At 39.3% G+C, this 112,862-nt stretch overlaps 3 protein-coding genes across 3 annotated transcripts; 2 read left to right on the top strand and 1 right to left on the bottom strand.

Moving 5' to 3' along the window:
* Window positions 1–10,831: 10,831 nt before the first annotated feature.
* LOC126489740 (glutamic acid-rich protein-like) lies at window positions 10,832–11,492 on the bottom strand. Its single transcript, XM_050124201.1, has one exon. It carries the CDS (start codon window positions 11,396–11,398, stop codon window positions 10,832–10,834), a length of 567 nt encoding a protein of 188 aa, XP_049980158.1. The 5' UTR covers window positions 11,399–11,492.
* Window positions 11,493–45,896: 34,404 nt separating this feature from the next.
* On the top strand, window positions 45,897–47,040 carry LOC126489738 (CCR4-NOT transcription complex subunit 2-like). Its single transcript, XM_050124200.1, is given in 2 exon segments — window positions 45,897–46,664; window positions 46,667–47,040. Coding segments are annotated over 2 exon segments (1,098 nt in total). The 5' UTR covers window positions 45,897–45,940.
* Window positions 47,041–77,979: 30,939 nt separating this feature from the next.
* Window positions 77,980–82,151, top strand: Serpina7 (serpin family A member 7). The gene is given in 6 exon segments (XM_050124133.1): window positions 77,980–78,024; window positions 78,026–78,611; window positions 80,095–80,178; window positions 80,181–80,355; window positions 81,040–81,187; window positions 81,890–82,151. Coding segments are annotated over 6 exon segments (1,242 nt in total). The 3' UTR covers window positions 82,094–82,151.
* Window positions 82,152–112,862: the final 30,711 nt, after the last annotated feature.

The following is a 112,862-nucleotide window of genomic DNA, read 5'->3' as shown; positions in this document are numbered from 1 at the left end:
ACATTAAAATCTGGGATGCAAGACTATTTTTTCTTATTTAGCTTACTAAAACCATGAGACTTTCATTAATGGGTACATATCAGGAGTGGTTGAATAGTTTAATCTATTCACCTAGAAACCTGACAGCTCCAAGGCTGCCCTCTGCTAAGCCCTGTGCATTAGTTTTCTATTGTTGCATAACAAAATACAAAGGATCTCTCTCTTTAGAAGTAATCAGTGAACAGCTTTCTCAGTCAGATGTGAATGGGAATGACTGTAACCCCAGCATATAAGAGCTGGAGGCTGGAGGATTAGAAATTCAAGGCCATAGTCAGCTGCACTGTGAACTTAAGACTAGCCTGGGACCCATGAGACCAAGTCCCAAGAACAAACTAACAAATTAACATCAAAATAAAAACAAACAACTGAACAAGCAAACAAAAACAAAAGCAGAACTCAGCACTTAGCTATTTTAGGCCCCATTCCTTCTTCCCCATAGGCTACCAGCTTCCTGATTGGCTCCCCTCCATTTTTGCGCCTCCAACAGATGCCAAATGCTCACTTCTCCCAAAGACCATACACCAACAACTGTCTGCTAAGTCCCATTTCTCCTTAAACTCCCTGCCTGCATTCCATGGGACCTCGAGCTGAACATGCATGTTGGGTACATCTCTCATATTTCCTAGATCATAAAAACCTACCTACCCTTACCTAGACCCCATCCCAAAGATTCACAGGCTCTTCAGGCACTGTCCATACACAGTGCAAGGCTCATTTAAGATAACTGACCCAGTTGCACTCCTAAATCAGAGCCCCACCTAACTGAGAGCCTCTGCAAGTTTCCAACCTACTTGACCAACCCTGACAAGAGAACCAAGTTTTTGGACTCCATCCCTATGACTCCAAGGCTACTCAGACCTCACTACACTGTTAGGACACCCAGGCTTCCTAGTAAGCATCCTGCTCCCTTAAGCTTTGCCCCCTTGAAAATTTTGCAAGTTATTCTACCCTGTAACCAATGTGCATACACTGTCCCCAAGGCAAGAGACCAGCTTCCCCCAGCTCTTTTCCTTTGGAACTCTCTCAAAGTTCCCAGTCTAACACCATATGTAGAGACTGTGGACTGGAAGGCCACAACTTCTTATTAGAAAACACAACAAACAACATAACCCCAGATTCCCAGGTTCCGTCATAAAACACAGCCAACATGAAAAATCAAGGCTATGTGTCTCCCACAAAAATCACTCACGCCTGTGGTAAATGCCCCTAAGAAGAGCATCCCAAGAATAAACTCAAGGCATAGAGTTCCAAAGAATTAATAAATATATACAAGAGTTCAAAAAATTAAACGTGGGCACAAATGTTGGCATGAGCTTTAAAAGGGAAGAATAAATTCATGGTTGAAGTACAACTATAGATGAATAAAATTATAGGGACAATATAGAGTGCAATGTTCAGGATCTGAACATTGACTTCAATAGATGGAAATACTTACCACAGGCAAAACTGAGGTTTATCTGGAAACAGTGACCTTAATAAGGCTAATAAAATCCAGTGAAAACCCTCACCATGTAGAAAATAGAATACAAAAGCATGAAGACACGGTAGACAATTGGATCATTTGATATGTTCTTTTTGTATTTGTATATCTTTATTTCTCTAATTGCTCTAGCTAGATCTTCAAGCACCATTTTAAATAGGGGTCATCCCTATCATGGTTTTGATTTTAGTGAGGCAACTTTAACTTTTTCCTCATTTAAATCTGTGTTGGCCATGGGTTTGTAATATATATTCTTTATATGTTTACCTATGTTTCCTCCAGTCCTATATTGTATCAGCCCATCCAAGAAAATTATGAATTAAAAATTAATATAAAGAATATCTATGAAATTTTACACAGCACAAAAGGCCATACCTATGAATTATAAATATAGAGGGATAATTTCAAGGCATAGGCATAGAACAAAGCCCCAGCGAAGTCATAGCAGCAAACTCCCCATATCTAGGGAAAGAGAAGCCTATTCACTATGGTAGGCACACAGCATCAAATAGGACTAAAAAAGAAAGTCCTCATTTTATAGTCCTTATAGTATAATTCAAGTACAAATATATAGAATGAGGAAAGGGTATTGAGAGAAGCAAGAGAGAAGGCTCCAGTAACATATCAAGGCAGGTGCATCATAGCAGCTAATCTCTCATCAGAAACTCTAAAGACCCGAAGAGCTTAGAGCAATTCCAAAAGAGTGTACATGTCAGCCTAAACTATGTTAATTGGCAAAATTATCCATCAAAATAGAAGGGCGAAAGAAGCTTTCCAAAAGAGAAGCAGACTAAAAGGAATTTATGAGCACTACATCATTATACTAAGACTACTAGAAGGGCTGTTTTGGAAGATAAGGTTAGTCACATACAAGGGTCTATGGGTGAAAAATAAATAATGCCAGGGAAGCAGTTATTTAAATTAGGAATAAGGAAACAAAGACCACAAAATCACCAAAATGGCTTAGACATGTGAAGGCCCTGTGCATGCTACTAGAGTCTCAGTGAGTGCCTTTGTGTATCAGTTCCATTGTGTCTAGAAGGTCTCTAGTAGTATACTAATCAGAGTACGTTCCAGTACTGTGAACACCAGTCAGTAGGGATGAAGGCTCCAGGTAAGCAGCAACTCAACCTCTCTTTGTTCAATGAGGCGGTATCTTCAGGAAGAGGGCTTTACCATCAGTTTGTGGAGAGTGACCAATAGTTTTAGCAAAAGCCTAGGTTGTTTGGAGTTTCCATGTATTTCCTTTGGCCAACATTTCAATTAGACATAACCCATCCCCAGCATTGAAGGTTTCATTTGGTGGCAAGAGATGTCTAATTGGGGCTTTTCTTCTCCTATTTGGTGATTCCATTTAGATTTATTTAATATATGTATATATTTTAAGAAGCTTCTACTGTATTAGGGTTCTATAATATCCATGAAATGCCAACTAGTTCCAGCTGTCCCTACCCTTATTCTGTCACATATGTGCTTCCTCCTACTTGGTCCTCCTATTCCAATCTTTCCCCATACACCTCCATCCATCCACAACTACATATTTTACTTACCCTTCCTATGGAGATCCTTTCATTTCACCTAGTTTCTTACTCTATCACTAACCTCTGTGGTTATATGGATTGAAGCCTGCTTATTGAAAACTGACATCCACATATAAGCTAATACATGCCATAGTTGTCTTTTGAGGTCTGGATTATCTCACTCAAGATGAGTTTTTTTTTTTCCTGAGGATTTCATGATTTCATTCTTTAAAAAGCTCAATAATATTTCATTATTGTGTAAATGTAGCAGATTGTTTGCATCCATTTATCCACTTATGGACATCTGGGCTGTTTCTAATTTCTGGCTATTATGAATAGAGTAACCATGAACATGAATGAGCAATTATCTCTGTAATAAGATGTAGAGTCCTTTGGGTATATGCCCACCGGTAGTATAGCTGGATCTTAAGGTAGATCTATTCCTAGCTTCAGAAGGAACTACCACACTGATTTCCATACTTTCTAGACTTCAATATAAAACTAATTAAAAGATGCTCACTTAATTCTGATCAAGAGACTAGTCCACCAAGAGGAGATTACAATTATTGCCTCATATATATAAAACTTGTGTATGCCCAAGTTCATTAAACATGCACTAAGGGATATGAAAGACTTTATTAACCTAAATATATGTGACTTCAGTACCCTGATTCCACCAATGGACAGGTCATTCAGACCAAAAACAAGCTGGAGAACTGAAAAGAAATGGATTGATTTCTAAATAAATCTTAACCATCAACTTAAAACCAAGAAGAGAATCAGTATTTAAAAAGCTCTACAGCAAAAGTGAGATTTAAACAGTAACAAAAGTACCCTGACTTAAAAATAAATAAATAAATAAATAAATAAACAAACAAACAAACAAACAAACCATCCTGGGTCCAGATGGATGTGAAGAAAAAATTTACCACACCGTTAAAGAGCTGCAAGAAGTATTTCCCCCTTATTAAAAAAGATAGAGATATAAGGAACACTTCCAAACTTCTTCTATAAAACTCTAACACTAAATCCAGGTGAACACACACAAAAAGAGAACAATAGATCACTATCACTTATGAACATAGATGCAAAACTTCTCAGACAAATATAAAACAGGCCATCCACCATGATTAAATTGTTGCTGTCCCAGTGATGCAGGTAAGATATATAAACATTTTGGTAAATATAATAAATCATCCAAATGAACTTAAAGACCAAATTCATAGGTCTTCTCAGTAGATACATTTGGTAAAAAATGAGCATCATATTTTGCTACATTTCCCAGATAAATAGGCCCAAAGAGAATGTATTTAAGCATAGAAAAATTTATATATGAGAAATTCATAGCCAACACCATCCTAAATGAAAAAAAAAAAGCTTGAGACAAGTCCATTAAAATCAGGAAAAAGGTAGGACTGTCTACTGTCTCCATTCCTGTTCAAAACAGTATTTTATGTTCTTGCTAAAACAGGGGAAGGCATAACATATATACAAAATAAACTTACAAAAAACTAGTAGTAGCCTTTTTATATACCAATAACAAAACCATAACCAAGAAATTAGGGACACAGTTCCATTCATAATAGTTTTAGGATGCCAACAGAATAAGCCTAATCAAAGATATGAAAACCACTACAATAAAAACTTTGAATTCACTCAGGCATTAATGCTGATTGACAAATGTGACCTTCTGAAATGTAAAAATCTCTATACAGCAAAAAAATATGGTCAGTTGAGTGAAGAGGGAGCCCACAGAGCTGGGAAAGAAATTCTCTCCAGACATACATTTGTTAGAGGATTAATATCTAGAATAATCAAAATCAAAAAACAAAGCATTAAGAAAACAAACAACTCAGTGAAAGGGTGGGCCTTAGCTCTTAACAGAATTCTCAAAAGAACAAATTCAAAATCTTTAAAAAATCCTAAAACGTGTTCAACATCTTAGAAAACAGAGAAATGTAATTTAAAAAAAAAACAAAAACAAAAACTTTTTTTTATTTTCTAACTCTAGTTAAAAAGGCTTAAGAACTGATTGCAAATCAAATGACATCAAATGCTGGTGAGGCTGTTGGGGGAGAGCAGCCCTTATTCTCTGTTGGTGGGCATGGTAAACAATGCAGACACGATGGACATCAATGTGGGCTCTTAGGAAGAGATTTGACATTGGACAAGCTCTTGGCTTCCCGGGCATATAGCCAAAAGACTCTATATCCAGTGACAGTGATACTTGGCCATCTCTAATTGCTGCTCTATTCGCAACATCCTAGAAATGGAAACAGACTAAATAGCTCTCAACTTATGAATGGATAATGAAAATGTGGTACCTACATACAACATAATTTTATTCATCTGTAAATAAAAATGGAACTATACAATTTCCAGGGAAATGGATGAAACTGGAAAACGTGTACCGAGGAAGGCAAGCCAGGTCCAGAAGGAACAAATGTTGTATGTTGTCTCTTATATGTGGCTCCTAGCATCAGAGTTTCAGATTTGTGTGTTTAACTTGGAAATCCTGTAAAAAGCAGTGAAACTATAAAGAGAGGCCATGGGGTGGGGTGAGAAAGAGATTAAGGCAGCTGGTTGTAGAGTACAAGTTCACATGAAGGGAAAAAGAATAATGGGGAAGGTTTAAGTTGGGAGGGGATGGATGGAAGAACAGGGCACAGGTGGGCATAGCTGGGGGGATAGCTATTAGTAAGAATGCTTTAAAAGGTCCTATAGAAACCTATTATTTTAAACGCTTCCTCATATATGTATGCTAAAAGTAATCTTAATTGGAGTTGCCCTATGTAGGGGAATAATGCTGCTTTGAGAAACCATAGGGTATCAATGAAAAAGCCTAGTGTCAAGTGAGAGATAAACACTACCATTTGCGGTCAGAGGCATCACAGAAACTCCTCAGTCAATTCAGCCGATTGCCATTGCTATTGGTCATCCATCAGAACATAAAGGTAAGTCCCTAATGTTGAAGACATCACACACTTTGGTCATAGGACACAAGTCAGAACAAACAAACAAAAACAAAACCCAAGGTGAAATTGACCTGGAAGCTCCCTCTCCCCTCAATTGGCTAGCTGACATAGTGCTAGAAGAGGCTATGCAGGTTTCCAGGGGAGAAAAGTTACCAGGAACCTTACCCAGCTGTGAACCTTGTGAGCTACCAGAATGACTGTTCTAGCTAGATATGTTCATTGATGCAGAAGTGCCATGAATGTTATGGTGATAACCCGCAACTATCTAATTGGAATTAAAAACTGAATTCACAGAAGGGCTTATGTCTGGCCAAGAATCCATGGCTAGGGAGATCATAGGCCCTAGGGGTAAACTTACACTATTACTTTGCTAAATGGAAGAGTATCAAATCACCTCCTAAATACTTATTTTCACACCCATAGATCAGTATACTTTTTACCCTGTATCAGGGAAGCTTCTTTTTGTAGTGGATGGAGAATACCACAGAGATTTGCAACAGGTCAAAGTTCAGAGAAGTAGTGACAGTGGAGTGGCCAGCCCTAAATGGGAGAATTATATCCCATTCTCTCCCCAACCCAAAGCCCAGAGCATATTATGTAAGAGGGGCAGAAAGTTTGTAAGAGCTAGAAATTGGGGATAACTGCTTCCAAATAAAATCTTCTAGACATGACAAAGTCATTGCACACGCGGATAGCAGTTGTGGTTGCTTTCGTAAGACATGCATGAAATTAAGACAGTCAAAATTCCAGCAGGGATTGTGGAAGGCCTCCCAGTCCCCGACTTCTAGCTGAGTCGCTACTGGCAGTTGATGACCATTAGGGGAGGAGTAGTTGTTTTCTTTAGGGTGTGGCCTGTGTTAGGTGGCCCCACAATCATGATTGTGCAGATTATATAAATAGAGGACATGGAGTTGGCAGAGACATGCTGGGGATCCTGGAAGAAGGCAGAAGTGAGGAGTGGAGTGTAGATATTATGTAAATGCATCGTATATATTTATGAAGTTACCAAAAGATAAACTTACAAAAATACTGATTGCCTAAATGGAAGGTCTGTCCCTAAGTAATCTCAGAAGAGACCAAAAGATTTGTGGCTATACTTCCTATAGAATGGAAATATAATTCATAGAAGATTTATAAGTTGGTCTTAAGTTGTATTAGCAGAAATTCTAACCAAACAATTAAAATCAGTGGACATCTCTTCAATGGCACTAAGATAAATTCCTACTGGGACTCTCCACTCACTTTAAGTGTGATAAAGGACATATTTTGTGTCTCTGTACCATCTGCTTGACATAAATATGTCCAATTTCTGATAATGTACACTATGTAGATTATCTTTAGTTTTAATGAATGTTTAGTTGCATTTATTTATGGAGTAGTAATAGTGTGATAGTTTGGCACATATATTTATATACAATATTTCATGATGAGATCAAGGTAATTCACACTCTTATTAAGCATTTGCATTTTTGTATTGAGGACCTTACAACCTTCCACCTCCAATTCTTAAAAATATAGAATATATCTTAAACTATACTTAAACTTTTTAAATTACTTTTTAATTATTTATTTTATATGCGTTGGTGTTTTTACCTGCATGTATATCTGTATGAAGGTGTTCCCCTGGAACAAGAGTTACAGACACTTGTTAGCTGCCATGTGGGTGCTGGAAATTGAACACGGGTCCTCTGGAAGAACAACCAGTGTTCTTAACACATCCGAGCCATCTCTCCAGTCCTGTATAGTTATACTTTTCTGCTATATAACACTATAATGAATTCCTTCTGTCTATTTGTGTCTTAGTCCTGATTATCATCCCATCACTGACCACATGTTTTTCAGTGTCAACACTGGTGATCCAAAATGGAATTCTGTGTGCATTAAGTAAGCCTTTTTGGTAAGAAATGTTTATCAAGCCCCTACCAAGTGGAGAACACAATGGTAAGTGCTTTAAGAAAGATACATGACTCAAACTTTTAAAACGTCCTAGTAATTTAGAAACTTTACCTTTAGAGAATGAGATAGGTAAACATGTGAATAACGCTACTTAATGTTGTAGAATGAGATGTACTCCTATAGAACAACAGAAGAAATTAAGGCAAATAAATACCGTTGAAGCTTTAAATACTAGAAGAACATACTTTTCCGCTCTCAAAGATCCTGTCCTTTCTCCTCTGATTCTCTACTCTAGTCACACCCAACCTTTTTCTTTAAGGAGATTATAGTTTTTGAGCCATTTTAGTTTTAATTTACTCCTTGTATTTTCATTTTCTTCAGGAAATACCGCTAATCTAAGGAAGGTGTAGTGTGTACCTACATATATACACCCTAGAGCTAACCTAAGGAATATACTATGATGCAGCTGAAGTTCACCGTGTATCCCTACCCAATTAAATACTCTCTTTCCTTAAAAATATATCTAGAAATCCTAAATAAGTATTTCCAATCGCATACAAGATTCTTTGCATGCTATATAAGTATGCATCACACATATTCACGTTACTATATATGTATAGATACTTGTAGTTATTGTTGCTTTATGTTTTTAAACTTTATATGTATGTTATAGTGTATCACAAAGTTGGATTTTTTTTCCTTATTTCTTTTTCTCCACTACACTGTCCAATATTTGCCATTTTAGGTCTTTCTCTGTGTCTTAGACCTCTCAGAACTGTAGTATCTCCCTGTACCACCCCTCATCCAGCACCCAGTATTTATTGTTTTATTCAATTTATTTTAAGGGTCTCAAATCAGTAATATAATGCTGGTCCAATTATAGTGAACCATTACTCTAAATCATCAGTTCTCAAACTATGCTGATATTAAGAATAAACTAAAGATCTTCAGAATCTCTGCCAGATCAATTTGAGAATTTACTATCTAGTATATCTTGAATGCAGCTAAGAAGTTGGTATTGCTCACAAATTCCCAGGTATTGCTGCTGCTGCTGCTGTTGCTGCTGCTGCTACTGCTGCTGTTCCAGGTGTTCAAGGGTCCAGTCTTGCTTCCAGACAAGCTGGGTCATTTTTCTGTTTCTGTGAGTAAGATTCAGACTATGCTAGACCTCAATCTGTTTTTATATAAATGGTTTAAAGTTACTAATACAATTTATAGAGAGTATAGTAAGAGGACTTAAAACATTTAAAAATGATAGGCTAAAACAAAAAGAAATATATGTCAATTGACTTGAGTTAGTATTATTGATATAAAAAGACTCTCCCATTTATTCATTTCAAATTATTTTGATTTTTAATGTAAAGAACACTTAAACAGTGGGGAAAGTTTTCAGTGAATATATTTGGATGAAAAAAATTAGAACAGGATCACTGATGGTAATTTTTCATATGTTAATAAATGTTAGATGATCTCAAATCCACAAAGAACCGATTCAATGATTCTGTCTTCATCCATAGCTTCTTTTGCCCTCAATCTGTATGAAGAATAAGGAATAATTAACAACTATAAAACAGCAACTTGAACCACTAATTTTTATATCTTAAGAAAGTAGTCTGTCACATGCTTTCTTAACCAAAGTATTGAACATATTTTCTTCTTGAAACTCAAACTCGTGTATCAGGATACTCTTGTATCATCTAATGTCTTCAATTAGTTGACCATGATAGGTTCTCTAATACCATAAAGGCCTAGTTTTCTTTTCTGGAGATATACCATGACCTTGCAAAGATACAAATAAGATTCTATTTTAAAATATTCTGTCCTCTCATAAACCATAATTTTTAAAATTTCCATGCCCTTCCACTAAAAGAAGTAGGCAAACAATAGTCGTGGCAGCATCCCCGAGGTAGATGCTTTCATTAACTTCATATTTCTGCTGCATCATGTTTTCCTTTAGCATGATTTCCCCCTTTTCTAAGAGCATGGATATCCTGTCCTGTTAATTATTTCTGGTCCTTTGGAAGGAATTAGAATCATCTCCATCTTGTTGAACTTTAAATATTTTAGAGCTTTATTGAAAAAGCATTTGTTATATTTGAAATCAAATTCTCTAGTGCATCTATCTCATTGATTTCCCCAACCTCTTCATATCTGAATTTTATATTTTTCATATATTTTCTCATAGCAGTTCATTGTCTTGGATTATCCTACATTAGATCATTGCATTTTTAAAACCTTTATCCAAANTTTACTTGTTGTTTGCCACTGGTCTCTTCCTTCCTCCAGGGCTTCTTCCTAAACATTCCTTAACCAGCAACAGTCAGCTACTGCAGGACTGTACACTGAATTTGTAATCTTATCTAAAAGATTAGTAGAAAGCAGCAAGTCACTCCCCCCAAACTCCCCAATAGCAGGGTATTGATAGAATTGGGTTTCCACTTTTATACTAGGTTTTCAAAGTATGGCCTGCAAGTGAGCTACCAATGCCAACAGATGCTGAATGGTAAACAAATTTGCTGAAGCATAGTGGCCTTGGTCCCTTTGTTGCAAAGATCAGCAGCTGATAGAACACAGAAGTGCTAGTCATGAACTCACTGTACTAGAACATGTTCTCACAGTTCTCTGAGTTGTGTGATGTACCTTGGGATCCCTTTGGGGATGTTATAAAAGACAGGCATCCTAGAGGTAGCTCCTGCTATTTGGCACTCACCATCCCAATTCTATGTTTCCTTTGCCAGGTTCTGGACTTCTTGGAGAGTCCTTCCCTTTCCTAAATCTGTGGGTTCCCAAGGACTGAACTTTACTCATCTTGCCTTGGGTGGAGCAGAATGTGGTCATTAAGAGCATGTATACACACTTTAGTGTCATGGTTTATCGTGTTAAGAGAAACACGATTCTCTATAGGGACCAACCCCCCCCCCTTAGGTGAACTCACAGGCATGCAGGACAATTTTCTCCCCCTGATAATTCTCATCATGATCTTCTTCATTCTCCTCTTCCCCTTCGTATTCATAGTCATCATCCTCATCGTCATCTTCATCATTCTCATCTTCATCTTCATCCTCCTCCTCCTCCTCCTCTTCCTCCTCCTCATCTTCGTTATTGTAGTCCTGGTTGTCTCCAGCTTCCTCCTGAAGCTCCTGGTCATCAGTCTCCTGGTCACTGTTCCAGATATACCAGCCATCTTCAACGTCAGGCCAGACCTCCTCTGCATTAGACCAGATATCCCCGATACCAGCCCAGACATCTTCCACACGAGGCCAGATCTCATCAACATTAGGCCAGATTTCCTCTTGCCCACAATCTTCCTCAGTAATAGCTCTCATGACTGCCTGTGAAACTAGAAATGCTGCGGTTCCATCGATGTCATCAACAGCCTCTTCCATCGGCAGCACATGCAAGACAATTTGGTTGGTGTTGTGCTCCATCCCACCACCTTCTTGCTCTTGGTCAGGTAATCCAGGTTCCTGCTCAACAATAGCAGACATTTCACAAAATACCTGCCAGTCAAGATCTTACTGAAACTTGCAGCTTTGAAGGCGTTGGTTGGGTTGGTCAGGGTGACTACCGCGAAGTAGAGGGAGGCTGTTGGCCTCAAGTACCTGCTTTGAGGCAGTGAGAGCAGTCAGGCAGGTTTTCCGCTAGTAAGCTGATGGAATTGGTTCCTGTGGAGTACTATAAAGGAAGGTTTAGATACCACCAGGAGAAGCAGCCTTGTGAGGCCGGCACCAAGGTGGTTGAGGATCAGGTATAAGGGGGCGGAGCCTTGAGGAGTAACAATGGTCCCTCTCATACGTCACCAGAGCTGTAAGCTCATTTGCTGAGACGTAGTGATTGACATACATTGTGCCCAATGAGCGGCAAAGGTCCTTAAAAGCTAGGAACTGCTCAGAATCACACCTTTTTCAGTTGAGGCCTTATTGTCTCTGGATACCTTTTAAAGTGATAGGAACCTTGTCTTTTAAATTTTATATTGCCAGCAAAATGATAGTATATCAATATGAATGAGCCTGTCCACACTGATTTGTATTTCTCATAAGTTATGCTGATATAGACAGTTATAAAACAGTTGTAGAGGTGCAAGAGGGATGGCTCAGAAGAGTAATTATTACTCTTCCAGAGGACCCAGGTTCAATTCCCAGCACCCACATGGTGGTTAATAACCATTTGTAACTCTGTTGTCAGGGAATCTGGTGCCTTTAAATCTCTTGGGTATTGTAAACATGTGATGCACAGCCATGCAAGAAAATGCTCCTATACACACATAAAATACAAATCTAAAAAAAATTAAAAAACCCAATTGTTGTGTAGTTCAGATTTCAGTGGTGGTAAAAATAGAGACAGAAAAGAGACAAATACTGAAACGTTGTGATTACAATCAGAACAAAGGGTTAAAAGTGAAAAAAAACCCAACCAACCAAAACAAACCGGAACCTGGACAGTATTTAATTTGCACTGCCATATTCACAGCTGTCCTTCCATCAATGCATAGGAAAAGAGGAAAATAAGTCAGAAATAAAAAGGCTTTCCAGGATGTTCTAAAAAAAAACTAAGATTTTCTGTTTCCTTCTTCCCAGTTAGACAAGAATAAATCATTCCAAAGCATAAAGCATTTTTCTACCAGGAAGAAATCAAACACCTTTTCATATTTATAGTGAAAATCTTTAAACATAAAAATGTTCCATTTCAGGAAAATGACACCCACCAACCTCTTTAATCATGCCCACAAAATTTAGGTGTTAACGACAATTTGGCATACTCTTTCTACTTCAAAGAGAGAACATTTTTTTCATAAAATACATAAATATCAAAGAAAATGTAGAGAGATTAATTAGCCAAATACAAAGAACGGTTATGGCCCTCAGTGGGCCTAACCAGTCTTTCTCCACCTTTGATGAGAGATAGTGTTAGATGTTTAAAGGCATGCTGTAGAGTGAGCTTTTCAAAATCACAGTACGGGTAATGGTTGAACCTGAATTAGTCTATGGCAGAAAGATTTTCACATGTATTTTATTTTGTCTATAAAATATCAGGGTAGAGAGCTTCCCGTTCTCAGCACTCCTTAGTTGCCCAGAGTTCTTTGTCTGGCTGGTTGAAAATGTGCCTATCATCTGGTAAATTGTGTGATTCACTGCTGTGGCCTGAATGTTTCTTTCTCTACCAAAGTTTATATTGAAGCCAAATGCTCAACACAACAATATCAACTGTCACATTAGTAGGTCATGAGATAGTAAGGGCTACCCTTTAATGAAAGGTTAAAACCTTATAAATTGCTACTATACAATAGTAATTCCCTCTGGAAGATGAAGCAAACCAGCACTACCATACACGCAGATGAAACTCTTTATAGGACATAGCAATGGTCAGTGACTTATGCTTGGATTCACAGCCACCAGTATACTAAGAAATAAGAAATAAAACACAAACATTTGTAAATTACTTACCTACTCTATGACATCTTGTTATAGCACAAGTAAGCTATTTTCTCTCTTCTGGAAGGAACTGGCTATTTGACTGCATACTTTGATGGGAACTTGTAAAAACAATATTGTACGGGTGCTTATTTAGAACCAAGTGTGAGACTCTACTCACAGAATGTGGTGTCAGAAAGGAAGAGTGAATATAAATGGAGGAATATATGAAAAATGGGATATGCAAGAATAGAAACTCTCACTCACTATGGTTTTGTCTATCTCTAGGCAAACAGGCTTACTGCCATGTGGAACCCACAGGAGAAATGTTTGTATTCCCCCAAAACCCCCAACCCTGAACCTGGCAAAGAAGTTAGAGAATCTGGCACCAGTGGATTGTCATATCTATAGCCATGAAGGTAACGACTACAGTTGGCATCAAGATAGACCAGCAGGGGGAAAAGAGGGCTCTGGACCTACTTCATCGTTCAAACAATAAAGCAGGGCTACGTTTCCAAAACTCAGAAAAGTTCTGTTGTGAGCAACCTAAGGAGAAATATCTAAAGAAAGGTATTTAGGACATAGAGTTAAGCTTAGCCAAAGGGACACTTTAAAAAGTGTCTCACAGTACAGCCTTGCAATTGTGGCACATACATGCATCATTTTAGTACATATTTCATTTTCTACCATAGAAAATAGGAATATCATCTCTCTACTCAGAGTGCTTCCTTCCTTCCTACCTGCCACTAGATGTGAAGACTTTCCATAAAACAGGGTACAAAGCCCCTGCTTTTATTTCTGTTTGTGTTCCTCTAAACCTTATTTTGAGCTCCTATTCCTGGAGGGGATGATAGTAAATGATGCATCCTTTGGCGTGGTATAAGGTTCTGCTGGAAATGCTCTCATCAATGGAACCAATGCCCTTCCAAAAGAGGGATTGAAGTGGCCACTTCCCCATGAGAACATAAAGAGAAGCCCCATATGGGAACCTGAATGTGTTTTCTCTCAGACACTAAATCCTTTAGCTTCTTGAACTTGGTATTCTCAGCCTGTAGAGCTCTGATAAGTATGTTTTTATTGAGTAAAGCACCCAGTCTATGACATTTTCCTTGGTATCCTGAATAAAACTAAAGGATCCCTTCCATCTGGATGCAATCCTCATTCCTCCTTCAAGTCTCCTTTGGCATGCTCTGAAATTAAGTTCAATAAGAATCTTTTATATAAACATGAATCAATATGAGAATAAAATAGAATAAATGATTAGGTATTGATGCCAGGTAGTGGTGGCACATGCCATTAATACAATCACTCAGTAGGCAGACACACTCAGATCTCTGTGAGTTTGAGGCCAGCCTGGTCCATAGAGTGAGTTCTAGGACAGCCAGGGCTGTTACACAGAGAAGCCCTGTCTTCAAAAACCAAAATTAAAAAAAAAGAAACATGCATTGATATAATTATACTGATATTAACATGAAGGATAAATAAAACTGCCTCATTCTAAAGGATTTTTTAAAATCATTTTTATTTTTAAAAATGAAGTATAATTATATTACTTTCCCTTTTACCTTTTCTCTCTGCAGTGTCTCTTTCCATGTGTCCCACTTTTCTCTCTCTCAGATCCAGGGACTGTGGCCTCTTTTTCTTTAATTTCTGTATTCCTAATTTTATAAATACAACCTTCTTAATCTGTATAAAGTTACTTGTGTTTGTATGATCTATTTTCCAGGGTTGATTATTGGTTATTGGATAAGCTGTGCTCATCCCAGGGGAAGACTATGTCTTCCTTTCTCAACATTTCTTAGTTGCCTGTAGTTCTTTGCATAGGCTTGGGGCCCTGTGAGATGTCCCCTTTCCATGTTTGCTTGTCTAGTGGTGTTGTCCTTGTCAGTCTGAAAGTTTGCAAATGACACATTATAGACATCATTCAAATTGACAACCTAAAGCTCATCTGTGTTCACCTCTACAATATATGCAAGCATGTAACACAATGTCAGGGTACTCTAGCCCGAAATTAATTATTGCATTTGATTTGGGTCAGCTTTACATTGGTTTGGTAATCAGCATAGGCACTGTTCCTATGTAGATACAGAACATACAGCCTGCATGACATACTCCATATAACCAGCATGACATCTTCCAAGGTTATTCAGGCATCTGGAGATGCATATGAATTCCCTTAGAAATCAGATAAGAATGACAGAATCAGTAAGGTTACAAATACTTGCTTTGGTCACTTAACTAAAATAAACCATAGGGTGATTAACCATGCTGGGATATTGGAGTCAAAAAACAGAAAAAAAAACATTTATTTCTCATCATTTTAGAAACTTCCTGTGTTTCACAGATCTCTGTCTGAGGTGCTATGGTAGTGTGTCTGTCACCTTTGTATTTCTGTGATAAAATGCTTGAGATAAATATTTAGCAAGGGTTGAGAGTTTATTTTGACCTATGGTTTTAGTGCATGGTTTTGGTCATGTTGCTTTGGGCCTGTGGTGAAAGATTAAATCATGTTTAGGATATATAATGGAGGAAACAAGTTGACTTTAGTATAGCCAAGAAGAAAAGTGATAACGTGGAAAAGGCATATGCCTAGTGACTTAAATTCCTTACTGTAGACTACAAAAAAACAATGATTCTATAGAACTCCAGTAAAGATCTAAACCCTAGCTATTTAGTCTCCTCCTTAGCTACATAGTCTCTTTGAACTAATCTGGTAACCATTACTTCTTCCCTCAACTAACTATTGTAGCACAAATAATAAAAACCAGATACAGATATTGGGGTTCAATAAGATCAGAAAAGCAAAGCAACCAAGCCACCAGAGAGCTCTTACCACTTTGAAATCTTCAGACTGAAAGAGTACAAGTTCTAGTCTCATCCTCCCTTCTATTCCTCTCTAGTGCTGGGATTAAAGCTGTACACCACCACCACCCAGCCTCTATGACTAATTAGTGTGGCTTCTGGGATTAAAGGTGTGTGCCACTGCTGCCTGGCCTGTATGGCAGACAAGTGTGGCTGATTTGCACTGTGATCTTCAGGCAAACTTTATTTATTAAAACACAAATGAAATCTCACTACAACCTATAGCCAAACATTTTTCGATGAGCAGCTGGGCCACTGTGAGTGGAGTGCAATGCTAGCATTTTCAGTGGTGTATAATGTCTCCCATTGCTGCTTAAATAGACCTCTATTAGCTTCATAATAGTTCTACAACCTATCATTATCATTGTGGTATAAAATGAACTTTAACCAACAACCAAAATCAAGTGAAAGAATGTAGGTTGGTGTCACCATATACCAAACTACTTTCCAATTTGATGACAGATCTTTGAATTTTTAAATAAACAGTATAATATCTCTCTTTTTATAACTGAAATAATCCTCTCCCTCCCTTCCTCTCTCTCTCTCTCTCTTTCTCTCTCTCTCTCTCTCTCTCTCTCTCTCTCTCTCTCTCTCTCTCTCTCTCTCTCTCCCCTCTCTCTCCCTTTTTTCTCTTCCCACTCTTTCCCCTTACCTCTCTCTTTGCTGTATTTACTTTACTTTTTATTGATTTATAGATAATCTGTTTCAATAATAGTCCTTTGGTTATATTGCTTTTGTTTTGTTTTTAGATACTTGTTTTTTTAAGTTTCTTTGCAAATGTGTGTATGTTTGTTTTTGTGTATGCATGTATCTCAGTGTCTGCCAGTCCCTAGGTGTGCTCATGCATATAGAGCCCAGAGAATAATCAAGTTTCAGAGACAGGGTCTCTTACTAACCTACAATTCTCTGAATAGACTAGACTGATTGACTAGTGAACCCCAGATTACAAGCACGGGCCATATATTGTAAACAAAGACTGCTCTTTCATTTCCTGGCCACCAAGACCAGTATATCCAGTATTTTTTATGTGAGTTATGGATTCTCATGCTTTGCAAAACAAATCCTTTTCTGATTGAGCTATTCTTAGCCTTATACTCTATTTTTTAATGTTATGATTTACTTATTTTTGGTTTAACCTGAACTTTCTTTAAATTTTTTAGCATTTTAAAATGGAAGGGTCAATAATTGTTCTGAGGTCTATCTTTTAATATAGGCATTTACAATGATTGTTCTTTTAAGTACCACTTAACTTACAATTGCTATATTTGTGTATATCATGTTTTTTTTTATGTATCTTAAAACTTTTTTTAAATTTCCCTTCTGACTTTTTTCCTTGACTCTTAAATATTTGTGTGATGTTTATCTTGCATTTTGTTTATATGGTGGATTATATTTACTGTATGTTCTCTTTTGGGTGCTGAACTATTCCTGCATCTCTAGGATGAAGCCTACTTGACAATGGTGGATGATCTTTTTTGATGTGTTTTTGAACTTAGTTTGCCAGTTTTTATTGAGTATTTGACATGTATATTCATGAGGAAAATTGATCTGTAATTTTTTTTCCTTGATGAGTCTTTATGTGGTTTTGGTATCAGGGTTAAATGTGGCTTTATAAAATGAATTTGACAATGTTCCTTCTGTTTTTACTTGGTGAAGTAACTTGAAGAGTATTGTCATTAACTCTTCTTTGAAAGCCTGATAGAATTCTGCATTAAAGCACTCTGGTCCTGGGTTTTTTTTCTTTTTTCTTTCTTTTTTTTTTTTTGGGAGACGTTTAACGACTACTTCCATTTGATTAGGGATTATGAGTCTGTTTAAATTGTTTATCTGAGCTTGATTTAACGCTGGTAAGTGGTACCTACTGATAAAATTAACCATTTCTTTTAGATTTTCCATTTTTTTTTTTTTGGAATACAAGATGTTCAAACATGTCTTCATGATTCTCTGTATTTCCTCAGTTTCTGATGTCTTATCTCCCTTTCTGTTTTTCTCTCTCTCCTTTTTTTAAATTTGGATAATCTCTCCCTGCCTTTCAGTTAGTTTGGTAAGTTTGTGTATCTTGATCATCTAATCTTGATTTAACTTTAGTAGGTGGTACCTACATATGGTAGAGTGCAGGTCTTTAAAGTAGGTCCTTATGAGTCTCTGGATTTCCGTGGTGTCTGTTTTTATGCCCCCTTCATGTTCCTGATTTTGCTAATTTTAACATTTTTCTGTGTCTTTTAGTTAGTTTGGATAAGAGTTTGTCTGTCTTGTTGGTTTTCTCAAAGAACAAACTCTCTGTTTTGCAGATTTTACATATTGTTCTGTTTGTTTCTATTTTGGATGATTTCAGTACTTACTGTTTCTTGCTTTTTAATCCTCTTGGGTGTGTTCATTTCTTTTTATTGTAGAGCTTTCAGGTGTGCTGTCAAGTTGCTAGTATGAGATCTCTCTGATTTTTTTTTTAATGTAGACACTTCGTGCTCCACTTTTATTAATGTCCCATAAATTTGGGTATGCTGTGTATTCATTTTTATGTACTGAGGACTAGATGTTTCTATATGAGGGGTAAATAAGGAAACACATGCTTTCTGATGATAACTTTCTCTTTTACTTGATCTTAAATATTCCCCTCTGAGAATCTGTCTCCACACAGCTACATTCTTTACATATAGCTGCATATCTCTTTTACATGCATACATCTGTGTCCTAGATAGCCAAACATCTCTTTACACAGGTACATCTATTTCCTATACTGCTTCATCTTCCTTGTCTCTACACAGTTGCAAATCTCCATACAGTTGTATTCTTCATACATTCTCCACATAGTTACATACCTTCACATTTCTTCTCCCATCTCCCTTTCAGCACACACATCCTCTCATTCACATCCTGCGCAGCTCTTTTTCCAGCAGCTCCCTGCATAGCTCAACAAAGCTTCCTATTCCCCCAGCCAAACTCTGGACAATTATATGTTATATTTTCCAGGGCCAAACCTAGTCTCATAACACAAGATAAGCCACATCGTTTCTCTTAGGCTAGAGAGGTCACATTGACCAACCAGTGAGTAACACTTGGTCATGCATATAGCTCTAAGTTGGTGAGTATTCCCAAATAGAAAGTAAACAATTAGTTAACTGAACTTTGAACCTTTAACATAAACTGAGGCTGAGATTATGTGCAAAAAGTCAATTGCTGAGAAAGTTATGCCTACTAAAGTTACTTCAAGCTCTGGCCTTGAGTCAGTAACAAACACCTGGGAAAATGGCCTTGTGTATTTGTCTCTAGGGGCAAACAGATATTCATCTCCAGGAGCAACCAGTCTGTTCTGAATCCGCTCTGGAGTCTAAAATTAGCTGTCTTTGTGACTGAGAACACCAGTACGTTGATCACTAGTTGTCACCTGCTTGTATACTTCCACATCAGCTCTCAACATATACCTATATAGGCCTCTCCTTCTTTAGGTTAAGAACATTTGCTTCTATCATTCTGTTAAAAATATTTTCTGGGTCTTTGAGCTGGGATTTCTCTTTTTCTATTCCTCTTATTCATGGATCTTTTTTATAGTGTCCCAGATTTCCTGGAAGATTTTTGTCAGGAAATTTTTAGTTGTACCATTTTATTTGACTGGGGTATCCATTTCTTTTACTGTGTCTTCAATTCTTGAGATTCTTTCTCCTCTTGTAGTTATTTGGTGGAGCTTGCCTCTATAGTTCCTGTTCGCATTCCTAAATTTTTAGTTCCCAGAATTCCCTCAGCTTGTGTCTTCTTTATTGCTTCTATTTCCACTTTCAGGTCTTGAACAGTTTTATTTATTTCCTTCAACTGTTTTCTTTTCTTGGCTTTCCTTAACATATTTATTAATTTCCTCCAATTGTTTTGTGTTTCCTGGATTTCTTTAATAGATCGATTCATTTCCTCTTTAAGAAACTTTGTCATCGTCATATAGTTTGTCTTAAGGTATTTTTCTTGTACTTCAGCTATTTTGGAATATTCAGAGTCTTCTGTGGTATGGTAGCTGGACTTTGGTAGAGACATATTACCCTGGCTCTTGTTGTGTTCTTATGGGGGCATCTAGGCCTATGGGATGGGGTTTATTAAAGTCTAGTTGCTGATTTCTGTTTTTGTTATCTTTGTTGTTGTTAGAGGTTTTGTTCCTTGATTTCTGTTTCTTCTCTAGATTTTCAGAGTGTGTGTTGGTTGTGTGATGCCTACTTTACTGCCCTGCTCTGCTGATGTGTTCATAGGGAATGTTTGCTGGGTTTAGAAGCATTGCTGGTTTTGGGGAAGGGAAGGACTGGGAGAGAGAGTCTGTTGCTGCACTAGGGGCAGCCCTTAGGTTTGCTTCTGGGGGAACAGAAGTAGAAAAGTCAGAGGGCAGCCTACATTGTCTGTTAGCAGATGTGGCCTATGGTTGAGTCAGGGCAGTCTCCCTAAGTTGGGGCTTATACACAGGGACAGGAGGGGAGGGAAGGGGTGGCTAGGTGATATAGTCTGTTGGACCCACAGAATGTGTGGACTGGGGAGTGGGGAGGAGGCAGCTGGTGTTTGGTTGCATGTGGTGAGCCTGGGAGTTGGGTCTGGAGGGAACACAGAGCCCATTATGTAATTGTTGATTTGTTCACAATAATTATACTTCATTTTTTGTAAGATTTTCATTTAGTTACCTTTTTGGAAGCAAAGTTAGATTTGTTAGAACAGAAATAAAGGCACTCTTGCCATTTGTGTGATTCATCTGCTTCTATTGTGTTACTCTAAATCTATCTGTATTTTAATTCTAAACTCTCTTATAGATAACATATGATTAAACTGTGCACTTTTATCCAGTCTAAGACTTACTGCTTTGTGATAAAAATACTTATTATATTTGATGTTCTTATTGATATTATTGGATTTATGTATACCATTAGCCATGATTTTTCTGTATGTTGTGTGTAATCTTTTTTCTTTAGTTTTGTTTTAGGAACTTTTTTGATATTATATGAATATTTTATAGTGACATTTTGGTTTACTTAAGGATTTTTATGTTAGGAGCTTAGCTGTAGTGGAGAGGATATTGAACTACAATCTATCAGAATAGCTATAAGAATAACTTAAGCCAAGATTAAATTAACTGTATAGTCTTTAATTGTTTATTGCAAGAGGACAAGTTCAACAAAGAACTAGCTCCTTCCCCTCAGTTCTGTTTTTCTCTGTGTAATGGCGCGAGTAAAATGCAAATGGATCAATCCACACTTGAGAATTTTTTCAATGTTCATGGCACCCTGAATAACATCTCTGCCTATTTTAGGACCTTGGAGTCTAGGATAAAAGCTAGCAGCATAAAAATACTGATTAAAGAGCCAGAATTAAGAAGCAGTAGAGACTCTCCATCCTTCTTAACGATGTTTTGGCAGAAGTTACCAGAGGCAGTTCTATGTTGAAGGCCTCCAATAAAGCAGCTTCTAAGTGAAAGCAACTGGACTAGGAATAGAAGTGTACAGAAAAGCATAGGCAGCCAAGTAGGCCCAAGTCTGTGACATGGCTCCTATCACAGATTGCAGGGCATTGACATTAAAATAAGTTTATATTAAGAGAAGAGCTTTGTGCCCTGAGGATGGACAGGTAAAGTTTTCATCTAGGCAAAAGTGTCAACTCTTATTTTAAGGCCCAGTGATTACTCTTAGATGGACTCAGTGGTTCAATGTGATTAGCTTGTTAAGAATTAAGAATACCCTGGTCTATTGGTTTGCTTTATCTATCCATGACAGGTTTTGGTACAAGGTAGTATAACATATTTTCAGATAGAAGGTTTGTTTTCCATGCTGCTTTAACATTTTAGTAACAAAAGCCATTTATGTGTATAGGAAAACTCTGGGATGTTGTTTTAATTTCTCTCCTTTTCCTTATATTTTTCCCCATTTCTGTCTCAGTTAGGGTTTCAATTGCTGGTCGTGGCAACTCTTATAAAAGAAAACATTTATTTGCAACTGGCTTATAGTTCAGAGACAGTCCATTATTGTCATAGCAGGAAGCGTGGCGGCACACAGGCAGGCGTAACACTGGAGAGGTAGCTGAGAGCTCTACATCTAGATCCAAAGACAATAGGAAGAGAGAGGGTGACACTGTGCCTGGCTTGAGCATATTAAACCTTAAAGCCCACCCCTGGTGACACACCTCTTCCAACAAGACACTCCCTATGAGTCTTTGAGGGGCCATTTTCATTCAAACCACACAATCCACTCCCTGGTCCTCATAGAATGGTGGCCATATCGTAATGTAAAACTGCATTCAGTCCAACTTCAAAAGTTCCCATAGGCTATCACAGTCTCAACAATGTTTAAAAGTTCCAAGTTTCTGAGATTCATGAAATCTCTCTACTGCAATCCCCTGTAAAAGCAAAATGTAAACCAGATCACATGCTTCCAACACCCAATGGCACAGGATATACATTACCGGTCCAAAAGGGAGGAAAGGGAACATAGCGGGGGCGGGGGGAGGAATACTGAACCAAAGAAAGACTGGGAACCAGCTAGAAAACTCCAAACTCTGCATCCCCATGTCTGGTCTGATGTCAAAGTGTTCTTCAGAACTCCAACTCCTTTTCAGCTTTGTTGATTGCAACACACAACCATCTCCTGACTGGTTCCATTTCCTGTTAGCAGCTTTCCTCAGCAGATGCCACACATCAAGGGGTCTCCAAGACAATCCAGGTTTCACCTTCTCAGCTTCATAAAATGGTCTCTCCAGGCCTCCATGCAGGGACACCTTTATATATGCCTGGCCTCAGCAGATTGTCTTTTTCTTGGAGGGAGATTCTATAACCACTTTCTTGTATCCTTGAGGCTAACACTAGAATCATTTGACCAAAAGCTGCCAAGTGCTACTGTTTGCTAAGGCTGTTTTCTGTTTTCAATAGTTTCCTTCATTGTTTCAACTTGGTTGTCCTAGAACTCTCTCTGTAGACTAGGCTGGCCTTGAAATCAGAGATCTGCCAGCCTCTGCTTTCTGAGTGCTGGGATTAAAGGTGTACACTATCCCAACTGGCCCTAAACTTTTCTTTAATTCCTTTTTACTAGTTGGAAGCTTAGCTGGGTGGGGTCTGGCCCTGAGACCACTATTCCCTTTATTCCATTTGTGCCAGGCTTTTCTTGAATCTGTTTACATGTCCTGCTGCTTTTTCTCTCCTCCAATACTACATTTTGGATTTTTCCTTGCTCAGCTTGTTCATTTTTATTATAGATTTGCATTAGCCTGGCTACTAATAGCCACACTGTACAGTCAGTGCTAGGTTGTTTGGAAATATCCTTTGCCAAAGCTGTTAATCTATAACTCTTCGATTTAGCCTCAGGCAGATTTTTTTAGACAAGGGCAGAAAGCACCTGCATTCTTTACCTAGATATCGCAAAGAATGATCTCTGGCCACATATTAATATTCGCCTCCTCTGAAACTTCTTGAGTTGGGTCCGCAGAGTTCAGATCACCCTTTGCACAGCTGTCTCCCATGCTCCCATTAGTATGGTCCAGTAAGTCCCACTTAAGCACTCAACTCCTTTTTGAATGCAAAGTCCACATTCCTCCAAAAACAAACATAAATCATGGCCTGGCCCATCTCAACAATACCCTAGTCCCTGGTCCCAACTTCCGTTTTAGTTAGGGTTTCTATTGCTGTGAAGAGACACCATGACCATGGCAACTCTTAGAAAGGAAAGCATTTAATTGAGACTGGCTTATAGTTCAGATGTTTACTCCATTATCATCAGGTGGCAGCATGCAGGCAGACATGATACTGGAGACAGACGAGAGTTCTACATCTGGATCCCAAGACAGCAGAAAGAGAGAGTGACAGTGGGCCTGACTTGAGCATATGAAACCTCAAAACCCACGCTCAGTGACACACTTCCTCCAACAAGGCCATGCCTGTTCCAACAAGGCCACATCTTCTAATAGTACCACTCTCTATGAGCCTATGAGGGCCATTTTCATTCCAACAACAACAACAACTTGTTTCTGAATTATTTTATTTTTCGATTTTAAAAATATTTTTAATTAAAAATTCATTATATTATATACTAACCACAGTTTCCCCTCCATCCTCTCCTCCCGTTCCCTTCCCCTCTTCCCATCTACCTCCGTTCCCATCTACTCCTCTGCCTCCATTCAAGTTGAGGCAGGACCAAGATCCTCCACTTGTGTCAAGGTGGGATGAGGCATCCCAGCATGGGGAATGGGTTCCCAAAAGTCAGTTCAAGTGTCAGGGACAGGTCCTGATCCCACTGCTAGAAGTCCCACAAACAGGCCAAGCTGCACAACTGTCACCCACATGCAGAGGTCCTAGATCAGTCCCATGAAGACTCATTCATTAATGCATATAATGTGTTTGGATTTAATCCAACCCCATTCCCTCCCCTCTAATTCCTGCCCCATAGCTTCCCCTCCCAACCTCACGTGCTATATTTTCAGTAGTTTATTTATTCCTAGTTCATAAGTATCGGTGTTGGCTTACATGCATATATATGCACCAGTGGAGTTACAGATAGTTCTGAGCTACCATATGGGTGTTGGGAGGAACACTTCAGTCCTTCGTGAGAGGAAGAAATGCCCTTAACTGATGACCTACCATTCCATCTCCTTGTTTGCTCTCTAATTTTTAGTTTTAACTAGATACTGATTGAGTCTCTTTAGTTCTGCCTGTGTGCCTCCCAAGGCTTCCTTCCTGGAAGAAAACTAACTCTCCCTTTCCCTCTCCCAGGAGCCAATAGCTCTTCAGATAAGAGTGGGACTTCATGAGTCTGTCCCCTCTCCGTGCTTTTATTCTGGCTGGAGTGAACGTATGCATCTCTTAGGCATGCAGTCCTAGACATTATGATTTCATGTGGGTAGCTGCATTACTACATCTGCTAAACACTGTTTCACAACAGCCAATCCTTATCTCAGCCTCTTGTGGTCTCTCTTCCCTCTGCTGCTGATGATTCCTGAGCCTTGGAAGGAGGGGCGTGGTATTGGTGGCCCATTTAGAGCTGAACACTGCACAGTCTTCTATTCTCTGTACATAAACCAGCTTTTTGTCTCTACCACAGAAATAAGATTCTCTGGCTATGGCTGTGAAAATCTCAGTGCCAGGTATGAGTTGTTTCTTCTCATGGTGTTTACCAGTGAGGTCCCACAGCAACCCCCCCCACCACCATTACAGGTCATTTTTCTTGATTGCCCTCCCCAAGTCTATGGTAAGATATTATTGCTGAAGATGTCATCACTGAGTTTACAGGTAACAAAGGTCTCATTAGGAGCAGAAATGATTTTTATCTCAATATATTGCTTCCACCAGGCAGGTTTGTTTTATGTGCCCTCTGAAGCTTGCCAGTGGCCTGATCAGGTGGCCGAGCCATTAACTGTAACTGCTGAGTTATGCAGGTTGAGACATTTCCATATCTCACTTTAACTATACCAATTCTCATTAAGATCTAGGAGTGGATATTTTCAGAGCCATACATATAAAATATATAGTTCAATGGTAGAGTTCGGGAAAATAGAGATTTTCAAAGACCCCAAATAATTCACATACAGATAGGTTTGTGTGGGGGTCTTTGGGGTGGTGCATTTGAACTCTAAAGGAGAAGATGCTCCCTGTTTTCCCCCATCTCAGTACAGGGGATTTAAGAATCACAACCAGCTGTGTGACAACAATTAGAAGGCTAGGTAGGTTGACTCATTTCTTTATTGAATCCTAACCTTGGTGCAAGTATGCCTCGCATATTTCTGGACAGAAAAGTCTTGCTTGATTTTGAAAGCTGACTATTCTGAGCAAAAACTTAGGGGCTTTTTAATCTATCCAGACGCTTACAGAGAGGCACCACGATCAGGAGATGCATCAATCACAGGTGCTGCCCATTTCTAAAAGCAGGCGGGGCCAACTGGCCGGCTTTGGCAGAGGCAGGGTGCCGATTATGGGCTGAAGCAAAACGGCTCTTTCTTGGCTGGAACTTTGGAGCCCATGCAGAGAGAAGAGTTGAAGTAGAGCCTGGACTTCCCTGGAGGGACACAGCATCCAGATGGCTCCAGCTGCTCTTCCGCTGCTGTTTACATTCTGTCGTCATGGCTGAGGTTGCTGTTAGGGCACCGCAAAGGCGGATGTTCCTAGCAACATCTACACCCTTAACTTTAACAGGCTTACTTCTAAAAGGATTAGAGCGGATCGACTGAAGTTTCTAAACTCTCTGCAGGACTCTTGAGTACTACGGATCTTTTTTCCTTTTGGAGTTGTGCAGCTTGCTGCACTGTAATTCGTATTTGCACCAGAGACAAATTTATAGTTACTCCATTTGGGAAGGAACCTGCCTCCTTCCCCATTTCTGTTCCTACTGTCATAGGATAGCTCCTATACTGGAGCTATGTCACTGCTTCGCTGACTTTTTTCAAATATTTTCATTGGATTTCTTCTCTACTTGCCAGTAGAGCACAGCTAAAATGCCAAGGACTAAATAGAAAGACCTACGTCTCCTTTGGCACTGAAATATTTATGCAAACATCTGATAACACCTTGGAATGTCCCACAGTTTCCTCTAATACTTTCTAAGATCACTACATAGCTAATAAAGAGATCCCTGGAACCCACAAGCTCATGGAAACCAAATCCATTAGCAACCCCCCTGGGATGCACTGCAGATTCAAACACTTCCCAAAGGGACTTGACAATCTCAAGCATTTTTAAATGACAGTGGTTAACTGACTACCCACACCACTGCAGCCATTTGGCAGGAGTTAAACTGAGGAGGAGAGCGGAGCTCTGAGGTGTCAGAATAGATATTCAAACGGATGTTTGAGACAATTAGCCAAAATAAAGAGCACAGTCAAGGTTTGAATTGCTCCTCTCTGTTCTAGTTCAGGGTTCGATAGATGAACAAAGACATGGGGGTGGTCTCACGAATGTCAAAAGAAATCAGAGCGGAATGCTGGAGAGCAAAGGTGAGTGCTTATTTAGAAATGTGCAAAACATTCCTTTCCCGTCTGTCACGAAAGATTTCAGCGAAGGTCTGTGACAAAAGTATCTGTCAAATATACCTGAGAGAGGTTACTAAATCCAGGCAACTGGGCTATGGGCACAGCTGTGTGAGAAAGCATGGCTGGCCAGGGCCTTGGCTTGTTGACAGCAACTTCTCTCTGGGAGGACAAAGTGTCAGTTGTACAAGTCTGGTGTGGGGAGAGACATTTTTTTCCCATGAGATCTACTAAGTAAAAACTTTTCTCACAATCTATGGTCAGGCAAGAAAAGCTGTACTTAAGTTTTGAATCAGGAATTAGAATCACACTCTACTTTTTCCTTTTCTTCATTTTTTCTTATCTCTTTTCTCTGTTCTCTGATCTCTTTACTTCCCTTCCCCTCTCCTCCCGTTCTCTTTCTTCTTTTCTTCTTCTCTTTTTCTCTTTCATTTAGTGCAAATATTTTCCCTGTTACACTAAAGTGTTTCCTTATGAAATTTTTTATACATTAATGTCTGTCCTTATTTGATCATATTCATCCTCTTCCCCCACTGCCCTTTTGATGGGGGAGAGTCTTCTGTTTTGTGTTACCAGGGACACTGCCTGCCGCTCTTCCTACTACATCCTTTGCCATCGTGCTGTGGGAGCTCCTTCAGCCAATAGCCTTTAAGATACCAGCCCACTTGGGCCTAGTATCTTGTACTGTAAATGTTGACACAGAGCTTGTGTGGGTTCTCTTTCTCTCTCTCTTGGTTTCTGGATTCAGTTCCTGTTCCCCACTCATGCAGAGGACTGTGATTTGTGAGTCTACCCCTAAATAAAGAATCCTCTATTATACTCAATTTTGAGCTAGTGTAGAACTACTTTATAGCATCCATCTGCAATCCTACCTACTGTGCTTCTTACAGGATCCCTCCTCCAAATAACTCCCATTTCTAATTCATATATAATGTGTATTGCAATAATCTCTTTTTCCTTCTCCTGTCTATTATGATAACTTCATCCTCATTTATAATTTTCTTTGTACTTTGTAGTATTCCCACCCATGTGCATATGTATATTATATAAATTTAAATGACTATTTTTTTTTTTGTTCTTTCGAGACAGGGTTTCTCTGTAGCTTTGGTGCCCATCCCGGAACTAGCTCTTGTAGACCAGGCTGGCCTCGAACTCCCAGAGATCCACCTGCCTCTGCCTCCTGAGTGCTGGGATTAAAGGCGTGCACCACCACCACCCAGCGACCATTTTTTTTAAATGACTATTTTTGCATATGAGAGAAAACTTGTGCTTTTTAAAAAAACTAACAAACAGATAAATTTTGATAAATTATTTTTGAGACTGAGTTCCATGTACTCTAGACTTTCCTTGAGCTTTTGATGTAGCTCCAAATGACTTTTAACTTTGAATATTTTTGCATCTGTCTCATGAGTTCTAGAATTATTGACTTGTATCACCAGCCAGGTTTTATATATTACTGAAGATTCAGCCCAGGGCTTTGTACAGGCTAAGCAAGTAAGTATTCCAGTCACTGAGTGGCATCACCAGTCCCTTAAATTCTTTCAGTTTTATTATTAATTCAAAGATTTCTCTAAGATGTACTGTGTGCTTAGGTTTGAGAAACAGAGTTATACTACTGTGTTCCAGTTAGATCTACAAATATTCCTTTCCCTCTTTTCATTAGGATATATTGGTTTTGCAAAATAATAACATCCATTTTATTATAATGAAACATTCTATATAGCTGCAGATCCTTTGCTATTTTATAATACTATTGCATAACAATACCCATTATATATAATATATGTTACACACAAAAATGATGAATTGTTATAGTAATTACTTTAGATAATTTTATGTTTTTTAAAGATATATCAAGCACATCCCAGGGTCAGGCCTCATGCCCAGGAGTAGTTGGTCATACAAATTAGAGACTATTATTTTTGTGCACTTTTAATTCTTGTATTTTTGTCTTATTGGTGTTTTTGTCTTTTTTCTGAATATGGAAAGAGTTGGAGGAAGAAAAAGAATATGATCAAAATATAGTATGTTAAAAAGTTTAAATAAATTAGGTAGATAGATGGACAGGTAGACAAGCAGACAGAAAGACAGATAGATAGAAAGATAGATGGAAATCAAGAAAAGAGGATCAAAGGTATAGCAGACTTTTTCTTTGGGGGCCCCAACCAGCTCCCAAATTATGACATGGAGACACTAATAATTATGAAAGCTCAGCCTAGTGTAGGTTCATTTCTGACTAACTCTTTTAACTTAATTAATCTGTTTCTCTTCATCTACATATTGTATCAGGGATTTTTACTTTTTTTCCTTCTGTATATTTTACTTTTACTTCTTCTTGTGTCTGGGTGGCTAGCAGCTGCCTGGCTTCTTGCCCTGGGTGTGTCCCTCTCTCCCTCATTCTCTTCTTCTCTCCTTCTTCTCCTGAGTCTAGATTCATCATCGTATATATTCTTTCTACTATCCCTCTCCTGCCTAGCTATTGGCTATAAAGCTTTTAACTGAACCAATCAGGTGCCTTAGGCAGGCAAGCTGAAACACCAACACATCTTTTCAGAATTGAACAAATGCAGCAAAAACAAATGTCCCACATCCTTACATCCTTAACCACAGGCACCATAAACAAAGGTAACATATTTTTATACAGTAAAGTATTATTCCACAGCATAAACAAATGAAATACATCTTTATATAGTTAAAATGATATATTCTACAACCCAAAGGAGTTTTAAAAATTACACAGAAACTAATGCCTAGGAAGTTTATAGTTTTTCTGATACTACTACTGTTTCTATTATTAATCACCACGAAAGTGCCATGTCATTTAAGTATGGTGGTTCTGCTGGGAGGGAATTATTTTTTCCAAGATAGTGGGTTAAAGCAATTACACACCCCTTAATTTTGCAGCTTTTATTCTTGTTGCTAAGATGACATTCCCATCAAGTATTTTAAAGGCAAAGACTAGCACAAAGTCAGGGTTTGTAGACTGGATAAATGCTAAAGGAAGAAAGGTAAAGGTAAGTCTATTTTGTCACATGTCTTAGAACCTTCATCATTTTTGCCTCTAGGACATATTTTGTTTTCTGCATATAGGGAACTACCCTTTATCTTAGTGTTATCACTGTACCTGGTAATTTTTTTCACCCAATCACATTCTTATTACCAAGTAAAAATCTTATCATTTCACCTATTTCATACATGAATTTGGATTTCAACTTTTATTCTATATTCTTATAATAAAACCTATATTTTGCCTTGTGTTATGCTGATTAAGGTGTATCCTTTTAAGCCATATTTACCAAGAGAAGTCTCTCCTACAATCCCACAGATGCTCCTCAGGCTGTAGATTTATTCGCTGTTGGGTATTAGAAGGCATCTTGTTAAAAATTCATGGCACTCTGTGCATTGCGATTAACAACCAAGCATGTATTGCTATTGCTTATTATTTGAAAATACATTACATTTGTTTCCTGGAGAACACATATGAAATTATAGATTGTGTTATTAACCTTCTGCTATGTCTTCAACCTGGAGTGTTTCCAAAAAGCCCATGTAGAAAAAAAACTTTGTTTCCAGCAGGATTCCGAGATGGTGAAAGTTTTAAGTCGAGGTAGTTAATTCATTGGGGACTTGTCCTCCCTGGGAACTGTGAAACCTTGGTTCCTTTATTTTCCTTTTTTTTTTACTTCTCTTCCCAAATAATATATTTTTTCATGACTCTCAGATGAATAATTTAGCTAAATTATGAGTACTTCATTAAGATTTGCCTTCTCAGCTAACAAATGCAGGGGACCATCACAAGCTCATGCTAGAAAAAAAAAATCCCAGTAGGAGAGGAGAGGTGAACAAGAAGCTCCACTGCAAGATGATATGCCATTGGCAATTGATACAGAGGGAAAGTCAGTTTTCTCTAAGGGTGTGGCTCCTGAGAGCTCAACTCCAGTGAAAGGCTTCATAGCCAAGAGTACATGGGCAGGTTAAATTGTACTCATTTAGCTTCAGAAACAAAAGAGGACATGAAGTTGAGCAGTCCCCTGGTTAATTTTCTGCTGCTGTGCTAAGACACAATGATCACGGAAACTTAGGAAACATTTAATTTGTGACTCATGGTTTCAGAGGGTTAGAGTCCTTGACCATCATGGTAGGGAACATGGCAGTAGGCAGGTAGGCAGGCAGGTAGGCATGGCACTCGAGCAGTACCTGAAAGCTTGCATCAGTAAGGTAGAGGCAGAAAGAGGGAGAAAGCTGGGAATGGTGTGGGCCTTTGAATCCTCAAAGCCTTCCCCTAGTGATACACCTCCTTTCAAGACCACAGGTCCTAATCCTTTCCAAATAGTTCCAAAAACTGGAGACCAAGCAACCAAATATATGAGTCTATGGAGGCCATTCTTATTCAAACCACCACAGGGGTGTAGAAAAGGGTGTTGGGTCTAGGAAAAGTTGGGGGAAGAGTGAAATGGATCAAAGTACATTATATGAAATTCTTGAAGAATGGTAACATTTTTCAAAAATAAATAAGGGGTGTGCTATTTCTTCACTGCTCCAAAAGGAGTGGGGTCAATTTTAACAGTGGACAAAAATATTCCGACAATGGTAACTAAATGTCCTTTTATACTTTAAAGTTGATTAATCTCAGGTAGTTTATAATGGTAAAATAAAATGAATATACCTTCTTATTTATCATGGATTTATTTTGCTTTTCTGTAAATTAATGTTACTATATGAAGCAAAATCCTTGACTAGGTAAATATATCCTCACTCTTTAACTTTTGTGCTGTTATTGACAAAAACATCATATATATTGTCTGTTATAGATCAAAATATGTTATATAAATATTGTAGTATATAATCAACCTTCATATGGTTAAGAAAGAATAGATATGACTCCGCATAATTGTTCTTACTGATGCTCCTTTGTGTGAATGGATTCAAGTTATCACCGGAAATAACACATTCTCAGCCTGAAAAATTTCATCTAAATATTTTTTTGTATAGTTATATGTATAACAGACAGACTAGTGACAAATTTGGTAATGTATCATTTTTTCAGTCTGTGTTTATTTTTATCTAGTATGTACACTATATTCATGTGGTGTGTGTGTGTGTGGTATGCTCATCCAGGTATTCACAGACCAGATGCCATCTACTTTCACTTTCTGCTTATTCCCTTGAGACACTAAACTTGGAGGTTGCTGGATATTTTTCACATTTTTGAGACTGTTTATTTATATTCTTTTCATTGACAATATGAAAAATTATCACATGTCTACAGATTTAATATTTATTCTGATAGTTTTTATCCACTGTTGAGTTCCTCTAATATTTTTCATGTTTTGTGTTTTCGACTACGGATTTTTTGTTGTTGTTGTTTTAAAAAATAGTTTCTGTCTTTTCATTTATATTTACCATTTGATTTTTTTTGGGGGGGGTTCGTGACAGGGTTTCTCTGTGAAACAGTCCTAGTTGTCCTGGAACTCACCCTGTAGATCAGGCTAACCTTGAACTCACAGAGATCTGCCTGCCTCTGCCTCCCAAGTGCTGAAATTAAAGGCATGCGCCATCACCACCTGGCAACAAGTGTTTGCTGCTTTGAGATTGTTGAACTTTCTTTTAATGTTTTTCTTATTTTTATTTATGTGGGACCCCAGAGATTTGACTCTCTTCTGTCTTGACTTAAAATTAGAGAGTTCAAACTTATTCTTGATCCCCAAAGCCAGATAACTGGATGTTTGATTTAAGGTGTGTGTTGCTTTGTCCCACTGAGATGCCCCTTGGGGGAGGGGTGAGTATGCACAGGGTCAGTGTCATAGATACCAGAGACAGGTTGAATGCAAAATCTCAGTTTCTTCAGGAAGGGGAAAGCCTTATATACATACCCTCTACCCACCTGGAAGAGGGGAAGCAGCAGCATTGGCATCAGGTCATTTCTTGTGGAGGCTGGAGATCCGTTTAGGTTGTCTTGTCTCATGGCTTGGCAGCTGTCACTGGGTTCCCTTGACAGACCTAGGTTCAGTCATGAGGAAGTTAACACAGAGCATGCTCAGATAGCCAGTTTAGTCCTGTTTAGGCCAGCAAGGACCTGGTGGCTCTCAGGCCCTTTGTGTGTGACCAAATATCTCCCCACAGGTGTGGTCACTAGATTCTTGATCCTCAAGGCCAGATAAAAGGATGTTTGATATAGGGGGTGGTTACTAGGTGTCTTGAGACACATAAGGAGGTAACTATTGTCTATTGTTTATTTCTTTCCTCAATCCTCACTCCTTGTTTCAGGCACACTCGAATAGGTCAGCTAGTTTCTGACATATTTATGTGTCTGTGTGTGTTCCTATGTGAATTAATGTGCATCTCATGCATGCAAATGCCCATAGCGGCCATGAGGTTATTGGAGTTCCTTGATCTATAGCAGCATTTCACAACCAACTACTATTTGAATGTGTATAAGTCCTGCTCCATGAGATAGGACCTATAGCTGGTACTATTAAAGGGGCCAAGAAACTGTGGCTAGATAGGTCATAGGCACTTTAGGAATACCCAATACTATTGTCATTCTACTAAACAGACATAGTACTAAAATGACTTATTGCTATTAACATGATCACCACATCTCTCAACCCTCACCATAGAGGATTCTCCTTGTAGTAGATGGCAAATAATGGAGACTCTCAACTTGTCCATATAGAGAGAAGTAAGGAACTGTGGAGTACTCAGCTCTAAATGGATCATACTCCCTACATCCAATGCTCAGGGATATTCTCAGCAGAGGACTTAGAGAGATTGTAAGAGCCTGTGGTGGTGGATAATGTCAAGGAAATGGTGTTTTCCCTACGTGACAGACAGGGTAGTTGCAGATAAGAAGTCACAGTGGCTGTGACAGCAAATACAAGACCTGCACAAACTCAAGGCAGAGAGAATCCCAGCATGGAAGGGGGAGGTGGCCACAAACTCCCACCACGAGCTGAGGAGCTACTGGCATTTGATAGCTGCTGGGAGAGAGAGAGTCAGTTTTCTTTAATGAGGTGACCCCTGGTAGGTCAACCACATACCAGGCCTGGCCTCACTCCCAAGGGTACTTGTGTAAAACAACCTGGACTTGATGGGAGAAAAAAGGTAGAAAACTCAACAGTTGTGTGGGAAGGCAGGGGGACGGGAAGAGGTTTGTTAGGAGAGGAGTTAGGTGAGGGAAAACCCACATGTCTTAAAAAATGAATAAATTTCAATTATTCTTGTTACAATAAATTAATTTTATTTCTATAATATTTTTATTAACTATTACCTATGAGAAAAATACATCACTTGTATAAAAACACCACTATTCTGAATTACAAATGTTGTGGTTTTGCTCATAAACTATATTAAAACAAAGTTTTTCATATAGTAAATTTTAAGCAGTTCATTGATGTAACATGTTGCTAACACCCACAATAGATTATATGGCATAAAACAACTTGTTACAAAATTGAAATCTGACAGAATCCATACCTTTGAGCTAAATGATAGAAAAGTTAAGTGTTTTCCTAATAAGAGAACTCATTGTAAGTGCACATTTGAAAACAAAAACTGTTCTAATATGTATAATATGCTGTCTAAATCATCCCATAAAATTAACTTAGTTTGAAAGTGCCAGTTGTTTTTAATGAGCACACACAATATAAACTTCTTTTTAGGAAAGAAAATGCTGTTCTCTGACATCATTGTACAAAAAAGAGTCTGAGCCTGTGACAAGTTAGTGCAAGCGAGCCGCAAAGCATGTTTTTATAGATTATGATCTGGAGAAAAAAAAAAGCCCCTTCCAAACTCTACCAGTTATATACATAAATGTTACAAAGTGAAGCATATGTTCTTATAATTACTGATTTACATAATTTTACCACTTTTAAAGAATCATAGAGAAGAAATGAGAATAAATGCAGAGTCATAAATTCCTTGTTATTGTGTGTCTGCAATAGTTAAGACCTGGAATGTTTCCCAATGATCCACATGGCAAAAAGCTTTGTTTCCTGCCTGTGGTGCCATTCCTAGACGGTGAGAACTGTGAGGGGACTACTTCTGTTTAACATATCAACCACGTACAGTAGCTTCACTAGAGAACAGGTGTGTGTGTGTGTGTGTGTGTGTCGTTTTGGTGCTGTGGATTGAACCGGCTTTCAACATGCTAGACATAATATGCTCTACCACACAGAGCTACATGCACAGTGCTGAACCAAGCATTAAAGACTGTTTTCATACACCATAGAAAGTGATGGAGGAGTTACTTTCATTGGTTAATAAAGAAACTGCCTTGGCCCATTTGATAGGCCAGCCATTAGGTGGGTGGAGTAGACAGAACAGAATGCTGGTAGGAAGTGAGGCAAATGCTATGCCTCTCCTCTCTAGGAAGACGCAATGAAGCTCCGACCCAAGATGGATGCAGGCTAGAATCTTCCTGGTAAGTCACCATCTAGTGGTGCTACACACATTAATAGAAAGGGTTAATCAAGATGTGAGAGTTAGCCAGTAAGAGACTAAAGCCTATAGGCCAAGCAGTGTTTAAATGAATACAATTTGTGTGTTGTTATTTCCGGGGCATAAGCTAGCCAGGTGGCTGGGAGCTGGGTGGCAGGAACGCAGCCCACAGCTCCTTCTACAAGAAAGACACTATGGCGTCAGGTTAACAGCACTGGGGGCTTGAATGTGCTGTGCCACAGGGTTATATAGAAGTAGCATAGTTACTAAGATTATTGCATTGAGCTTTAAATTGATCATAACTAAGACCATAGTCAAAAGAATTATCAATTCATACAAAGAACACATTTGATAAATTAAAAAAGGAGATTTAAAAAATTAAACTTCAACATAAAAAAGTAAATTGCTTATTCTTGTTCCATCTTTCACTTTGAAGGAAAAAAAAACAGAATGCTGTACTAATTTATATGCATGAATATTTATTAGAAAGTAAAAAAGAAACAAACCTCAAAATATTGAGTTACTATACTGAATACTTCTTCATCGAGAAAACAGAAAGTGATAGTAATATATGGAACCAAAAAGATGCCCAAATTCTTTCTCTGCACAGATTGGCATACATAGTAATTACAAGGTATACTTTTATACATTATGTGTGTGTATTACTAAATATATTACCATCTGGAATGCATGTCATCAGAGTAGCTTAAGTATCAAGAATTTAAACATTTTCCTCTATTCTAAATCAATTTCTTTAAGAAGAATCATCTGTAGTAAAATATTACAGAAGTAAAATATAAATATACATCTTTGCTATTATAATTTATACAAACTACAATAATTTAATGTTAATATTTAATATAAAAAATTTAAAAACAGTATTCAAAGTCTAAACAGAATGTTGACAAATTCTAGTTCAGTTTTTTGTAAAAATCAAAACTGTAAGAAGTCTAGTAAAATTCGGGAAAATAAACTGTCTTTTAGTAGCCATTTTCATTGAGATGAAAATCTCAGAGCTGTAGAAAACTGGCTTTGTACCCATGTAGAACATCAAACAAAAAGAAAATAAAAAGTCCCTTAATTCTGTTTCTTTTTTTTTTTCTAAGAAAATGGTCCACTAAAGGAGTGGCACCATTAAGAGGTGTGGCCTTGTTGGAGCAGGTGTGGCTCTGTTGGAGCAGGTGTGGCTCTGTTGGAGCAGGTGTGGCTCTGTTGGAGCAGGTGTGGCTCTGTTGGAGGTAGTGTGTCACCACGGAGAAGAGCTTTGAAGGCTCTTATATGCTTAAGCCACACCCAGTGCCCCAGACCTTGTCCTGTTGCCTTCAAGATATAGAACGCTTAGTTCCTTCTTTAGCACCAAGTCTGCCTGCACACTGCAATGTCCCACCACGATGATAATGGACTGAACTTCTGAACTATCAGGGAGCAACCCCAATTATTTGTTTTCTATTTATTTTTTCTTTTGTTTTATTTTTAAATTTATTTATTTATTTATTAAAGATTTCTGCCTCCTCCCCGCCACTGCCTCCCATTTCCCTCCCCCTCCCCCAGTCAAGTCCCCCTCCATCTTAGCCCAAAGAGCAATCAGGGTTCCCTGCCCTGTGGGAAGTCCAAGGAGCACCCACCTCCATCCAGGTCTAGTAAGGTGAGCATCCAAACTGCCTAGGTTCCCACAAAGCCAGTAGGTGCAGTAGGATCAAAACCCATTGCCAGTGTTCTAGAGTTCTCAGTAGTCCTCATTGTCCACTATATTCAGTGAGTCTGGTTTTATCCCATGCTTTTTCAGACCCAGGCCAGCTGGGCTTGGTGAGTTTCCGATAGAACATCCCCATTGTCTCAGTGTGTGGGTGCACGCCTCGCGGTCCTGAGTTCTTTGCTCATGTTCTCTCTCCTTCTGCTCCTGATTTGGACCTTGAGATTTCTGTCCGGTGCTCCAATGTGGGTCTCTGTCTCCTTTCATCGCCTGATGAAGGTTAATATTCAGGAGGATGCCTATATGTTTTTCTTTGGGTTCACCTTCTTATTTAGCTTCTCTAGGATCACAAATTATAGGCTCAATGTCCCTTATTTATGGCTAGAAACCAAATATGAGTGAGTACATCCCACGTTCCTCTTTTTGGGTCTGGCTTACCTCACTCAGGATAGTGTTTTCTATTTCCGTCCATTTAATTCTGTTTCAATTACTTAACTGTAGAAGAAAGACAATGTTCATAAACTTTAAGTATCCTTCACAAATCTGCTTTTAACTTACTGTACATGTGCAATCTGACATAGACTTCAGTAAAGATTTGCTATTATTGGAAACCAAAACATAGAAAAGCAAGAGACAACACAAAACTTTCAATGGCAATGAGAATATTATTGTTGAAAAAAATGTTTCATGCAATGAATTCCGATCAGGGAGGTTTTCTTTCCCCCAACTCCTCTGATATCCTCCCCACATCCCTATACACCCAAGGCCATGTTTTCTTTCTCTCTTTCTTTTGAGAATATTTTTTGTGTGTCAGTTCACAAGTCCCTGGTTTCTTTTCTCCTTCAGTGACATTACAAATCTTCGTGTTAATTTTGGGTAAAGACAATTATTCAAAAGAAATCTATCTCTGGTGTTGAGATCAAAAGTGTACTCAACTGTACATGAGTTTTCAAAAAATTGTATCAATTTTAGGAGTTCCTGGGCAGTTTTAATCTATAATCTGACTTTCCATTATAAAGCCTGATTGTAGGTTGCCAATATTTTAAAATAAATAAATAAATAAATAAATAAATAAAGCCTGATTGTAGGTTGCCAATATTTTAATGTGGTGTTACATTTCTTCCTATTTCTATATGTAGTTTTCTTGTATACAGTGTTTAAAGAAAGGCTGGTACCCCACGTAGGCATATTTTGGAGTCTTACATACACTGTAACTTTTTTGGTACACCGTCTTCTTTGCAGAAATGTGACTATTATATATCTGAGGGGTTCATTTAAGGGATTCTTTGAATTATGTTCTTGATCTCAATAAACCTAAAAAATGATACCTTGGAAACGACCAGTGAAGGAAACAGTGCGTCTTTCCAGCTCATTTAGGTGGACCACAGAAAAATAGTGTTTCCAAAAATAGGCAGAAATCGGCTGTGCTTGTTTTCAATGGAGAACAGCTAAGCCATTTAGTTGTTTTCTCTCAGTGACAGAGCAAGCCTGATGAAATAATAAATACAAAATTGCTTTCCATTATTATTTCTAGGCGGTCATTTGTATGAGCTGATGAATAATAACTATCAAGTCTAGAGTAAGGTGCCTGCAACAGCCTCGTCTATTTCTTATAAGCCTATCTTTCAATAGCCTGACTTGAGCTGCTTGGGTCAGAACATACCTAATCACTGATTCTTTAGCAAGAGTAGCATGTCTTATCCACCTGTTTTATATACAGATGTTTTATTATCTCTCCAGCCTCTGCAGTCTGTCCCAGGAACTCTGATTATGCTTTATTGTTAGTCAGCAGTTGGAAAAAAGTTGATAGGACAAGACTCAGTCCCCAATAAGGAAAAAAAACCTTTGGTGATTTCCAAAGGAAGGATTGTCTTCTAATTATAACTTTGTGTTAATGTGATTTATAATTTCATTAATGTTATTGAGATTGGAGTCACGTCTATACGCCAAGAAGTCAGTTTCAGCTTCAAGAAATCAATTTAAGCAGCCAAATTAATAGGGAAAAGCAGAAAAAGGAGACTTATTCAATGTGGTCACACTGGGGAAAAGTGACACAAAGATCTAATGTCTGCCCCTTGCACCCCAAATCCATCTTCGGAGTCATGAAGTGAGATAAAGCATAAGTAGAGGGCCAGCGAGGTGGACATCTAAGCATTCCTGGCCAAGGTGTGGTGCTGCCCATCACTGAGCCGTTATTGTCTGGACTCTGGTGTCTCCAGTAAGGTGTTCTGATGGTATTTCACAAAATACCTTCCTGGGAGGTAAAATCACCCTTTAGCTGGCACCAGGATTCAGCCTCTTCCTTCTGCCATCAGGAAATTCCGAAGGAGCATTTTTTTCCCCAATAGTCTCATAGTCAGATTGAGGGACTCGAATGATTCTTTAGAATGTATTCAAAGGTGTAACAACAGACTCAGAAGGGAGCTTAAATAATTTATTGGAATTAGAGAAAACATCAAGACAGGCAAGTGAAGATCTTGGCAGCTGCCTGAGGGAAAGGAGATGAAAAGGAGGAAAAAGTTAGACTTTCTGAGTTAGAAGTTAAAGAAAGCAGGGAGCCTCGGCCTGAAGCAAAAATCTTTGAGTCGAGGTATGGAGGTTGGAGAACCTGAAAGTGCTGGTGAATAGCAAGGTCATCAGGTGTTGTTAGAGCACCTCTGCTCAGGCCACAAGGCATATAACATCAGTTCCCTCTCTCCAGTCTCACAGCGATTGGCAGGCAACCGAAAGAGAGTCTGTTGGTGAGTCTTTCGTTTTCTAGCAGACGCCCTACATACCTTCTCAGGACTTTTAAAATATGCTTGTCAGACTCCAGCAACAGAGATCTACTAGTGGTTACCAGTAGCAACACTTCTTCCTCCCTCACCATGGATTTCCTTGCTTCCCCAAACATCCCCACTTCCTCAAACACCTATAAGAATGGATCCCACTTCTTCTTCATGGGCCCGATTCTCTCTGGAGCCCTCTGCATGTTGACTTTAATTCTGGGGCCTGAACTCCTGAGTCCCCATCATGGTGTTAATCACTCTTCTAAGGAATGTCTCACTCCCAACTTTCCATACCCCCTTTGAACCCAATGCCCGAGGACTTTCAGCAACCTTAGGGTTCTGCCTGGTGTCAGAAGCAGGCTGAAAAGAGGGCAGAAGGGAGAGAGTTACCCTTTTCTGAAATGAACTCAGAGAACAGAGTGTGAGAGCAACTACATCAAGGGCAGGGCTTTTGTAGGTCTTCAAGTTCATATTTCATCCTGGGGATCGCTATTCCTCTCACTATCATGTCTTCAGGCATATCACATTTCTTTGCAACTTTTGGATTTATATTGGTCTTCAGGTTGTGAAAAGGGGTTTCTCCTCATCACAGGAGGTCTCTGTCCTTGTGTGGCCAAGGGAAGCACTTGCTTTCAACCAAAAAGTGCATTAACCACTAACCAAAATATTTGTAAACCATGCTATTTCTGTTAAAGGATACCAACTTTATAGTAATCATATGTACTAATATATGTGGTCCCAGGACAAAGGAGCTTCCTCCTCCAAGTTGTGGAAGAAGGATCTTATCAGGCACAGATCATGCCGTTAGTGGCAGGATTCTGCCATAGTTAGATATTCCATATTCCTATTCCCAAACGCTGCCTGGGAAGCAGCTAGCTGAAAATGGTCACTTTTACTCTATCTTCCTGAATATTATCCTATGGCAAGGACCAGAATCAAAGCAGTCTTTTTATTACAAAGGATGCCTCCACAGTCTCCACAAATTCACTGTTCTGGAGTTCTGCCACACCATGGTCGTCTGGGGACTGGGTGTTTGATTTTAAAAGTTCAGTTGGATTTAGTGTGTCTGATGTTGTGTATTGGTGTTTAGTAATCTCTTAGTATCTCAGGGAGAGTGACACTGTAAAACTGTAAATCAGAATAGGTCAAACTCAGAGACAAATTTGTTGAGGTTCCCCCCCCCCCAGCAATGCTGGGTATTAATTCTTCCCCTTTGGAGTCTGCTATTACTTTCTCTTTTTTTGATTATTAACTAGTTGGATTATTTTGACAATGTCTACTTCTCCCTCCCTTAGGACACAGTACCGATGGTCTTTGGAAAGGTGTATTACCTTCATATGTAGGCCCACAGTTATCCTGGGAGGAGAGTGGTTTTTTCGTGATTCACTTTGATCATTTCTTTCCCTGACCACACTCAGCCATGACTCTCTAGTCTCTGCTGGTTGGGGAATACATTGCTCAACAGATTGATCCAATTAAATTCAGGTTCCTTTGAAGGAATAATGTTTTAGGCTGTGCTTGAAAATTTTCTGACTCCAACAGGGAGTCTTCTTAAGTATCTTTATCCTTGATTCTCTTGGCAAGATAGCTCGCCTATTACTTTAGCTTTTATTTGTAATGATTCTAGTTCCTCTCAATTGCTTCTAACCACAGAGTCTATTAATTTTTGAGAGGACCATAAGCTTTGACTTTATACTGTGTTGCAAGTGGATTAACTCTCTGAGGGAAACTATGCAGAAATCTCTGCCCTATGAACTGCTTTACCCCCTGGGAAAATGTTGGTGTTGTTGATGTGGATAAGGGAGATAGGGGGAAATGCTTAGGGTATGGAACCAGTCTTTCAAATCCTAGACAGAGTAACTCCTTCTTGCTGCAGACACCATTTAGCTGTTCTGTGCCACCAAATGCAGCAAAAAAGCCCTTCTTCCCAAGGTTGTACCGAGAATGCCAAGACCAGAAGAATCCTTAAGAAGAGTAAGGACAGAATGCACGTAAATTTGTAACTCTCAGAAACTGGTTTTATTTATGGCATATATTATTTGAGCCCAGTGTTCCTCCACTGCGTTAACACCAGGTAGCGCTCTGAACTTAGGCTTGTCTCTATTCTGTTGTAGACCGAGAGCTATGTAAGTTAGGAACGTGATAAGCAGAGATGGGGGAGTGAGTGGTATGATAGCTGGACTTTAGAAAAATAACAGCGGTTGCAATCATCCAGTGCTCCTTAAGTGGCTCCAAACAAACTGAATTTGCTCATTAAATTTAACTTCAGTGAATCGTTCTTTGGGATGTTTATATTATTTTAGGTTGTGGTCAGATGTTAATTATATACACTGAAAAAGTCATGCAATGGGATCTCTTTAATAAATGACACTACTTTAGGAGGTTATGTACCCAATGATTATATTAGTGGAGATAGGAGCTTTGTAATAGAGACAATAAAAAGGAGACCCAGCCAAGTATGCAAGAATACAGGCAAGGTTTTAATGAAATCTCAAGTGACTGTTTTTGTTTGGAAGCAAAAGGGAGACAGCATAGACCAAAGAGAAGATCACATTGCTCTCTGAACATAGGGTGAGAGTTGCTGCAGGGGGCTCTCTGAACATAGGCAGAGAGTTGCTGCAGAGGGCTATCTAGCAGCCTGCATCTTGCCCTAAGAGCTCTGGATGTGTCCCTTGCTGCAGCTTCTCACAGGGCATGAGGGGAAAATATGAAGTGTTCTCAAGGACTGACTCTTCAAGAGAAGAATCTCTCTACCCAGCTGGGGGCCTAAGAGTCTCAGCACTGTTGGAACCATGTTAGGGCCTTTGTCTCATAAGTGATGGCAGCATGAAAGAAGAGAGCTTCTACGTCTCTACTGCATTCGCCCGGAAATCAGATTTGGGGGGAAAAGTGGTTGAAACAGCATTCAATCTTTGAATGTTCTGTTCTTTTGAGAAGACTTTTGAGTGATGACTCTGGTGTTGGATGAAGATAATGCACTGTTGTATTAACTGCAACAGTCTTGAATCTTCCTGTACAAAGGAGAAAGAGGGTTCTCTGTCCAGATCTGTACCCCATTTTTAACTGGATTATTTGGTATTTTGATGTCTAGTTTCTTGAGTTCTTTGTACATTTGGAGATCAGCGTTCTATCAGATATGGGGTTGGTGAAAATCTTTTCCCATTCTATAGGCTGTTATTTTGTCTTATGGACTGTGCCCTTTGTCTTACAGAAGCTTCTCAGTTTTAGAAGATCCCATTTCTTTTTTTTCTTTTTCTTTTCTTTTCTTTTTTTTTCAAAAGCAAGGTTTATTTCCTTGCAGCTAGCTGGGAGTTCTCCATTACATATGTCGCAGCAAAGTAGGGAGAGCTCCCATTCCTCATTGGGGTTGACATATATAGGCAAAAGCCACAAGCCAGGTTTACTTAGAGTCAAGAGAGTTAGTTTTGCTGAGTACAAGGTATGGACTACTTCTGTTTCTGTGCATGCCCCTACCCTCCCCCTAAGCAGTTATTTTCTGATCCTGTCTAGACCACAAAGCTGGGTGTTGACAGGGGGCTAGCTGCTAGGAAAATTTGGTCTGCACTTTTGTAAAGGTTCCTATTTCCAGCTAACTCTTTTTTGTCTTTTGTGTGTTTTTTTTTTCCCTGACTGCTCTTTGGACTGGAGTGGGAGGGGGTGTGGAGTGGGGGGTGGTGGTGAAGGGTGGGAGGTGGGGGTGGGAAATGGGAGGCTGGGAGGAGGCGGAATCTTTTTTTTTTCCTTTTCTCAATGAAGATCCCATTTCTTAATTGTTGCTCTCAGTGTCTGTGCTACTATTGTTATATTTAGGAAGTGGTCTCCTGTGCCAATGTGTTCATGTGTACTCCCCACTTTTTCTTCTATGAAGTTCCGTGTAGCTAGATTATGTTGAGGTCTTTGATCCATTTGCACTTGGGTTTTGTGCATGGGGATAGATATGCATCTATAACAGAATTTTCAGCAGAGAAAGCTCAAATGACTGAAAGACACTTAAGGAATTGCTCAACATCCTTTGCCGTCAGGGAAATGCAAATAAAAACAACTCTCAGATACCATCTTATACCTTTCAGAATAGCAAAGAACAAAACACTCATGAAAATTTATTCTGGAGAGGATGTGAAGTAACACTCCTTCATTGTTGGTAGGAGTACAAACTTGTATAGCTGTTTTGTAAATCAGTATGGTGGTTTAAAATTGGGAATCAATCTACCTCAAGACCCAGCAATACCACTCTTGGGCATATACCCAAAGGATTCACACTCATACCACATAGCCATTTGCTCAACTATGTTCATAGTAGTGCTATTCATAATATCTAGAACCTGGAAATGACCTAGATGGCCCTCAACCAAAGAATGGATGAAGAAAATGTGGTACATTTACATAGCAGTAAAAAACAATGGCATCTTGAAAGTCACAGGCAAATGGATAAAACTAGAAAAAAAAAGTATCCTGCGTTAGGTAACCCAGACCTAGAAAGACAAACACAGTGTGTACTCTTATTAGACATAAAACAAAGGATAAGCAGCCTACAATTTACAATCCCAAAGTAGCTGGGTAACAAGGAGGACCCTAAGAAAGATGCACATGGTTCCCACTGGGAGGAGGAAATAGACAGGATCTCCTGAGTAAATTTGGAGCATGGGGGAATGGAGAGAGGGTAGAAGGGGAGGGGGAGGAGAATATGAGGGAACAGGATGGTAGAGTTGGTGGAAAGACAGAGAGGGGGAACAAGGAAAGAGATATCTTTTTTTTTGAGGAAAGCTTTTCTACTTTATTACAAAGAGAAGAAGCCTTTATGTGGTCAGAAAATACAAGATTTATCTTTTTCTCTTCCTATGAAACGCTGCTGTTCAAACAGCCAGAGTGAATTGTCTCAGTTCACGTCTTGAAGTCCCATCACATTCACTTGGGTATGGATGTCCTTGGCTGCTGAAAATCTGGCCCTTTAGTGCACAGGGCGACAAAGTCCCCTGACCAGCAGTTCCAGAATGTCCCATTTTCATATATTGCACCCATGCACACCTCCTAAAAATGAGGTACAGCAGGGCAAACATTTTCCAAAATAGATGTCATATATATAATATATACACATTCGTACATACATACCTTTATTCATGTGATGTCCAAAATTTAAAAAAAATGTACACATTTATTACAAAATCGTAACAAAGACTGGACAGTGTTTTGCTCATTCTGGAAAGATGAAGCTCAGTAACAACACAGCCCTGGAAACCATCCAGAGACCGTGGCAATCTCTTTCTTCTACAGTCATATTCTTGCATTAAGCCTGGCGAAACTGCCTTTCAGAAACAGAAGGGGAAGTAAAATGAAAGAAGCAGCCCTTGCTCATCTTTCCAAATGAAATACGAAAAGGATCTTCACATAAAAATGCACAAACATTTGTTATTTTATTACCAATAGTGCTACAATGAACAATGCAAATTTTGTGGTCTAATTTTGTTGAGTCTTTTGTGGGTTTTCTTTTTTACATTTAAGAAACTAAATGGTAACTTCTGTCAGTGTACATGCTTGTCTTAATAGACCCCAGGCTGTCTGCTGTCAAAAAGAAAATAAACGAAAAAATTCAGACCCTGCTCAAACTAGAGAAAACAAATTACAAATTTAGTTGTTGGGCAGTACATAATTGGTAAGGCAGGACCTCAAATGGTGACCCTTTACGTAAGCCAATTGCTGGATCCTCAATGAATTAAAACCAGGTTGCCTGAGCCACATCAGTTCTTCGGATCTGTCGAGTACTGTGCTGAGACAGCCATACCCCAGGAAAGGGAAGTCTTTTAGAAGGCTTGCTGAGCAGGGTTGTAGTTGAAGGTGGATGGCAGGTGAGGCAGTTCAGGGTTAGGTAGCCCCAACAGAAGCTCGCCCAGCATAATATGTATGCCAAAGCAGCAGCCTTCTCGACAGCCTTTTACTGTGAACAGTATGTCTGGATTTGGAATGAACAGGAATCAGGCATTTGGAATTAATAACTCCTTATCAAGTAACATTTTTAATGGAACAGATGGCAGTGAAAATGTGACAGGATTGGACCTTTCAGATTTCCCAGCATTAGCAGACGGAAATAGAAGGGAAGGAAGTGGTAACCCCACCCCATTAATAAACCCCTTGGCCAGAAGAGCACCTTACGTTGGAATGGTAACAAAACCTGCAAATGAGCAATCCCAGGACTTCTCAATACACAATGAAGACTTTCCAGCATTACCTGGTTCCAGCTATAAAGATCCAACTTCAAGTAATGACAACAGCAAATCTAATTTGAATACATTGGGGAAGACGACGTCAAGTACAGATGGACCCAAATTCCCTGGAGATAAAAGTTCAACAACACAAAACAATAATCAGCAGAAAAAGGGGATCCAGGTGTTACCTGATGGTCGAGTTACTAACATTCCTCAAGGGATGGTGACGGACCAATTTGGAATGATTGGCCTGTTAACATTTATCAGGGCAGCAGAGACAGACCCAGGAATGGTACATCTTGCTTTAGGAAGTGACTTAACAACATTAAGCCTCAATCTGAACTCTCCTGAAAATCTCTACCCCAAATTTGCATCACCCTGGGCATCTTTGCCTTGTCGGCCTCAGGACATGGACTTCCATGTTCATCTGAATATTTAACGAACATTCACATTAGGGATAAGCTGGCTGCAATCAAGCTTAGCCGATACGGAGAAGACCTCCTCTTCTATCTCTATTACATGAATGGAGAAGATATGTTACAACTCTTAGCTGCAGTAGAGCTTTTTAACCGTGATTGGAGATACCACAAAGAAGAACGAGTGTGGATTACCAGAGCACCAGGCATGGAGCCCACAATGAAAACCAATACATATGAGAGGGGAACATATTACTTCTTTGACTGTCTGAACTGGAGGAAAGTAGCTAAGGAGTTCCATCTGGAATATGACAAATTAGAAGAACGGCCTCACCTGCCATCCACCTTCAACTACAACCCTGCTCGGAAAGAGATATCTTGATCGCGGGAACCATTATGGGGCTAGCGAGAAACCTGGCACTAGGGAAATTTCCAGGAATTCACAAGGATCACCCCAGCTAAGACTAATCAGTACTGGAAAGGGTGCCTGAACTGGCCTTCTCCTGTGATCAGATTGATGACTACCTTAATTGCCATCATAGAACCTTCATCCAGTAAAATGATGGAAGCAGATGCAGAGATCCATAGTAAAGCACTGGGTCAAGCTCCTGGAGTACAGCCATAGAGAGAGAGGGGAAATAATATGAGCCAAGGGGTCAAGGCCATGATTAGGAAACCCCCAGAAATAGCTGACTTGAGCTAGTATGACCTCACTGACTCTGGACTGATAGTGAACCTGCAGAGGACCAAACTAGGCCCTCTGAATGTGGGTGACAGTGTGTGGCATGGGCAGTTTGTGGAGCCAATGGCAGTAGGATCAGGATTTTTCCCTAGTGCATGAACTGGCATTTTGGATTCCATTCCCTATGGAAGAATATCTTGCTCAGCCTAGATACGATCCTCGGTTCTGCTTCAGAGAGGTGATACAACAGACTTTGTTCATTTCCCATGGCAGATCTTACCATCTCTGAGGAGTGAATGGGTGTGGAGTGGGGAGAAAGTGAGGGGAGCGGGAGGAGGAGATGGAGGGGGAATTAGGATTAGTATGTAAAATCTAAAAAGATTCCTTTAAAAATAAAGAAAGAAGAAAGAGGGCGTGGACATTGGTTCAGATATCATAGTCTCCCATTATTATTATTGAATTTAAATAGATTTTTTGAATTAATGGCGATTTACTTGATGTATTACCTTAACATCACTCCTAAAGAACTCACTCAATTGGATTAAAAACAATTTGGGGGACTGGGAGATATTTTAGTCAAAATAATTTTTTTTCACGAAAACGTAAATTCCTAAGTTCAACCCCTAGCATTAATGTCAGAATTGTAGTTGTTTTGACATTCATAATTCTGGTGCTGGTGAGGTGGAAGTGGGTTGATGATCTCTGAGGTTTTCTGGCCAGCCACTCTAATCAAATCACCAAGCCCCACGTCCCAGGTAGAGACCCTGTACCAAAAAACAAGATGGAAAGTTTCTGAAGAACAATGTATTGCACATTTACCTGTTCACCATACACATGTGAACCCACACACACAGGAACATGCACGCACCCCAACACCCACATAAATAATAAGTTTTACCACTTTAACTGAGAGAAGATCTGCAGAGCTCCTAAGAATATCACACCTGAAGTGTTGCTTCCAGAAATATTACTAATAGATTCTTTAAAAGAACCATCTTGAAAATACCAGCAACACAAATATAAAAACAGATTACGAAACAACCCTTGATTCTCATGGTTACTAGGACACCAACAGAAGTTTTTCATCATGAGTAGTATGCCATTGCCTGACTTCAAATGTTCCAATTACCCAAAACTCTGGTAAGGCTTAGTTCCAAGGATGACTAGTCTATGGCTAGATTTTCCTATGGACGTAGGAATAACACTTTCATACTGTATAACTTACTCTTCAGTTGCTATGAGAAAACACCATGACTACATCAACTTATCGAAGAAAGGGTTCATTTGAGCTTACGATTCCAGAGGATGAGGTTTTCATGGTAGGAATGCATGGTAGCTAGGGCAGAAAGTTGATGGCTTACATCCTCAACCACATCCATGAAACAGAAAAAGTGAACTGAAAGGGATGAGAAGTTTTTTAATCTCCAAGCCAGCCTCCAGTGATGTACTTTCTCTATCAAGGCTAGATCACCTAACCCCCCCCCCCTTCAGACCGCACTACCAACCGGAGACTAAGTGTTCAAGTACCCTAAATTATGGGCACCAATTCTATTCCCACCACTACAATAACCCAAAGAAGTTTCAGTTCCTTCTGTACAACAATGGTAGCCACAAAACAGGCAAAGAATCCTTATAGTTAATTTCCAGGAATGAGCCGTGTCAGTTCCTTTAGTTCCATTACTTTAAGTGTTTTCTGTATTAGGGTGGAGTAAGGGAAATTGAAGACAGGGACTATAATTAGGACACTGATAATGTGGCAAAGGCACATCTGTTTTCTCTAACCCCATCATATGTTTAGTATAAAGCAGCACAAAACACCAAGAGAAGCCCCACAAGTCCACAGGGAAAGAGTAGACTAAATATTTAACATAACCCACCTGTACCGTTTGTGAAATTTACAAGGCTCAGGGCAAGACTTCAATTGGGGGCCTGCGTGACATCTACATAATGATTTGGAATGTTTCAGTCAACTAATTACTTGTTAAATAAAACAATGTGTATCTGTTCCTGGTTATTGGCTGTGTGCTGATTGTTTCCAGGTTCTTGACCTTTTATCCGAAAACTGGAAAAAAAAAGGCTCATGGAGATTTGCAAAAGAAGTAAGATAATTTTGTGTGTGTGTGTGTGTGTGTGTGTGTGTGTGTGTGTAGCAAAGCAGTAGTGCAGATTGTTAGAGGAATATGCTATTAAGACTGACATCAGGTCACATGACTGTGAGCACACACAGGCCCCAGGCTGTCTCTTTCTATGGATCTATGGGAAAGGGGTTGGGTCCTAGGAAGTGTAGTTTGGGTGGTGCTCTATCTTTATCTGTACATTAGGCTATATATTCCTTTCTCCTCTGTGTGTGACACTTCCCCAAATACATTTTATTTCAATCATATTCACAGCCAAATGCATGTACCCATCAGATGATAAATAGGATTCTTTCCAAGAAGTTACTGGAGGACACCATTTCGCTTTACTGAGCACATATCCAAACCTAGTTCAAGCCAGACCTGCCTTTTATATATCTCAATATGTCAGCAAAACTTGAATAGAACTGTCTATATTTGATTGTTATCTGGGGCAGAGAAAGTTACAATATTGTTTAGATACAGGAGTATGTGTAACCCAATATGACTTAGGGGTGGAGGGAGTTCTGAAGTTGCTAGGAGAAGGGTGTGTTTTAGTTGGGGTTTTTATTGCTGTGAAGAGACACCATGGCCACGAAAACCCTTATAAAGAGAACATTTAATTGGGGTGGCTTACTTACTGTTTTAGAGGTTCAGTCATTTTCATCATGGAGGGGAGCATTGTGGCATGCTGGTAGCTGAGAGTCCCTCATCTTGCAGGCAACAGGAAGTTGACTGTGATACTGGGTAGCATCCTGAGCATAGAAAACCACAAGGCCCACCCCCACAGTGACACACTTCCTTCAGTAAGGCCATATCCATTCCAACAAAGCCACAGTTCCTAATAGTGTCACTCCCTATGAGATTATGGGGGACAATTACATTCAAACTACCACAGGGTGTACGCATAGTATGTGTAGAGGAAGGATGCCTGCCAGGTAAATTATTACAAGAGAGTGTGCATAACCCAAACCCAAATGGGGACACCAAACTGAGCCTGCCTCAACTGGCCCTTGAGAACTCCCAACTTACCTGACAGGCATCTTAACAGTACCTGACTCTACAATCTATGCTATCACTTTGCTACAGATAAAGTTATCTTGTTCTTTTAGCAAAGCTGTGTGAACTCTTTCTGTTTGTTTGTTTTGGTTTTGTTTGGGTTTTCTAGACAGAGTTGCTCTGGATCCACTCACTCTATAGACCAGGCTGGCCTTGAACTCACAGAGATCTGCCAGCCTCTGTCTCCCAAATGCAGCCATTCAAGGTTTGTGCACCACGGTTTAGCTGTGAGCTCTTATTTTTAACTCTTTGGATAAGAGTCCAAGAACCCGGACACACAAAACCTGGGCCCTATCCACTAGTAACACTTTTTATTCCATAATAAATCCACCATATCAAGGGCCAAGAGGTTAAGTTTGAAGTTAGAATTCTTTGACTGCTATGCATTTTATACTATCAATGTGGGAATACCAACTACCATCCTTCTAGTCCCTTCTAGACCCCAAGTAAGCCTGTAATCATTTGTCTCTATCTGTTTTCCATCCCTCACATTGACAGGACACATCTATACAAATGTAAATACCTTGGGGCATGGTTCTATGTGGATACTCCCACAGTTAGTCCTCAAACAAACAAAAATAATTACAGATAGGAAATATAAAGATTAGGGTATTGATATTGGGACAAATGTACTAATCTCATCTTAAAAAGTCATATGAGAAAAACAAGTCATATGAGTAGCAAAAGCAATACAAAGTCCTCAAGGTATGTTCTAAAGGCCCACTGGGGACTGAGTAAGAAAATTACTTAGTATAGTTGTATACTTATTTTTCTTGTTGCTATGATGAAATACTTGTAAGAAGCAACAGAAAGAAGGAAAGATTTGTTTCTGGCTCACAGTTAGAGGGGAAATAATCCATCATGGAGGGGGAACTAGGCCGCCCATGGCTCCATGGTGAAAATAGTGTGCAGCTGGGACTCCTCATCTTTGAGGAACAGGAAGCAGGGAAGAGACAGAAAATAGACTTGAGCTATAAGGCCTTAAATCCTGTGCCCAGTTACCTCCATACATAACTTTCTGTTGTTTTTCACTTCCAGTTAAACAATGGTGTTAAAAGGACCTGTGCTGTCTGTCTCTCTTGGTGAGAAGGAGTAGTATGCGATTATGCATCTTTGTCTTTCTTTTTTTATTTATTCTTTTTTGTTTGTTTTATTGATTTTATTGGGCTCTACCTTTTTCTCTGTTCCCCTTCCTACCTCTCCCCTCCCCTCTAACCCTCTCCCAAGGTCCCCATGCTCCAAATTTACTCAGGAGATCTTGTCTTTTTCTACTTCCCATGTAGATTCGATCCATGTATATCTCTCTTAGGGTCCTCTTTGTTGTCCAGGTTCCCTGGGATTGTGAATTGTAGGCTTGCTTTTCTTTGCTTTATGTCTAAAAGCCACTTATGAGTGAGTACATGTGATAATTGTCTTTTTGGTTTTGGGTTACCCCACTCAATATGATGTTTTCTAGATCCATGCATTTGTATGCAAATTTCAAGATGTCATTTTTTTCTGCTGTGTAGTACTCCACTGTGTAAATGTACCATATTTTCCTTATCCATTCTTCAGTTGATGGACATCTAGGTTGTTTCCAGTTTCTGATTATTATGAATAATGCTGCTGTGAACATAGTTGAGCACATGTACTTGTGGTACGATTGAGCATCCTTTTCGTATATACGCAAAAGTGGTATTGCTGGGTCTTGAGGTTAGTTGCTTCCTAATTTTCTGAGAAATTGCTATACTAATTTCCAAAGGTGCTGTACCAGTTTGTACTCCTACCAGCAATGAAGGAGTATTCCCTTTACCCTACATCCTCTCCAACATAAGCTGTCATCAGTGTTTTTGATCTTGGTCATTCTTACAGGTGTAAGATGGAATCTCAGAGTTGATTTGATTTGCATTTATCTGATGGATGGCTAAGGATGTTTAACATTTCCTTAAGTATCTTTCAGCAATTTTAGATTCATCTGTTGAGAGTTACCTGTTTTGGTCTGTATCCCAGTTTTTATTGGATTATTTGGTAGTTTGATGTTTAGTTTATCGAGTTTTTTAATATATACTTTGGAGATCAGTCCTCTGTCTGATGTAGGGTTAGTGAAGATCTTTTCCCATTCTGTCGGCTGCCGTTTTGTCTTGTTGACCATGTTCTTTGCTTTACAGAAGCTTCTCAGTTTCAGGAGGTTCTATTTATTAATTGTTGTTTGCAGTGTCTGTGCTATCAGCGCTATATTTAGGAAGTGATCTCCTGTTCCAATGTGTTCCAGTGTACTTCCCACTTTCTCTTTTATGAGGGTTCTGTATGGTTGGTTTTATGGTGAGGTCTTTGATCCATTTGTACTTGAGGTTTTTTTTTTTTGGCATGGCAATAGATATGGATCTATTTATATTCCTCTACATGTTAATATCCAGTTCTGCCAGCAACATTTGTTGAATATGTTTTCTTTTTACCATTTTATATTTTTTGCTTCTTTGACAAAAATCGGGTGTTTGTAGGTGTGTGGATTAATATTCAGGTCTTCGATTTGGTTTCATTGGTCCTTCTGTCTGATTTTATGTCAATACCAGGGTGTTTTCAATACTTTAGAAGAGTTTGAAGTCAGGCATTATGATGCCTCTAAAAGTTCCTTTATTGTACATGACTGTTTTGATTATCCTGGAATTTTGCCTTTCCATATAAAGTTCAGTATGGTTCTTTCCATGTCTGTGAAGAATTTTGCTGAGATTTTTGGGGGGGGGCATTGCATTGAATCTATTGATTGCTTTTGCTAAGATTGTCATTTTTACTATGTTAATTCTACCTACCTAAGAACATGTGCGACCCTTTCATTTTCTGGTGTTTTCTTGAATTTCTTTCTTCAAAGACATGAGGTTCTTGTCATACAGGTTTTTCACTTGTTTGGTTAGAGTTACTCTGAGATATTTTATGTTATTTGTGGCTATTGTGAAGGGTGATGTTTCTCTGATTTCTTTCTCAGCCCATATATCATCTGCATAAAAGAGGGCTACTGATTTTTTTGAGTTAATCTTGTATCTTGCTACATTACTGAAAGTGCTTATGAGTTGTAGAAGTTCCGTAGTAGAATTTTTGGGGTCACTTATGTAAACTATCATATCATCAGCCAATAGTGAGTGTTTGACTTCTTCATTTCCAATTTGTATCCTCTTGATCTCCTTTTCTTGTTTTATTTCTCTAGCTAGAACCTCAAGTACTATATTGAATAATTATGGAGAGAGTGGATAAACTTTTCTTGTTCCTGATTTTAGTGGGATAGCTTTGAGTTTTTCTCCAGAATTTTTTTTTTTTTTGAGACAGGGTCGAGACAGAGTTTCTCTGTAGCTTTGGAGCCTGCCCTAGAACTAGCTCTTGTAGACCAGGCTGGCCTCAAACTCACAGAGATCTGCCTACCTCTGCCTCCCAAGCGCTGGAATTAAAGGCATACACCACTACTGCCTGGCTTATTTATTCTTTGTATCTTTCACATCAACCATCTTCATCCCATTCATTTCACCATCTTTTTGTATCCTCCCTCTGTCCTTGCAATTTCCCCCCAAAAATAAAATAAAGAGAAAGAAGAAAAAAAAAGAGAGAGAGAAATCAATCTTACCCTGGAAACTGTAGTGTGACACAGTTTTTTTTTTTTTTTTACGCTTTTATCCATCTGTCTTTACTTGTAAGTAAGTGTTCATTGCAAAGAATTTGGTTCAAGGCCTCTGGTTTCTGCTACCCTATCGATGCTGGCCCTCACCAGAACTCCTCTTTGGTATCCTGTTGTTGCCCTGTGTGAAAGAGATCCTGCAACTTGGGTCTACAGGACTGGTCCCTTCATGTGCTCCAACAGATCATAGATAGGGTGGGCTAATTCTTATCCCTGGTTTGGGGCCTGGGTAGTTGTAGGGTTGAGAAATCTGCCAGCTCTCCCCTGTCTTCACCATCATGGTGAGCTCTCCTGCATTTCCTTGGCTAATTTACCCCTTGCAGCAAACAGCAAGGGGCAGGGCCAATTCTCCTGGTTTAATGTCCTCAGCCTGGGTTCTCCCACCTACGCCTTCAGAGCCAGCTCTACTGGTTCTACTATGTTGCCCAGGTATGGCATAGGGGCCACTTTCCCTGAGTCCTGCAGCTAATGAGATGCAGGGAGAGCTCTCAGGCTCTTATGCCTCAGGCACTGTGGGGAGCATCTCTTCCCTGCCCATGCTGCCACATGACAGATGAGGAATGGAAACAGCTCTCCTATGCTTACAAGTTTAGGGCTACCTCACCCATATTTCTGCCAACAGGATTGGCTATATTGTGCTGCCCAGGTGAGGTGCAGGGCCTGCTCTCCTGAGTGTTGCAGCTTGTGGAAGACATGAGTAGTACTCCTGTTCTCATGGCATCAGGGTCGGCTCTCCTACCTGTCTCAGGCATCCATGCGTGGTTGGAGGGCATTTCTCCCCCAATGATTATACATTTTTAATAGTCAATACTAGTGACAGAAAGGGGCATATTTTGGATGCATTTCATTAATTTAATTTTAATATAATAATTGAATATGTACAATGGTGAAAAAAGCATTATGAGAGTACAACTAACATGTTTTTAAGGCCTTACACATTCAGAATTTCATAATGCTGGGGATGTCAGAATGGGTAGACTTGCAGATACACAAATATAAAAATATAATGTGCACATAAACATGCATGGGAGAGGGCTCATAATGCCCCACCTCTAGCTAAGAAGCTGTTGGCAATTGATGGATGTTGGGGATGGGGGAGAAACTTTTCTTTGCAGGTGTTATAGCTTGCCTATGGCCCAAATAATTCCAAGGATTTTAAACACACAGAAGGAAAAAATGGACCCACAGGACAATCAGTTGTTATTTTTTTTTATTTTCACTAGTGTTTATTAATTCCATAAAATAATGGGTGTCATGGAATATATCAGACATATGCATAATTATACTTTGATCTTTGTAAATTGTATAACTTCCTCCCTCTCCTTTTGAACCTTCATTTACCAAGTCCTACTTCTATTTTTATTTTCATGTACTGCTTCGTTATTATTTTTGCATGTATGCATACATAGAAATATATAAATACACCCTGATGAGTCCATTTAGTGTTGTCCATTTGTATATGTGTTTGGGGTTGACCCCTTGGGATTGGATAACTAATCATGGGACTTGTCCCTGGAAAATACTGGTTTTCCCCAATTCAGAAAGAATTAGATTCCTGTAGCTCTTTGTCTAGGGCTGGGACCTAGTGACATTTCGTGTAGTCATGTCTCCAAGGTAACTGGTATTTTCACTGTTCAGATCTTGTTTAAAATGTGATACTGTTGAGATTTCATGGGTGCAGCTTCCTTGGCTGTAGGAAATTCTGAAGGACTGAAATCCTCAGTGAGTGTGTGGTGCTGACCTGGGCCAGATCAAGGACCTCAGAGCTTCAGACCCATGGAGGAATGGCAAAGGCTATCTATCCCCTTGGGGTAAAGCTCATAGGGAAATGGTAAAGCCTTTCTTAGGGAACCAAGTGAGTGCAGAAAATGTCCACCATAGCTACTTCCCCAAGTATTAACAACCTCAATATTGCACCAATAGAGAGACTGCTTTGCTGTGGGATATTTGATCACACTGTGAAACTCGGAGGCTATGTTAATAAAATTAACCTTGAATCAGGGGGCAGAGTCAGCAACCAATTGACAAGAATTAACCATAGAGAGTACAGAAGACCCAGGAAGACTGATAGAGAGATGCACAGGAAGTAATAGAGAGGGATGTGTGGAGAGAGAAACACTTACTGGGAATCCAGTAAAAATGGGAGAGTCAGCTGTTCACTTCTTCTCCACTTCTTTGATTTGTCACCTTTTTTTTACCCCAATATCTGACTCCCAAGTCTTTATTGGTAATAGAAGAATTTAGATAAAACAATGCGGAGATTAGCTAAAACTCCTACTGAGATTAGCTAAAACTGCCTCCTTGATCCAGCTTTATACCATAAACACTGACTCCTTGTTCAGCTGTATGCAATATCCTGCCTCTCTATTCTACTATTTATAACAAACATTCTGAGTTACCAGGGTGTTGTGGTTTCTCCAGCAGAGATCTCAGTCCACCCAATTCCTGCTGTTCTGTTGTGTGTGTGTATGTCTTTTCTTCAACCATCCTCCCCTTATTAGGTTAAAGTCCTTGGAGCCATGCTGGATGCAGCAACTGTTCTATATAGAAGGCACAACTTCAAAGTGAACATCTTGGTTCTCTGGCTCTTATAATCTATATGAACCCTTGTCTGCAATGTTTCTTGATCATTAGGTGTAGAGGTTGTATTTGTAGGTATACCAGCTGAGGCTGGTCACCTAGTGGTTTTCTGCATTTTTACCAGTTGAGGATTCCTGTAGTGGGTTTTGCTGCTGCAAAGGCACGCATCTTTGATGAGTGGTGAGATCTACACTTATCTATGGGTAGAAGGATAAGTATTTATAATGCAGCTAGAAATTATACTGGTTTAGGAAAATTGGTGTGGGAGAATTGTTTGTATTCTGTCAATCATGTTTTAGATAAACGCTGATTGGTCAGGCAGGAAGTATAGGTGGGTCAACCAGACAGGAAGTAGAGGCAGGGCGATGAGAACAGGAGTATTCTGGGAAGAAGGAAGCTCTTTCCCAACTGCTGCCCAGATCACCAAATAAGCAGGATATGACCTATCCCGCTAAAAAAGGTACTGAGCCATATGGCTAACATAGACTAGAATAATGGGCTAAGATAAGTTATAAGAGCTAATAAGAAGCCTGAGCTAATGGGCCAATCAGTTTATATCTAATGCAGACTTTCTGTGTGATTTTCTCTGGGACTAAAATGGCTGGGGGACCAGACGGGACAGAAACCCCAGCAAGCAGGCCCACATGTTACAGAAAATACCAGTTGGATATTCTTTGGGGTCCATGGCCTCACCAGTCATGTACAGCTGGCACAAATCTCCTGCTATTGAGCAGCCCTAAAGTACAATTTAAAGGATGTTGATTGCTCTCTCCCCCCCCCCAATATATAAGTACCACCACTACTGCACCTTGGGGGATTTCTTGCTTTGCTGGTTATTGCGCTTCATAGGCTTTACTGCTGACGAGGAGTATGGATTGCTTTTCTCCCAAGGCAGCTTGCATAGCACCTTCTTGCACTATAGGAGCTAATACGCAGGGAGGACGTTTCCTAGTCAGTTGTAACTAGATACCTCCAAGCCCTGTTTCCAAAGTATGTACTGTATTCAGCAACAGGAGCTTACCATAAAAATCTGAGAGGCACTCAAGAGTGATGGCACTAGATTATCATATTCTGGGAGGGGGTGTTCTGGGGGATCTCTTGGATTGTTCTAACTATCAACTTGAAAAAAAATGAGAAGTCTTTTTGTGTGTTATTGTTAGTCTATGGCTTTGCATGTGGAGCACTGTGATCCCAATTGGCATAAATTTATTTAAACTGTGTAACTATATAGGCATATATCTATAACATGCATGTATATGTAGTCTTAGGTAAACATGAAATAATATGATTCTGTATGGCTTTTTCAAACATCTTTAGTGTTATATAGCTCTCCTCGAGTCCTCTCCCTCTGAGTAGTCCTCTCTCCCCTTCCTAGTTAAAGAGCCCCCTTCTTAACTATTTCCTCTTTCATTGCACTTGTCTTCTGCCATTTCCATCTCTGGAGCTCCTTCTCTTCTCATGTTGGTTCCTCCTACATACCCATGGATGAGGAGGGTGCTTAGAAGGAAGGATCAGAAGGACCCACTAAGCTAGTCCATGGAAAAGGATGTGTAGGATCTGGTTGAGTGGAGAAACTGGAAGTGGTGTTACATGGCCATTTTAAACAAATGTGTTTCCCTTCTAGGGGAAGTCCATGGAAGAGCAGCTGCTGTGATGCACACTTTGACTTGTCCCAATAGCTTTTGCCATAACACTGAAGGTCCATAAGTGTGAAAGGACTGATAATATAGTCACCACACTTATCATATTCATAGACTTTTCTGGTTTTGAGCAAATGATTCTGGGATACAAAGCAGAAAAGGAAGGCTGTATACTGGCTTTAAGCAGTGGCTCTGCCATGACTTCCTTGTATAAGTCACCTTTTACATCAGTTTCCCAGAAAAATATGTAATAAGTGGGATCATTCTGAGATCACCAGCCCATCAGGCTTAGACATGGGTTAATGATCATAGAAGATGCAGTTTGGGAAGACCATCTGTATCCCAGCATTTCACTCATGTCAAGTATTGATGGGTCCCAGACTATGACCAACACGACCAAACCTCTTGCCCTTTTCTGGAAACATCTGCTATTCAGTTACTCTCGTGTTTTTTTTTTTATTCCCTGCACATGCAAGTACCATCCCAGGGTTCTGTTATCTCAACTGGGAGCTCTTCTTCCACCATGTTCAATAATGTGGCTGCTACACAGATAGGAGGCCTTTGGCTCAGGTTTCCTGTGGGTCATCGTGTACCCGTGGCTCACTTCTGCATGAGTCAGCTTCAGTCCTCAGCCTCAATGGAAATTTTGTTCAGGATTATTTATCCAGGCAGTTACTGGAGCCAGCTGACTGTGCTGATCCCTGGGTCTCCCATGATTCCAGCTTGGTTAAGCTGTAGAAATCAACTGACTCAGACATGCTCTGCCTAATAGCTACATTTGAAAATGAGCTTCAAATGCTACATTTGCAGTCCTTTAACACTGTCTTCTAATGACAGTGGCATTGATCCTCTATTTCTCAAAGTCTCCTTTAAGCATTAATTTCAAAACAGATATTTGCATAGATGAAAACTGAAGCTAACCTAGTGGATATGATCTTGGAACATTCACGATCACCCACTTAAGTCCAGGTATCATATGCTGTTTGTTTTGGGATTGGGAGTGCTCCCCGTGCAACACTATATTCTTCCTGAGCACAAATGTAAACAGCTGTAATCTGGAATAGACTAAAAATGCTCCTATTATGATAGCTTGTTAATTTTGCTTTTGTACTGGCATATAAACCAGCATAAAGGGTTTTCTGGTGAGAAAGTAAGGGCTTTGCACTTTGTTCCTATCATAAGCTCTCCTGCCTAGTTAATGCTGTGCCCTAATTCATATCAGCATGAACAGGGGCAGGCAGTGAGCAGTTATGCTGGTTGGTCACTTGTCAGCAACCAAAAATCATGCAAAACACATTTCTAGAAAGAAATCCATATTCCAATGCAGATGTTTAGATTAATTTTAAAGTAGCGATGGTAATTTATACTGACTTTTCATGTTACCATTCTGACTTTAAAAGGATGAGGTATATGTTTCTCTGAAGGAATGTGAAATGTTACTTTCTAACAAGAGTAGATTTTGAGGTGTTTAACAAGAAAACAAGAAGAGGAGAGATGGCTCAGAGGTTAAGAGCACTGACTGTTCTTGCAGATGTGCTGAGTTCAATTCCCAGCATCCACCATGTGTAATGTGTAATGGCTCACAACCATTTGTAATGAGATCTGGTGCCTTCCTCTGGCCTGCAGGCATACATGCAGGAGGGGCATTGTACATATAGTAGTAATAAATCTTTGCCAGGCAGTAGTGGAATAGTGGCACAAGCCTTTAATCCCAGTACTCGGGAGGCAGAGGCAGGCAGATCTCTGTGAGTTCAAGTCCAACATGGTCAACAAAAGCTAGTTCCAGGGCAGGCTTCAAAGCTACAGAGATACCCTGTCTCGATAAACCAAATAAATAAATAAATAAATAAATAAATAAACAAACAAACAAACAAACAACCATTTAAAAAGAAGAGGAAAGTACTAATGCTAAAGAGAAAGTATGTAAGCAACCTTATGCAATGTATAAACAGGGTCTTCTATCAACGTATCTCTGGCCTTTACCCTTATACAGTCTTCTACAAAAATTAATTAAGGCTTCATTTTCTTTAAATAGCTTGTAGTTCTTAGCCCCATTTCCATTTCCCTCTAATGTTTTGTCAGTTTTTTTATTTATAAATATCTAAGTCTTACATAATATTATAGAAGATATAATCATCCTTCAATATCTCTTAGAGATTATTTTCAGAACTTGGTGAAGATGATAAACTACATGATATTCAAGATATAAAAAAGACATAGCCAAACATGTAGCATTTGTATATAACCCTAGTAAGCCATCAATATCTCTATATTACTTAGAATATATATTATGTAAATTATTTAAGAACTAAAGAAGAAATCTATATATAGCACAATTGTTTTTCAAACATTTTTGATTCATACTTCAATTCATAGATGTAGAATATGTAGATATGAAGTCAAATGTATTTATACTATGTACCCACCACACTATTTAATATATAAGAACAATGCAAGTTTTCTGTTTCTTCTAATAAACTGAATATCATTCTCTAAAATAAGGAATGTCAAGTTCTAATATCTACTACCTATAAATGTGATTTTATTTGGATATGTTGTCTTTGAAGATCAAATTTACCAAGAAACACAAGATGGAGAGGCCCTGCAGTGAGCAGGGTCTGGGGTGATGTCTGTGGATCCTGATAACACTGAGGTTTCTGCAGATGCACGGGGTCCGAGACATATTGGTGTCTTTCTTAGTTAGGATTTCTATTGCTATGAAGAGATACCATGACCATGGCAACTTTTATAGGAAAACATTTAATTGGGGTGGTTTACTTACAGTTCAGATGTTCAGTACATTATCATCATGGTCAGACATCGTGGCATGCAGGTAGATTTGGTATTAAAGAAGTAGCTAAGCATCCTACATTTTGCAAGCAACAGGAAATGGTCTGAAACATTGAGAGTAGCTTGAGTATAGAAGAGCTCAAAACCCACTCCCAAAGTAACTCACTTCCTCCAACAAGGTCATACCTTTTCTAACAAGGCCACAACTCCTAATGGTGCCACTCCCTTTGGGTGCCATTTTCTTTCAAACCACCATAGTAGCCAAGGGCCATGCTGCCACCAGGGACATCCTGATCTGGGTACCCCTGTTGTTGGAGGAGGAGCCACTTGTTCACCCCGGCTGCCCAGCTAGCTTAGCCTCAAAATAACCACACAGAAACTGTATTAATTAAAACATTGCTTGGCCCATTAGCTCTAACTTCTTATTGGTTAACTCTTACATCTTAGTTTAACCCATTTATATTCATCTGTGTATCACCATGTGGCAGTGGCTTACAGGCTAAGTTTCAGCAGCATGTCTTACTCAGGCAGAGGATCCATGGCGTCTCTCTGAATCTGCTTCCTTTCTCCCAACATGCCATTTAGTTTTCCTTACCTACCCAAGTTCTGTCCCACCAACAAGCCAAGGCAGAGTCTTTATTCATTTATGGTAATGACAGCACACAGAGGGGGCTCCCACATCACCCTGTGTGGTCACTGGAAACTTGGTGACATCTGGGCCTAAGCTTCTGCCACGGGTCATGTCTGGGTCTATGGTCCTGCTGCAGCTAAGGTCCATGATGATGTCTTTGACTGGTGTTAACCCAGGGAATGATAAGGACTATGCATGTGGAAATCTGAGTGTTGCACTGAGCTAGCCATACCCTCACTTGCCATGGGATAGCTGACCCTGTGATAGCTAGATACTACAGCAGGAGAGCTGGTCTATGAATTGGGCAAAGATGGCTCTACCCCTCATCATGGGTCTGCAACTCACCTGGGCAACACACTAGAGCTGACCCTGTTATCAGGACTCAGGCCAGTGAACTGGTCCTGGGGCATGAGAGCAGGAGAGCTGATCCATCCCCCCCCCCCTTATCTACCATGTGGTGGCATGGGTGAGCAAAAGATGCCATCCTCCCTCTGCCATCTCCCCTTGGTGACCACCGTAGGTGAGAGAGCTGGCCCTGGGGTCATAAGAGTGAGGGAACTAGTTCTACCCTCCCCAGCTGTAGAACACAGGAGACCTAGCCATGCTCCCTCATCTGGACAGAACACTAGATCTGACCCTGTTTTCAGGGGTGCAGGTGAGCCATCGCTGAGAGCATGAGAACAGGAAAACTGATACCCCTTTCCCCATGCCCCATACAACACTCAGGAGAAAGGATCTGGCACCTCACCTGGGCAAAACAGTAGAGCTGGCCCTGGTGGTATGACCATATTTGAGGAACTGAGAGCAAGCAAACTAGACTTGACCCTTGCTGCAGGCTGCATTGGGTGAGCTAGCTGAGGCAGTGCTGCAGAGCTCACCTGAGTAGTGAAGATGAGGGAAAGGAGGCAGGCTAACCAATCCAGCTACCACCCAGGCCTAGAACAAGGGCTATATGAGTTAGCCCACTCTAACATAAACCTCAACTATAAACTGCTGTAGCATGTGAAGGGGATGAACCTACAGATCCAAAACAGCAAGATCTCCATGACACAGAACAACAGCAGGATATCCAAGAGGAGCCCCAGTGAGAATCCATTATCAGTGATGTAGCAGAAGCCAGTGGCCTCAAACCAGACCAATGACTCATAGCAGTTTGATGAATAGACCAAAGGGTAAACCGTGTGAGTCAACAAACCACATTACAGCTTCCACAATGAGATTCTTCTCTGTCTTCTTTTTGTTTAGTTGGTTTTGGTTTGGTTTTTCTTTTTTGTTTTATTTTTGAGGGAAAGTTGCATGGGTGGAGGGTAGATGTGAGGGCTCGAGGAGATAAGTGGGATTGGGAAGCCTGATGTGAACTTCACAAAGAATCAATAAAAGTTTAAAACCAAAACAACAACAACAACAACAAAGAAACACCCTATGGAATTATCCTATATTTCTTTTGAGGCTTAAATCAAATTATTAGTGTTATCAGCTAAGAGAAAGGATATGGAGAAAGAAAGTATGCCATACATGAGCCTTCCTTATGAGATGTAAAGAACCATTTAATCACCCCAGATAGAGCACTGACTGACTGACAGAAAGATTCCATGCAAATACAGCTGGTGAAGCAATGGGTTTATTGAGGTTATATATAGGAGCATGGGTGATTCATGCCAAGCTATCTGAGCAACAGACCTGCAGCTATACAACTGAAGAATCCCATCCACCTCATGAATAATACATAAAATGTTATACATCTGAAGAATGAAGACCCCATGGGTCACATACTTGGGGCTATACAACCAGAGTCCCATAACTTACCAGCATTTCACCTCCTACATAATATTGGGGAAAGAGAAGCTTTGGGGAAAATCTCTTAAAGATTTTGATCCCTATAATCCCTGAAAAAATACTCCATCCCTCCACTAGGGGAAGAGTATAAGCCTGATCTCAGGACGCTTGGGAGTTAAATTATCATAGATACTCTGATTCAAGATAGCAATGGTCATATCCATTCTGGAGGAAACAGACAAACAAGAGAAAATCACATAAAAAGTGACCAGAAGTTAGAGAAACAAGGATTCTTTCCTAAAGCTACTGAGTGAGTGTTCCTGAATTAGCAAATTGATTTCAGATTTGTGTCCTTCAGAACTGTCTGAGTATAAATGTCTCTTGTTTTAAGCTATTTGATTTTGTAGTAATAATTCATCATAGATTTATAGAACCAAGAGTACCTTCTCTAAATGAATCACCTGTCATCTCTCTTCTCAGATAGCCATTCTTCTAAATAAAGAGCTTATTATTGACCTACACTCCTCTGTACAGTCTACACATACAGGCATTAGTCATGTGTATCCCTTCTTTTATACTTGTATGACTTTGCCATTAGTATATGGTTATTTTATACATTATAAACTGTATATATGACATCATAAAATTGGTATATTCCTAGGATTAGCTTTCTTCTCCCTTACCTGATTCCCTTCCTTCCACAACATAATCATTAAGCTTCCACATCTTTATGTTCTGACACTGAGGAATTCAAGTCTTTTCTTCATTCTTTATTTCCCTGTTCAATTTACTGAAAAGAGTCTCAAATGAATTAACTAACACTCATAAAGCAGAAACCTGGCCTTCCATTGCTCTAATCTAGTGTTTGTAAAGCATTAATAGGCTTTAGAATCACCTAAAAGACTTATAAAAACTCAGCGTTTTGGTTTAACTTGAACATTTCTGAGTCAGCTTGTCTGTAGTGGACTGTAGAGAGAGCTGCAGGCTGTGTTCCTGCTGCCTAGCTCCCGGTCCCCTGGCTAGCTTATGCCCCAAAATAACAACACACAAACTGTATTCATATAAACACTGATTGGCCCATTTCTATTAATGTGTGTAGCACCACGAGGTGCACTTACCAGGAAGATTCTAGCCTATGTCCATCCTGGGTCGGAGCTTCATTGTGTCTGCCTCAGAGAGGAGAGCTATGGAGTCTGAGCTCACTTCCTCTTTCTCCCAACATTCTGTTCTGTTTACTCCACCCACCTATGTTCTAACCTATCAGGCCAAGCAGTTTCTTTATTAATTAACCAATGGAAGATAGATTGATATGACACTACCACATCAGTGGACTTGTGTAATTGATAATTGAATTTCTAACAAGTACCTAGATGCTACTTCTTCTTCTTCTTCTTCTTCTTCTTCTTCTTCTTCTTCTTCTTCTTCTTCTTCTTCTTCTTCTTCTTCTGCTTCTGCTTCTGCTTCTGCTTCTGCTTCTGCTTCTGCTTCTGCTTCTGCTTCTGCTTCTGCTTCTGCTTCTGCTTCTGCTTCTGCTTCTGCTTCTGCTTCTGCTTCTGCTTCTGCTTCTGCTTCTGCTTCTGCTTCTGCTTCTTCTTCTTCTTCTTCTTCTTCTTCTTCTTCTTCTTCTTCTTCTTCTTCTTCTTCTTCTTCTTCTTCTTCTTCTTCCTCCTCCTCCTCTTCCTCATTCTCCTCCTCTTCCTTTCCCTCTTCTCCTTCTCCTTCTGCTGCTGCTGCTGCTGCTGCTGCTGCTGCTGCTGCTGCTGCTGCTGCTGCTGTTGCTGTTGCCACTGCCACCACTGCGCAATGACACTATCTGGCTTCCAGACAAGCCAGTACATTCATTAGTTTCCATGAATAGAAGCTAGACCTCTCCCTCTCTCTTGAAATAAATCGTTTAACACTAATGTTGTAGTAGCTAGGGGCTACTAGTGAAAGAATTTAAAACATAGTCACAAATGATCCCCTTTAATATCTGCTATATCAAGACAAAAACAATATTAATTAATTGACTCAGTGTTCTGCGAAGAATCTTTTGTTTATGCTTGTTAAATCTTGTATTTTTTACTGGACACTGGGTTATAGGAAGACAATACAATAAGACATCAGATAATGGTAAGGTTAACTTAAAAGGGTGATGAACTTTGAACCACAATCTGTGTTGATAAAATCTTCATGTGTTTCTGCCTTTCTGTATTTCATCTCTATGCCTTCAAGCTGTAGGAGGTAATAAGGGATAGTTAGTACTTGTAGAGCATTAACATGGACCAGCTACTTTGCAAAACAAAGAAAGCAGTCAACCTAAGACGCACGCGCTGTTTTAACATGATCTTTACACAACCTGTCTCCATCATAGCCTTGATCTTTGGGGATGAAAGTGTTCATACAGAATATGTAGTCAATCCCTCTCCTACTATAACAACTTCATTTTTCTCACTTTTTGAGCATTGAAAAATTCTGTTTTGTTGTTTGCTTTGGAAAAACCATTCTGGAATTTTAGTATAGTCTCTTATTGGAACCAAAAAGCAAACCCTGCTAGCTGGGCATAATGGGGCACATCTGTAATCCTAGCACTCAAGATGTGAATACAAGAGGATTCTGAGTTTGAGACAAGCCTGGCATATATAACAAGTTCTAGGAGAGTGTGGTCTATGTTATGACACTGTAGGAAACACTGTATTCTCTATTCACAAATCATACTCTCTAAACCCACAAGATCTATACTAATAAAAAGGGAAAATGGAATGATACAATTAGAAATAAACTAAAAATAAATTCAATGGGAAAAATAATCTTCCAATGACTAATTTTTAATGACTGTTAAATTAAATAGTAATAATTTTGACTAAATGAATACTAAGATACCAATCACAGTGATTCTAGTTATTAAACATTTTTCCTGTTAAAATAGATTATTTCTGTTAGTACATGATGAAGTCTCAATTACTATATGTAAATACAACTTTAGCCATTTGTTTTGGGTTCTCAAAATGTCATGGGCTCAACTACCCAATCTAGCAAATCTTCTGTTGATCCTTATAGCTATAGCTGAATGAATAGAAGTGAAGACCATTTGGGATAGGCAGATGGCTTGGCAGCATCCCAGAGAAGCTAGACAACAACGAGGACCCGAAGAGAGACATACATGGATGTAATCTACATGCGAAGCAGAAAAAGACAAGATCTCCACAGTAAATTTGGAGCATGGGGATCATGAAAGAATAGAAGGGGAAGGAGGAAGAATGTAGGGAAGCAGAGAAAAATACATAGCTCAATAAAAACAAGAAAAAAGAACAGATACATACTAATAAAGCATTTGAAAAGAAAAGAATGCTTTCTCTATGTGCGTGAGGGTCTGGGTTCTTATCCTAGTACCCATATAACAAGTTAGGCATGGCCTTGTGGAAACCTCTAACTCCAGTACTGAAAAAGGGAGAGACTGGATCACTAGGGCTTTCTGCTTTGTCAACCTAGCCAGAAAACCTTGAACTCTGCAGTCACAGATGCCGCCTTAAAGGAAAAAGGTGACAAATAATGAGAGGAACAAACCCAATGCCCTCTTCTGATTCCTGACTGCATACATATGTACATCCCATATATGAATATACCACACTTAGCCATACACCACACTCACACACATATATACACAGATAAACACTCAACCACACACACAAATTATTTTTAAAAAGATAATTAGGAACATTTAAGAACATGTTGTTGTTTGTGCTATCTAGTGTTTATTACCAACCTTAAACTGAATTTAACTATTTTTTTTAAAGTTTTCATTATTTGGTTTACCAAAGAAAACTTTAAAAATAACACAAGCACACACACAATATACACATACAAACATAGACAGGAATGACTGAATGCTATACACTACATATAGATACCTGGATTCTACTCTTTGTTTTCAGCTGAGTTTGGGTTATTGCCATCTTCCTCCTCCTGGTTTTCATTTTCAGACTCAACTTTCTCTGTAACTGCAGCTTCTTTGGTCTCATCATGGGATCGTTCATACAGATGGTCATTTACTTCAATAAGTAAAGAACAGACATTGAGACTAGAAATTCCAAAAAATTCTGGTTTATGATCAGCAGTAATATGCTTTGTATTCTCAGTATAAAAGTAAGTAGAAACAAACAAAATACCAACAAATATTTCTGGGTACCTTCCCAGGGGTCAAACTACATTTGCATAATCCTCAAATTGTAGTCGAGGACTGGATTGTAAGTAGTTGATAGTTTTCAGGAATATTTCCTTCTTTGCAGTACAGCTCACATCCGGTGTGGCTAATTATTTCCGACTCTTGGGACAAGAACCACTTGGGTCTGGTGTTATTTGCAGCCCTCCCCCACAAAGAAAAATATTCATTTGCATTTACAAACTAAGACAGCATATTGTTTCTCCAGTTTCAGTGTTTTCCCAGGTTCACACGGGTGTCTAACTACCACAAAGCCTGCATGGGCCCTTGAGCAGGATGCGATTGTTACAACAGATATGTTGTATAGAAGGACATAGCAGACCTCGATTAAAGTGCCAAAATTCTGACACAGATAACTCACCAGTGCCTGTGACGATTTCAGTATGCTCATGATTAGCATCATCGTCATCTGCATCATCCTCTTCCACATTGTAAACCCAGCTCAGGTCTTCCATGAGCTCTGCTTGATTCTCCTCCTCATCATCATCATTTATGTCCTGCACATGAAACCAAATGACCTCGTCCCCATCCTCCAGTATCAGGTGGTCTTCCACTTCTGCTTCCAAAGCCACAGGGATCAAGTTTTCTGGAACTAAGTTCACATATTCTTCAGGCACGAAACCTTCTTCATTGACAATCAGATATGGGCCCATTTGTCTACCAACTTCAGCCTGATCTGCTGGAGATGGGTTTCGTTCTTGGTTATAAAGCATGGTGTAGCACACACCTGTCAAGAAATATGGTTGGTATAGCTGTTTTCTGGGGAGGAACACTATTGCACTATTGGGCAAAAAAAAAACAAACAAAAAAAAAAAAAACAAAAAAAACCTTCTGGGGGTTGGTGAGGACAACTGCTACTTTACTCTGAGACCTCAGATGAGCAGGAAGGATTCACATTGGCAGTTGGCATGGGCAGACCTAGAGAAGTCATAAAATACCAGCCTATTTTTCTAATATGCTGTAAGCTCATTTGCTGAGAATTGATGATTGACATAGTTTGTGTCCAATGAATAACCTAGGTTCTTTGCAAGTGGTTTATCTTAGCTACATGTCTCTTGAGTCTTTACGTTTCTGGGCTAACTTTAGATTCACTGATGCCCAATCCATCATCACCACTAAAAATAAAATTTTAATGAAATAAACAAACAAAACTAGAAGGATTTAATGAGTGCTTCTCAGATTACACAAAACCTCCAAAGGGTGCATAGGAATAATACTTTGAAAAACAACTATACTATCCACCTCAGATTATGCCTCTTCTGTTTCATTCCGAGTTGTGCCCTTTACTCTGCATTGCAGAAATGCTTGACTTCTAGTTGACAGGAAACTATCATTCAGACTCTGTCAACGCTTGATCACTATAAAACTCCAGACTGCCCAACTCCAGGTGCCTGAAAAATACTGTTTTTCTGCATGTTGCCCCTATAAAAATCTAGTACTTCTTTAAGATCTAGGGAAAAGAGGAATTGAAACTAAATTTCTCCTCCTTTCAGGTGTCTGTCATCTTCACTAAAGCTATTCTCTTTTCTCAACACTTGGCCCTTGGTCACTGATCTTGGTGACATGCTTCTGAGTAGAATTATGGCAACAGATAGTTTCTCAGGAAACAAAATAAGACTCTGACTTGCCAATTAGCCCCTCCTAAGCCATGACCTTGATTTAAAATATTTCTTAAAATTATAGAGACAGATGTTACATCAAAGTTTTTTTAAAAATAAAAGAAAAAAAATGACTTGTGCATCAGATTATTTTTTTAAAAAATCTATATTTACAAACAGCTTTAGAAATATCAGATTTCAGGAAAAAATAATACCAATAAATCTCTTTCATAACTCTAAACAAATTGCAATGCTTTTAAATTTTGCCTCTGGTGCCCACCTTAACATGGGAGCACAGTGGTCATCACTCCTTTGGTTTAAATTTGGAAGGGAATGTAGATAACTTCTAACTCAACAACAAAATTGGATAACAATCAAATCACTCTGAGATGGAAAGTTGGTTTTACCCTGAGCTCTCCCGTGTGACTTTTGGTATATTGTTTGTCATTCTCAGACAGTAGTTTTACAATTTACCAAATTAATGAATTGATCCCCTTGTTGCTACATAAGTCTTCTTTGAGAATCATTTAAGGTAGCAAGCACAAAAGCACATTTTGTATTGTAGTATACTATATGTATATAAATCAACAGGTTAAGTATCCCTTACCTTAGATGCTCAAAATGTATTTTGTTTATAGCTCTTTTAGATTTTGATAAATTTGTTTTTATATAGTGAAATATCTTGATAATGGGACTCAGGTCTAAATATATTCATTTTCTGTTCATAATCTTCTACAATATTTTTGAATACCTAAAATTTGACATTTACCTTTAATATTAGCACAATTATGAAATTTCTGCTTGTAATATTATATGGGATTTCTTTTGGATTTTGAAAAATGTCAGATTTAGGATTTCGGGTGTATTAAACCTCTAATGCTTTTGTCTCAATCTTGTATTTTTGTGAAGCCACTGATTGTTATTTTCTTCAGCCCCCAGAGTAAAATCTCTAATTTGGTTTTAGAGGAATCCATTTTCCCATATACAATATTTCTTAGCAAAAGTACTGCTTTTTTTCCTATGAAGCTTCTGGGGAGTCTCCGAAACTTGTTCTCTGGAAGAAGGGATTTTCAGTAGACAATTGACTGCACACCAAGGCAGAGTAGCTCCGCAATGACTTGGGTACTTTGGATTTTTTTTTTTTTTTTGCAGGACATGGGGTCAGGAAGAGAGACATGTAAGGGAAAATGGGATTGAAAGCAGGAGGGAAACTCTGTCTCTCATAGATTTTGTACCATACAGATTCAATGCCACAGTAAATGGGACCTTGAGGAAGAGAAGTGTTAGTCAGGTCATAACTTCTTATACCTGGAACAGAAATAAAAGTATCAGAAGTCAGAGGACATTTGTAGCTGCAGGCATGAAGGGGCTACTATCACTGATAACAGATAGAAAAGAGGATCCCGGACCTACATCATCCTTCAAAGAGTAGTTTTTCCATTTAGTTTCTGCTTTCTGAAGCTTAGATTGTTGTGAGCAATCCTAACAAAAAACATCTAAAGAAGCTATCTGGGATATGTTTTTGGTCTTAGCAAACTTAACATTTGTCTTGATTTGAGCTTCTATTTATATCATGAAACACCATTACCAAAAGCAACTTTGGGCGAAAACAATTCACTACATCTTACAGCTTATAGACCATCACCAAAGGAAGTCAGGGAAGAAACTCAAGCTGGAAAGCTGGAGGTAGGAACTAAAGCCAGGACAATGAAGTAGGGCTGCTTAAAGCATTCTCCCCAGATCTTGCTCAGCCTGCTTTCTTATGCATATTTTCTTATGCAAAGCAGGAACACTAGCTTAGGAGTGCTATTGCCCACCCTGATCTTGGTCCTCCTGAATAAGTCATTCATTAAGAAAATGCCCTACAGAGGCCAATCTGATAGAGGTGTTTTATCAACCAAGAGTCCCTCTTTCCACATATGTCTAGATTTCTGTCAAGTTGACAAAAACCAAGTAGCACAGTGTTGTACAAACTTCCCACAGAACAACCTGGTCATCTTAGAGCATCCATATTTAACTTCTGAGTAATAAAAAGGATGCAAAAGCATCTTTTCACCTCTCAGGATGTTGTCACATGTCACTGAAAACATGTGAACCCTTTTTACACAAAAAGATATCAAGGCCCTGCTTTGGTCTGAGATTTGTATTCCTCTCAGATCTCAAGATTAAATCCTACACCGTAGGGCTTCAAGTAAAATGCTTAACACATGAAAACATGACTTTGGTTCATAGAAGCAATGTTAAAAAGGTGGGCAATGGTAGTGCATGTCTGTAATCCCAGTCAGTGCAGGGGTCATGGGGGCAGAAACAGATGGATTCTCCAGCTCTTCCTGGCCAGCCAGAATACTCTATTGAATGAGATTCAGTGAGAGACATTGTCTCCAAAAACAAGGTGAATGGAAAAAGTCTGAGGAGCTACAGCCAAGATTGTTTTCTTGTCTTAAAAAGGCATGTGCACATGCGCCATCACTCACATGAACACAGACTGTACAATCAACACACAAATTGGTTTTACAAAAGAAATTCCACTACTTGAGATAGTAGTGTTAAGAGATGGTTCCCTAAGGATGGGTTGAGTTTATGGTAGCATAGTCCTCATGGGTAGGATTAGTCCCCTCCCAAAAGAGGCCTTGACATATTACTTTATCATATCTACCTTGAAGATGTAGGCATAAGGTGCCATCTATGAGCCTGAAAGCATTCTGTCATATGAAAATTATGATGGCTAATTTTTAGATGTCAACTTTACAAAATATATTATCACCTGGAAAAGATTTTGGGTATGTCTGCGGTGTGTGTGTGTGTGGGGGGGGGTCTGGATTGAACTGGGAGATGTGATGAGGCCCAGTCCACCGTGAGCAGCACCATTTCCTGAGTTTGGGTCTCACATGTGTAAGAGTGGAAAAAGTGAGCTGAATAATAAGCATATATGCATTCATTCCTGAGGCTCTTTACTGTAGGACTAGCTGCTTCAGGCTCCTTTCCTGATACCCCAGTAGTCATGAGAATAAACACTTTCTCCCTTCAAATTGATTTTGTCAGGATATATTTTATCATGGTAACAAGAAACAAAATTAGGGCAGATATTGAAACTTTCAGCCCCACAAACATGGCTTTCTCATTCTTTAGGATGTTGAGAAATACGTTTCTGTTGTTTAAAAACAACTCAGTTTATGGTAAATTGTTCTGGAACGCTGGATGAACCAATGTAGCCCTTTCATTTATATCTGGATGGTACTCATTCCTGATCCATGTATTGATTGCAATGCTGAGAAGTTAAGTACAACTAACATATTTTATGTAAACATGAGTGGATATAGAAATAAAAGTAGAATATATGTTTAATATTGATATAGGCATATACTGGTACTTGCACCCTAATTTTCTTCTTTTATTTCTACTCATTCTATATTCTTCTTTCCTTTAACATAACCTTATATGATCACATTTCCTTATTTGCCTTATCTGGATGAATGACCCAACATTCATTTCTTCTCTGCATCTACACACAGAATGAGATGTATTATTTCTATTTGGGAGATCAAATATCAAGTAAAACGGGGGGGGGGAATGTTTACACATGAAAGTAACTGGAGAAACAAACATTTACAAAATAAAACTTGAAAGATATTGTATGGCAATAAATTATGGCATTTATCAAAAATAATATGTATAATGTTAGATCTGAGTGAATTCAATGGTATGCTAACACTTTTAAGAGAGTTCCTATTCGCTCTGCTTAAGGACCCAGTTTTTGACTTGCCTTTGAGACTTAGTTAACCGGAAGAAAGCCATTTTGCTAATTTTACCATTTCTCTACATCTATAGCAAGACCAGCTTAACACAAGGCTAAAATTATGCTAAACACAGCTTTATAAGAGGGGTCAGGTTCATCTTGAAGGGAAAGTGTTTGGTGAAAGCAGAAGAGAAGTATGGGTTGGGCATTTAAGTGAGATGAGAAACATTTCTGCTGATAAAAACAGAGGGGGGAAATGGAGTTTCTGGATTCCCAGGATGTGTCAGCTTCTATCCAGTCCTTTCATGTGGGGGATGATTTCAATGTGTCTCTTAAGGGTTTGTGTGTTGGAGGCTTGGTCTTCCTCATGTCAGTGTAGAGGCACTGGGAACTTTGCGAAGTGGGGTTAGTATTAGGCCATTGTTCATGGTCCTCAGGAGGGACTAAGTTAGTGTTTGGGGTCTTCTTGAATTAGTTATGTTTTCATTGACTGATTTTGTTTTATATACATATATATATGCATCTATGTATTATGTGTGTATGTGTATATGTGTGTCTATATGTGTATGTGTATAATATAATGTGTCTGTCTGTCCCCACTGGTTCCCTTAAGTAAATTTTCACTAAAAGCCTGAACCCGTGTCATTGTCCAAACATGTCACCAGAGGGCACAGGTTTAAAATTTTCTTTCTTTTTTTTTTCTTTTTCATTTAAAACTTTCTTTGTTTTTCTTCAAGTGTTTACTGGAGCTAATAGCATCTGAGAACGCTGACAATATGTTGTTTTATTATCAGGGTTGAGTGTGAACTGAACAGGTAACCAAGAGACTCAAGCTTGACATGGCCTTTCTGTGTAACACATGTGCTAAGTGACCATCATATATGTGAGATGTGACCTTACCTATTAAGTTTGAGCAGTGGTGCCATGAGATCACAAAGGCCACTTTGATGGAGGATGAATATTCAGCATTCACCTTTGAAATCCCAGGACTGAATATGTTGTTTTGTATACAGTAAGACTTTACTATATTTGATGGAAAAGAAACAGCAGCATGTTATAGTCACACTCACTGTACTTACCTCCTTTTCAAAAATCTCCCCAGTGTCCTTCCAATGAACTTAAGTTAAAGTGTGTTCAACTTATCTTGGATTTCAAGTCCTTCAATAAAGTATACATTGGGTTAACTTCAGCTAGCCCCAATAACGTTCACTATGTCCTTGATTAACATATCGATCCTTTTTTCCCACTAATGTAATATTCTTATTGATTGTTTGAGAATTTCACAACATGCACCCCACCACACTCACTTCCCATTCACCCAGGTCTGCCTGTCCCCTTTGTAACCTCCTCCAAAAAAGAAATAAAAGGATAGGTCTAATTTGTGTTGCCCACATAGTCACTGGAGTATAGTCAAACTCCCAGTGGTCAGCACTTTATAAAGAAAACTGAGTCTTTCTCCACCCCCCATCCCTGCCAGAAGCCATCAATTGTGGAAAGCTACACTTGATCATCCTTATCGCAGTTTTAAGTGTTTTCTTCAATGTCTTGCTCTCTTGGCTGTTACTTTTTTTTGGTGGGGGGGTGAAGTAGGGTGGGGATAGGGGTTGTCACAGGAGCCTTATATGTCTTTCTTAACTGTGAGTCTGCAATCATCAATATCACTACAAAAGCTTCCTTAAAAGGTGCCTCCTTGCCCTTTTCAGTCAGCAGGAGCACACATCACGGACATCCCCATGGGCGCCGGCATCGGCATGAGCCACTTGGACCTCAGCATGGTATCCAGTGGCATTTTAGACCATGGACATCAACACATGGCCCTCTGCTGCAGCACAGGCCATAGACATCAACAGGGCCTCCCCAATAAAATGGGCCATGGACACCAGTATGGTCTCCAGTGGCAGCCTAGCCCATGGACATCAACATGAATTCACCAAAAGTCATGTGGATGTCGATGGTCTATGCTGCTAAATGAATACATTGATCATTAATGTAGTTCTTAAGGTAGCTGTTTGGGGAGTCAAGTGTTTTGTGCCATGTCCTTAGCTTGATCAAATAGCAGGAGAGTTACTGTTACTACTGTTACTTTAAGTAGAAACTGACAGTCAGGAAGAAACTGAAGTTTCTTGATGAGATCTAATTACTTTGTTTCTACTTCTTTGTTTTTGTTGTTTTGTTTTGTTTCTGTCTTCTGAGAAAGAATTTCTCTGTGTAACAGCTCTGGCTGTCCTGGAATTTGCTTTGTAGACCATGCTGGTCTCAAACACACAGAGATCCACCTCCCTCTGCCTCCCAAGTGATGAAATTACAGATGTGTGCCACCACTACCCGGCTTTTACTGCTTGTTTGTATATTTCACATCAGGTAGATGATGCTTGTTCTTATCTTACATTCTTGGCCCCTTATATACCATATTCTGGAGTCCTTGGGTTAGGGGAGGGTGTAATGGACTTTAGTGATCACAAGACATGACTAGTTTACCTTTGAGCATTAAAAAGTCTAGGATTTGAGAGCATTTTCTCCACCTATGCTTAAACCCACCCTACAGCATCCAATAAAAAGATTCACCAAGTCTCTGTCTGTACATATCTTTTTTCTCAAAAGTCTTCTTGTTATGGCACTATTTGGCAATGGCAATAAAAACTGTTTTAAATGAGGGATGTATGTAGAAGCCAAAGAATTATGTAAAGTTTTACCCAGAGTACAAACCTTTTTTTTTTTAGCTTTTGTTTTCCTTTGGCCTTGGTTTTGTGCATCAGCTTTAGAAATGTCATCCTAGCATTCATGCCATGGTTAATTTGTAACTAAGAATGCTCTAGTTTTGCAATAGAGGGCATGTTATAAAGATGGGAAGGTATTGCTATGTGAGAGATGCAAGCGGCTTCTTGGGCCTGTACTGTGAGTATTTTTGTCCTTGGGAACACTGAACATTCTAACAAGCCTGAGTTCCAAATAACTGAGTCTGAAGTTTGTCGATTCAGGAGGCAAGATGTAGGAGTGGTCCCTGCTAGCTGACCCTCTGGTGAGCCTTGTCAACTTTGGTAGGAAGAGTACTCAGTGATAATGTGGAAATTTACTCTAGAACTGGATGAAGGAAGGCTGGAGGAGGTAAGAGGCCCTCTACCGTGCTTGGAGCAGATAAATTCATTAAAGCCTTAAACTTAGGCATCAGCAACTGGCCGTAGAGATGGAGAGAAATGAAAAGTCTTGATAAGTATTCAGGTAGTATTCATTGGTAATCACGACCATTAAAAGTGAAGAACAAAATTGAAGCAAGCCCTTTTGATATGAGTCTGTCTATTAACAAGGGGTGAAATATATTGGAATATAGAATGAAAATGAAGAAGTGGTTTGGGGAGTTGAGAGAGAATAAGTTTACATTTGGAAACTGAGATTTCCCAGTGGAGGTTGAAGAATGAATGGACAAACAGGGTGTATATGTCCAGTAGAAGCTGGGTAGTTGAGTAACAATTCAGTAAGACAGTATGGGCTAGACAGACATTTTTATATAGCAATTTAGTACCTAAGATGAGGCCAATCATGAAGAAAATTAAAGGCTTCAGAAGAGGTCCTATACTGCTTTCATAAATCTTTTTTTCTAACCACTGGTGTATAAATATTTGTGACTCTATATCATGCTCCTTGTTTCTTTGTACTATTTCATGCTTTAAAAACTCTTGGCCTTCCTCTCTAAATGTTACAAAATTCCATGCATACTTATAAGAACTCAGGACTCCATGCATACTTATAAGAACTCAGGACCACGAGGGGTGCACCCATACATTGAGACAATGGGGATGTTCTATCGGGAACTCACCAAGGCCAGCTGGCCTGGGTCTGAAAAAGCCTGGGTTAAAATTGTTCTCGCTGAACATAGTGGACAATGAGGACTACTGAGACCTCATGAACAATGGCAATGGGTTTTTGATCCTACTGCACTTATTGGTTTTGTGGGAGCCTAGGCAGTTTGGATGCTCACCTTACTAGACCTGGATGGAGGTGGGTGGTCCTTGGACTTCCCACAGGGCAGGGAACCCTGATTGCTCTTTGGGCTGACGAGGGAGGGGGACTCGATTGGGGGAGGGGGAGGGAAAGGGGAGGCGGCGGTGGGGAAGAAACAGAAATCTTTAATAAATAAATAAATTAAAAAAAAAACTCTTGGCCTTCCTCTCTAAATGTTACAAAATTCCATGCATACTTATAAGAACAAGATTATTAAGATCTGTTAGAAGTGAGAAAAGACTCTTTAGGTGGCACCAAAAGAAAAAAGTCTCTAAAACAAGAATGGTATACTTCCATTTTCCTATCATTTTAAAATACTCTTATGGTTCCCATATATTTCACAGGTGAATGAATTTAGACTTGGTATATTGTATATAACTCAATCAACTATCACCCTTCAGTTCCAACTAGTTATTTCTTGTAGGAGTTGTTCTCCTTTTATCATATCACAAATGGTATCATAAAAAACACACATACACACAAACCAAAATTCTTATGTACATGTGACATAATCAGAAGGAGTGCCTGCTTTGTCTAATGGTTCTTCATTCAAATGACAAATGATTCAATTTCCATGAGTTCAAACTAGTATCAATATTTTCACATGCTATTATCATATGTTAATGAATTTATGACATCATATTTCTGTCGCCTAGGCAAATCATTTCTCCTACTTAAGACATGTCACTGGTGTTTAGAAAAAAGAGAGACTATCACCTCTTGTTCCTCACTGAAGACATCTCCAAATGCTTCCTTTAGTTTTATAAATCAAGGCGAGTGACTTTTATGTTTGTCTGAATCAGAAAGTGTTTCATTTAAGCTCCCCTAATTGTTATCTCACTTCATGTTTTGTAGATCGTCTCCATTCCAGAATGTCAGTGTTCCTCTATCTGTTTCTCTTGGTGTTTGGACTACAAGGCTGCAATCCATTGTGCACAATATAACATATCTGAAGGCAAAGTTAAAATCTGCCATTTGTCCCAACAAAATGCCACTCTCTATAAGATGTCATCTATCAATGCTGACTTTGCATTTAGTCGATATTGTAGGTTCCTTGTGGAGAACCCAGATTGGAACATCTTCTTTTCCCCTCGGAGCACATCTGCTGCTTTAGCCATGCTTTCTTTTGCATCTGTCTCTAACACTCAAACTCAGATTCTGGAGGTCTTGGGGTTTAACCTCACAGATACTCCAATAACAGAATTACATCAGGGCTTCCAACATTTGATCTGTTCATTGAATTTCCCAAAGAATGAACTGGAATTGCAGATGGGAAATGCAGTTTTCAATGGGCAGCAGCTGAAACCACTGGCAAGGGTTTTGGATGATGTCAAGACCCTTTATGAAACTAAAGTCTTTCCTATTGCCTTCTCCAATGTTGCTGCAGCCCAGCAGGAGATCAACAGTTATGTGGAGAAGCAAACCAAAGGGAAAATTACAGACCTAATTCAAGACCTTAGACTGAACATTATCATGATTCTGGTGAACTCCATTCATTTCAAAAGTAAGGCATTAAGACATTAATTTCCAGTCTAGTATTAAGATAGAGAAGTGGGGTGGGGGCACATTATGGCCTCTTGTCACTGGCATCAGTAGGTCTTCCTCACACCAGAATAATTCTTCACTACGTATGTATTTATGCAATGTGTTGGATTATTCCAGGATGACACACAGCTCTTTATATGAGCCCAGAAAACTTTCAGGCAGATAACACTTTTAAAAATGTGGTTGACAATGTTATGACTATTCTGATTAGGCTAAATAATTATAGTTTCTAAAAACATTTAATGAGGTGGGAGAAGCCCATGTTCGGCAAGCCAACTGAATTTGTATTTAAGCATAATGTGGTCCCTACTTCCTGTGTAGATTTGGATACACTGCATAAATCCCTTTTACGATATGTTAAGTACTTACTATGTACAATTATGCTATACATATCCAAATACCATGGATAATTTTCACTTCTACCCTTTCCAGCAAGGCTATCTAACCCTGAAGTTAGAGCTTAGAGTAAGTATCATGTGCCCTCCTTTCTGAAAGGAGGATTTTTTCCCCATCTTCCTCTCGGAGAGGCAGCTTTGCTTCTGCCTCTCTCTCCCCACTTCTCTGCTTCCCCCTTCTCTGTCTCTTTCTCCTCTTCTCTCTCTCTCTCTCTCTCTCTCTCTCTCTCTCTCTCTCTCCCTCCCTCCCTCCCTCTCTCTCTCTCTGTCTCCCTCTCTCTCTGTCCCCCCCTTCACCCTTCCTCCTCCATAACCCCCTGAATAAACATTCACCCTCACCCTGCATGTCGTGTCTATCCATGTTTCTGTCTTCTGCCTGCCTGCCAAGTGTCTTATTCTTAAAAATGATCCCCGGGCGGGTTGGCGGAGCCCTCCGTGAGAAAGCGGCTACAGGAGGGCATGCGCCGCGCCCACGGTGGCGGCAGGTAACAGACACGTAAACACAGGAAATAGCCATAAGTATTTATTAAGGAAGAGGGAGAAAGAAAGACAAAGAAAAGAGATAAAAGAAGAGAAAAGAGATAAAAGAAGAGAGAGACAGAGCAGAAAGAGGAAGGCACCCACATAATTCCTCTTGATTTTAGAGAACCTGTCTTTCATGTTTGGATGAGTGGGTTTTTTGTTTGTTTGTTTGTTTTTGTATAAGCCACACACCTATATATGCTTAAAATGGCAGAACATTTTGTTATCTCATTTCACCCATTTTCTGGACACTCCTATACCTTTTCATGGAAGGAGGTACTGTTTCTGATGGGTGTAGAAAGTTTAGTGTTTCTAGAAATAGACTATGAAGTTCAGCAGCATCGGAAAGGAACTCTGTTTTTGCCATGTGGTAGCTGGATTATTATGTCAGCTGACCTTGTTTCTCTGATGCTTCCTGAGGCACTTGTAATCATTTGGAAAACTGGGTGACAGTAGACCGTCTTGATTATTAAATGAATGACTAATAGTTTCAAAGAAACATCTCTCCTCTTTCTTTGTTTTAAGCCCAGTGGGCAAATCCTTTCCATGTATCTAAAACAGAAGAGAGTTCCAGCTTCTCAGTAGACAAGACCACCACAGTGCAAGTGCCCTAGAACAGTACTATCATTTTCTGGATGTAAAGCTGAATTGCACAGTACTCCAAATGGATTATAGTGAGAATGCCCTGGCACTTTCTGTCCTTCCAAAGGACGGACATGTAGAGTGGGTGGAGGCAGCCTTGTCATCTAAGACATTGAAGAGGTGGAACTACTTACTGCAGAAACGGTAAGCAATTTAGAGGGTGTGATAACATATGGGTGGGCCTAACAGTGGAGATGAGGCTGAGTTCAGAAGAAACCTAGAGGCAGGACAATGACCCAGGTGCACTTGTCAATGGTATGATGATATTTAGAGTAAGTCCAGTACAGTGTGCATGAGACTTTTCTGGATACTTTCCACGTTGAAAAATATGTTTCAACGAAGCATATTGAGAAAATGCCAAAGGAGAAATTTGTCAAATGATAAATTCCCATAATGCTCCCCAACGTGAGCATGCTACAACGTTGATACCTTTTCAGGGACCATATAAAGCTTTGGGATGGATAAGATTTGATATTACTACATGGAGTTGGCAGTCATTCTTAGTTAGAACTGCAAGACGGAAAATCCTGGAGGTGCCCATGCACTAAACTCTGATCTTCATTCCATTAGCCCCTGTCCTTGCTCAGTACCACAGAGACACATCTTTCTGTAATAAAGGCCCAGGAGACCATGTATTACACTCCAGCAATGTCTGAGTCTGAGACAGTTTCTACAACAATATCTTCTGTGTTTCTGGTGCCACGTTAGTAGTTCTCAATGTTCAGGGGAGTAGTAGAGATGATTGAGAGAAAGAAAAAGAGATATATCCTGGTGTGTTTTGTGATTAGTGTGGTGACTGTCATGTCTCCCTTTCCTTATTCCATATAGATGGGTTGAGTTGTTTGTTTCAAAGTTTTCCATTTCTGTCACATATGACCTTGGAAGTACACTTCAGAAGATGGGCAAGAGGGATGCCTTTGCTGAAAGTGCCAACTTTGCTGGAATTATGAGAGACAATGGTCTAAAACTTTCCTGTGTAAGCTGATGAACTGTTTTTTTTTCTTTCAAGAGACAATTCACCCACCTTGTTTAGTCAGTGAGAAATCTCATGTCTATGGTGACAGTGTGATTATGTTAGTCAGTATCATATGAGAGTATTCTTGTTACTCAAAATAAATCATTTTAGAAGTTACTTCTGGGACTGGAGCAACGACTCTGCAGGTAAGCACACTGTTTGCCCTCCAGAAGTCGCAGGTTAAATTTCCACTGCCAACATAACATGAAAGCTCAAAACTGTCTATGATTTCAGTCCCATGAAATCTGACACCCTCTTTTAATCTCTGTAGGAACAAGGCACACATGTGATGTAAAAAAATACATGCAGCCCAGATACCCAAATACATAAATAAATGTAATTTCCATCCCTAACCCTCATGTACTAAGGTGACTCTAAGATGATGGAAAGCCTTAATGATCAGAAGCAACTCATGAGATGCAGTGCTAGAGGATGTTTGGAAGACACTAAAAAGGTACCTTCTAGAGATGAAAGGTGATTGAGAATGAGATGCTACCCAAACAAATAGTCCTAAAATCACAGAAATTAAGGAAACTTCTCAAAGTAATATTCATATTCAGGTACCATCTATATAATATATAGTATTTCTTTTTGTACTTCTAACACACCCAAAGGCTGTTGCCACTTTTCAGGGGACCTTCAGTGTGTGTTCCTCTTCCATAGGCTTTTCACAAGGCTCTGCTGCATATTGGAAAACAGAGAATCAAAGAAGTAGCTGCTCCTGAAGCTGTGTCTCTGGAACAGCCAGAAGTGGCTTCTCTTCATCCCATTATCCAATTTGACAGAACATCCTTATTGATGGTTTTGGAGAAAAGGGCCAGACGCATTCTCTTTTTAGGCAAAGTCATTAACCCAGCTAATGAGTAATTGAAGAAAAGGCTATTGAGTGTATATATTACATAATGGGAAATAAACATTTAACATAGCTTGATATACTTGCTATGGGCTTGGACTTTATGTCTTTTGTGCAAGGGATAAAAGGAATCATTCCACCTCCTTTTCCACAATGTTCCCTGACTCAGGTATAGGGTTGTGTTGTAAATGTATCTGTTTAGGTTGGGTACCACAATTCACTTATTCTCTGCATATTGATGACATGTGGATTTCTGTGATAGCCTCTATATTTGCTAACAGTAGCTTCTGTGATGAGGAGACAGAGCTACACTTGTGTGTACAAGGACATGTATTATAGTAGAGTTAGAAGTTATAGTGGTTTGAGGGAAACAGTAGCAGTAGGTTCCTAGGATCTATGACCTCTCTTGCAAGGTCTGCAGCTACATAGTGTCTTATAGATATGATAGTGATGCTACACCCATGAAACCTCAATAGTATGGCTGCCTAACATATCAGCTTAATGACAGCAATGATCAGGTATGCCAACATGGATGGGGGAACTTTCACAAGGCCTCACTCCTAGAAGAAGGGCTACAGTCAATGGCTATTGAGAAAAGGACTATCAGTTTCCTCCAAGGGTGAGCCTCTCGATATGCTATCTGATACCAAGCAATTAGCCCTAAAGATGTCTATATTAGCAATGCTAAATGGAGATTCAGTAGTGTGTGTGTGTGTGTGTGTGTGTGTGTGGTATTAGTTACCTTTATCTTGATATGATAAAATACCATAGCCAAAAAACAACTTTTAAAAGAATTTATTTTGGCTTATGGTTCCAGAAGAGATGTCACAATGGCAAGGAAGATAGAGCAGCAGGTAACCAGAGTGGGAAAGCTACTGATCACATTTCATCAAGTAGGAAGCTGAGAGAGCAAACTGGGAAGTTAGAAGAGGCTATAAACTTTCAAACCCTTCCCCTAACAAAGTACTTCCTCTAGCAAGGCTCTGCATCCTAAAAGTTCCATACTCTTAGCCCTAAACATGCCACTAACGAAATCCAAGTGTTTAAGTGTGTGAGACTATGAGGGACATTTCACATTTAGACCACGACAACCTACTCTGTGGTCCTCAAAGGTTTGTTGCCATATCATAATTCTAAATGCATTTAGTTCTACTTTAAATGCCTCAATTGTCTTTCTGTATCAACAGCGTTTAAAAGTCCAGTCTTTTCTGAGACTTAATATAACGTCTTAATTGTGACTTGGAAACTCTGTAACAACAGAATTTTATTTTTCACATTTCTGTAGGCTTGGAGTCCAAAATCAGGGTGTCAGTGTGTTTAGTTTTGGTGAAGATTATCTTCTATCTTGCTGGTGTTTGTCTTATACTTACTTATATATACACATCACATGCTGAAACATAAGCTAGACACTGCTCACATATACTTTTTAAAGGGTTGTTGATTTTCATGAATGCTCTGCTCTAACACTATCACCTTTTGGAATAGAAAAATCCATCCCAGAAAGTTGAAAATGGTATGTATTCACTCATAAGTGGATACTAGCTGTAAAGCAAAGAGTAATAAGTTCATGATCCTAGAGAAGCTAAATAACAAGGTGAACCTTAAGAAAACATATATCAATACACCTGGAAATGGCAAATAGACAAGATCACCTGAAAAAATTGGGACCATGGTGGTAGGGAAGAAGAGAGAGCAGAAGAGAAAGTGGAGGGGAGAAGGGGAGGCGGAAGAGAACTTTAGGGAACAGGATAGTCGAGATGGAGGAAGGACAGAGATGAGAGCAAGGAAAGAGATATTTTTATTGAGGGAGCCATTATGGGGCTAGCAAGAAACATGACACTAGAGAAATTCCCAGGAATTCACAATGATGACCCCAGCTAAGACCCTAAGCAATAGGGGAGAGGGTGCCTTGGCCTATAGTCAGACTGATGACTATCTTAAATGTCACCATAGAACCTTCATCCAGCAACTGATGGAAACAGGCAGAGACCCATAATGGAGCACTGGGCTGAGCTTTCAAAATCCAGTTGAAGAGTGGGAAGAATGAGAATATGAGCAAAGAAGTCAGGCCATGATGGGGACACGCACTGAAACAGTTCACCTGAGCCAATGGGAGCTCACCAACTCCAGCCAGACAGGGAAGGAACAAGCATAGGACCAAACTAGTCCCTCTGAATGTGGTTAACAGTTGTATGGCTGGGGTAGACTGCAGGGCCACTGGCAGTGACACCAGGATTTATCCCTACTGCTTGGACTGGCTTTTTGGAACCTAATCTTTTTGGATGGATGCCTTGCTCAGCCTAGATATAGTAGGAAGGGCTTTGGACCTTCCCCAAAGCAATGTGCCTTGCCCACTCTGGGGAGTGGATGGGGGTGGGGTGGGAAAGAAGTTGGAGGAAATGGAAGGAGGGGAAGGAGTGGGAACTGGGATTTGTATGTAAAATGAAAAAAAGATAGTTTTTTTTTAAAAAAAGGAAGAAAAGGAAGAAAGAGAAAAGAGTTTTAACACACAGTGTCAGTAATTTTAATCACCCAAGCCATAACACAATGTGTACAATAGGTAAAAATTGAAATTGTGATATTTTGATTACAAGTGGCTATGAAGTCTATAAATTTTAAAAGTGATGCAGCTGTTATCATTGTAGTATGAACCATCTCTTCAAGAAAGGACATATTCTAGAACCTAGGAGTCCTGTTAGTAGACAACCTGAAAGTTAGTCATTTTAAGGGCTATCTTGCTTGCAGGTATTTATTTTCTTTAAATTTTTAAAATTACATTACGTAATTTTACATATGTACATACATATGTATGTATTTATCATGTGTATGTGAGTATGAACCTGTAACAGTCCATAGTGGAACCGTATCTATAACAAATGCTCAGCTATATTTTGGGCAAATATTATTTCTTATGTCCATTTCCCATAAAAATTCAACAAGATAAGAGATTATCAATAATCTCTTGATTATTGTGTCAAACAAATGATGCTGGAATCTGTTTTGTAACACAGTCTATTGCCCTTCCTGATTATTGTGGTCAATGACCCTTGTGTACATGGAGTAATGAAGAGTCTGACTCCAGTTGTTGATAGCTGCTGTCATTTAAACCTAATCTCTACCTCATTCCTTGTACTTCATATTTGATAAGCTGATAAGAAATACATTGTCTTCTCTATTATGAAATTATGAGAGGTTCAAACTACATAAGACCTTTTCTATATAGATAAATACTGTAGGGTAAAAAGACCAGCCAAAGAAACATACTCTAATCCTGCAACCAGAGCCAAAGAAACACACCCCAAGCCTAAGACCAGAGCTAAAGAAACATATCCTGGTCCTGAGACCACAGCCAAAGAAACATATCCTGGTCCTGAGACCAAAGCCAAAGAAACATATCCTGGTCCTGAGATCAGAACCAACGAAACACATTTTGACCCTAAGTCCAGAGCCAATTCACTGGCTCTGATATCAGAGCCAACGGTTAAAAAGAGTCAGTGAAAGAAACACACTCTGGCCCTGAAACCAGAGCCAAAGTTTAAAAAGGGCCAGTAAAAGCAACACACTTTGATCATGAAACCAGAGCCAAAGAAACACATTCTGTCCCTGACTGACCAACCCAGCACAAATCAACCAATCCCTGAACACAAAAACAACCAATCCCTGAGCAGGAAAACCAACCAACCACTGAGCATGAAACCAAACAATCCCTGGGGAGAAGAATGAACTAATCACTGAGAATGAAACCAACCAATTCCTGAGCATGAAATTCAGTCAGGGATTGAAATCCAATTCTCAACCTGAAAAGTCTTAACCCTGGAAAAACTGTGACCCCTCGAAGCCCTATATAAGCCCTGTACCTGTTCAGTTGGGAGCCGCCTTTTCCACCCTGGCAGAAATATCCTCTCTCCTGGATTCTTTCCTCCCAACAAATCTTTGGAATGAGATTTGGGTGAAGACTTCTTTTGCTGGAACAAAGCACAGCAGAGAAGGGAGCAGAGAAGTAACAGCTTTCTTCGGAGCAGAGAAGAGTGGAGCCAGACTGTAACACTTTGCCTGGGGAAATATGCCCCTAGTAGAGAGGAGTTGTTAAGCTCCTGGGTAAACTGAGGAGGAGCAGAGTAAGAGCCAAACTGTAACTTTCCCTGAGGAAACTGCTCCTAGTTGAGCAGTTGTTAAGCTCCTCGTGATCTGAGGAGGAGCATCGTGGAGCCGAACTGTGTTATTTTCCATAAGGAATCCTGCCCCTAGTGGAGCAGAGTTGTTAAGTTCCCAGGGACCTGAGTAGAACAAGAACAACTTCTCAGGGGGGACCCCTCCCCTGCCAGAGCAGAGCTGTTACATTGGGGAAGCCTTCTCCTGAAGCAGGGCTGTAAGGTGCTATACTTGTAGTGCCTGTGGTATTTCTTGACTCCTGACTGCCAGGATCCCTTTTCATCTGAGCTGGAATGCTTACAGATACAGACACTCCATCCATAAGAACGATCAGAGCACACATTTGGGTCATTTTTTTTTTTGCTCTCTTGAGCTACATTAGTTAACTTTCTATTGCTGTGATAAAACACCATTGTTGACCAAGGTTTTCTGTCCTGCCTGGTCCTGCAGCTGTTAAGACCCAAAGAATCACACAGAGGTCTACATTAGTTATAAACTGATGGACCCAGTAGCTCAGACTTCTTATTAACTCTTATAACTTATATTAGCCAATTATTCTTGTCTATCTTAGCCATGTGGCTTGGTAGTTTATTTGGTGAGGTAGCCACATCTTGTTTCTTCTGAGGCTAGGTCACAGACTGCAATCTGAGACTTCCGTCTTCCCAGAATTCTCGTTTCCCCACCTCCACTTCCTGTCTGGCTACATTTATTTAAAATATATGTGACAGGGTATAGACCATTATACCACAGCACTCCCACCTTTTTTTCAAAACAAGAACTCTGTGTCAAATCTTCCTTGTTTAGCTTTCTTCCTGACCATTACCCATAACAACTTGTAACCAACATTCTAAACAAAGGAAAATATCCATAGTCCATTTTTGGGAATGTGGGCATAGTTTTCCAGGCTACTTCCTGCTGATTAGGGATGCTGATAATCTTATGGGGACCCAAATAAAATTTAGAATTATAATCAAGTCATGACTGGAGTATCCTGTGAGGCTTGATCATCTCAGGCAGCAGTCTTGATTCTGTAGACCAGCCTGTCGTTGAACTCACAGATATCTGCCTGCCTCTGTCTCCCAAGTGTTGGGATTAAAGGTGTGTACCACCACACCCAACTCACCACAACCAAGACAACTTATAGAAGGAAGAATTTGTTTAAATGTAGGGCTCCAGAGTGTAAGAGTCTATCTCTAACATGGCATCAGGCAAGCATGGCAGCTGGAGCAGCAAGCTTAGAGTTCATATCTTTAAAACAAACAGGAAGCTGAAAGAGCACTGTGAGTGATGTGCAATTTTTAAAAGCTCAAATCCATCCCCAAGTTACATACTTCCTCCAACAAGGATACATCTCCTAAGCCTACCCAAACATGACCATTAACTGGGGACATTGTATTCAAATCCTTGAGACTTTTGGGAACATCTCATTCAAATAACACATAAGCTATTCTTAGATTAGCTTGGGTCCTCATAATTCTCCTGTAAAAGTGTCATTCAGTAAGCAATGAAAATTTTACTCTTTTGGTATATTGTGATACTATCTGTATTCATCTCTGAACCACAATTTCCATCTCTGACTATGGGATGGCCAAAATGAACAGGAATTCTCCTTCCTATCCTCTGTTACCTGAACACAGACATCCTGAACCATCTAAGCAGCATCCATATATCATTGGTGAATGCCTTCTAGCTACACTTCATGAGAAAATATTCACCCCTTGGTTTTTATGATTTACAAGACACCCCTCCCAGCTTAGCACTGTAGAAACTGGAAGCAGAGTCTCCGGGTGAGTTATTGATAGTTATGTTTGGGTCCATCCATTGTTTCTCTGAGCTTTGCATTCTTCCTACTGGGGACACAGGACACATAGCTATAGATAGTGATTAAAGTTAATATACCGCATTTAAGGGAACAAACTAGAATTTTTAAGTATCATCTTTGAACTGGAACTTCAAGCAAGCCGTAAGCAAGTTTATTAGTCAGACTCTCTCTATTACTGTGGCAACGTATCTAAGAAAAATATCTTAAAAAGGGAATATTTATTTGGGTTTATGGTTTCAGAGATTCAAGTATATGGTCATTTGGACCAATTACTAAGTTTTTATTGGCACAATATCATGGAACAGAGTGTGTGGAGAGGAAAACAGGCCCACCTCCTGGCAGCCAGAATGAGGACTGAAAATAAGGTATACCTTTCAAAGTCACACCCTGAGTGGCCTACTTCATCCAACCAGATGTCACCTCCAAGCTACCATAATTAATTCTTTAACAAGCATTCATAGAGCTCTTTTGGTGAAGAAATACATATGAAGCTCAAATGAACTTGAGACTGTGGCTGCACACATAAGGCCTGAACAGGTAGGTTCAAGTCAGCCAGAGTCTTAGCACTGAGGGGGGCAAGTGGACATGGGGTCCCACTCACAATCAAAAGGCTATTTGAAATTGATATCGCCAGGCAAATGGAAAATTTGTTTTCTACATTTGTTTGTTACTGGGTATATCAACCACATTTGCCCAGGAGTACTTTGTCAAGACAAAGAAACAAAAACAAACAGAACAAACAAAAAAAAATCAAACAAACATGCATGCTTTTTTGTGAAAAAAGCATTCAATGCGTTTGTGAATTTTTTGACTCACTGTTTTTGTTTTGATTTTCTTTTTTTGTTAAAAGGGATAGAGATAGATAATAGATGGATAGATAGATAGATAGATAGATAGATGATAGGTAGATAGATAGAGAGAGAGATAAAGAGATAGATAGATAGATAGATAGATAGATAGATAGATAGATAGATAGATAGATAGATATGAGTGACAGAGAGAACATAAATTTGGGTGGGGATGGAGTTGGGAAGGATCTGAGAAGAGTTGGGAGAGGGGAAACATGATTGAGACCTATTATATGAAATAAATTAAATTAAAATAATATAGAAAAAAGATTTCAAGAAATAGGAATTGACAGATTAGAGGATACACATATAGCCAGCTTCCATAGACTCCAATCTCTCTGGGTTAAAATCTGGATTTAGCGTATTTTATTTCAATGAAAAAGCTGTTATGAATCTTTCTCTCTAACAAATCCAAATTACCTACTTGACTTCTTTGCCTTTTTCTAAGGTTTTTCTTTGCCTTATTAAGACTGGAGTGGTGTGGAGAATTCCATCCTGATTTTCTGTATTATTTCTACTTATGGCCTTTTAAATTTTTTATAAGATTTTATTTAAATGTATTTTTTTCAATTTACATACCAACCACAGTTCTTCCTCCCTTCCCTTTACTGGCTCTCCCCTCACCTTCCTCCCACCCAGTCCCACATCCACTATTCAGAAAGCTTAAGGCCTCCCAAGGGGGGGGGTCAACAAAGTCTGTCACATCAAGTTGAGGCAGGACCATGCCCCTCCCCCTGTATTGAGGCTGAGCAAGGTATCCCTCAGAAGGGAATGGATGGTATGGACTGGGAGGAAGGGAATGGGAGGAGGGGAGAAAGTGGGAACTTGGATTGGTATGTATAATGAAAAAAGACAGTTTGTTTTCTTTTTAAAAAAAAAAAAAAAGAAAAAGAAACTCAAATCCAAATGGATGAAGGATCTATATATAAGACCAGATACTCTTTAATCTGATAGAAGAGAAAGTAGGGATTAGATTTAAACTCATTTGCACAGGCAATTACTAACTGAACAGAATACTGTTAGCACGGATACTAAAACCAACAATTAGTAAACGGGGACCTCATGGACCTGAAAAGCTTCTGTAAGGCAAAGGACACTGTTATTCAGACAAAACAACATCCTACAGAATAGGAAAATATTTTTTACCAATTAAATATCTGATATTGAGTTAGTATGTAAAATATCTAAAGAACTAATCAGACAAACAAACATAAAATGGGCACAATGAAAACCATCCTCAGAGAGAAATTTATAGTTGTAGGTACCTTTAACGATTAGAAAGAGCAGAAATAAGTGGCCTAACGACACAGCTGAGAAAGCTGGGGGAAAAAAAAAAGAACAAACCAAGTTGTTCAAAAACAAATCGAAACCTAGTTGATGGCAAGAAATAATAAAAACGAGAGCAGAAATCAATGGTTCACAAAGCGAGCAATACAAAAAAATCAAAACCTAGGAATTGCTTGAGAAGATTAAACAAGACTGACAGACCCACGGCTCGACTGATAAAAAGAAAAAGATAACAGAAATTGCCAGAATAAGAAGTGAATAGGGAAAAATTACATCAGACAACAAGGAAATACAGAATATCATACAGGACTATTTTTAAAGCCTGTACCCCATTAAGCTGGAAAACCGAAAGCCTAGATTCAGCCAAACCGCAAAGAAGTCCACAACCTAAACAAAACCACAATAAATGAGGAAATTGAAATGATAATGAAAAGCCTTCCAGCAAAAAAGGGGTCAGCGCCAGATGAATTCACTGCATTCAGACATCTACAGCGAATCCTTCTTAAGCTATTAAGGAGGACGACGACGACGAGGAGGAGGAGGAAAAGAAGCAGAATGAACAGAATGAATACTCACAATCGCTTCTACGAAGCCAGTATCACTGTAATGCCGAAACCAGGTAAAAACGCAACAATAAAAAAAAGAGCCAAAGAGCACGTAATAAAAATGTCCAGTAGCAGACATGAAATTCTCTTTTTTGAGTTATCGACCAGGGCTCTCCAGGAAACAACCAAAACACGTAACGTTTTGCTATGGCTCTTCGTTGCGCTTAAGAGGTGGAATACGCCACGCACTTCAGACACAGGGTTCAGAGGTTCCTGATCTGGAACTGAACGGAAAGCCTCCTCCCTGAGTACTAGTTTTCAGGGTACCAGAAAGTGCCATGCAAGCTTCCAAAGGAGGGAAGCAGCCATTCTATCTAGAAATGAAGTCCAAACACTCCAAACAACAGGAGCGATACAACAACTCTCTGGTTGCATTAGCTGCACTCATACCTTGGCAGTAACCAGCAGCTCTCTAATTGCACTTAAGACCCACACAACAAGTGAGAAATCATGACTGGTACTGGAAACTTAGCCATCTCCTCAGGGGTACTGAAGTTATGGATCTTGCAGTAGACCATACTAGTCACTATTTTACTAAACCAACATAATCTCTAACAACAATATAAACATCTATTCTTAGTGCTAACTCTTAACCATGAAAACTTCTCTTTGTGACAGAGACCAACACCTGATCAAAATGCAGAGTTGTGAAGCCAAGTCCCATTGGGTACATCTACAAGATACTCTGGCACCTTAAGACTCAAGGAGCACTGTGGAAGAGGGAGCGGAAAGATTAACAGGTGTGCGATCAAGTATTATGTATTTTCTCTTGTGGAGACTCTAGATCTAAAACTAAAATGAATTTAGAATAGGAATCAACAGAAAATAAGTAGGAAATCAGTGCAAGGAGAGGGAATACAAGTTTGGGTAATGGAGGCATAAATTTAACTGAAGTATGTGGCATACATGTATAAGATATAATAACAAACTCCACCATATAATTCAGATAATGGACATTAATAGAATATATCTCCATATATGTTACCACTCCCATATGAGAGAAATATACAAAGAAACCCCTTCTGCCCTGTAAGTAGTCTGCTAGATTCAGCTGAAGCAGAGTAATGGGAGGTGAGGTCTGACCTGAATAATTTTCAAGAACCTCAAAGATTCTAAAGCATAGCCATGGTGAAAAGCATTTCTTTTGGTTTGAGCCCTGTGCAAACAAAGATTCCTCAAAGTGGAGTCAAGACTGCCTCTGTTACGCATTTGTTTCTATCTTCCAGGAACAGAAATAGTTTAAAGCTGGTGGCTTATCCTATGTTATCCTGGAAAAGCAACTGTGGCACTCCCGTTAATATTAAACTGAGGCCATCCATTTTATAAGATTATTGAGGAACAGAAGGAAGTCACTGTGAGAAACAGAAGTGACAGCCGTGGGCTCTTGAAACTGTAAGCTACAGTTTTTCTCCTTATTATAAGATGTTTTAGTTTCTTGAAAGCTTTGTCTCTGCAGAGAGTATCCCTAGGTTTGGGCTTTTGACTGCTTTGCATATAGCATCACCTTGGAGAAAATGATGGATTAGATCTAGAAAAATCTATGTTAGGTTCTTTTCTATGGACAGAAACTTCATACAAAATTGTGTGACATTTTCTTCATTGAGTGTGATGGCTAATTTTACATGTCAAGTAAATTTGGCTGTGGTACCTTGATTTTGGTTGGTACCCTAGATGCTGCTGTGAAGTTGTTATTTTGATGTGATTTGCAGTTTACTAAGACTATCAGTGACTATATTTCATTTGAAGGTCTATGGAAAAATAAGGAATTCTGCCTCTGGACCACTTTGAACTTAACAGTGAAACATCAGATTGTTCTTTGGGTTCCAACCTGCTGTTCTATTACTTGGTTTTCTACTTGTTAGGCCTCAACAATGAAGTATGAAGTAAGTCAATTCTTTAATATATATATGTATATATTTGTATATATGTATGTATATGTATACTATTCTCCAGAACTTCCTAATGCAAATTTAACATTTCTTTGAAATAAAATATATTATTTTCCTGTAACAAACAATATTGATTGATCATAAGCATGAAGCCCATTTAATAACTCATTAATTTATCTAGTATTGCCCAGACAAGTTTAGTCTCTTAGGAAGTTTTCCTTTTTCTTTTCTTTTGTATGGTACAAATTGAAATTGTCATTTGCCTTATTCTAACTATTCCATGATTTAACTAATAAGGAAGAAAATGGATTGCTCGTGTATTAGTTTCATGCCCAAAAGTAGTTAACATATGTACACAGTGACCTCTGCTAATATTTCAACACTGGCATTTATCCATTCCTACTGCCATTGGTTCTGTCCTGCCCTGCCCTGCCCTTCAATCCATTGTCCCAACACCAATTTATCTTCCACTCCTCTGCTTCTCTCTCAGAGCTTTAGGGAGGGATTAGCAGCCACTCTCCCTACACTATACAAGAATGCCCTTGTGTGCATGTATGCCAATACTTCTTTTTGTTGTTGAAATTTTTCTAAAATACTATGTCTTATTCGTGGCTAGTCTATGAAGGTTTTAGACTACCAGATGGCATATTAGTAAAGAAAGAGCCTTGCTGCCTGAACTTTTCTAGTGAGATGTAAGCAAATGTCTAATTCACCCCAGATAATGTCAGATCAAATGGACAGTCCATTCAAGTCTAACTTAATGAACAAATGAATCTTCTGCAATGACTTAAGAAGCAGGGATAAATGTTTACTTACAAGAAAGTAGGTGGTCTTGGAAGAGCTGTGTCACGGCTGTTGACGTCCCAAGCACTGTATAAATGGAGCCCTCCTCTTCTAAATCTTCTATCTCAAATGCACTGGGGCACCTCTGTATCCCAACTGAATACTGAGATAGAAGGAAGACAGATGGGAGTAAACAGCTGTAACATCAGCTAATTATCCAATGACATGACTCCTTTCTATGATGTAGTGTTAAAAGCCCAGTCCTATGCGTATAATAATGGTAGCTGAAATTTCAAGAAGGTAATGGCTATGACATGTGCAGAGGACAGCATTCTACAGTGCTTCATTTGGTTTTACGTTCGTTTTGCTCCCTTTCCTATGAAAAACCCTGCATTTTGCATTTTGATACAGATGAATGATTGTTTTCATCCATTTAGAGTTGGCTATTGGATTGCTACATCATAGCAGTACTCTTTTATGCTCAGTAGCAATTTGGCTAATTATGAGCCTTTGAAATAACTAGTGCCCATTCAAAAAGACGCTTCCTTGACCATGATTCAGAGCAGCAATAATCGTTGGGCTTGAACATAAATGCTAAGCAATTAGGCAATTTGATAGGCACATAATTTCCACTAACCAAAACAAGAGCTATAGTTTCTTCTCTGGGACCTATGACCTCCTAGCTATAGAATTTTGTCTTATAGTACCAAACATGTGGCTTCTCATGTGAAGCAGATCTTAAACCAGTGATTCATTCAGTATTCATATTTTCCTCCTTCATACCCTTCTCTCCTCTCAATCCCTCATGTTCCCATCCTCACCCACCCCCAATCTGGCCACAAAATCTCTCCTTTTTCCCCTTCCCGGGGAGATACAAGCTTCCCTCCTGAGCTCTCCTTGTTACCTAACCTCTCTGGCTCTATGGATTGTAGCATGGCTATCCTTTACATACAGCTAATATCCACTTATAAGTGAGTTCATACCATGTTTGTCTTTCTGGGTCTGGGTTAACTCACTAAGGATAATTTTTTTCTAGTTCCATCCATTTGCCAGCAAATTTCATGATGTCCTTTAAAAAAAACAGCATACTAATACTCCATAGAGCAAATATATCACATGTTCTTTATTCATTCTTTGGTCAAGAGATATCTAGGTTGTTTCCAGGTTCTGGCTATTGTGAATAAAGATTCTATGAACATAGTTCATATATTATACACACATACAGAGAGAGAGAGAAAGAGAGACAAAGAGAATGTGTCTGTGTGTGGCTTTGCAAATATCACAGTGCATATGTGGAAGTCAAAGGACAACTTGCAGGAGTTGGTTCTCTTCTATCATTTAGATCCCAAATATCAACTTCAGGACATCGACCCACAATCATTTCTTATGTTCCACTGCACTTCCCAACATTAGGCATCACCAAAGGCTCCTGACGATTTCCATACCCCAAAGGAGCTAGGCCTGATCTCATAGCAAAGAGGAACAGGGGAAACAATAAAATGCTCTTCCTGCTTCAGCTGGATCTGAGAGACTAAATTCTGGTATTGAAGCAGGTCTCTGTTTCTTCAGTGGCCACAGCTTGCTGCTAATGTGTGCTTGGATGGGGGAACAATCTCTACCCATAGGAGAGAAATATACACACGATACTCTGGGGAATAATTGAACAACTTTATGCCAAATTCTGTTCCTTTTGCCAGCACCACCCTATTTCTCTATCTGTCCACTTTTGACCATTGCCCTTGATGTTTCCTAAGGGCTGCAAAGTACAACTGGCTCTGGTATCCACCCAAGTCCACTTATTGAGTGCACACTAGAAGGGGAACAATAAATCTACAATTCCGTGGCTTCCAGATACCAAATGCCATACTATAGTAACTGCCACAACAGGAAAAGCCTCGATCTGTTTGGTGAACTGTGGTGCCCCTGATACAGCACTAAAGACAAACCAAAGAAGCAATCTGATTTTAGTCCAGTTTGCTGGACCACTGAGTTTATTGAGTTCACTTACTGCTGTGGGACAATGGATTATACCCTGTCAGTTGTATTTTAATAAAACGCTGATTGGCCAGTAGCCAGGCAGGAAGTATAGGCAAGACAAACAGGCAGGAAGTAGAGGTGGGGCAACAAGAACAGGAGAATTCTGGGAAGAGAAAAGCTTGGTCTGCAGTCATTACCTAGCCACAAAAGAAGCAAGGTGTGACTGTCACGCCAAAAAAAAAAAAAAAAAAAAAAAAAAGGTACCAAGCCACATGGCTAACTCAAACAAGAATTATGGGCTAATGTAAGTTATAAGAATTAGTTAATAAGAAGTCTGAGCTACTAGGCCAATCAGTTTATAACTAATGTATAAATGTATTTCTTTGGTACTTAACAGCTGCAGAACCGTGCAGGAGAGAAAACCTCAGTCAACAACTTACCACAACATGGGTGAGGGTTTATGTACAACAAATGAGTCCTAAATAATAGTGTTGCCAAGAAGTCCCATTCTAGCATGGGTAGAAACCACCTGAAATCTTGGTGAGTGAAACCATACTCTCCTAGTTTAACTCTGAGACCAAGTGCATCTAATTATGGTTATTCACAACTGGGCAGAAACATAAGAACGAGTAGCTGGAATATCAGGTGAGGGTCTGATCACAATCACCCTTTCTGTAAGGGAATTTTCATAGGATAATCTCATATCTCATTCAGGTATTCATGATTATTCTGAATTCAAGAGAGTAACAATCATGCCATAACATAGAGGTCAATGCACCACCACAGTTCCTAAATACTTTGAAGCACAGATTAGTCTGCCAGACCCTAAAAGAGGAACTTGAAAGCTGCTCTTACACTGTCTTCTGTACTTAACTCGGGTGAGTCCTAAATGGAGAGGCTAAAGGAATCTCAAGATATATTTAGGAACTGTGGTGCTATGTTATGGCGTGATTGTGATCACATATTCTGGCATTTCTTGGAATGGGGAAACATTCTATTCTAGAGATATGAGCCAAGGATCTCTTGTATATACATAAGTGGAAGCCATATTCGAGACCCATGTTCAGAAGGAGGTAAAGAAGTAAGGCTTTTCTAAGTCAGTAGGACTAACCTGAGAACAATGCACTATAAGACACGGGCAGTAATAATAATGTATACATGTGCTACAGAGACACTGTAATAGAGCATTCATCAAGGGAAATCATTTACTTAAAAAATTAACAGACTCCTATAGTAATAGTGAAACTGACTTTGAAATTGATAATCAAGTCTTGTATCGTGAAGATTAAGATATAGAAAGAAATTACACAAATGCTTTCTGGGTTTCTGCGCTAAGGTTCCTGAGTGTTCAGAAAACCCACTCTAAGTTAATGAATAGAGAAAATGATCCTCATTCTGGGTATCAGCTTGACTCTGTGTCTTTTCTCACAATGCTTTTGATTATAGGCATGAGAAAACCATAGCAAATTCTATGACAGACAGGGTTAAGTGCTGTGGGGAAAAATATACCACTCTAAAGGAAGATTACCTAATTCGGGAGAAGAGAGTTTGATTTGGAAATCACTTCTCAGTAGGAATCCTTTCCCAAAGTAAAAAGTAAGCCATTGGAGGAAAAAAGGTAGAGAACAACTGTGATTTGGAATAATTTGTTCTTTCTTTGTACTTTGCTACAGTATTTCTCTTTTATTCTCATATAAATTTTTATTTTAAAAATAAGTGATATCTGAAAAGATAATCCACATTTATAGATTGGCACCTAATATTTTAAAAATGACAGTTCCACCCAAACTGGTGTACAGATGCAATATAGCTTCCACCAAACTCCAAAGGCCATTTTTTTCATTTTTAAATTAATTAAATTTGGTCCAATTATGCCCATATGCACATGAGAGTAAGAACAGTCACTGGGACAAGGAAAACCTATGGTGGTCATACCTCCTAACAGTCAGTATCTTCTTAGTTGAGGTGCATCTTGGGAGCTGCTCCCCACTTCCTGTTGCAATTTGGAACTGGCTTGAGCTCGTGCAGGTCTTGTGCAGCTAACCACAGAACTCGCATTTCACAAGTGCACCAGCCGTACCTTGGCCAGAGGGCAGCATTTCACAGCACCCCTTCACATCCTCTGCCTCTCACACTCATTCCACCTCCTCTTCCAAGATGGTCCTGAGTCTTGGCAGGGCTAGGAAGCCCATTTAGATGTCTCAATGACAACTGAACACCTTTCTTCTCAGCACTTTGAACAGTAATGATTCTCTATAGTAACTGCTACCTGATGTGATAAACTTCTCTGCTGAGATCAATATTTGGAGAAAAAAATTCTCATCCTAATGTGTATCAAAGGGCTCAAACTAACCAAAATACCCAGGAAAGGGCTTTGTGATTAAGAAATGATGTGAGAAGTTTTTTTACTTGTTTTTTGAGGCAAGGTATCTCTGTGTAGCTCTAGCTGTCCTGGAACTGGCTCTGTAGACCAGGCTGGCCTCGAACTCACAGAGATCCGCCTGTCTCTGCCTCCCGAGTGCTGGGATTAAAGGCATTTGTCACCACTTCCTATCAAGAAATAATCATATGCAAAATTGCTTGGGAAGCAGAGAATTGATGTTTTTGGTAAAGAGGCTTAGAAACCTTCTTGAGAGTTGGTACTCTCCGAAATAAGTATGACTATAGCTCAGAGTTGTGCAAGAAGTTTCACTGAGAAGCATAAGGAAAAAGATAGAAGCACATTTATCTATATCAATCTTTGAGACCTTACAGATAATGACTATATACATTGAAACCATTGCCTTCACTTAGCCTTTAAGCTCCAGAGATCTTGTAACGAAGCGACAATTTTGGAAGTCTTTAAACTGATTAAAAATAATTATAGTTGATCTGTGCCCAGTTAGTAAAATATATGTATCGTCTAGGTTTTGTTTTTTAAATGAAATCAATAACGACAAAATGGACAACTGCCTTGAGATTCCTACAAAAATCTCTGGACAGAATATAATTCTAGTAATGCAAATGAAGCCAGTGGGAAAATGGCAAGGATGACACATTCACTATTCACAGCACAGCTCATCAGCCTGCACATTACTGTGAAAACAAGATGCTGATTGAATCCAATTTATCAAGGAGCTGGCTAAAATCATTTAAAACATTGAGACAATTACAAAACGGAATTAATATTCACTCAGTGTAATGATCTATAGTTAATAAAAATTTCAGCTTCCATAAAAACAAAAACAAACAAAAGAGGTAGTGGGAGAGGAAGCATACGCACGAGCAATACAAATGGCTAAAAGGAGAATAGATGATCTGCTATTTCAGGGGTTTACTCTGTGCCAGGCACTATGCTAAGCATTTTTGCATATATTATCTTATTTTTTCCAAATCCCTATGGAGTAGTGTCTAAATAAGCTATCTGTCCTACTCTTGACTGCATGGTGAAGGAAAATTCCGGAAAATGTATAGCCATGGGGGGGTAAGTAACTAAAATTTCCATCTATTCCTGTGCAGTAAAATGTGGTTCTTGTGCTAGACTGAATAACGTTTCCCATAGTGGGGAGTTCCCTAAACTGTGTAACCTCTGAATTTTCTTTTATATGAGAAAGGACCTTGCAGATGAATACAATTAAGGATCTTCAGGTGGAGAGATTAGCCTCAGCTATCCAGGTGACTAACAAATGTTCCTTTAAGAGGGAGGCAGAGGGGTATTTAATCACTGAAGAAAGTAATGCAATCAGAGAATTAGAGAGACCTGTGAAGATGGAATATTGCTGGCGTTAAGGTTGGATTAAGGTCCTATAGGTCAAGGAATGAATTAATTTTCTCTTAGTGCCTCAAGATAGAATACAAAGCTACTTGTGTCTTCATTTATTTACAGTAAGTCTACTTCGAATTTATAATCTCCAGAGATGTAAGGAAATAATTTTTGTTGTTTTCAGCACAGTTCATGACAACTTGCTATATCAGTCACAGGAAACCAGTAAAGACCCTACGTAAGAGCAAGGATATCAGCAGGTTTTCAGAGCTATTTGCACAAACCCCAGGTGTTTTTATCTTATAAGCTTTTTCTTGATAAAATTATGCTTTATAGATGCATTGATACAAGAATGAACATGATCTTGGCTTAATTCGCTATGTCCATAATCATCATACTTTGTTTTATTTGAGAGTCTGTGTTCACATGTGTGCAGTTGCATGTTTGTGTACCTGGAGGACAGAGAGCACAGTAGTTACATTGTCATTCTTTAGGAGGTCTCCTTTATTGAAATAGGATCTCTCATCGACTGGTGTTTGCCAGGCAGGCTAGGCTGGCTGAGTAAGTAGCCTCAGGAACCATCCTGTAATCCTGTATCCATTTGTCTCTATCTCTCCCATTTCAGCCTCCCTAGCACTGTGATTACAAGGGAGACACCATACCTGTCCCCCCCCCATGGGTTCTAGGTCTTCATGTTTGCAGGGAGATCACTTCACCTCCTGGGAAATTTCTTCAGTCTACCTTTCTAAAATTACATTTATCTACTTATTTAATGTGAGGAGAAGGATTGTGTGCCATATTGCATGTGTGTAAGTTGTAAGAAAACTTGTGATAGTTTTTCCTTTCTTTTCACTCTTTCAGTTGTAGGTATTAAACTCAAGTCACCAGGCTTGATGGCAAGTTGAATCATATCACCTGCCTACCTGCTTTAAAATGTATTGAAGCCCTTTATGTGGGTCCTGGATTAGTTTCTTTTCTATTGCTGTGTTAAGACACCATGACCAAAAACAACTTTGGGAGGAAATAGTTTATTTCATTTTATAACTCCCAGGTCATTTTATACCACCTCCTGAGGAATTGACATGTAACTGGCTTTATTTCATTTTATAACTGAGGGAAATCAAGGCATAAACTCAAGGCAGGAACCTGGAGGCAGAAATTGAGGCAGAAGACTTGGAAAAGAACTGGTTACTGGCTTGACTCAGCCTGCTTCTTATACCATCCAGAACCAGGACCAATTGTTCAGGGACAGCACCATCCACAATGCAATTCGATGGGTGCATTTTTCTCAGTTAAAGTTCCCTCTTCTTAGATGTCTCTTGTTTGTGTTGACAAGCAAACCAAAACAAGACAAACAAACCGAAACTAACCAATACAATTGACCCTTTATCATTTGACACACAAATACATCCCTATTAAATCATAAAATTCCCTTTCTTGTTTGTCCCTAAGATGTCATATTTCATATTAATATCACAGTATAAAATATAATATAACTTCAAATATTCTATGACATTTAAATTTTTCATTGCTTTAAAAAGTATGTGTTCTCCTTAAAAATCCAATGTCTCCTTAAAAGTCTCTTAACTGTGGGCTCCTAGAAAACTAAAAGTAATTGAAATATTTTCTTGATTCAATTGGGGGAAATAAACAGCCCTGTCACAGCTAAGGCAAAGCAAAACCACTTCCAACAGTGTAAATAATTGAGCATACAATATCTGGGGTTCACTCACAATCTTCTGGGCTCCAAAGGACTTAGGCAGCTCCACTCTGGCTCTGCCTTTCAGAGCACACATAGCATGACTCATAGGCTCAGGCTGGCTCCAAGCCACAGCTGATGCTGTTCTTGGGGGTCACCCTACAAGCCTGGCATTTCCAATATGCTTGGATCTCCACAGGCTGCAACTTCGCCAATAGATTCCTGTCCTCTCCTTAGTGACTCTGACCATGCCACATGGTGCCTAGCCTCAGCTGTTTTGCATGACCCCTTTAAATTCTGCAGCTCTCGTGTGACCCAAACCAGTAACATGTGGGAGATTCTTATACATTACCCAGTTCAGTTGCCAGCATGGCTCCTGCAACAGCCTCATCTATTTCTTATAAGCAAGCCCAGTATGGCTCCTTCTGGGCCACACCTTCTGTACGTCGACCCTGAGGAAATACTTTCAGAGGATTCCACCTCATCAAGGCTGGTCTATTGTTAATCATTGCTAATTTCTCAGCTCCAGCCAATCAACATTGATTTTGTTCCTGTGATGCAAAGGTTTTGCTTCAGTGGTTCTGGCCTCTTAATTAAAACTTTAGCCCAGAGACAAGCGTCATAAATTCTTAATTCAAAATACTACATGAGCAGCCTTTGGGACAGAATCTTTGGGAGATGCTTAACTTAAACTTCCCTCTTAGAATCATAAGCCAGGGCTCCATCATCTGCACTACTCTTGGCACTATCTTCCAAGTTCCCATGATAGCTCACTAAGCGCTGAGAACTAATGGCTTTTCTACCCTGAAATACCGAACACATATAGATCGTCCCCAGAAACAAGACAATCAGGTCTGGCACAGCAATACCTTATTCCTGACACCAATTTCTATACTAGCTACTAGCTTGTGTTCGATTGCTGTGATAAAACTCTGTGACCAACAGAAGCTTGGGTAGGAAAGGGTTTACTTCAGCACTGTTCATCATGAACGGAAGTTAGAGCAGGGATTCAAGGCAGAAATCTGAAAGCAGGAATTGAAGCAGAAGCCATGAGGAAACACTGTTTCCTCACTTTTTCCTCAGGGCTTGCTCAGTCTGCCTTTCTGTATCAGCAAGGACCACTTGCCCAGAGACAGCACCACCTGCAGTGGGCTTGGTCCTCCCATATCAGTTATTAATTAAGAAATATCCCCTGCAGACTTACCTAAGGGTGATCTGGTGGAGGAAGTTCCTTACTTGTTGCTCCCTATTCCTACATGACTCTAGTTTGTGTCAAGTTGGCAAAAGATGACCAGGGCAGTTATTGCTTGTCTGGCAATACTTACATCATACTATTACTTAAATAAAAAAAGCTTACATTGTTTTAAATCACAACACTGTAGCAGATTTAGAAAGCATCTAAAAGGGCCTTAAGAAATGTATAGATTGGCATGTTGAGGCAGAATGTATCTATAATGTAATCTTATACTTTGTGGATTTGCCTTAGTGATAAATTTATGTGAAGGAATGAAGCAGACACTGAAAATGGAGATATTGGTACCAACTATGTACAGGGGCAGAATATTGGGCGAATTTATCATATGTGATAATTTGGAAATCATGTCAAAGATTACAGTAGCTGGACCTGTAGAAGCTTAAGGTAATGGTGGTAGTGGAGGCATGTTAATGGTGTAGGAGGTTCTTCTGTCTATGTGTTGCTTTCATTGGTTGAATAAAGAAATTGCCTTGGCCTTTTGATAGGGCAGAACTTAGGTAGGCAGAGTAAATAGAACTGAATGCTGGGAAGGACAGACAGGCTGATGCCATCTCCTGCCCTAGATGGATGCTGGTTAGACTCATGCCCGTAAGCCACAGTGAAGTGGCGATATACATTAATGGAGATGGGTTAAACTAATATGTGAGAGTTAGCCAGTAACAGGATAGAGATAAAGGGCCAGGCAGTGTTTAAATGAATACAGTTTCTGTGTGGTTATTTCGGGTGTAAGCTAGCAGGGTGGACAGAACAAACGGACCCTCTCTCACACAACATGTTAAGCTGTGGCATTTTAGCAAGGTATATAAAGAATCAGATGCATTGGACATTAAAGGAAAGAAGCACTAATTTAACAATTAGTGTCTGCACTAGTAATCTAAAGTTGCTACAACTAAATATTATATAACAAGTGACTTAAGCAATACAAATCTCTTTTCTCATAATTTTGAAAGACTGAGGTCTAAGATTGAGATCTAACAGCGGGATCTATGTTTGGTAAAGATTTTCCCCCTGGCTTGTAGGCATTTGCCTTCCAACTGAATTCTCTGATGGTCTTCTACATGAAGAGAAAAAATTACTTCCTTTTCTACTGCTCTCAGACTACCAACCCTATCAGATTAGGGTTCCATCATCATGATCTTATTTTACCTTAGTTGTATGCTATATTTTTTTCTCTAAATACGTTCATATTGGTGTTGAAAACATCAACACATACATTATGTGGAGAAACAAATCTATCCCATTCAAATGGCATTGCAAGTTTTTAAATGTCAGCTACTGCTGTATCAAAAACAGAATTCAAGATGAAAGTGTCTTTAAGCAAAAAGGTTAATTGACAAGTCTCAATCATAGAAAAGCTATCATAATAAAAACCTCTAAAGTCCTATATTATCACAAAATTAGCCTACAAACTAAAAGTAATGGTTCTAATAACTTTTTCTACACTCCAGACACTAACCAAAAGTTGCAAAAAAACCTAGAGAAATTAATAATTAAGAAAATATGATATAATTAGAATAGAAAGAGTGATTTTTGAAATTTTAAATTGCATTGATTCCCCAATTCAATCCTGGCCTTTTAGACAACAGCTGATATCCTAGAGAGAGGTACTACAAGGAGAAGAATGAACATTTTTTAAATGGATCACTGCTACTTGTTACTATTTCTTTGTGTGTGTGATGGCTCCCTAGAGAAAAGTCTGAGAATTTTTATTTAACATTGTTATCCCACTGATGTGATGGCTACCCGAGAAATTATTGTTGAAACTATTTAAAGATAAGTAACATATGTTAGGGGAAAAGACTAGAAATGAGATCTTTTGGACATAGGACTTTTCAAATGTTCTTGCATATTCCTAGGAATCAAATAAAAACACACACAAGTGTGTGTGTGTGTGTGTGTGTGTGTGTGTGTGTATCCAGGAAATTTCTAGAACATAAACCTAATATTCTGCTCTGTGCAAACAAGACGTGACAGCTAAAGAGGTATAAGAGCAATACTAAGTATTGAAGATATGTCTTAATAAGTACACTGACATTAACCTAATGTAGGAAAACCTTTATTAAACACACACAAAAGAACATAGTCTTTATGAAACTAGTCAAGAGCAATAATTGTTGAAGTCTGAAACGTATCCCAGAAGCTCACAGCTTGAATGCTTGCTTCCCAGTTGTTGGCACTATTTTTAGAGGTTATGCAAACTTTGGGACATGGAACATAACTGGACAAAATGTTTATCTGGAGATGGGTCCTTGTGGGTATAAGATTCTGAGCAGTTCCTGGCTCATTCTCTCTGTTTCTTGAAGGCTGTAATGTGAAGAACCTTTGAACATCTGCCACATGCTCTTTTCACCATTGAGTAAGCTGCTCTACCATTCATTCTTTACCAAAAATGCCCTGAATCCTCTGAGGTCGCAGGAAGAAATAAATAACTATTCATTTAAATGGTTTCTGCTTGGCATTTTATCACAAAAATTAGAAAAACTAATAACTACATAAATAAGAGCAACAACTCTATTGAATATGGATAAAAATCAAAACCCAGGGATAGGATCTGACTTCCACAACTGCCATTTATAAAATTCCAAAGTCCAAACAATTAATAAGAAATTAGATAGCATGTAAAGAAACGTGAAAATATAGCCAATATATTGTGGGCAATAAGTTAATAGAAAATTTTCTGGTAGAACATACATATTGAGTTTCCTAAACAAGGTCTTTAAAATAAGTAATTCATACCAAAGAAAATCTCATGGTCAGAATTAAAAGAAGCCAAGAAATAATACATCACTAATTAAAGCATAAAACAAATCAATTAGAAACTTTGCATTTGGAAATATAACTTTACCCAAAAAAATCCCTTACTGGATTCAGTAGCAGATTTGAGTAGAAGAGAGGTGACAAGCCTAGCAAATGTAGATTATTCAAGAATCAGAATGGTGAAATAAAAGAATGAAATGTATAGTATTGGTTAGCTCAACCTATAAATAATGACCATCCCCTAAGGGACGGAGGAAGAAAAGATATTTCAACAAGTAATGATGTAGAAATTTAGCTGAAATTTGAAAGATATTACTATACATACACACACACAAACACAGATACACACAAAGCTTAATGGAATCAAATTAGAATGAAGTGAAAGAGATCCATGATGAGATGTATTATAGTCAAACATTCAGAGGACAAATGGAATGGTGATCCTGAATACAAAAATAGAGAAGCATCTTCTCAGTCTATGTGTTCCTGAATAAAATTCTAACTTACTCATCATCAGAAACCATTGAGACTGAAGGAATTTGAAAACACATTTAAAATAATGAAAAACAAAAATATGTCAACAAAGAGTTTTCAAATCTAGCAAGCTATACACTGTAATAAAGACAAATTAAAATAATACTAGACAGAAAATATTAAAAGGAATATGTTGTCTGTAGTGTTGCCTTAAATGAAATTTTAATTTCAAGATGAAGTAAAAGATTATCAGCTAGTACTTCATTTCCACAGGAAGAAATAAAGCATAGCTTTAAAGGTAAGATAGAGAAATACACAGTTTAGGGGGGGGGGAAGAATGCGATCAAATACATTGTATGAAAAAAATTAAATACAAATTTTTAAAAAGAAAAAATATCAAATCTCATCCTTTGGAGATCCAAAAAATACTGTAGAGAATAGAGTTCAATTGCCTGTGAGAAGGGAGTGAGAGAAAGAGAAGGAATGGAGGAAGGGAAGAGTTCAATTGCCTGTGAGAGGGGAGGAAGAGAGAGTGTGCAAGAGAGTTTGAAGTAAAAGACATGAAACTAAATGGAATCTTGAGAAGTGAAGCTTAGTCTTTAGCCTTGACAATAATGCTAAAAATAAAATAAAAAACAACAAAAGAACTAAACTAAGTTTCTGCAAATGGCATTCTCTTATGCTTTATAACACACAAACCTGCTAAGAGGACCACTAGAGCTAGTTAATATATCCAGGAGTGTGGCAGGATGAATAGCCAACACATAAAAATAAGTCCTGTAGCTATCCATCAGGAATGAACAATTGCAAAGAAAATTTGAAAATTCCATTTAAACTCATACAATAGAGATGAAAATTCCTAAAAATAGACTTTACCAAGAAATTTAAGACTTGTACACAAACTATAAAACGTTGTTGGAAGAAATCAAAACAGACCCACCCCAAAATAGAAAGCTATCGTGGGTTCTTTAGAGAAAAAAATACATTGTTAAAATGGTATTCTTATTCTTCCTATCAATTCGTATACTCATTGCAATTCTTAGCAGATTTTAACAACCCTCTTCTCCTACACAAATGGAAGGAAGTACTAGTCCTAAAAGGTATATTGAATTGGAAAAGACAAGAATGTTACAAGGCTCACATATCTCTATTCCTAAGCTTATACAAACCTATCTTAATAAAAAGCAGTGTGGTACTGGCACTGATAATCATGCAGGTCAATCAGTGGAATAGAAATGAGAGTCTAGAAATAGCTTGTGCTTTTTTGGTGAATTGATTTTATTGAACAGGGACTTCATGACCATTTAAACGGAAATGATGGTCTAAGAAGACAGATGCCGGAACAGCTATATGTATATGTATATATATACATATATATATGCAAAAGAATAAAATAGGACTGTTATGCCATATAAAAACCTATCCCAGGTGCAAACGCTTCAGAATTAAAGAGCCCTTAACCACAAAGATCCATTGAGACCTACCATTTAAAATGATGGGCTCGCATCAAAGGAAGGTTCGTTCTTTCACACCGAGCACAACTGGTTCAGCAAGTGGCTGAAGGTCCTGTGTACACTGTCAAGGGAGGGAAGCAACTGAAAGTCCTACCTGACTGTAAGTCCTATGAACTGCAATAGTGACTACTAGATGGCAAGCTATTTATAAAGGTGCAATAGTTGCATTCATAATTGGGTGGTAACTAATAACTGTCTAATTGGACTTAAGACCTACTCAACAGGAAGGACATCATACCTGGTACTAGAGTACATTGTGCTTATGAGGTCACAGATTTTAGAGGAGAGCCTACTACCATGAGTTTACTAAACTAGCATAATCCATATATGTATAAACTTATTCCTATATACTTTATTATAAAAACAAAAATAAATTTAAAAGTCACACACCAAAATTAATCGTACTAACAAACCTATTACTACCACCATACCAGCATGTTTCCTAACTGCATTCTAAACACACATTCTTCAAAAATATGTGTGACTCCCATTTCTCATCAAAGAAGCTTCTTCAGCAAACGGAAACTGTTACAGAAAGCCATGATTCATCAAAATACAGAGAGCCACTAATCATGGGGCCCTCAGCATCAATAGTTATATACCCAAAAGTCTCCTACACCAAGGGCCAGGGAACATTGTGGAAGAAGGTGCAGGAAAATTTCTAGGAGCCAGAGGGCTAGAAAATGTGCTGTTAGATGGTTGCCTAGAAATGACAGGGAAGCTTTACCCATGATACCTTGAGAAAATGGTTATCTAAACAAGATTTGAGCACGGACAGCACAAAGAGACATGGTAATGTAGAGGTGTGAAACCTCACAGGGCTCACACCTAGACAAACACCTATAGGAACTAGGACTCCTGAGAGAAGGAGAATTAATCTTTCCCAGGGAAGCTTAAACTAAATTCAATTTAAAACTTTAATGTCAAATTATAAACTAAATCTGACTTTGAAATAAAGAACAAAACAAAAAGACAGAGCAGATCATGGAAGATGGCCTTGTGGGTGAAGTACAGTATTAGGTAGATCAACATATGAAGAACAGGAGACCCCAAAAGGAAGGAAAGAGAAAAGAAATTTGAGCAAATAATGGTAGTGAAAAACTGCTTAAATTTTAAAAGATATGAGTACATATTTACAAAGCAGGAACTAGCTGAGGAGATGGCTCTCTGGGTAAAGTGTTTGCTTTGCAAACATGAATTTGTGTCCCTAGCAACCACATAAAAGCATGGTATGGCGGGGGAGATACATTTGCAAGCCCAGTTTTGTGAACTGTGGAAATAGTTAGCTTCCTGGGCTTCTCTGGACTATCTGTCTGTCCAATCTGTAAACTCAAGGTTCAGTGAAGTACCCTGTCTGAACCAGTAAGGTTGAGAGTGATACAGAAAGGGACTCCAAGTTTTCCTTTGGTCTCCATGCACACATATGCAAGCAAACACATCCATACACACGCATGCACACACACTGACACATGTCCACAGAAAAGATAGAGTAGGGTGAGTTACTAAAGAAAGAAAGCAGAGAATGACTGTTTAGAAAAGGATTAGGCGTGCTCGCTGGTGCACAGGACTACTTGCATGTAATTAAACTGAAAGGTTACTGATTCTTGAGATATTTATACAGCCAAAGAAACCAGAAGTCAGTTCTAAAAGATCTCCTTTCATTGAACAAATTTCTTGTTGACGAACAGTGGCATATCCGAGGCTCATGTTTCCCAGACAGACTTAATCTAGATGGATGTTGTGACTTGTTCAAATCAATATATTTATAGGGCTCTCTCTATCTGTACTTCATCTGAGTCAAGGAGATTAGGAGGCAGAAATCCCATCCCACTGTTGCATTTCTCATTTTGTCTGCTGGACGTAGGATATTCCAGAGCCAGAGGGTACAGAAGAGTCAGTCAGTCAGGAAACAGGAAGGAGCCTGGACCTCTGAATCACCAAGTGACAGACTCATAAACCTCTTCACATCTTAAATGATATCAAGAAGAAAATATAGGAAAATTGATTGTTCTTTTACAGTTTTGCCAAACTGGGGAAAGAAAGCCTCCGAGTACATTTCCTCCTTCTTTACTATAGCAGTGTTAGAGTTTGATAGAAAAATGATGAAACAGAACCCAGGAAATATGCATATATTAATAGAAGTAGTCAGTGTTTTGTGAAATCTTTTCTGGAGAGGTATGTTCTTCCTCTAGCTAGAATGACAGCTGTTACTGTGCCCCTAGAATGGAATTCCTGGGGAAATGTTCATTTTTCAAGGTTCATACTTTCAAAAGTCTTACAGCCAAAGGGGGAAGTGCAAGTATCTCTCTTGATAAAGGTTTCTCTCCCATCATGGAACTAACAAAACCATACATCGGTGATAAACAACTGCATTCGATTCATATACAAGAGTGAAACAAGCTACTGATTTGCTAAGCCATAGAAATGGTGATAATGTTGACAAAACATTACTCGGAGGTAGAAATGTACCATTACAATCCATCATGGAGAGGAGGAAGTAGAGTCAGAGAAAGCTAAGGAACTCACACAAAGGCACATGAGTATTTAGGAGTATATTCAGCACTGTCTCCTCTGGACTAGGATTTGATCTGCCTCCTGGGAAAGGGTTGTAACAGGGACAATGGCAGCAATAGTGGCCTCTTTCCAAAGTTACTTAGTGTTGCAGCAGAAAAACAGCCACAAGGTAAACAGAAGACAGCAAGCAAATGCTGTCAGAAGGCTTTACTGCGTTTTGAGAAGGAATCACCAGTCTCCCAGAAGCCAGTTAGGAAGATGCAATATGATACTAGAATCCTAACATCTCCATTCAAAGGAGGGGTTTACAAATCCTCTAGATGACATGTAATTGAATTTTGCACTTGACACAGACCCGAGGAAAGTCTAGCAGGGCATGTTTTTACAAGACAGAACACGGCTCCATGTGCACATTCTAAGTGTGGCGCAAAAGAGTAAACTAAGTAAGTACAGTGATGTGATGAGAAGCTATTAGAAATTGATAGCTACTTAGAGAGGAAAAGATGGTTTTCTACAGGGATGTGGCTCCTGAGAGATTCCCCATGCTCCAGTAGATGGTTCTACACTCATATCTGCACAGACAGGATTAAGAGATCTCAGTGAGCTGAAAAAAAAAAAAAAAGCACATGAAAGTTGGAAAGGATAGTAGTGTGGAGACATAGGGAAGTCGGAGAGGAAGGAATGGAGATAGATTTGATCAAAACATATTCAATTCATTTTTAAAATTCTCAATACAAAAATTAAACAAAAGAACTATGAGAAGAATGAAACTGGGTATTGCTGTTCCCAGTCAGCTCTGCAACCTGGAGAAACTAAATCTCTTTTCTCCCTCTCTCTTTTTTCTCTCTGATATACTACACTTCCCAGAACCTGGGAAGAAATGCCCCACCCCCACAAGATCTAAGTTAATTTCACCTCTTCCTATTTGTTTGTTTTGTGTCTTATTTGTGTCTCTGCAAATGACTGACCTTGCAGAGGGTGATTTTGCAAGGACTTGCTTTAGTCTGTCTCCCTTCCCCCACGTGTTGTCACAAATGTCGTATTTGCTCTCCATTCTGCTACTGGCAAGCACAGGAACTCGCCTCTGTTGCTTGTGAGTCTACTATGCAGTCTATTGTGGGCAAAATTCACTATACAATCCTGCACTTACTTCCTGACTCCAGGCTCAGTGTCCCTGCTCATCCATCCCCTGGCCTGCAAGGAGCAGAACCAGAATCAGAAAGCTGAGGTTGGAAGTCAAAGGTACCTAAATACAAACCCTGATTCTACTACTTATCTCCTATGGGAATTACATAAAGCCTAGCTAGGTAAACATGAAATAGGTACAATGCTCAAGAAACATTTTGGATCATCGCATAGGCAGTAGATAGGGAGATGGCACTTTTTTGGTTCAACTTTTCTCAAGGAGGATTTTCAAAGACTCAGAGAATCCACCATTTAGTTTGATGTGCCAACATACTTACTAAGCTGTTAGCAGGAGTTAATTATGCCTGAAGAGTAGAGGGCCAAATTGGAGGAAAGGCAGAGATATGGATATAGGGTGTTTAAAATTTAATTTTATATACTTTACTTTTTCTAAATAGAGCATCTGATGATTATACAATTTTAAAGCTCTGTCTTTCCCCTTTTAAAAGTATTTTTTAAGGTAACTCATTTAAATAATCTCCCTTTGTATGTGTTTTATCTGTGGCTGAACTCTCCATGGCCAGTCATTATAACCATTTTCTTGGGTGTGCCCTTGGCTGCTGTTTGAGTTTTTCTGTTTTTAATTTCTTTTTTTTTAAATTTTAGTTTACATTGAAACCACAATTCTCCCACCCACCCCTCCTTCCAACCCTCTCACCTCCTCCCCATGGCACTCTTCCCAATGGGTAAGGACTCCATGGGGAGTCAACAAAGTCTGGCACATTAAGTTGGGGACAGGACCAAGCCCCTCCCTCGCATTAAGGCTGAGCATGGCGTCCTACCATGGGGAATGGGCTCCAATAAGCTGGCTCATGCACCAGGAATAGATCCTGGTCACTTTCAGGGGCCCCTCAGATAGTCCACGCTTCACCACTGTCTCCCACATGCAGAGGGCCAAATTTGGTCTCATGGAGGTTCGTCAGCTGTTGGGCTAGAGTTCATGGTTTTCCATGAGCTTGGTTCAGCTGTCTCTGTAGATTTTTTCATTGCGATCTTGACCTCCCTTGCTCATATATTCTCTCCTTCCTCCCTCTCTTTGACTGGATTCCCAGAGCTCAGCCTGGTGCTTGTTTGTGGATCTCTGTATCTGGTTCCACCAGTTATTGGATGAAGGCTCTCTGATGATAGTTGGGGTATTCATCAATCTGATTGCAGGGGAAGGCCAGTTTGGGCACCATCTCCACAACTGCTAGGAGTCTTAGCTGGAGCCATCCTTGTGGATTCTTGGGAATTTCCCTAGCACCAGGTTTCTCCCTAATCCCATAGTGGCTCTCTCTATCAAGATATCTCGTTCAGGACTCTTCCACTTCCTCCTCCACCCCTCGACCATCCCTCATTTTTCATCTCTCTTCTCCTCCCTTTTATAGTCCCCCATCACTCCCAGGTTACCCAGGAGATATTTTCTACTGTGTGGATGAGAGATACAATCCCACTGCTACCTGAAGCAACCTGAGGGCTTCTTTACAGCAGCATCAACACAGTTGTATATAGGATCACTGACTTCATCATAGGAAAGGATAAGCCAGGATGAACTAGAGTTGGAGTTTGATATGTGAATGTTTATGCATGGGGTATGTGTGGGTGCATTTGCATGTGCATAAGTGTGCAAATATCATAAGTTAACAACTGATGTCTTCCTCAGGCACTTCCCTACTTAATTCATTAATGAATTTTGAAACATGCTCTTACTATGAAGCCCCTGGATATCATGATACTTGTTAGGTAGACACGGCTGCTGACCTGAAACTGACAGAGATCTGCCTCCCACCTGCAAGGATTATATGTAAACATCTCCATGCCTGGTTCAGCCATCTTTTTTGTTTGTTTGTTTGTTTTTCTTGAGATTGATCTTCTGCTGAATCTGGGGTTTACAAATTGAGCTAGAATGATTGGTCTGCGATTCCCTGAGGTACTTCTCCAGAGCTGGGATATAAACCTGTGATTCCCAGCTCCGTGTGCATGTGTGCTGGAAATCTGAATTCGGGTCCTCATGCTTGTACAGGGAACATTTTTCCACCTAAGCCATGTCCCCTTGGAGTTGGAGTTTCTTAAGAAGAGATTCTGGAGTGCTCAACAACAGTTTTAAGCTCCTACTTTAAGCTCCTACTCTAAGGCTACCCACCCAGAGCAGTGAGCCTCAAGGTCCCCAATAAGAGAGCCCGGCACCCTCAGCCTGGGCTCCAGGGGCTCCTGTGTTCTCCTGGATCCTGCACTGCCTGCCCCGTCCTTCCTTCTGTCCCTGGATCACTGGGCTACCAGGCGGCCCTGTTTAGGTGCTGA

The sequence above is a fragment of the Alexandromys fortis genome, unplaced genomic scaffold (genome assembly GCF_014885135.2).
Source record: "Alexandromys fortis isolate MF-2015 unplaced genomic scaffold, M_Fortis_MF-2015_v1.1 scaffold_205, whole genome shotgun sequence".
Taxonomy (NCBI): Eukaryota; Metazoa; Chordata; class Mammalia; order Rodentia; family Cricetidae; genus Alexandromys; species Alexandromys fortis.
This window is presented reverse-complemented; position numbering and strand designations above follow the sequence as displayed.

What these genes read in the sequence shown, in the direction of transcription:
- LOC126489740 (XM_050124201.1), bottom strand. Translation starts at nt 11,398, where the DNA reads ATGTCTGCTATTGTTGAGCAGGAACCTGGATTACCTGACCAAGAGCAA.